The 121,896-nt window shown below is 46.9% G+C and overlaps 4 protein-coding genes across 34 annotated transcripts; 1 reads left to right on the plus strand and 3 right to left on the minus strand.

Annotated features, from left to right (window-relative positions):
• Window positions 1–11,664: 11,664 nt before the first annotated feature.
• AMPD2 (adenosine monophosphate deaminase 2) lies at window positions 11,665–23,282 on the minus strand. Of its 14 annotated transcripts, none has more exons than XR_014844580.1 (18): window positions 22,847–23,282; window positions 17,886–18,016; window positions 17,543–17,673; window positions 17,018–17,086; window positions 16,822–16,930; window positions 16,433–16,619; window positions 16,059–16,200; window positions 15,858–15,947; window positions 15,488–15,617; window positions 15,147–15,341; window positions 14,927–15,058; window positions 14,580–14,729; window positions 14,219–14,345; window positions 13,968–14,131; window positions 13,604–13,724; window positions 13,154–13,327; window positions 12,862–12,972; window positions 11,665–12,743 (listed from the first exon to the last, which is right to left on the minus strand). XR_014844580.1 is itself a non-coding variant. In XM_085023726.1 (18 exons), exons 9-18 carry the CDS (start codon window positions 15,566–15,568, stop codon window positions 12,534–12,536), a joined length of 1,479 nt encoding a protein of 492 aa, XP_084879852.1. In that variant the 5' UTR covers window positions 15,569–15,613; window positions 15,858–15,947; window positions 16,059–16,200; window positions 16,433–16,619; window positions 16,822–16,930; window positions 17,018–17,086; window positions 17,543–17,673; window positions 17,886–18,016; window positions 22,847–23,282; the 3' UTR covers window positions 11,665–12,533. The 14 variants fall into 14 exon arrangements, 11 of the variants coding, with proteins under 11 accessions (XP_084879852.1, XP_020945726.1, XP_084879855.1 ...); XR_014844579.1 differs by lacking the exon at window positions 22,847–23,282 and adding an exon at window positions 21,887–22,081; XR_014844578.1 differs by lacking the exon at window positions 22,847–23,282 and adding an exon at window positions 19,218–19,431.
• An 8,042-nt stretch (window positions 23,283–31,324) lies between these two features.
• Window positions 31,325–47,509, plus strand: GNAT2 (G protein subunit alpha transducin 2). Its single transcript, XM_021090070.2, has 8 exons — window positions 31,325–31,503; window positions 33,427–33,469; window positions 33,761–33,902; window positions 34,609–34,766; window positions 38,207–38,335; window positions 38,565–38,694; window positions 40,381–40,534; window positions 41,339–47,509. Exons 1-8 carry the CDS (start codon window positions 31,386–31,388, stop codon window positions 41,527–41,529), a joined length of 1,065 nt encoding a protein of 354 aa, XP_020945729.1. The 5' UTR covers window positions 31,325–31,385; the 3' UTR covers window positions 41,530–47,509.
• Window positions 47,510–48,585: 1,076 nt separating this feature from the next.
• On the minus strand, window positions 48,586–97,546 carry GNAI3 (G protein subunit alpha i3). Of its 4 annotated transcripts, XM_005663586.4 has the most exons (9): window positions 97,321–97,546; window positions 68,852–68,894; window positions 68,595–68,736; window positions 64,383–64,540; window positions 62,059–62,187; window positions 58,692–58,821; window positions 58,184–58,337; window positions 51,952–52,164; window positions 48,586–51,861 (listed from the first exon to the last, which is right to left on the minus strand). In XM_005663586.4, exons 1-8 carry the CDS (start codon window positions 97,436–97,438, stop codon window positions 51,974–51,976), a joined length of 1,065 nt encoding a protein of 354 aa, XP_005663643.1. In that variant the 5' UTR covers window positions 97,439–97,546; the 3' UTR covers window positions 48,586–51,861; window positions 51,952–51,973.
• Window positions 97,547–98,887: 1,341 nt separating this feature from the next.
• Window positions 98,888–118,566, minus strand: GPR61 (G protein-coupled receptor 61). 15 transcript variants are annotated; one of them, XM_085020646.1, is made up of 9 exons: window positions 118,435–118,566; window positions 113,807–113,962; window positions 109,405–109,512; window positions 108,891–109,041; window positions 108,264–108,448; window positions 104,305–104,512; window positions 101,724–103,926; window positions 100,719–100,795; window positions 100,275–100,429 (listed from the first exon to the last, which is right to left on the minus strand). In XM_085020646.1, exon 7 carries the CDS (start codon window positions 103,334–103,336, stop codon window positions 101,981–101,983), a length of 1,356 nt encoding a protein of 451 aa, XP_084876772.1. In that variant the 5' UTR covers window positions 103,337–103,926; window positions 104,305–104,512; window positions 108,264–108,448; window positions 108,891–109,041; window positions 109,405–109,512; window positions 113,807–113,962; window positions 118,435–118,566; the 3' UTR covers window positions 100,275–100,429; window positions 100,719–100,795; window positions 101,724–101,980.
• Between the last annotated feature and the right edge of the window lie 3,330 nt (window positions 118,567–121,896).

Below are 121,896 nucleotides of genomic sequence, written 5' to 3' on the forward strand. Positions count from 1 at the left end.
CATCGGAGCAGGAGCCGCAGCCCACGAGGTGCCACTTCGCAGCTAGAGCTCTTGGGGGGTTTTGCGCTGGAATATAAGCTGGTTTTTCTTAATGAATTAACTTAAAATCAATTTTAAGAAAATAATAGCATGGCCGTAGGTAGAGTAGGTAAGGCTGACAAACACAAAGCCTGGAGCTTGGAGATAACAAAACAGATTGATGCTTTTTTGTCCCTTTCCACTGGCCACTCTGCCTCCCCTCCAGCCCCCACGCCAAACCCAGCCTGACTCCACAAGACGCCTCCCCAGCTCCTCTCTCCTGCCTCGAGGCAAGCCCCAGGTTGAAGCACTGGGGCCTCTGAGTCAGAGGGCCATCACTGTGCTTCCCATCTTTTTGGTTTGTTTGTTTGTTTTTTCTTTTTAGGGTCCCACCTGCGGCATGTGGAAGTTCCAAGGCTAAGGGTCGAATTGGAGCTGCAGCCGTTGCCACCAGCCTACACCACAGCCACAGCAACATGAGATCCAAGCCTCATCTGCGACCTACCCCACAGCTCATGGCAACACCGGATCCTTAACCCACTGATCGAGGCCAGGGATCGAACCCACAGCCTTATGGATACTAGTCTGGTTCGTTACCACTGAGTCACAACAGGAACATCCTGTGTCTCCCGTCTTTAATACCAGGCACCTGGTCATGAAGCCCAAGTCTCTTTTGCAGGCTCTAGGCTGGGGTCCCCAGGGCAGGTGTGTTGGTTAGCCCCCACTCACCTATGATTTTGATTTTTAACTTCTTGAGTATTAAAAACATAGAAGAAAAGTATACAAGTGACAAGGGTACAGTGTGATGTATTTTCACAAATTCAACGCTCTGGATAACCAGCACCCAGATAAAAAGAGCACGTGCTTAACACCCCAAACAGCCTTAAAATTTTCTACTACCCCCCCAAGGGTTATCACTAGTCTGCCTTTTCTTTTTCTTTTCTTTTTTTTTTTTTTTTTTTTTTTTGTCCCAGCCCCAGTGTGCAGCAGCTTGGTGGTATCTCAGTCCCCAGACAAGGGAGGTGAAAGGACTGAATCTTAACCACTAGACCACCAGGGAACTCCCTAGTCTGACTCTCTAGACTGACCATAGAGTGGTTTGGCCTGGTTTGAGGTCTACATTAATGGAATTGTGTAATATACACTGTCCTCTCCCCCCCCCCCCCGCGCTGTTTGTGTGACGTTCCTTTGTGTGTGTGTGTGTGTGACTGTGGTTTGTTCCCTTGCAGTCTGGTCTTCCTGTCTATGATTCTGCCACATCCATTTATTTATTCTTCAGTTGACCAGCATTGAGCGGTGTCCTCGCGGGGCTATCTGGATGGTGCCATTACAACATTCTCCCCAGGAGGGAAGGTTCTGGTCCCGGGGTGTGCCTGGGTCCTGCTTTGCCAGATACTACCAGACACTTTTCATAACCGCGTCCACTGACACGCTCGCCAGTAACACCAGAGAGTTCCAGTGGCTCCACATCCTCACCAACACTTGGTGACATCAAGCTTTTTCCTTTTGGGCAATTTGGCAGGTGTCTGAGAGTAGCAGTCTGAGGCCTTAGTTTTCATGTCCCTGATGGCAAAGGAAGATGTGCACCTCTGCATGTGTTTGTTGGTCATTTAGATAGCTGCTTTTGTGTCTGTGTGTGTGTCTTGTTAGGGCTGCACCTGCGGCATATGGAGGTTCCCAAACTAGGGGTCAAATCAGAGCTGCCACTGCCAGCCTACGCCACAGCAACAGCCACAGCCACAGGCACACCAGATCCAAGCTGTGTCTGCGACCTACACCACGGCTCACGGCAACGCCAGATCCTTAACCCACTGAGCGAGGCCAGGGATCGAACCGCATCCTCATGGACACTAGTCGGGTTTGTAAACCACTGAGCCACGATGAGAACTCCCAAGATATCCTCTTCCGTGAAATACCTAACCAAGACTTCTGTTTATTTTCTATGAGTTGTCTTTTCTTTTTTCTTTGTACAAGTTCTTTATTCTGGAGGCAAGCCCTTTATTTTTTGTTCTCATGCTGTGGCTTTTGATGAACTGAATTTCTTAATCTCAATATAAACCTCATTTGTCATTTTTTCCCTCCATGGTTAGTGCTTTTTGTCTCCTGTTTGAGACCTCTTCCTCTATATTTCCATGTAAAAGTAGATCTTCCAGACATATGGAATTGACTTCTGTGGATAGCATGAGGCTGGATTGATGTTTGCATGTGCACACCCAGTTATTGAAAAGGCCATCCTTGGGAGTTCCCATTGTGGCTCAGCGGTAATGAATTCAGCTGGTATCCATGAGGACGCGGGTTCCATCCCTGACCCCACTCAGTGGTTTAAGGATCTGGCATTGCCATGAGCTGTGGTGTAGGTCACAGGCATGGCTCAGATCCGGCATTGCTGTGGGCTGTGGTGTAGGCCGGCAGCTGCAGCTCCAGTTCGACCCCTAGCTTGGGAACCTCCAGATGCCATGGGTGTGGGCCTAAGAAAAGCAAAAAAGAAAAGGCCATTGCTTCCTGACCCCCAGTTCTGAGGTAAGAAACAACAGTAGTTTGTCTTTGACTCGGGCAGGAGTGGGTGGAAGGCACTCTGCTTTCTCTGGGTCATGGATAAGAATTGCACTTAGGTCTGTACCTGTCACAGCCATAGCAGTGGTAAGTAGTCCCTGAGAGAAAAATAATTGTGCCCGAGAACCAGGAGGCAGATAGGAGATCAAGGGAAGACCCTAAGGGCCAGAAGAGGAGTGGAAGTGGGACATTCGCAGGGAGTCCAGGGGCCGAGGCTTTGGCTTGGTGGGTATGAGACAGAAAATGGGGACAAAGAGTGGACTCTAACTTTGGGTCCCAGAGACAGGGCAGCCCCGGGCTGCCATCCTGGACAGGAAGGGTTGCTGTCCAGTCCCAGGGCTGCAATCACCTCCTCTATGTGGCAATTCACTGAGAGGGGCTGGCGAAGCCAAGAGTCCCTTACAATTTGAGGGACCCCCACCCTCCCAACCACCTCGCTATAATCTGCTCCTAGCCCACCTCACTCACTGAACCCAAAGGAAGAAGGCAGCGGGGCACAACAGGTAGAGAGCACTGCCTCCAGATCCTAGCTGTGTGACCCTGGGAAAGTTACTTAACTACTCTGTGCCTTTTCCTCTGTAAATGGCAATAATAATAGTGCCAACTTCATAGGGTCTATCTGAAGACAAATGAGATCTTACCTGTCAACTTCCTAAAACCATGCGTGGCACATGGAAAGTGCTCAGTAAAAGCCACTGTTATCATGATCCTTGATGACTAACTTCAGGGCCCCAAACTTCCTGCCAGAGCTCTAGGCTGAGCTCCCATGGGAGCAAAATGCTGAACAAGCTTCCTATGCCAGCTGGCTCAGCTTCTGTCTCCAAGAGGCAAGAAGACACTTCCAGGTTCCATCCCAGGGAGCCATCGTCCCCCATGGCCTTCAGGACACTGAGCCCACCCCAGAGGGTAAGGGTGAGATGTCCCCGACCAGCCCCAGGATGCCGTCCTCCCTCCCCCTCCTCCATGCAGGCTCTCCCTGTCCTTGTAGAATCTGTCAAAGCCCGCCTCCTCCTTGAAGCCCACCCTGACCACCTCAGCCCACATGGGCCTCCACCAGCACTCTTAGCAAGGAATCTTAGTTCTTCCACCTGGACTGGGCTGCCCCTCGTACTTGGCAGAGGGACAAATAGGCCTTCCTCAAAGCCCTGAAGGTTCTAGGAGAATGCGCTCAGAGGAGAAGAAATGAACTCCTGCCGAAATCATCATCCGAGAGGCGTTCCAGATGGGGGGTGGGGGGGGCAGGGACGGCCAGGAAACGCCGTCGGGATCTCCTAAGTGTAAGAGGAGAGGGGGCCCAACCGCAGGTGGCCCACAGACCTGAAAGAAGAAGCTGGAAACGAGAGGACGGGGGTGGAGTGGAGTCTAGAACAGCCCAGCAAAAGGGTTAGAATCCTTGTCCAGGAGAAAGTGTGTCCTCTTCCGCTGGACCCTGGGCAGCTCTCCTCCGAGAGGAGTCCCGGCTTAGCCTAAGCCGGATCTCTTGGGGAGGATTTACACACGAGCCAGACTGCCTACTGGGCTAGTGGAGTTCGGTCCCACAGATGCCCACCGCATGAAATGGTGGCATGGGTGCCTGGAGGGGGTGCCCCAGCGCAGCCTCAGAGCCAGGAGCTGAGGGCAGAAGGCAGCATCATTCTCACAAGGGTCTCAGTACTGCCACCCTGTGGACAAGTTGGAAACTGCACAGGGCTACCCATCAAGAGGCAAGTGGAAGCTGAAATTCGGCCTGCACTCTGCTCCCTTAGGAACTCGCCCTGTAGTTACATGGAAGCGGAACAAACACTCTTTTCTCTGCCCCCAAATGCCATCAGTTATGGGAGCTATCAGGGCTACGTCTGCCCAGAGGGCCCGCCTTTCCCTTTCTCACACTAAGGTGACATGCAGGCCCCGCATTTGTGAAGGGCCCAGGTGTCCCAGGTGTCCAGGCAGCCCCACGAGGCCCCTGCTGCACAAGGACAAGATGTGGCAGAGAAGGAGGGAGAGATCCACGCACCTGATTCTTCACAGTGGGGGCCCCAGCGCCCAAGCTGACTGCCCCGGGGAGACCGCAGCATGAATGCACGCCCTCCTCCCCCACAGCAGCACCGAGGCACCCAGGCAGCTCAGTGGGCATGGCGCCTTCTTCAGCTACAGGGAAGGGATGGACCAGAAGTGCCAGGGACAAAAAAAAACAACCTTTCTCTGCTTCCCCAAGCTGTGCTCCCCAGCGTGAGGCTGTGTCTCCTCCAAGAAGGGGCATCTTCTAAATACACGAAGGCACTCTATGAGCTAGCATGGCTCTGCCCGGGGCATGTGGATGCAGAGGAGAAGGAGGCCCAGGGCCAACAGAGGCTGTTCAAAACCCCAGTTCCATCTCACTGCTCAACAAGCCACTGCTGACCGCCTTTTGAAAAAGTCCTCTGCTTGGTGTTTTGATCGCCTATTATAAGTTGGTGAGGGAGTTCCCATTGTGGCTCAGTGGAAACAAACCTGACTGGTATCCATGAGGACGCGGGTTCAATCCCTGGCCTTGCTCAATGGGTTAAGGATCTGGCATTGCTGTAAGCTGTGGTGTAGACCCGGCAGCTACAGCTCCAATGAGACCCCCAGCCCGGAATTTCCATGTGCCGCAGATGCAGCCCTAGGAAGACTAATAATAATAATAATAATAATAATAATAAGCTGGAGAGGACTTGCCTGGTCTGTGGCACGTCTCCTGTGAGCCGGATCAGAGGGAGTCAGGTCCTGTGCACTGGTCATCTTCAGATGCTGCGACAGATCGAGGGCCCTGCTGCTCCCCTCCCCCTTCCTCTGCCCCCCGCCCCCCAGCACATGCCTCTCACCCAGCAAATATCTTTGCTGACTCTGGGGCGTGAGCAAAAAGCAGCAGCAGGAATCGGCCTCCGTGGCCTGCTGGGAAGAAGGAGGAGTGGGCAGCCAGAGAGGCGGTGAGGAAGCACGAAGGGCATTCAGGTTTCCCAAGTTTCACGTGTGCACTGAGGGTTTTTTGTGTGCCCATCCCTCTGCGAAGAGCTTTCTATATGGTCCTGAGTGTCCGCAACAAACCAGTGCAGGAGACCTTGGTGGCCCCCTTGTATAGATCAGAGAACTGAGGTACAGAGTTTAATGGCCAAGATCGCAGCTAATGAAGTGAAAATCTGTATCATGAAACAGTGATTTTTAACCCAGGAATCACCAAGTCAGATACCTCCCAGCAAGGTCTGGATTGGGCAGGTGAGAGGCATCAGAGAGGCGTGGGGCTTGTGGCCAATTGGAGTACATCCCTGACTCAGGGCTCTCACATGCTCAGTCTTTTATCAGGCTGTGCCAGCCACACCACCACAGCCAGTTCTGCCACACCTGTCTCATCCACTGGCCTCTCCACAAAAGCTCCTCTCTTTCCCCGCTGCCACCACCCAGATCCTCATACTTGGGTGCTACAGAGCCTCCTCCACAGCCTTTGTGCCTCTAGCCTTACCCATGCTGCTCCGTCTGCTCTCCAGGGCCAGGCACTTTCCCTTCTCTGAGCACCCAATCCTACAGAGACTCACCTCACCTAACATGCAGCACTCACTAGCCCACCCCAGGGACCACCCCAGGGTAGGAGGAAGAAGGACTTTGCAACTAAACGGTTCTAGGTTTAAATCCCAGCTCTGCCATTTGCCAGCTGAGTCACCTCGGATAAGTTACTTAACTTCTCTGACCCTCAAATGTCTCTCTCAAGAGAGCTGGCACGGGGGTGGGGGGGGTCTTGCATCCTGATGAGAGCTAGCATGCAGAGTCCTTAGGCCCATGAAATATACTGACACTTGTAAAGTGCTCAGCACAGTGCCAGGTGCCCAGGAGCTATTTGCCCCATGTGGAAAATGCAGGCTGAGAATAGACTGTCACCTCTGAGCCTGGGAAGGGGGTGGGGGGACTTGCCTAGCTAATGAGTGGAACATTCAGGTTTCAAATCCAAGTCAGTTTCTTGTGTACAAAAGGGAAACAGGGAGTTCCCGTCATGGCTCAGTGAAAACAAATCTGACTAGCATCCGTGAGGACTCAGGTTCCATCCCTGGCCTCACTCAGTGGGGTAAGGATCCTGCATTGTGGTGATCTGTGGTGTAGGTCACAGACGCGGCTGGGATCTGGCATTGCTGTGGCTGTGGTTCAGGCCTCAGCTGCAGCTTTGATTCGACCACTAGCCTGAGAACTTCCATATGCCGCAAGTACAGCTCTAAAAAGACAAAAAAAAAAAAGAAAAGAAAAAACAAAAGGGAGATGAACTCCAGACACCACGTGGTCCTACCAGATGTAGAGAAGATGCCTGTGATGGGGTGGATGCTTTGCATCTGCCCAGCCTCCTTGGGGAGGTAGGAGGGGAAAGGGGGCGGGGCTAGATCTGAGCTGAGCCAATCCGGGATCCCCGCCCAGAGCAGGCCTGCGGGCCAAGGCGCCTCAGCCCGTCCAGGACCCTGGATCTGATTCTTGGACGTAATAAATGTTAAAACTGCACCCACAATCCCTCACTAACTATAAGCCTTCGTTGCTTGAAATGTAGTTTTTCTTTTTTTTTTTTTTTTTTTTTTTTTTTTGTCTTTTTGCCATTTCTTGGGCCACTCTCGCGGCATATGGAGGTTCCCAGGCTAGGGGTAGAATTGGAGCTGTGGCCGCCGGCCTACACCAGAGACACAGCAACGCGGGATCTGAGCTGCGCCTGCGACCTACACCACAGCTCATGACAACGCCAGATCCTTAACCCACTGAGCAAGGCCAGGGATCGAACCTGCAACCTCATGGTTCCTAGTTGGATTCATTAACCACTGAGCTACGACCGGGAACTCCATTGAAATGTAAAAGGACTTTTAACGAATTTGCTTTTGAAATTACTTGACTCTAATTCATTCAATTTACTATTGGCTATGATTTCGCTTCAATCATCCTACATATTCTGGAACTCTTGCCAAAACTCCAATTTACAAATTGTTTTCAAATATAATGACATTTGTCTGGATACCAAACTTAACAAATATTAAAGTTGACATGTTACTTTCTGAAGGCACTTAGTTAAACAGTTCTCGATTTGGACATTGTATTTTCATATTTTCCACCCCCAAAGTTTTTCAAGTCTCCGGCATCTCCTGGGCCTTTGCAAGGCTGCCCTGGCCCTTGGCTAGGACAAGGTTGCTCACTGAAGCCAGGACCCTGGCTCCTCCCCATCTCCAGACATGCAGGTCACCCCTGCAGGTCCAGCTGCAAGAGCACCCACCCTAGATGGCCCAGGGCATCCTAACTGGGGCAACTTTATCCTCAGTTTGCAAACAAAATGACTTGTTAAATGTTGGATTTGTCACAGGTGTAATTTAAAGCTTAAACCTTTATTGGAATTTCCTATCAATTTCATTTCATTTATGAATGAGGCAGTGCTTTGCGGGGTGAATGTTCCGAAGGAGGGTTTGGAAATTAGGATCACTGTCAGCCAGCTGCTGCACCCCCCCGCCCCCCCCCCCGTCCCCTCAAGTCCCCCAGCACAGGGCACCTGGAGGTGAAGCAGGGCAGGGCAGGGTATGATGTGGCCTGGCACAGCCCGCAGTGGCACCCAGGCACAAGGTTTTGTGACTGATGAGAGACAGCCCCCTGGGTGTAGAATTCATCCGGGGCCAGCCGCACAGGGCAGACTGGCCAAGGCAAGTTGATTTGCCTCTTTCGTTACACTCTCTTTGGGGCCTCTCAGAGCAGAGCAGACCAGTTTTTTGTTTGTCGCGGGGGGGGGGGTGTTTGTTTGTTTTGCTCTTTAGGGCTGCACCCATGGCATATGGAAGTTCCCAGGCAGGGTCAAATCAGAGCTGCAGCTGCCAGTCTACACCACAGCCACAGCCACAGCCACACAGGATCCTTTACCCGCTGAGCAAGGCCGGGGATCAAACCCACATCCTTATGGATACTAGTCAGGATTGGTAACCCCCTGAGCCACAACAGGAACACCCTGAACAGACCAGTTTTTTAAATGCCTTCTGCCACCCACTGCCACGCTACTCCCTTCTCCACGCAAGACATGGAAGCCCTGGATCCCAACCCTGAAGGGAGGAGCCAGAGGAAGGAAAACACAGCGTCTTCACAAAGACGCTCCCACACACCTCCCAGGCAGGTCACGGGGAGGGGGGCTCGATTCCAAGAAAGAGAAGGAGGTAGAAGGAGTACGTGGGAGGAGGGGGCAGGGAGAGGACAAGGAAAGGACTTGAACTCCAGTTAACACCCTTGGATTCATTCTATTAAGATGCAGTAAATGTATAAATATACATGATTTGGGACCTGGTCATTTCTCTCTTGGGCATCTGGACTAGGAACCACCTCTAAAGCCTCTATATGCAAAGATAATAATATCTAATATTTACTGAGCAGTTAGTGCTTTATATCCAGAGACTGGATGGACTGAAGGAATCCAAAATCAGCCCATAAGGAAAGTGCTATTAACATCCCTGTGAAAGCGCTGAAGAATTGGGGGCACAGAAAGAGAAAGCACCTGCCCAAGGGCACGTGGCCAGCAAGCAGTGGGACCAAAAGGCAAACCCTGGTGGCCTGGCTCCAGAGCAAACTCCGGTGGCCATGACATTAGGCGGTGGCTAACCTTTTTTTTTTTTTTTTTTTTTTTTTGTCTTTTTAGGGCCACATCCACAGTATATGAAGGTTCCCAGGCTAGGGGTTGAATCAGAGCTGTTGCCACCGGCCTACACCACAGCCACAGCAATGCAGGATCCGAGCTGCCTCTGTAATCTACACCACAGCTCATGGCCACGCTGGATCCTTAACCCACTGAGCGAGACCAGGGATCAAACCTGTGTCAACATGGATACTAGTTGGGCTTGTTAACCGCTGAGCCACTATGGAAACTCCCAGGCCGTGGATATTCTTAACAGAAAAGAGCCGTGATGGTAAAGGACTGAGGCTTGCCATGGGAGAGTGTACAGTAACTGAAACGTATAATGAATGTTTTAATTAAGTGTGGAAAGATGTTACACATTGGCAAAATACAAAATTATATATGTATGATCCCAACTCAAAATGCCTTTTAAAAAGGTGAAAAGAATATGCAAACATAAAATATATTTTAAACATGCTCTATCTCAGATAAAAATGTTAAAAAAAAAATAAGTGTATCTCAGACATACAGAAGTTGATTTGTTGAAATTGGTGGATTATGAGTGGGCTTTTTTCTTCTTCCCATTTTTCCATATTTTCCAAATTTCTTTAATGAAAATTATTCTTTTCAGCGAAGGGAAAGTATTAAGGCCTGTTTTAAAATTATTCGCTCTCAATAGGTGTTTAAAAGAGGAACTTCTGATAAATTAAAATGCCAGAAGCAAGTTGTTTTAAGTCATAGTAGTGAGAGGAGTTCCCTTTGTGGCTCAGCGGTTAACAAACCCGACTAGGACCCATGAGGATGCGGGTTCGATCCCCGACCTCGGACAGTGGGTTAAGGACCCAGTGTTGCCGTGAGCTGTGGTGCAGGTAGCAGATGCGGCTTGGATCCTGAGTGGCTGTGGCTGTGGTGTATTCAACCCCTAGCTTGGGAACGTCCATATGCCACAGGTACGGCCCTAGAACACACACACACACCCCCACACATAGTAATGAGATAGTAGTGAGGTTGCTAAGAAACTCTTTAAATTGGTAATATTCTTACTGCTGGGCCTCCCCACACTGAGAAGAATATACAGGGATGAGAAAATGGGTTGAGTGATTCTATTATATGACAAATTCAATGAGTTAATATGAAGTCTTTGCTGTGTTAAGTGCTGGCAAACACGACAGATAGTTCTTACCTTCAGGAACCTTCTAGAAAGATTTCCTAATCCCGCTTGTCTTACCAATGAAGACACGGCATGTTTTTATTAAACATGTCTCCTTGAAAGCAAGTTCCCTTCAGCCTTTGACGCCTCCTCCTGTGGGCAGATCCAGGCTGGCATGGGGTGGGGGCCCTGGAGGCCCAGCCCCCATGGCTCCAGCCCAGGTCCTGCCACCAGCCAACTGCACCTCCCGAGCCTATTTCCCCAAGCAGAAGTCAGCCAGACTTGTACAACCTCTTGCTCATCATGAAGCTCTAACTCTGCTCTTCACTCTGTAAGTGGCTAGAACAAACTGGCTAGAGACGCCTGCTGGGGACGGAAGGACCCCGAGTCTCGGCCAGGAGTGAGCCTGGCTAGAGGCCCTCAGGAGGTAGCAGCCTGAGGAGAGCGTCTGCCCAGAGGCGCTGGGCGAGGAGCAGAAGCGCTGTGCGGTCCGGGGAGGCGGGCTGGGGCAGAACAAGCTGACCAGGCCTCCCCCTCCCTCCGCAGCCCTCACTTCCACAGGCTCGTGCTGTTCTACAGCTAATTGCTTCTGAAGCGGCCAGCCTGTCCTTCTCGCTCCTTGGCAGCAGTGGCAGTGGCAGCAACGAACGGCCCACCCAAGACCCTGGACAGCACAGGGCACAGACCACTCTCCTCCTTCACACAGGCGACAGATTCCAGCAACCTCTGTGCCCAAAAAGGTGCTCATGAAAGCATGTATTCAACATGGGACTCAGCCAAGGTGGTTGACTGAGCCTGGATTCAGAAGGCACAGGCTTGCTCCAACCCTTTGCAAGAGAATCTGGCAGGAGCTTGCAGATTTCCACACCATGCCTCCCACCGACTGAATCACAATCTCTGCAAGTAAGACCTGGAAATGCCGCTTTAAACAAGCTCCCCAGAAGAGCCCCATGTCCTGAGCGTGACACCTGCTGGCCTCAGGTCTGCCTGTAAGTGCACACCCCACATCTACCAGGGGGCCCTAAGAGGCTGGGAAGCGAGGAGGAAGGAGAAGAGGGGATACTGATCCCCACACTGATGTGACAGGGATGTGCCCAGACCTGGGGCCGAGTGTCCGCCTCAGAGGGGGCCGGCTGGAGGAGGGCCTGGGCAGCAGATGAGGCTCGGAGTGGGGGGCTCTCCTCCCACCCCACCTCCTGTGTCCACTCCCACATGCACACTCGGCCGAGCCCGGTTACTCTCCTAGGAATTGCTCACCCTCCATCCACGACGCTCTTGGACCCGACTTTGGCCACCGTCCACCATGGCTCTCCCCCTTCCAACGGAGACCCCACCCGCCTCATTACTTAAATAATCTTTATTTCTCATGCACTAGGAAAGACAGGATTGTATGAAACACTGCATTTCACAGCAAAGGCCTCGGTCCAGAACTCAACACAGGGGACCAGGTGGGATCCAGATCTGGTCAAAACTCTGGGGACCACAGTGGGGAGACTACCCCCAGGGCTGGTGGCCGATCCAGGACCCTCCAGCTACAGTGGCCCCAGACACAGCACAGGGTGGCTGCCCCTCCCACAGAGGCACAAGAAGAGGACACCAGAGGAGCATGTGGACCAGAGGAAGGACGGAGAAAGCTGCTGGGCAGTGACCTGGTGGAGGCGGTGGTCCCACAACTCCAGGGCTCGAGTCCAGGCAGCCGGAGCTGTGACTCAGCCAGCTCTACCCACCCCGGGGCTGCTGGAGCGCCACAGACCCCTGCAGCCCGTGCCCACTACACACGCGTACTGGCCACACTCAGCTGCCCCTGAGTCACATAAACAAGACAGGGGCCTACACTTGAGCTCCAGCCAGAGCTTGGATTTGCCTGAGCAGGACCCCAAGGCCTAGAGGGACCAGCCCCCCCACAACCATCCTGAGCTCTTGTGGACACGGAGATGCCTACAGAACAGCCAGGCTTCAGAGCATCCTGGGACAGGGCCATTGGCAGGGCGGCCCTCACACCCGGGCCGTCAGGTGCCACCTGAGCCAAGACAAGGGCAAAGTGGATTGTGGGTACCACTTTCCCTGTGGTGGTACAGGGACAGGGACAGGCAGACATGCAGGGCAGAACGAAGATGAATGGACACATGCAGAGACCACACAGGGTGGGAGGGGTCTGCGGACAGAACACGGTCAAGGTGCTGAGATGCGGGGGCGCTGCGAGGGCTGGGCTCACTGCGGCCCCGGGCTCATGGTGAGGCCCGCCTCCTCCGGGATGGTCTCCAGCATCTCGCTCTGCACGGCCTGCGTGATGAGCGCCAGCTCCTGGCACAGGGTCTCATGACGGTAGCCCACGCGGATGTCGGGCACGTTGGTGCGGCGGATGTCGTTGCCCTCGGGGCCCTCCTTGGTATAGTTGGGTCCCAGCCAGTGGCTCTTCACCTGTGAGGGCGGGGTAACGGGCAGGGCTGCAGCCAGCTCTGGGACCCTGCGGCCGGGACCCTGCGGCCTCCCAAATGCAGAGCAGGGGAGGTGAGGGGATGCCGAGGGGGTGCGGTACCTTGTGGGAGAAGCCGCTCATGAGCACACTATTGCGTGCCAACTCGCACATGTCGCAGGAGCTGAGCTTCCACACCTGGGTGGCGATGCTGTACTCCTCCATCAGCGGCTCCTGCGTGGGCCAAGCTCCTTCAGACAAGTATGCCTGGCCTGCCACCCGCCCTGCCACCGGCCCCTCCAGGGGACTTGCCACGAGGTATGCGGCACTCCACCAGCAGAGGGCAGCACCAGCCCTGAGATCCCCTGTCCAGGTGGCCTCTGGGTCCCAAGACAACTGGTAGCCAGGTGCTGACCTTGGTGAAGTGGAACTGCAGGGGATCATCAGTGGACAGCGAAACCATGAGGCCGCGGGACAGGTACTCGGGTAGCGGGTTCCGGTGGTAGCTGAGGAAGAGGCTGTTGTTGCTGAGTGGGGACATGGCGATGCCGATCTGGGCCAGGTAATACAGGTACTGCAGGACCGGGGCCTGGGTGGCAACAGGGAGGCTGCGTCCACCAGGTGGCCTCAAGGCTGGGGAGGATACCTGGCTCTGGAGGGTTCAGGCCACAGTGGGAGGCAGGGGGCAGTCCAGGCTGGGCCTGGGGGTTACAGCCAGAATCCATGCTGGGGCCTCGGTGTGGAGGCTGGGGTTTCGGTGTGGAGGCTGGGGTGTGGAGGGGGTCCCAGCAGGGCTGGGTGAGGAGGATCAGCTGCTGCAGAGGCCCGAGGTGCAGGGAGGGGAGGCCGGGGAGCAGAGCCTGACCTTGCGCAGAAGCAGCCCGTGTGAGATGTTCTCAGCCAGCATAAAGGCCGACACCAGGTGGTGGATGGGCCCGGCCTCCCCGCAGTGTGGCCGCAGCACAAACGTGTGGAAGCCCCTCTGCCTGGGGGACAGGAAGACAGCGTCGGGTCCCGAGCTTGGCTCCTGAGCCCCCACCCGGTGACCGTGGGCGTCCAGCACCAGGGGGCAAGGTGGGTTCTTGGCTGCGAGGGGTGAGCCCCAGAGCCCCAAGGGCAGAGGAAGAACTCAGCAGGTTTAGGTCTGGGGGCGGGTCCAGAGCAAGGCCCGCGGGGCGAGAAGCGGCAGGGCAGGAAGGGCAGGCCCCAGGGGAGCCAGGAGCAGGCACCTGCGCAGGTGGTTGAGCACGGCCATGTTGGCGAAGGTGTAGTACAGGTAGTAGGCGTAGGGTGGGTTGTCCTCCTCCACCCAAGCCTCCGGGAGGGGGCTCTCCAGGTTGAAGACGTGGTTCTCGGGCTTGGACTCATCATCCACGCTGTCGAAGCCATCCACCTGGCACAGGACCCTGGGGTTAGGCCCAGAGCTGCAGCCAGGCCGAGGCCCTGTCCTCTCCCTCCTGGCCCTGGGCCACCCCCTCACATGCTCCAAGAAGAGGTGCAGCTCTGGGTGGCTGGCAGGGTGGATGGTGGCCTCGAACAGCGGCAGGAAGATGTTCTCCAGCATCTCCTGGAAGTTGGCCAACTGGCCCTTGGTACGGTACACATCACTGCAGGCAAGGCGTATGCACACGCATGTGTGCAGGTCAAGGCCAGGGTCCCAGCGGCACATCCGAACCTCCACGCTGGGTGGGCTGGGCCGCACAGACCCTGAGCTCCGAGAGCTGGGCTGGGACGGGGGAGGGCGGGCCTTCCCAGGAGGGCAGGAGGCAGGCCCTGGCCCCTTGAACTCTGCCCCCCACGTTCCCTCCCCCTCCAAGGGACACTCACAAGAGGCGGGGCACCTGCACGAGCCAGCGCACGTTGGGCGAGTGTACGCGGTGCACGACGGCCCAGCGCGCCAGCTTGTCCCACTCGTCCCGCGAGCGCCCGTAGATGGACAGCCGCAGCTCGGCGTTCTGGTATTTGCTCTCCTCCAGGTCTGACATCACCTCCTGAGCAAACCGCCCGGGCGACTGTCACCCTCAGGCTTCTCAGCCGCCCTGGTCTTCCCACCCACCAGGTGTGCTCCGTCGGACCCCTTGGCGCCCCTCACCCGCCCTCCGCACTCCCCGGTGCAAGCCCCCAGCCACCCAGGCTGTGGCTCGGGCAGGGACGGCGGTGCCAGGCGGCCGCGGCCCCGCCCCCTCACCTTGATGATGTGAGCGAAGTACTTCCCAGAAACCCGGTTGTCGGTCTTGATGAAGATCTCTCGGAGGACAGACTCCCCGATAGGGTTGTATTTGGCATTGAACTTGTCAAAGCGGTGGAAGGTGTTCCTGTCCTGGGGGAGACCGGCAGGCCCAGGTCACCCCGACCCCCGGCCCGCGCACTGGCCCAGCCCCCTCACGCCCTGCGCCACGGGGACGGACCGCATGCACGTCGAGCGTGTCCACGCTCAGGTCGTAGGCAGTGAGATTCAAGCTCTCGAAGACCTCCCGCAGCGTCTGCTCGCGACCCTGCTCCACGTGCACGATCTCCTCCAGGTGCCGCTTCATCGCCCGTTTGATGAAGCGCAGCAGATGCTTCTGGTTCATGCAGGACGAGGCGTGGATGTGCGTGTCCACCTGGGAAGGAAGGGGGCTGCTGAGACCGCGGGAAGCCAGGTGGCGGGATGGGCGAGGATGCGCCAAAGTGGATGCTGGGTGGTGGCCCGGCTCCTGGGGGGAGGGCAGGCGGAGGTGCAGGGCCGGGCCGCGGGGCGAGGGCCAACCTTGCGGATATTGTAGAAATCTCGGTGTGGCACCTTCTTCTGGGCGGCCAGCTCCTTCATCTCATTGAGCAGCACGTGCATCTGGAACTTGGAGCTCAGGTACTGCAGCCGGCGGTAACAGAACGACTTTCTGGGCAAGAGGAGAACCAGGTGGGGGCTCAGGCCTGCGAGAGGCGCCAGGTGACAGAGCAGAAGGAGGAAGCAGGAGGGTGCAGGATTGAGGCTGCCAAGGGGGCACCAGATGACAGGAACATCTAGGACTTGGTGCCTATGAAAGGGCGAGACACCAACAGGTGTCTGGAGCAGGGTTGGGGCTGGAAGAATCTGGGCTGGAAGGGGAGCCAAGTGTCTGGGACGGGCGTGGACTCACATGGGGCCATTGATAATCAGAGCCATCAGCACATTGACATCTGCCACAAATTCCTGCAGGTCGGGGTACGGCAGCTCCACCTCCGAGCAACTGGTGTGTGGGAAGAGCTTGAGTGAGGAGGGCAAGCCAGGCCCTGTGTGCCCTGCCAAGCCAAAGCAGCCCCCTGCCACTCCCCACAAGCACGCCCCACACCCCTCTTACTGCTCATCAGGTTCCCTGCGGGTGTAGACGTGAACCACACCCCGCACCATACGCAGACCCAAGCCCAGGTCCCCCGGCATCGTGCTTGGCTCACAGTGCTCATACGGGTGCTGCTCCAGGGCAGGGGGGTGCACCGGGGCGTCTGCAGGGGTGAAGAGGGTGGACTCGGGACTGGCGCTCTTCCAGGCCACCTGCTGCCCGACCAAGAGGCCCCAGCAGGACAGCTCCGGCCCCCGCCTCCCCCCACCGCACACCAAGAGGCTGGAAATAGCCTGGAGTGGGAAGAAGCCAGCAGGCTGAGGTTCCCGGGCCCCAAGCTCAGGGAGCCTGGGGTAGCAGGCCACGTGGAGGAGGGCAGGGATGGGGGGTCCCACCAGCGGACACAGGGGTGTCGGGGCCCTGCTCGTAGGTCCGTGTCTCCAGCGGCTTCTCGGCCAGCTGCTGCAGGTACCGGCGGGTGGTGGGGCAGAAGCTCTGCAGGGCCAAGGCCATGTACTTCTCCCGGATGAAAAGCGCCCGCACCACACTTTTGGCGGCGTCCAGCAGGTCTGTGAACGGCACCTGGACACAGGGACATGGGACCGCTGTCCTCAGGCTCAGCTCCAGACCCAGCTCGATCTCGCCTCCTCCCTGAGGCCTTGACCCCAGAGACACTCAGACCATTCTGTTTGCGCCAGACTCTGCCCTCCAGCTTCGGGGAAGAGAGACGTCTCCCCAGCCTCTATCCCTGGCTCCCCAGGACCCCGGGCCTGGGGACACTCACCCCGCACTTCTCCTCCCCAGAGATGCTGACGCGCTGAAATTCCCTCTCCAGCACGTCACGCTCCCGCAGGCCGCGGTCACCCTGCCCCTCGCTCTGCTCCTTGTAGAGCCTACAGGAGGCGGGCACGGGAAGGGGTTGGAGGCAGCAGTGGGACTGGCCCCAGCCCGCATCCCCCTCGCCTCTCCGCCCTCCTCACTGGAGGTCCGAGTCACTGTCCGTCTTCAGGAAATCTTGCTTGGCCCGAAATAGGATGTCCGGCTCCAGCCTGGAGGTGAGTGGGTGGGTGAACAGTCAGGCAGGAGGCGAGACCCCTGCTCCCGGGTTCCTGCGCTGTACTAGGTGCTGTGCCATGGGTGCTGCTCTTGCCCCACGCCAGAGATGAGAAAGCACAGCCAGAAGTTAAGCAACCTGTTCCCGGCCACACTGGTGGGTAGAAGAGGGAACCAGAAGCCAGCAGCCTGACTTCAAAGCCTGCGCGTCCCAGCACAGCTCTAGGCCGCCTCCCGGGGACCCCAGAGGGAGGGCTGGTTGCAAGAGAACAGAGATGGGTCTCTGTCTGAACGGACGCAGAGGGGGGCAGCAGACTACCCTGTGCCCTCCGCCAGCCCCAGCTGCCGCCACTCCCCGCATGGCCTGCTGGCTGTGTCCCCCCAACCCCATGTCCTCCTTGCTCTGTCCCCCCATCCCCAAGACCTGCCTGGCTCTGACGCTGGGGGCTTACTTGACATCCTGGCTGATCTGCCGCTCCAGGCGCTGCCGCCGCTCCTCCAGCTGCTCAATGGGACTCTCCTCGGGGAACTCGTAGGGGGCGCTTCGGAGCTCACTCTCCGCCAGGGAGCGGCTGAACAACTCCTGGTGGGAGGGAAGGAGAGGTCAGGGTGGCCTAGTCCTCAAGGTCTGGGGACGGGGTGAGGGCATAGAAGCTGGGAGTACCTGGGACAGGCTAGGGATCAGGGCAGAGCCAAGCGTGAAGTACGGGGACAGCTGGGGTGGAGGGGTGTGGAGCAGAGACGAGGCGTGGGGACAGTGGTGGGGGGGACGCAGGGTGCGGTGCCAGGTGATACCTCGGCGATCTCCTTGCATTTGCCATCCATAGACGTGCGCAGGTCGAGCGGGAAGTGCTTGAGGCAGGGGGCAGGGCCTGGCAGGGATCGGGCAGACTGCAGCGGGGGGGCCCCCAGCCCACCCCGAGCCTCTGTGGAGACAGTGGTGCGGGGTCAAAGGGTAGAGGGCAAGACCTGGGTGCACTGGAAGCCCCGGAGAGAGGCCAGGGCCTGGAAAGTGGGCAGTGCCCCCCTCAGAGGCTGAGGAATGCGCCTGCGTGTGGCCCTGGCCTGCAGTCTGGCACGGGGACCCCTCACTCACTCCAGGCTCAGGGGTGGGGTCCCAAGTGTGCCCCTTGATTGAGGGGATTCATTCACCCCAGAAATGAAAATCTGAATCCTGGACGAGGGGCTGCTCCATCAGGCCATGAGAGAACTTTCACATGAGTGCCTGCTACAGGCAGCCCCCCCCGCCCCCCATGTCCACCTGTACACACACACACACACACACACACACACACACACACACACACTCCAAGCGCGCATTAAGGACCTAGTGGCCACGCCAGTGATTCCCAGCCCACAGCTTCCAGAGCAGACAGCCCAGGATCAGACCTGCCTTGAGCCCAGGAGATCCTCCTCTTGAGGACCAGGGCCTGGGCCTGGTCCCCTAGACCTTCAGAGCCTGGGGAAGCCACAGCTGCCACTCAGCTCTGACCTGGGAAGGGACCCGCCTTCATGGGAAGACAGGCAGTGGGAGACCTGGGTGGCGGCAGGAACCTGCCCTCTCCCCCAGGACCCCAGGGCTGCCAAGATGTGGCCTGGCCCCGGCCTGCCCCTCCTACTGCTGGCTGCCCCTCCAAAGGGAGCTGCCACAAGCAGTGTGCGCCACTCAGAGGCCCCAGGATCCGGGCCGGAGGCCCTGGGGAGGGCCTGGGGAAGGGAGTGTCAGAAGCCAGAGGCCCCTCCATGGAGGCAGAATTCCTCAGCTGCCACCAGGAGGCCGGCACCAAAGGCCGCCTCGAAGCTGACAGTCTAGAGGGGCTGTCTGAGCTGCCAGCCCACCCCCAAAGGACCCTTCCTGAGCTCCCCAGCCCCACCCTCCCCAGCAGGAAGCTCTCCCAGCCAGTTCTGGGGGTCCCTCCCCCCAGCACCCTCCCTCCGCGTCTCCAGTCTCCACCGTGGCTGAGCGAAGGACCGGAGGCTCGACCCAGGTAGCGTGCCTTGAAGTCTCTGGGCCCACTTCCCCATACCCCAGAGCCCTGTCCCAGGGCTGAACACAGGGAAGAGGGGGTGCCTGCCCCAGATCCAAGACCTGGCCCCCACTCTCCCCGGGGCCTGTCTGGGCCCTACCTGCAGAGTCAGGCAGCACCAGCCAGCAGCCCTGTGCCCCTTGCCCGCCTGTTTGCTGAGTGGAGCTGCAGCCAGTCCCCCAGGACAGCTCAGGGGCCGGCACGGGCTGTACCAAGTGCAGCTGCATGTGGGGGAGACCCCGGGATGACGGCAAGCCGGGGGCTGGGAGAGCTCAGGGGAGCACAGGAATCCAAAGGGAAGGAGTTGGGAGATTAGAGGAACCCCTGGACTGAACAGAGCTTTAACCTCTACAGTGCCAGGGCCCAGCCCAAAGTGGGGCCCTGAGGGGAAGGAGCAGGGCAGGCTGATACGGCAGGCAGGCTGGCAGGGAGGGGATAAGCCTCCTTACAGTGCAGCACCCAAGGGAACAGTGCCCTGGGCCCCACTGGCCAGAGTCAGAGGGCGAGCAGCCGTCCTCGCCACCACGCCAACAGCCCCCCGCCAGCTGCCTAGGCCCAGTGGCCTCGTTTTGCTCACCACTCTCCTCTGGGCCCCCAAATATGGGGTCCCTTGGGAGAGACAGGGTCTCTGCTGGGGAAAGGAGCTGGCTGGCAGCTGGGCAAGAGGCTCAGTCCAGCAAGGGACCAGTTACAAGGCCTCCCTGAGGCCCGGAGGACTGGCTCATGGCCCCCTAGACCTCCCCTGTCCCGGTCTATCGCTGGGGACAAACTGCCCAGGAGAAGAGGTTCGGGAGGAGAAGGACTAGAATTTCAGTCTGACTCTGCTCCCAATTACTAGCAAGCCTCGACCTTCTGGAGCCTTCAAGTCTGCCTATAGAGGAGCGATAAGGAGGCTTGCCCTGCTTAGCCACAGCTGCAGTAAGGCACACAGAGATATGCCTCTGCAAGTGTTCTGGAAAACACCACGATCTGATCTCCAGGGACCCTCCGAACGCTTCCCACATACAGTCCCACCCACTGCCTGGGGACATTCTGAGGTCAACACGGGTTAAGGCAATGAGCAGGCAGGGCATGAAGAGGAAGGCACTGGGAGGGTGGGGACGCTGTCTCTCACTCGGAAGGGCCAAAGCAGAGGGGATGGAAAGATGGGCTCCTGCTCTGCGCTCGAAGCTAAGACAGAGGCTGAGGTCCTTGCTCCCCCAAGAACCCTGACTCTACACAACTCCTCCCCACTTCCAATGCCCTCCGGGGAGGTGGGCCACAGACCCCCAGCCTTGGCCTGGATGGAGTCAAAGGCCCTCATCTCAACCGCCTCTCCCAGAGAATCACCATGGGCCTCCACAGAAATGCTGGGGGGACCAGGACAGGTTCCAGCAGGCAAAGCCACCCCCCCCCCCCCGGGCTGCCAGGCCACCGCACAAGGCTGCCAGGGTTCACTGGAGGTGACAGACAGGCAGTAACCTCCACACTCTATGAGGTCAGGGCTGGAACACCCAGCTGCCTGCTGGTCCCTTCACCCAGGGTCTGTGCTACAGCAACACACACACACACACACACACACACACACACACACACACACACACACACAGGGCATACTGACCAAGAGCCAGAGGGGACTACGTCCCATCCACTCCCACCAACTCCAAGATTCTGGCCAACCTGTCTACCCACTTGACCGAAGCCCCTCACTCACTGCCAAGGCTTTGACCGGCAAGTATCAGATGTTCCCACCACATGACTGCTCAAAGGTATACAGCCCTAGCCCCCGGGGACACACCCTCTGGAGACACAGACCTGGGCACAGGGAACACAGCCCCCCGGCGCAGTACAGAACTCAGGCCAGCATCTGTAGTAGCATAAGAAAAACTGAAGGTAGGCGTATGAAAAATCAGGCTGTAAGTACAGACAGCTGCTGAGGGGGAACACAGGCTTGATCTGGTCACCAAAGTGGGGGTGTCTTCCCTCAGCCACAAGGTCTGGGGCAGCAGGTGGCAGGTAGCTAGCCCTTAGCAAGCACAGACCCAGGCAGCTGAGCCCTCAGGGAGACGGGCACAGCCATACCACACTGCCTGCTCCAAATAATGCGGAGATGCCTACTGGAGTGGGAGCCGAACCAAAGGGTACAGGATTACACGCAGGCAGGCAGTGGCCCCAGCCCAAGCCCCAACATGGGCCGGATCCAAGGACACCCCACACTTCTGAGGAAGCTCACAAGACAGACCACGAATGAACAAACTGTGAACGATAGATACAGTTGGGCCCCCAGGCCCAGGATGCCTGGGGACGGTAAGTGGGTCCCAATGTCAGAGCCCCGGTAAGAGGATTTGAGATCTGGGATCCTGGAAAGAGGAACTAACCGCAGCAGGATAGCCTGAGCCTGCCTGGTAAAGACTCCTGAGCTGCCAGGAGTGTGGCCAGTCGGCCAACCAGTCAGTCCCACGCATCCCCCACTCCATTCACACACGCTCCACATGCAAACAGTCTTAGCACATCCACACGCTGACACGTGTGCAAATACACCTCTTGCTGCACCCACACCCACACCCACTCCTCGTTACACAGGACAGCATCCCCGACATAGAAACCCAGCACCCTCCACCCCACCTCCCTCCCCACACCACCTCCCAAGCCCGCTGTCCTTGGGAACTGGGCAAGGGGCACCACCGCAGAGCGGGTGCAGGAGAAGCCCCCCTCCTCGGAGGACCAGTGGCCTGGGCAAGGGGGAGTGGGGCGGCAGAGCCAGCCCGAGGCCAGGAAGCACACACTCACCTGGCACTGCAGAGGAAACCTGCAGGCTGGCCCGCTTCTTAAAGGGATATTTGGCAGTGGGTTTGCCGGGGCCAGATGAATAGGATGCCATGGCTCCAGCCGCGGAGATGGCGGGGGGAGTCTGAGCCGCACCAGCTGGGCCTGGCTCTGCCACATCCAACCCCTTTCTCCGCCCCGCCCCCAGCGGGAGTGACTGATGCAGGAAGCAGAGGCCCCGCCAGCGGAAGAGGCCCTGGCCACGATTTCTGATGTTGTCTAGGCAACCTCGGGGGCGGGGGGGCCTCCATCCCCTCCTCTCCTCAGTCCCCAGACTGACAGAGTGACGTGACTGAGGATAGCTGGGCCTGCGGAGTGGAGGTGAGGCAACGAGATGGGGCAGGGCCAGCCCTAGCACTCCACCAACCCCATCCGAGCCCTTGTCCCTTGCCAGGGCTCTGGAGCAAAAGAGTCAAAGTCCAGGCTAACTGGTCCAGCCAGCCTGGGAGAAAAAAATAATGATAAAGAGGGGTCCCCAAGCTCAGAACACTTTCTGAGCAGGCGGACTCTATGAAGACCCAGCCCCTCTGGCAGCAGAGTCCTCTCATATCCTCTGACACACACACACACACACACACCCCACCCGGCCAAAGGGCCAGCCCACCTCTGGGAGGATGAGGTCGAACTGAGAATCCCAGCCCAGCAGGGAGGAGCCTGTCTTAGGAAAATTCCACTGTCCAGCAGAAGCTACCCTGTAGGAAGGCAGGGAGGCTGCGAAGCAAGGGCTTCTGGGGGTCTGGTAAAGAGACCCCAGCCGCTTCTGACTTTCCCTTCTGTCTTTCCACGCTCAGGCTCTGCTGTCCAGGCCCTCCCCCAGGAGAAGCTGGCTGCCTCCCCTAGGTCTGCAGGTTGTGCCCACCCTCTTGTCACTCTGACCACTGCTCTTCTCTGTCCCAGAGACCCTGCCCCCCACACCCCACTCACCTGAGGCCATGCTGCTCGAGCCCTGTGCGGTACCGGGGAGTCTGCTCGCCAGGGTCTACACCGCCGGGAAGCCAGGTGGCGAGGAAAGGGAAGAGGGCTGGGGTCCAGACCCCGCCAAGTCGCTCTAAGGACCCCTGCCCTGGCACTAAGATGGAAGGAGTAAAGCAGTCCTTCAAAATTGCCGGCAGGTGGGAGGCAGATCCCTGCCGACCTGGGCCGCGGCACCGGCCTTAGAGACCCCGGAGTCCCACCCCCGGGCCCCGCACTCGAGAGGCAGGCAGGCCACGTGCTCCCCAGAGAGCGGGACCCGGAACTCGTCTGGGTTTCTCTCCACACTTTCTGGGTATGCGGGGTCGGACTCCGGTAGCTGCACTGTGGGGGAGTCACGCAACAAGTGTGACCCCACCGAAACCTCGCCAGCGCCGGCGCGCGTCTCTGCGGCCCCGCCGGGTCCGTGGCCCCGCCCCTTTCCGACCCGCCCCCGCCAGCCGGCCCCGCCCCCGCCCTTTTTCCTCTTCCCGGAGCCACGTGGGCAGCAGCCACTCGGCATCGGCCCGGCAGCGTCTTGGGCAAGTTCTGTGCGTCAGCTTCCTCACCAGTAAAATCAGATGGGGTAATCGCGGTGCCTCATTCAAAAGGGTTATTGTGAGGATTAAACGTTAAAACACCTTTGCACGGTGCCTGGCACAAAGCCAGAGCCCAATAAAAGATAGCTCTTATTATTGTTCTGGGATTCTCTTTTAGCAGAGGCCCTAGCCGGCGTTCTTAATCTAGGTCGTCGGTTTTCTTACACAGGCAGGCGTAGCTAGGCAGGGTGTGCCCTGCAATTCTGGCTCCCTTTCCCACATTTATTTCTATATTTATTGGTCGAGAGCGTAGGTTCTGTAGCCAGAATGCCTGGGTTCAATTCCAGACTCCTTCCTGACTGCCGCTGGGATGTTATTAACTTCTCTGTGCTTTCATTTTCTCTGTAAGAAGAGTGTGAGAGACCCTGCTTTAGATGGTTGTTTTTAGGATAAATGAATAGAAGTGAAGTGCTTAGAACAGTGCTTGGCTTGTAATTACCACTAAGTTAATGATAGTTATCATGGATCTGTCCTTGGCCTTGGTCCCCTGTTGCCACTCTCACGGTTCATTCACCTTGCAGCCGGTAAAGAACTGCAGATACCTCGCCCAACCAGCACCCCTACTCACAAGTGGCAGAGGATCCTACCTAAAGGAAAGCTGGGGGCCAGTGGGGCGGCGGCTGCAGCGGGGAGAAGGCCTGATAAGGTCTCTGGACATAATTAAGCATATTAGCAGCAATTTCTCTTTTCCTGATCTCTTTGCCTCGTGGGAGCCCTTTGACCCCACACGCCCACTTGTACTAATGCTGTTTGCCCAGCTCCTCCCAGTTCTCACCACCTCCACAGCCAAATTCCCTCCCAAACTCTGCCTCCCCCACTCCTCTCCAGGCTGCATTGTGAACCCTGAACCCTGTTCTCTCCCTACATATGGTTCTGCCTCCATTGATCCCTACCTCCTGCTCCTCACCCAGAACAAACCGGAAAAGCCATGGCCTCCATAAGCAAAGGGACAGAGGGAGTTCACCCCACAAAGAAGCAATAAAACCAAAAATAGAACAAGAAGATACCATGTTTACCCATCAAATTAGCAAAGATTAAAGGAAAAAAAACGTTGCCAAGAGGGAGGAGGGAGTGGGATGGACTGGGAGTCTGGGGTTTATAGATGCAAACTATTGCCTTTGGAATGGATAAGCAATGAGATCCTGCCTCATAGCACTGGGAACTATATCTAGTCACTTGTGATGGAGCATGATGGAGGATAATGTGAGAAAAAGAAGGTATATATGACTGGGTCACTTTGCTGTACAATAGAAAATTGACAGAACACTGTAAACCAACTGTAATGGAAAAAATAAAAATCATTTTTTAAAAAATAAAGGGAAAAAACTCCTAAAGCAGGCAAGGGTGTAATGAGATGGGACATGCAAAAAAAAAAAAAAAAAAAAAAAAAAAAAAGTTTCATATTGTTTGACCCAGGAATTTCACTTAAAGGAAACTGTTCTCAAAAGAGATACCAGAAAAAATACGCACAAAGTTGTTCATAACTACAGTGTTTATCACATAGAAAGTTTGGAAACTAAAAAGTCCAAAACACAGATGTGTTTAAATGATGTCATATGAGTGCAATGAAATACAACAATCAAAAATTGTTTTTGAAGAATTTCTTTTTTTTTTTTTTTTTCGTCTTTTTGTCTTTTTGTCTTTTCCAGGGCTGCACCCTTGGCATATGGAGGTTCCTAGGCTAGGGGGTCAAATCAGAGGTGTAGCTGCCAGCCTATGCCACAGCCACAGCAACATGGGATCCAAGCCACATCTGTGACCTACACCACAGCTCATGGCAACACCAGATCCTTAACCCACTGAGCAAGGGCCAGGACTCGAACCTGCATGCTCATGGATGCTAGTCAGATTCCTTTCCACTGAGCCACATCAGAACTCCCAAGAATTTCTTAATAAGGTGAAAATGTTTACAATGTAAAGTTAGGCGAAAAAAATGGATGCAAAAATCTGTACATATAGTTTGGCCCTAATTATGTGACATATATGCATAGAAAAGAAACACATCAAAAATTCAACAAATGATTATCTGTGAATGGTGGGGTTATGGGTTATATTTATTTTCTTCTTTATATTCATTTGCATTTAAAAAATTATCTACAATACATATCCATTACTTATATAATCAAGGAAATGGAAAGTAGCAAAAGTCTCTAAAGATCTGTAATAGCCTCCATATCACACCCACAGCAGACTCTGCTAGGTTTTGACCTCAGACTAAATTGATCTTGGCGCCTTTGGGAATTTTGAGGCTGTTGGGCTCTCAACAATGAATAATAAAATCTCAAAATCAAGAATCAAGTACTAGGTAACCATATAGAACGTCATCTATAGTCTGATAAAATGCAAATTTTGGCATAGTTTTAAGGAGTAGTGTCTTGCATGGGGCCAGGTCTCTTTGGGATTCCCCCTTAATCCAGACCTACCTACCTATTTACTTACCTAACTAGCCCAGAGGTGGCAATTTCTGCCCTTCACCCTACCTAGGCAAACCAGTTGACTAGTCCCTTCACCATCCTTGGTCCCACCTGCAACACACTCTTCACCCTGCAACCCTCCCTGATTTCCAGGCCTTTTGGTTGCTGTCCCCCCTAGGAACTCTGCCTTGATTACAGCTAAGCACCAATCTCCCCACCTACAAAACTTCAGCAAGAATCTTAGTGGGGTTTCATTGTCTGCAGAACAGTGTGGGAAACGAAGGAGTGAGTCATCCTCTATGAAAAAAGCTGGAGCTTTTTTCATGTTGGGGCCTCAATGTTGTCTTTGAGCCTCTGGGAGCTTCCCCTAGCTTGAAACGCAGCTTCCTCATCTCCTGTCCTATACTCTAGGTAGTTCCTTAAATGGCCCTCGCTGACCTCCAGGTCAGGGACTGACAATGCACTTCTTAATTCTCTGCTTCTCTGAGCTTGTGGCCTGCCACTCACTTGTGGTGTCAGACCACACTCAGCAGATTTTAGACTTAGGAGAGCACACGCGAGGCCTGAAAAAGATCATTGGCCACAACAGTTTCCCAAACATACCCTATTTCCAGATGCTTCTAGAATCAAGCTGTTCAGCTCTTTTTCTCAGCTTCTCCTAGCAGCCAGCCCCTGACTCTAGCCAGCCAGCATTGTTTATTTTTATTTTTTGTTTTTTTAGGGCCACATCTGCGGCATATGGAGGTTCCCAGGCTAGGGGTCTCATCGGAGCTGTAGCCGCCGGCCTACACCAGAGCCACAGCAATGCGGGATCCAAGCTGTGTCTGTGACCTACACCACAGCTCATTAGCCCACAGAGCGAGGCCAGGGATTGAACCTGCGTCCTCATAGTTACTAGTCAGATTCGTTAATCGCTGAGCCACGACGGGAACTCCCCCTCTGTGCACTTTTGACTCTTTCCCTCCAGCTCCGTCATGTCAACCTTACCAGTCTTCTCCAAGCCCACTCTTTACCTCATGCCGCCATGTTTCTCTCCGGCTCTGTCCTTGCCCCAAATGCCCATCCCTCATTTCTGTTGTTGTTCTGCTTCTCTGTTGAAAGTCTGTTCAGTTTTCAATTGTTCCCTCCCTTCTTCTACTACAGAATTTATCAGTCTGACAATGAGATGTGTGTTATAATTGTCTTTCCTACCAGGGTAGAGGCAGGTTTTAAACAACTCTGATTTCTCCAGCCACAGCACAGTTTAGTTTCTTTAACTAAAAGGAATTTGTGCCTATTCTTTCATTGGTCTAGAAGGTCCTGGAGGCAGTTCCTCTTTCTTCATGCCCCCCACCCTGACTCCAGCTGGAACAAGGCTTTACCCACATCCATGCCACCAGGTAGAAGACGGATCCTAAGCTCTCCCCTTAACTCAGGAAGCAGTACTAAATTCGTTGGAAAATGGTGATTATTTTTCCTTCATTCAAAATAATTTGGTTATGCAAAGATTCAAACAATAAAGCTGTTGCTGGAGATGCTAAAAAGAAAAATTTGGTTATAAGGACTGTGTACTAGGATACCTGAGCTCTAGCTGATTCCAGTACTAACTTGTTGGGTGTTTTTTTTTTTTGTTTTCTGTTTTTTTTTTTTTTTGGCTGCACCCCTGGCACGCCTTAAGTTCCCAGGGCCAGGGACTGACCCGGTGCATGGCAAAGACCCAAGCCGCACCAGTGACAATGCTGGATCCTTAACCTGCTGAGCAACCAAGGAACTCTGAAACTAACTTGCTTATTAACAGGAGGCTTTCCTTTCTATGCTTCAGTTCACTCACCCCTAAAATGGGAATAGCACCTACATGCTTTACATACCCGGCCAGGACACTGAACCCCAATGTGATAGTGAAGTAGAACAGCCCCAGGAGCTGAAAACAGGAGGCATCAGGATGGTCCCTGCACAGCAGCAGGTCTGTGCAATTAGAGAGCAGATGAGAGCCAGGAGTTCCCATACTCAGCTTACTAGTGGGAATTGGGAGCCGAGCAAGCTAGGACATGAGCAGAAGCAGCAGAGAAGTTTTGCAGAGGTGGTAACTGAAAAAGGAATGAGCCCAAACATTTTCACCACGTGTAAAACCAGTTAGAGGTTCCTTTAGCAATGCAAGTGCTGCTGTTACCGAGCTCGTGCATTTGCCCGTCTTTTGTGCCCAAGCGTTCTTTGACTGGCTGCTTTTGTGCAGTAGTGGAAAGGAAGATCACCTGGTTTGTCCGTTAAACTGTACGATCCCAAACAAGTTACTTAACCCTCAAGTCTTGGTTATCTGGTCTGTAATTTAGGGACACTGTGAGCAGCTACTTGGATGCTGGTGTGTGAATTAACTGAGAGGAGCCATGTAAACTGTCTAGCTTGGTCCCTGGCAGTCGCTGGCTCTGAACAGGGCAGGCTGGCAGCATAGCTCTGGCCTAGGTATAAGTTACCCATGTTGTGGGTAGGCGAGGCAGGGCTGGGAGGTATAATTGCTGAAACCTTAGAGCCAAGATTCCAAGACAGTCACAATTTCAAAGACACTCTCTTGTTTTCCCTTAAGTCAATAAGCACCTGCCAATTTTTGATTGGGGAAAAAACCAGTCCCCATGGAAGGTACTATGGCGGCTGCCTATTTCTCCATCAGGCTTGGGAGTCTGGGCGCCAGGCCCAAGGCTTCTCGGCCAGATACCAAGATTCGCAGCTGAGAGGCGGTGGGAAGGAGATCATCAGTGATGCTTGGGGTACCTGGCAGGTGGGAGACCTAGGTTTTCCCTCCCACTTTCTTAGTCTACCTGGCCACCTCGGCATGATTCCACTCTAAGAGGAAAGGGTAAGTTAAATCCTTTGAGCTCAGTGGTTTGCAATGCTGGCTGCACATTAGAATCACCTGAGGAAATTTTTAAATCTTCATGCTTGGACTACACTCCAGGCCAGTTAAATCAGTATTTGTTCAAAAGGTGTCTGGGTAAATTCCAATATACACCAAGAGCTGAGAACCACTGTTCTAGATCAGGGTTCTTCAAACTTGCCAGAGGCTGAGAGTCATATATATTAGTTTAAAATACAGTTTCTTGGAGTTCCCGTCGTGGCGCAGTGGTTAACGAATCCGACTAGGAACCATGAGGTTGCTGATTCAGTCCCTGCCCTTGTTCAGTGGGTTAATGATCTGGCGTTGCCATGAGCTGTGGTGTAGGTTGCAGATGCGGCTCGGATCCCGCGTTGCTGTGGCTCTGGCGTAGGCTGGTGGCTACAGCTCCGATTAGACCCCTAGCCTGGGAACCTCCATATGCCGCGGGAGTGGCCCAAGAAATAGCAAAAAAGACAAAAAAAAAAAAAAATACAGTTTCTCAGGTTCTGGAATAGGCACAATTATTGGAACTTACTGATTGTAAAACACATTCTTTTAAAAACATATATTTTAACATCTTTGAAATCACAATCCATGGCATCTAAGATTTGATGAAATACAGAAACAAGCATCCTGGTTCATTCATATCATCTGGCCAGTCTGAGAAGAAAAAAACAAAAAAACAAAAACAAAAACAAAACAGTTTCCCAATACTCCCTAGGGCAGAGCTTTTCATTCTTTAGTATCCTCGGAGTCACCTGTGATTCTGTTGAAATGCAGGTTCTGAATCAGATGGTCTGGGTTCCGCCCTCGGATTCTGCATCTCTAAGAAGCTCCTGCGTGCACTGTGCGAGGCCTTGCACCACATTTGGGGCAGCTGCCATCTAAAGCATGTCCCTCTGAAGAGGCTCCGTAGGGACTCATTTAAATGAAGCAATTGGCATAGAGAAGTGTGACCAATGGAGAGTGCCTTCCATATGTCTGAGGCGATTTCTAGGCTGCATTCTCATTTCTCTCCAGGAGGGGGCAGTTGGGAGGAGGGCCAGAGGGAGGGCGGCCCTGACCTTTGAGGAGCCAGAGGCTGGAGTCCAATTCCCCATGGAAACCCTTTGCTGTAAGAGGCAGCACAAGCCCGCGACGTTAAATGCTAACAAAGTTCACTCGCCAAGTGAATTGGGGCCACAGGTGGCTTTGGGGGTGGAGGGTAAGCAGCCCCATTCTCTCCACCATATACCCTTTTTCCTTCCTCCCTTCCTTCACCAAACCTTATTTAGTTATTTATTTATTTAGTTTCTTTAGGGCCACACCCATGACATATGGAAGTTCCCAGGCTAGGGGTCGAATCAGAGCTGCAGCTGCTGGCCTACACCACAGCCACAGCAACACAGGATCCAAGCAACATCTGCAATCTACACCACGGCTCACGGCAACGCCCAATCCTTAACTCACTGAGTGGGGCCAGGGATCAAACCCACATCCTCATGGATGCTAGTCAGGTTGGTTACTGCGGAGTCCCCACAGGACCTCCCTCACCAAACTTTATTGAGGATCCACTAATAAAACACAAGGTCTGAGAGTTTCCGTCATGGCTCAGTGGTTAACAAACTGGACTGGCATCTATGAGGTTGGGGTTTGATCCCTGGCCTCACTCAGTGGGTTGAGCATCTGGCATTGCTGTGAGCTGTGGTGTAGGTCGCAGACATGGCTTGGATCCTGAGTTGCTATGGCTTTGGCTCTGGCATAGGCCTGCGGCCACAGCTCCAATTGGATTCCTAGCCTGGGAACCTCCATATGCCACGGGTGCAGCCCTAAAAAAAAAAGGTCTGAAGGATTCAAGGATGAGTCGTATTTGGTCCCTGACCTCCAGTGGGAGCAATTCAGTCTGGGGGAACCCTTGTGTAAAATATGGACACGAAGTGATTAAGTGCGAATAGCAGAAGTATGTACAAAGAGATGAGCCAGATAAAGGAACAATGCTAATAGCTTCCTGGTGTGGCAGCCACTAGAAGGGCTGGATAAAACATTTCTAATCATCCCCAGAAAAAGGCAACACCGCAAACAAAAATTCCTTGCCAGGACCAGCCTTCTGTGATGGAGGAGTGTGCTTTGATCCCTTGAAACCATGCAATATGGAGCTTCAACATGAGGGGAGCTTCCTGTATTTGTGCTTCTAGTCTCCAGCTCTAAGATGCAAGTGAACCTAGAAAGGGAGTGCTTTTGGGGGCATCACTCCCTCAGAAGTTAGGGCAGCTGTTATCTTATTCCAGAGAGCTCCAGTATCTGCACCCTATTCTCCTGTATCTGAATCCAGCAGTTCATTTCCATAGGTACAGAGACACTTGAGTGTTTGCCCTCTGTCATGTTGAGCTCTTAATTGGCTTGACCCATCACATTGCTAGATATAAAGGCTACAATCCCTAGACTAAGTAGGTCTCCAGCTGGGTAGGGAGTTTCAGGCCAGGCAGGTGGGGTACAAGGACCTACAGTCTGCTCCCTCACCCAGCTCCCTACAGACCAGCTTTTTAGGAGGACTAAGAACCTGATACTTGATCCCAGTTTACTTTTTCCTTATCTTTCATCTCACAGATAGGAAATCCTAAAGGAGACGATTAAGGGCCGGAGGAAGCAGCTGAGGAGAAGACAGCAGAAAGATGGGGAGTGGAGCCAGTGCTGAGGACAAAGAACTGGCCAAGAGGTCCAAGGAGCTAGAAAAGAAGCTGCAGGAGGATGCTGACAAGGAAGCCAAGACCGTCAAGCTGCTATTGCTGGGTGAGCGAGATGGGAAGATGAGCCAGAGAAGGAGAAGTACCTTCTCCTTCTCCTTCCTGCTTATCCTGGATGGTAGGTGGGTTTTAGCCCACTGTGTGGGGAGGAGGGATGGCAGGTCATTTTTCTTCTCCTCATCCAGTCTCAGGCTAGGGGATCAGGAACTCAAAGGCTGAGCAAGCCACCCCAGTGAGATCCAGAATGCCAGTGCCACTCTGGAATTGTTCGGCCCCTCTTCTGGTTTAAGCCAGGAAGAATGCAAGGCCAGGATGGACCCACCCACCTCTGGATCTAACCAAACCTAACACCAATTAGCAAATACCCTGAACAGTGGGCTTGCAGACTCACCCAATCTGCAGTCAGAGAACTCGGAAAAGGACAGTGGGCTCAGAATGGTGGACTCAGAAGCCCTACCACATAATCGGTGCCATGTAGTCCCTGGGATATGTCCATGGGTTCTTGCCAAGTATGCTGGTTCCTTCTCCTTGCTCTCAGTAAAAATTTGTAAAAAAGTTTATAAATAGGGATCCCTGAGTGGAGAGGCTCCTTTCCTGGCTTCCTATTCAGTACTGCCTCTAAAGCCCCTGCCAGATGGGAAGCTCATCAGCTTGATGAGCTCCTAAGCAGATCACAGGTTTGTGCTGAAAAAAAGAAAAGCACCTCAGTCGTCAGAAGTTCATGACGGCTGTAAATAGACCAAGACAATAGAGAAGGGACTCCCAGTGAAGGAGAAACCCCATTGATAGTATAGAGCTAGGCTAGCTGGTAGGGTTTTTTGTTTTTATTTTAAATTTTGTTTGTTTTGTTTTGTTGTCTTTTTAGGGCCACACCCACTGCATCTGAAAGTTCCCAGGCCAGGGGCCAAATGGGAGCTGCAGCTGATGACCTACGTCACAGCCGCAGCCACGCCAGATCCTTAACTCACTGAACGAGGCCAGGGATGGAACCTGCATTCCCATGGATACTAGTCAAGTTGGTGACCACTGAGCCACACCGGGAACTCCCAAGCGGGTAGGGTCTTTATAGCAGAGGACTGGGTGGCTGGGCTGGGTTTCCAAGCCCACGAGGAGCCTGAGAACTAGAGCCGCAGGCTAAGGCACCTCCTTTTCCTCAGCTGATCTGTGGCATAGCCCTCAGGACACACTAAAGAGCATCCCTGCACCCGGACTCCAAAGAGCCCAGGAGGCTACAGAGCGGAAAGAGACAGCAAGGCCACAGAGAGACCTTTTAAGCCTAAGCCGCTTTCTTCTACATTCGGGATAAGAAGCTTAGGGAGAACTAGCTCAGGATAAGTGGGAGGGGGTTAAGCCTCAGGGATATAGAGACTGGGGGAGAGGGTTGCAGGGTGTGTGGGGTTCTGATGGAGGGAGAGGGGAGTGTGAATGAGGATATTAGAACATTTTAGCCCACAAAGGACACAGCAAGATAATGGAAAAAGCGTATTTCAGTGAAGGGATCCAGCTGTCTCCAGTCCTGCCATAAGATCAGTCTCCGGAGTAAAAATAGGCAGAGTAGAAATGTATTAAAGGAACATCTCTGAATCTCTGTGGCTCTCAGTGAGATTTTGCACAGCCTCACCCCCATCCCAAGACATCGGAAAGGTCTAGAGACGTCTTTAGCTGTCACAATTGGAAGAGTGACGTGCTGTTGGCCTCCAGTGGGTAGAGGCCAGGCGTGCTGCTCAGCACCCTGCACAGGACAGCTCTCTATATGCACAAAATGTCAGCAGTGCAGAGGCTGAGAAACTCTAAATCCAGGCTGAATGGCCTGAGCTCACGGCTGGCAGCAACTGAGGCTGTGGTCACCCCCTGTATTCTCTCCTAACACGGTTCCCCAGCGAGCGGTGGCTGAGACGTCCCCCGGGCACCTACTGGAGGGTGGGGGAGAAGTGGTGGAAATCCGAAGCATAAGCATTTCTCCCTGCAGGTGCCGGGGAGTCAGGGAAGAGCACTATCGTCAAACAGATGAAGTGAGTAGGCACAAAGCCCCAAGGGACTGAGGTAGGGTGAAGAAGTCAGTAGGGCCAGGGGAAGCCTGGAGGATAAAGGGCGCTTTAGCCTGAAGGAACCTCGGCAAAGCATATAAAAGACCTCATTCCTAAGGCCCCTCATCTGCATGCCCCATGTCCCTCACACTCCACCTTGAACAGCAGTACGAAGAGAGATTAAGTTCTTAGGACCCTTTAAATCCCCCCAGCTTCCCAGTCCCTTAGGTCTGGTTACTCAGGTCCAGCTAAGGGCTGGGTGTCTCCCTCTTGCAGGATCATTCATCAGGATGGCTATTCACCAGAAGAATGCCTGGAGTACAAGGCCATCATCTATGGGAACGTGCTGCAGTCCATCCTGGCTATCATCCGGGCCATGTCCACACTGGGCATTGACTACTCTGAACCGAGCTGTGCGGTACGTGGTTAATGGTATGTGGTTGAGGATGGAAGGGCTAATGAGAAGAAAGAGACCAGAGGAAACATCAGAAAAAGGCTTATGTAACGAAAACCCTACCTGCTGAGCTTCAAGTCTTACTTCAGTCTTCTAGAAGCGTGCAATTCCTACCTTTGTCATAAATGTTCATAGAAATCTGCTCTCAGCTTCCCCTGCCTTTTTGTCTTATTTTATCATTTAAATTGTTCCCCCTGGGTTCCTTGCTTTGGCTGCAGAACTTTCATAAGCTAAATCTCTAGTTCCAGTACGGGCCTCTTCCTAGGTTTGAATCATTGAAAAGACAAAGGCCGTGGGTTCCTGTCTACCATCTTGTCCGTTGCATGGTCAATCCGGTCTTTAAACTTCCAGTCTCCCTGCAGCAGAGGCACCGTATTTTGTGGCAGGACACTCACTTTTGGACTAAGGGTAGAAGATGAAAACAGCACAGAGAGAGCCCTGGGGACCTCTGCTGTCCATTAGGCATCCCAGGGCTTGATACCCTGCCCCCTCTACATCTCAGACGCACTCTCAAAAATTAATCAGTGTTTTCTTAGAATGCTCGCTGGACACTGTCTCCCCCTCGGGCTTTGGTAGCAATGCAAAATGGTTTCTTTTCAACACTACCCCAGAAACTTCCTGGAAAGCCTTCACTTCTGCCTAATTCTCACCTGGGTTTCTTTCTTAACAGGACGATGGGCGACAGCTCAACAACCTGGCTGACTCCATTGAGGAGGGTACCATGCCTCCGGAGCTGGTGGAGGTCATCAAGAAGCTGTGGAAGGATGGTGGGGTGCAAGCCTGCTTCGACAGAGCTGCAGAGTACCAGCTCAATGACTCAGCATCTTAGTAAGACTCTGGGGAAGGGGTCGGATGAGGGATCAAGCAGCCTCCCGGGAGAAATCACAGCTAACCTAAAACTTTAGGCACTGAAAGCTGGAGACCTGAGGACTGAATTCAGCCAGTGTATCTGTTTTGTTAGGCTTGAGCAGTGTTTTACTCTGCTTTGAATTTAATACGCCTTTAGATGGGGACATTCACCCCAGCTCCCATCACTCTGTATTGCTTTACATTGGTTCACTGCAGCCTACAAAGCTGAAGACTCAAAGTTCAAAATAGGGAGTTCCTGTTGTGGCTCAGCAGTAGCAAACCCGACTAGTATCCATGAGGAGGCAGGTTTGATCCCTGGCCCCACTCAGTGGGTTAAGGATCCCGAGTTGCTGTGGCTGTGGCATAGACCGGCAGCTGCAGCTCTGATTCGATCCCTAATCTGGGAACTTCCATATGCCGTAGATGCTACCCGAAAAAAGAAAAAAATTCAAAACAGAGGTGCTCTGTTTCACAGTCCTTAGCCCCTGTCCTCTGAAATTAAAGCAGGGTCTCTCCTTCCAGAGCCATGAGCACTAATGCAGCTCTGCAGTTCTGCCACTCGCTCTCCTGGGAGGCTTGTGACCCATGAGGGCCTGTTCAGGACTGAATTTTCTAGCTGGTAACATAGGCTCTACTTAGGCCACTAACCAAAATGAAAGTCTCCTTTTGGGAGTGCCAGGGCACAGGACACAAACTGCCAGGGCAAAGCAAAGGAAGTTGGTCAGGGATTAGAGAGCACCGACTCTGCAAAGCTAGTGCCCCAAAGAAAAGGTACACAGAGTTTATCAATCCTGCCTCAAACAGCAAGAGCTTACGCCATAGACGGCATGAGCTTTGGGGTCAAACAGACCTGGGTCTAGTCCCTGTTCTGCCACATAATGTTGTAATAAAGTTATTATTTACTACCCCTGGAGGACTCACACACTCACTCAGGCCTAGGCACTGCTCAGTGCATTAGGTACAATTTTTTTGTTTTTTGTTTTTTTGCTTTTTAGGGCCACACCCATGGCATATGAAAATTCCCAGGTTAGGGGTCAAATGCAAGCTGCAGCTGCTGGCCTACGCCACAGCAGCCACAGCCCCTCAGAATCCAAGCCTCGTCTGCAAACTACACCACCACTCACGGCAACGCTGGATCCTTAACCCGCTGAGTGAGGCTGGGGGTCGAACCCTCATCCTCATGGATACTAGTCAGGTTCATTTCCACTGTGCTATGACAGGAACTCCTAAGTACACTTTCTTATTTAATCTGCACAATATGCCTTTACGGTAGATAGTGTTTTTTATTAGTCCTATTTACAGATGAAAAAACTGAGGTTCAAAGAAGTGAATTTGCCCAAAATCATAAAGTAGCAGAGGCTGTATTTAAATCCAAGTCTATTTGACTACGAAGATGAATGGGTTTTTTTTTTTAGGGGGGGGGGATTGTCTTTTCTAGGGCCCCACTCGCGGCATATGGAGGTTCCCAGGCTAGGCGTCCAATCAGAGCTGCAGCCACCGGCCTACACCAGAGCCACGGCAACATGAGATCTGAGCCGTGTCTGCGACCTACACCACAGCTCACAGCAACGCTGGATCCTTCAAGCACTGAGCAAGGCCAGGGATCGAACCCTCAACCTCTTGGTTCCCGGTCGGATTTGTTAACCACTGAGCCACAAGAGGAACTCCCCCAGATGAATGTATTTTATAATACATCACAGTGCCTCTTATCCTGGACAAGTTAATTATTTAACTCTTCTGGATTTTTCTGTCATCTGTAAAGTGGGATATGAACTTGGAAGGTTTATGAGATTAAATGAGAATTTGAATGTGAAAATGCTTTCCATGTAGTAAACACTATATTAATTTCCCTTCCCTCTTTCTCTCAGTCATATCATTTCACATGTGCTTTATTTTTTTAACTTGCTAATAGTAACTGTCAGAGTTCCCGTCACAGCACATGAGAAACGAACCTGACTAGTATCTATGGGGACACAAGTTCACTCCCTGGCCTCGATCAGTGGGTTAAGGATCTGGCATGGCTGTGGGCTATGGTGTAGGCTGCAGATGCGGCTCAGATCTGGCGTTGCTGTGGCTGTGGTGTAGGTTGGCGGCTACAGCTCTATTCGCCCCCTAGCCTGGGAACCTCCACATGCCCTGGTGTGGCCCTAAAAAGACAAAAAAAAAGTAACTGTCAAAAAAAAAAGTAACTGTCAAATATATATAAAGACAGTGAGTTCCCATCATGGCTCAGTGGTTAACAAATCCGACTAGGAACCATGAGGTTTCGGGTTTGATCCCTGGCCTCAGTGGGTTAAGGATCCAGCGTGGTCGTGAGCTGTGGTGTAGGTCAGACGCGGCTCGAATCCTGCATTGCTGTGGCTCTGACGTAGGCCAGTGGCTACAGCTCAGATTCGACCCCTAGCCTGGGAACCTCCATGTGCCGCAGGTTCGGCCCTAAAAAGACAAACAAAAACAAAAACAAAACAGAATAATGCAATCAATCACCCAGCTTCAACTTTTATCAACTGATGGCCACCCTTGTTTCACTTTCTCTCCATTCCCCACTGGATCATTTCATTTCATCCTAAAAATTTCATTCTTTGTTTTTTTTTTTTTTGTCTTTTTTGCTATTTCTTGGGCCGCTCCCGCGGCATATGGAGGTTCCCATGCTAGGAGTCAAATCAGAGCTGTAGCCTCCGGCCTACGCCAGATCCACAGCAACGCAGGATCCAGCCGTGTCTGCAACCTACACCACAGCTCACGGCAACGCCGGATCGTTAACCCACTAAGCAAGGGCAGGGACCGAACCCGCAACCTCATGGTTCCTAGTCGGATTCGTTAACCACTGCTCCACAACGGGAACTCCTCATTGTTTGTTTTTAAAAAATAAAGATTCTTTTAAAAAGGAGTCACAACATAACAATTGCACCTAAATATTTAATGATTCCTTAATGTCACCAAATATCTAAATCAGTATTCACTCAAGTTTCCTCAATGATCGCAAATGTTTTCCCTTCAACCTGATTCAGTGTATAAACAAGGTCCATGCGTTGTACCAACTCGTGTCTTGTATGTTCCTAAAATCACTTTTAATCTATTCCTGTTTCGCAGTGAAACTTTCGGCACCCATTTAAACCAAATCTCATTCAAAGGTCTAGAAAATGTTGTAGTCAAGCAAAACACAAGGAAAAGTAATCTGACTTGACTTCAACAGGACAGAACCCCAGCCTCAAATGGGTTTGTCCCTCAGCCCCTTCCACACTGCCTTTTCTAAGGACACATGAGGGTTTGAAGGAAAGAATCCTAGATTTAGCAACATGGACTCTAATCCTGGTTCTATCATCAAGTTAGTTATACACCTTTGGGTAAGACCCTTCACCTTTTTTCACCTTGGCTGTGGAAAATTAAGCATCATCAATGCCAATCGCTTTCCCCAGCTACCTGAATCAATTAGACAGAATTACAGCACCTGACTACCTCCCCAATGAGCAAGATGTGCTACGATCCAGAGTCAAAACCACAGGCATCATTGAGACCAAGTTTTCTGTCAAAGACTTGAACTTCAGGTGAGTACATGTTCCCTGGGGGGCATGGCAGGTACCAGCAAAAGGGCATAGGTATGCTTCTTGGCCTTCAGTGAGCCCCGGCTGAGTTACTCCTGCGTCTCCCCATTTCCTCTCCATTCCCATCTTACTGCCAACTGCCCCCATAGCGGCCACCTCTCTGGGGTACACACCAAGGGCATATGGGTCATACGTTGGGCGTACGTTTGAGAACAGCTGTTTCTTCTCTCAGGATGTTTGATGTGGGTGGGCAGAGATCAGAGAGAAAGAAGTGGATCCACTGCTTTGAGGGCGTCACCTGCATCATCTTCTGTGCAGCCCTTAGTGCCTACGATATGGTGCTGGTGGAAGACGACGAAGTGGTGAGTGGCCTTTGCACCAAGCAGCTTTGATAGCACGTTCCCCACAACCCATCCACTAAGCTTTGTGTCACTACAGCGCCTCCACTTGGGGGCATTGGTTTCAGCTCATGTTAATAATCTAGCAGTCTTCCGGCAGACCAATCAGTGTTTCAGGCAAGTAATTCTTGAAAAATCTCTTCTGTAGGTTCTAGGTTAGCACTTTAGAGCTCCAGATTTACTAAGAGCTTGGTCTCAGGTTAGATATCCAAGTATCATATCACAGAGCTCATAAGAGAAATTGAGTATTAAAGGGATAAGTAATCATTAACTTGGCCAAGCAAAGACGTTATACTTAGTCCTCTCCCAGGCTGCCAATGGGAGTAAAGGCTAAGAGATGAAAATGACAGAGCAGAAAAAAGTGTATGATGTCTATCTTTATGCAACGCGATAAGGGGGCTGAGCTACTAACATCATATGGAAACCTAAATATATACTCAGTGTCAACAGGACAAAGGGGAGACCAGCAAACCAGGTTTCTCACATGCCACTTAAATTGGCGGCTGGTGAACCACCTGAGGGTGGTCTCCTGAGTGTGTAGAGTTTTACAAGACAGGGGCTCAGCAGGACAAGTGTCAGCTCAGCCAGGTACCTTCCAAGTGAAGACAGAGGATGTCAAAGGTATGGAAAATGCCAATTTCACATAAGCATCGGCTCTATAAACAGAGGACCACAGCTTACTGATAAAAGACAAGGCTCCTATCCTCTTATCCCCTGCTCCAGTTCTCCCTTCTCCTTCAGGGTCAGGTTCAAGTTCACATTAGAGCATTCTGAATATCTTCTAACCAAAATGTCTTACAGGGCCATTCATTTTCCAAGATCTTTCATTTTTAACCTTGAAGTCTACAAGGTCTTAAAAGGTTTTTGCAGGAGTATTAGCTATTAGAAATGGCTCCAAATTAGTTTCCTTTTTTAGGTGAAAAGATTGAGCCCAGGTCAGCAAAGAGCACACTTAGAGAGCCTCAAGTCCTGCTCCTCAGCAACAGGCTGGCCTGGGGCACTGGGTAACCTCAGGACCCTGCAGATTATTGCATTACTGCTCACTCACTCAAAGTGGCAATCGGAGAAGGAAATGAGGCCGAAGTACTTGTGATGTGGCACTGGGAAATTCTTTAGCCCTCACCATGTGGCACCAGTGCCGAAGAATCCATACCATGTTTCTGCCCAAACTGAAATCTGGGCCTCTAGACAAGAGGCTAGCAAAACCATCCTGGAGATGTACATGGACTGGGGTTAACTCAGGCGCAGTTTCAGCCCTCAATCAGCAGCCCTTATGGATAGCAAAGTCCTGAGTTGTGCCCTGGCCACCAAAGACCTGCATAACACTTACTGCATACCTATATGCCAGTTACTACCCTGGGCATGATACATACATGATCTCATTTAACTTCATAATAATCCTATGAGATAGGAAAACAGACTCAGAAAAGCTCAACACCTGCCCCCGAATCACACAGCTGTGAGATAAAAAAGCTTAGAAGGAAGTCAGAGCTCTTTGGCTCTACTCCACCACACGAAAAAGAGATAAGCTGTGCTCTACCTTTCCATTTACATTTGGAACACTAGTCCCTGCAGGGGGAATGAGACAGCAAGTAGACATATATCCCATCAGCCCAACCTGATCTCTCTGATGGTATTTCCTCTTACTAGAATCGTATGCATGAGTCATTGCACCTGTTCAACAGCATTTGCAACCACAAGTTCTTTGCGGCTACTTCCATTGTCCTCTTTCTCAACAAGAAGGACCTCTTTGAGGAAAAAATCAAGAAAGTCCATCTCAGCATTTGTTTTCCTGAGTATGATGGTAAGTGCCAAGGGTTAGAGACAATTCTTTCATAGTAATGACAGGTGATTTCCTCATTTCCGGTACCAAGGAGTCATGAAGGAACTTGTCTTTAGGGAGTAGTGAAGTGTAATCTCCTTTGCTTTGCTGAGTTGATGATCCCTTATTCCTTTACTTTTATCTTTTTGCTTTTTTTTTTTTTTTTAGGGCCACACCCATGGCATATGTTAAGTTCCCAGGCTAGGGGCTGAATCAGAGCTAAGCTGCCAGCCTACACCACAGCCACAGCCATTAGGATCTAAGCCGCATCTGTGACCTACACCACACCTCATGGCAATGCCAGATCCTTGACCCACTGATAGAGGCCAGGGATCAAACCCAAGTCCTCGTGGATACTAGTTAGGTTTGTTACTGCTGAGCCACAACAGGAACTCCCCCCTATTTCTTTAATAGTCAGTTCCATTTATAAGCTTTGTGATGTCCAAGTGATATTTGGATGTCTAAGTGAGAAACTTGGGCATTTAGTTAGAGATTTACATTCAGATGTCTCTGGAATAGAGCAGACATTAACTGCAGGAGAGCCACCGAGTGTTCAAATGATACCTGCCAGAAATCAAGAATGGAGAAAAAGAGACACCTCTTTCTTCAATTTCTTTGCTCAAGTGGGAAACACTAGAGTACAATAGAGAAGACCCTCCCTCCAAAAACAGGCCCCCAACCACAGCTGTCTCACACATTTTGAGGATCAAGTCAGTTACTTAAAAATTAAGTGAGCAACTAAGGGTTAATTTATCCCACTTCTTTACTGTTTTTCTGGAAAACCAGGGAACAACTCTTATGAGGATGCAGGGAATTATATCAAGAGTCAGTTCCTTGACCTCAACATGAGAAAAGACGTCAAAGAAATCTATAGTCACATGACCTGTGCTACAGATACACAGAATGTCAAATTTGTATTTGATGCAGTTACGGATATTATCATCAAAGAAAACCTCAAGGACTGTGGACTCTTCTAATGCTCACCATTCCTCAAGTACACCTTCTATAAACAGGCTTGGAATCTGGGTAATTTCAAGCAGAAAAATTTAGGTCAATATATCATGACATGAAGAATGAATCCATTCTCCCTTGGAGATGGAGTATGTATGACTGCAATTGTGTCTCATATGTTCTTTTACAAGTGGGATGGCTAGTGCAGTTTTAAAGAACACAAGGCCCGGAGTCTGAAGACCCAAGTTCCAGTACTAGTTCTGCAACTTACTATAAAAATGTAAATATTTCATTTCTTTGAACCTTGAGTCCCTCATCTATAAAATGAAAATAACGTCTCCACTACTTCAGAACTTTTTATTATTCTAATAATTATTCTAATGATTTATCAATTATTCTAATGATCACAAACATAATAAAGTGAAGGCACATAAAACCTGTGTGGTTAGTCACAGAAAAAAATCCTATATAAAAGCTCTAACTTAAGAAATTCAACACGAGGTTTTTAGATGAATTATCCTAAACAAAAGAGCAAACCTTCCCTGAAGCCTGCAAAAAGTAATTAAAAACAAAACCTCAATAAACCTACCACTTCTTTTTACTAACAGACCTTTATGTGCCTTAGCTCAGAGATCTGAATCACTAGATAGATGTGAGTTCGTTAGTTTTCTAAGGCACATCCAAAAATTGATTTTTATTAAGCATAGATTATCTATCCCTTTGCTCCCAAACTGCCAAAAGACTCTGTTCCCTATATCTCTGTAAGCGCAGGGATACTTGCCACTGTAAGTAGCTTTCTTAGCTCTACAAGACACTTTCTGAATAAACTTAGAGGACGTAACATACTCCCACTTGGAGTATTAATGATTTTATTGTTGCCACTTCCATATCACAGAATTAAAAATAAGTGAGCGATCCTAAAATCCTCATCTCAATTGCTACATGTTTCAGAACTAAAAAAGGCAGTGATTTTGCTTTAGGCGCTGAAAATCTTTGCAGCTGGGTCCATGTGATGCCTGGCTGAAAACAACATCCCCCCAAACAGGCCAACAATTAAATTTATTCTTTAAGCTCCTGTGAGGGGAACAAAGCTTGTATTTATCTTGACAGGAGGTGGTGACGTCAAGTATAGATTTAGCATTTACAACTACTAGGAAAGAAAGCTCTTGGCATCCAAGATTTGGTATATAAAAGAAAGTGTCAATTAAAATGAAAATCTGCTCCTTGCCAGGAATACACATTCACACTTAGGCTACTACTAGCAATATTGATACTACAGAGCCATATGAGCTTGAAATACACCGAAGAATAAATTTGCAGCTGTTAAAATTGGATTCATTTAATAGTCTTCCTGATTACTTGAAAAGGAACCAACTTTGGAAAATTACCAGAGAAGAAAAAAACACAATTCTGCCTACTGACGATCAAAAAAGTAAGCCAGGAGTTCCCACTATGTCTTAGTGGGTGAAAATTCCAACTGCAGCAGCTTGAGCCACTTGCAGAGATGCAGGTTCAATCCCAGCTCAGTGCAGTGGATTAAAGGATTCTGATGCTGCCACAGCAGCTGCAGTTCAATTCAATCCCTGGTCTAGAACTTCCATATGCTGTAAGTGGGGACATTAAAAAAAAAAAATAAGTGCTTGTTGAGGGACTATTCTAAAGGGCAAACTCCAATGATCACTACCTTCTTGGCTTTAACTCAACTTGTAGGGATTCTGAGTCTTTTTGGTATCATGGATCTCTCTGGCAGTCTGATGAAACCTATGGATCTCTTCTCAAAATAGTTAAAAGTGCATAAAATAGAATTCAGAATTACAAAGGAAACAGACATACTGAATTCAGCTCTATCTTTGGTGTTCTGAAGCCCCAGGTTAACAATCTTTGCTACAGCCATGATCTTATCTATACAGGGCCCAAGCGTAATTGTTCCCATTTATTCCACTTTCAAGTAGGATAGCCCCACCCACCCCCAAATCATGCCAGATTGTTTATTTTTTTCTTTCTTTTTTTTTCCTTTTCTTTTTAGGGCTGCATCTGTGGCATATAGAGGTTCCCAAGCTAGGGGTTGAATCGGAGCTATGGCTACCAGACTATGCCACAGCCACAGCCACACAGGATCCGAGCTGCATCTGGGACCTATGCCACAGCTCCCGGCAACACCAGATCCTTAACCCACTGAGCAAGGCCAGGGATCAAACCCACAACCTCATAGTTCCTAGTTGGATTCATTTGCACTGCGCCACGACAGGAAATCCTGTTCCTTTAAGTTTTCCTTAATCTTTGGCTCTAGGCAGGAATTGGTTATGGGCCAAACTATAAAAGATTGACGTTCATACAGAACCTGTCCTATAGAACTAGTATGAAAACAGAGCCAGTGGGACAGGTCTTCTGGTAGAACGATCTCTAGCAGAATAAAACATGTTTTATTTCTTTTGCTTCGGCAGACATCCCAACACTTTTAACTAGTTTATAAACAAATTCACACAAGCCACCCTATATGCACTTTGCAATAGGTTTATTTTGGAGGCTGGATGAAGTACCAGTACTGAAAAGCAACACATTCTACAGCTGATTTACTGAAGTTAGGATCTGGCTAATCATTTCATGTTTTCAAACTAAAACTCTTCTAGTGAGTCTATAAAGAATAAAATTTGGGGCCTTGGTCATCCATTCACCTGTTTCTTAGAACAAAGTCAAAACAATCTTCTGAAGCTCTTAGCCAACACTGGGCTCTTCTCTGAAAAGGTAAGAGAATTTTACCTGTGAAATTTACTTTGAAATGTTCTGGATAGGCTTCCAAAAAAGGCATTAATCCTTACCCTAGCTCAACTGTCAGGCCCAGAGATGGTTCCCAAACCTTACACTACCAGAGACAACCACATCAGGACTTCTCCCACACAACTGGCTTATTTTATCTCATGGACATTTTGATTGTGTGCATGAAAAGGTCTTTTTGTATAAAATGGCTCTTAGAAAGCTTAAAATCAAAATTAAGCCATACACTCACTCTGGTCTCTACATGTCTTTTTTTTTTGCTTCGCTTTACATTTACACTATACTACTGAATTGTATGTCATTACAAATTCCTTTTTGTAACAAGACAGGTTAGAAACTAATACCATCGTGGCTCAGCAGTTAACAAACCCGACTAGTATCCATGAGGACATGGGTTGGAGCTCTGGCCTCGATTAGTGGGGTAAAGATCCGGCATTGCTGTGAGCTGTGGTGTAGGTCACAGAAGTGGCTTGGATCCTGAGTTGCTGTGGCTGTGGCATAGGCCAGCAGGTGCAGCTCCCATTTGACCCCTAGCCTCGGAACTTCCATATGCCACGGGTGTGTCCCTAAAAAAAAGGAAAGAAAAAAAAACAAGTAACTAATACTCAATTCTATATTAATATACTGCAATCTTAATTCTTAGAATGATAAAATCAGAAGAAACTTAAAATATTACAGGTCCATGTCTAGTAATTTATAGACAAGACACGGAGGCTAAGGGAAGTGTTCATCAAGATCACACTACTAGGAAGTAGCAGTACTAGAAAACTCAAGCAGGTCTTCTAAATCCAGAGTCAGTGGTCTTTCTCTATGTGCCATGCTACCAACAGCCCACCATACATTATGACATTAAAGTCATCTTCTCTTTTTCCTAAATTCCTGCTATTTCCAACCAAATCCTTGGTTATTTTAAAATTATGCCACCTCTAAATCATAGATACTTAAAAGCATCTCCAAACTAAATACAAAGTGGTCTCAAGATGGAATTCAAAATTAGCATAAAATTAGAAAAATATAAATATCTTTGTCAAAGGTATAATTTCCTGTTCTTATCCTTGGAGGGGAGAGACTGTAATACATTTCCCTTGCTTTGCATGGTTAGACACTGATGACGGCAAGCCGAATGTAAATTAGATTCCATTTCATGTAAATCTGATGACGGCTGTTTTTTCTTTACAAAAATATGACTGACATAAAGGGACAAATACAGTATGATTCCACTTATATGAGATACCTAAATTAGTCATGAAGTAAATATGGAAAGTAGAATGATGGTTACCAGGGGCCGGGAGAAGGAGATGGGGAGTTACTGTTTAACTGGCACGGAGTTCCAGTTTGGGAAGATGAAAAAATTTCTGGAGATGGATGTTGGTGATAATGTGAATGCACTTAATACTATGAACTATACACTTAAAAATGAGTAAAATGGCAAATTTCCACAATAAAAAAGTGGAAAAATATCATTGAAATGCTTTTATGTTTCTGTGGATTAATGGATAAAAGAAGCACAAAAATTCAGTCTAAAAATTCAGGCTAAAAGCAATATAAAAGACACATTTACTTCAAACAGTTCCTACTATGATTAAAAAATCCACTAACACATACCCCAAATAAGTCCAAATCAGTGTGGCCTATCCCCAAGGTGAAAAATTAACTGCACTCAAAACCCATTCTAGGAGTTCCCATTGTGGTGCAGTGGAAGTGAATCCGACTAGGAACCACGAGGTTGCGATCTCTGGCCTCGCTCAGTGGGTTAAGGATCCAGCGTTGCCATGAGCTGTGGTGTAAGTCGAAGACACAGCTCAGATCTGGTGTTGCTGTGGCTGTGGTGTAGGCAGGCAGCTATAGCTCCAATTGGACCCCTAGCCTAGGAACGTCCATATGCTTTGAGTGTGGCCCTAAAAAGACAAAACACACACACACACATAAAACCATTTTACCCTTGGAGATGTGCCATAGACCAAAGTGTCCCGGCCATGCTGGGTGGAGAAGGTGGTGAGGGGTGAAAAGCTCTTATCTCCCGTGGCCCTCTCTACCCGGCACAGCCCCTGGAGCTCGGATTCCAGCAGGACTTCAGTGTTGGGCCAGGGACTGCAAGGCAGAACTTCTGGTGACCCTGCTAGGTAAAAGCATGAAGACATCTCTCTGAGGTCACACAGATATACTGCAGATTACATAAGGGAACTTTTCTGCCCTTTGACCATGGAAAAGCAAGCACTAGTTTGAATGGAAAATAAAGAACTGGATTTAAATGCAAAACAAAGACCTTTTTGCCTTGCTTCACAAAATACAGACCAATCTAGCAGGTTTTAAAAATGAATGTGGCAAAAGTGATGCAGAGAAAAGACAACCAGCTACAATGAATACATTTGTTGGTATTGTCTTAGGAGGTAAACTTTTTTGCAGCAGAGTACAATCTTGAATATCCTAACGAATATTTACAAAATACTTTAAGATAGGTTATTTCTATGTGATCAGAATCATAGAACACCATAGCTGGACAGACTAACTGAGTCCATCTTTAGATGAGGGATGTAAAGAGTGAAAGATTTCACAGCCAGCTGAAAGCAGGGAAAAGACCAGGACCCAGCACACCAAACAACTCTTCAGCCTCTAAGACTGTGAGAGGTCTCAGGACCTTTATCTTACATGAACAAGGATGAACAGTTAGAAAAAAAACAGGTCATTTCTTATGACTTGTTACGTCTACTGGGAATCTCTCTTACTAACAAGCCTTTAGGTAAAAATGTTTGGATACCCAAAGGATGAGGGCAGGGAGCAGGGGGAGTGAGTAGAGGAGAGGAGACAAACCAGGGTGTAGAGAATTCAATACTCCCGCTGTCAAAGCCCTTACAGCTTAGTGAATGCTGATACACTGAGATGGTGTATCGCAGCAGTATATTTACTAGTATTTCATTATTTCTGCTACCATCTTGATTCCCATTAGATTTCAGGAAGGGAAAACATATATCACTAGGCATGTGAATCCTTTCATATTATATTTGACTCCTTAATTATTCCCCTTAGCTACTGCTTTCCAAGCCCTGCAAAAAGCCCTTCCCAACCCCAAGCCCAACAAAATCTACCACCAGTAAATGAATGTTCATGTTATTACACATGCAGTTACCTTTGTTATAGGATTTTATCTTACTTTACTGTGTGTATCTTTCAATTTTCACTGAATAAACAAATGGAATGAAATACATGAAATAAATGTTTGGAAACCCCAAATACCTTGTTTTGTCTTAATTCTGTATAAAAACAAAATACTCTGTGTCTAAAATGTAGGAACGGTGTTTGACCACACAGTCCTCATTCCAATTTTCCGAGTGAAAGGCACTTTTAAGTCAAGTACAAAAGGTGCTTTGTAACTACTGGCATATAAAAAAATAATTCAGTCATTCACTACTGATTTTGAAGTTGTTGACTATTTGTGTTGAACTTTAATATAAGGTCTGTTCAGTTGTCCCCAAATGTTAGCCCAGGTTAGCTGCATCAGAACCACCTGAGAAGTTTATTTAAAAAATACGTATTTCCAGGAAGTGGCTCAGACACTTTATTGAGTGGAGTTTTGCCAGAGAATTTGCATATGTTAATCTTGTACCTTGGGTAGCTATTGCTGCATAATATTCCACATTATCTCTTATTCCTGAGAAGACCTGGGTAAAGCCAGGTGTAACCCTGACATGGTATCAGAAAAAAACTGTCCTGCCCTGATTTGTTCTGAAATATGTTCTCCTCAGCAGAAATAACTCATAAAAGGTTATGAGAAAATTGGGGGGTAGGAGTGGAGGTTTAAAACCTAAACAAAGGTAAAGAAACGATACTGACCATCCTGGAAGTCAGTTCTCCAGTAGGCCTCACTTATATCTTTTACTTTGTGTTAGTTGACAGCAAGAGCAACTTTCAATTTCAAGCATCTAAGCACCCCGTTTTTTTCTTGTGCTTGGATGGCCATAAAGTTATATAGAGATCTGTGGCTGGTCCAAGTCAGGTATCTGATTTGTACTATGAAACAGAAATTTTGTTCTTTTGTTGTTTGCTTGCTATTTTTGACCAAGCCCAAGGGATGTGGAAGTTCCCGGGCCAGGGATCGAACCCAAGCCAAAGGAGTGACCTAACACAGCAGTGACAACACTAGATCTTTAACCTACTGAGCCACCAGTGTTTCTGAGACCGTTCTTAAAGATTTTCCCAGTAATACAGTAAAAGGAATTAATACTATTTTAGGTTTATATAAATGAGTAGAGGACTGTTGTTTTTTGAATATCTGGAAGGGGAAAAAAAAAATCAATCAGAGGCAGGTATTTAATTGGATGAGAGACTAACTTTACCTTATATGTAACTGCCAATGCAGCAAGGAGCTCTGCAAACAGGAAACTCCAGAACTATGCTACGCAAATGGATAAATATATGTCACATCAGGTAAGCAATGTCCCAAGAAAGTCATAGCTACAAATCAGAGAATACTGGCCAGGATATAAGAATATAAGGTGGACAAATACATTAGAAGAACCAGCAGTTATTTTTAAATACTCCAAAATGTGCATATAATAAAACACAAATAGAATACGTAAGAGAATAAAAAGATATACAAGGCAAGAAAACAGTTTCTGAAAATTTGGTCCATCTATTCTTAGAATGCAGCACCTTGTGAAAAATAACAATCCATCAGTATGATACACTGAACTAGAGGTATAGAAGTCAAACTATCCAAGATGAAAATGACATCTCAAGACCCACTCATGAATAACTGTAAAAGTTCTTGGAATCCTCATGCCAAGAGGTGAAATCTGTTGCAAAGCTGAAATTATAAGGTTAGGGAAGACTGGCCATGAAGGAGCAGAATATCTCCTCTTTACAGAGAGCCTAATGGATGGCAATTCTACAGCCCAGGATTTAAACAGGTAGAGAAGATGTGACTGTCAAAAAAATAAAGCTGTTGTTATAGTCCTTCCTGCTAGGATCTATTTACCGTTCTTTATTTGTTAAATTTTTTTAGATGTGTTGATTTCTCAGATGGTCCAAAGCCTGGCCGCCTGAATTTTGAAACACGATCCATCACAATCTCCAGTATTTTCCACCAAAAAGACACAAGGCAACTTTTCATTTCTTTGATTACAAATATCAATCCTTTTTCTCCAGGCTGGTAGATATGATGTTTCACCCCCACATTCTGGCCCTGCTGATAAGAAAAGATCTTTTATTTCAATACACAATAGCGATCTGTATGGCTGAGGATCAAAATCACCGTTCTAAAATTACAGAATGCCAGCCCACCAACCAAGAGTCTATCTCTGAGATAGATCTAGGTGATTTTTGACTTAAGGCATATTTGAAAACCACTGACTGAAACTGTGTCCCTATGTCCTCAAGCATTGTGCATTGAGATAAATTATTTGGGATGGTGGGGTAAGAGGTGATCTTCACATAAACATAATGACAAATGTAAATGGTGTAGAGGAGAACTACTATTTTTCATTAACAGAGGGCTAAAAAAATTAACATATCAGGCAGACGTATCCAAACTAAAATGCAAAATGCATTTCAAAGTAAAATTAAATTTCGGGATTATCTCTTATTTTGGGTCATCAACAGTACCATCCCATTAGCCTGGACTATAGAAAGACTACAGTTAAAACAACACTCCAGCAGTTCTCATTTTTCCAGATGATCCTGTATTAGAGAACATACTAAGGAAAACATATTCAAAATGAACAAGTATCAACCCTATTTACATTGTGGACATAAGTCAGTTACCAAATGAAGCTGATCATTTTCCTTCTTTCAGTTTTTTTTTAGACAATACCATCTGCAGAGTTATACTTTTCCCAAAAAAGAAAGAAAGAAAGAAAAGAAAAGAAAAAAGAAAACTACCAATAAAGGCACTGAAGTGCTGTGGCTAACTTTCTGATTTGATGACCACCAACCTTAAAAAAAAAAAAAAAAAAAAGTGGAAGGTCACATCAAAAGATGAAATAGAATCCAATCCAAAAAGACTGGACCCCAAAAGGCACTGCTCAAACTATTGATTTGGAATGCTCAAAATGCATTCTCTTCATTTGCCTTCCCCCAGTGGACCACTCAACACTTAAAGACATTTGCTGTACATTGTACACAAACGGCCTGCAGGCTGAGGTGAACAGAGCTCTCCACACAACCAAAATGTAAACCTTGAAAATGGGTTTTGACTGCATACCACTTACATGGATATGACATGGCCCTCAGTCAGGCCAAGACTCAACAATACTATTACACCAAAAGACTAGGACCTTCAGGGAACCCTCCTACCTAAACCCATTCTCAGACAAAAGCCAAAGCACACTCAGCCGGGGCAAAAAACAGAAGAAGATATTTCCGAAAAGGACTAGTTACAAACAGGAACAAACCTGGACTCTTTACTCACCATTTTAATACTGCTGCCAACTATAACAGATTAAAATCTGTACACACAACACAGTGGGGAAAAGTCCTAAAATCAATGGTTTCAGCAAAGGAAGGTACTGACTAAGGATTACTACAATTAACATTGCTACAACAAAAACAGTGGCAAACAGGGATTTGGCACCACATTTGCAAAGTAAAAGCATGCACTATTAATACACTTTAGATGTTTCTCAACAGAAAAAGGCCATGGTAGATGGAAAACAGGGGGCATCTTTTACAGAACTCCCTATGACTGAGACAAACAAGCAAGAATCAAAGTGGCCAATTTAGCAGATATGTAGCAGCAAAGTCACTGGTTCTGTTTGGAATTTAGCAATTTGCATTTCTAATTGGCAGCTGCCCTTGGTATGTCTGTATCCAAGAAGCTGACTTTATCATACCATATCAGCATTTATCTCGTAATTTGGTAATCAGCATAAACCATGTTAACCTTCAACCATAAGCTTAAAAAAAAAGAGAGAGCTAGAATCTTATTACAGAGCTCTTCAATGTTAATTACCGTTTAGAAACCATAATGGTACTCTGAACAGGACAGTAACATAAATTGCATCCAAAAAGCTATAATTACAGTCCCAATAACTACAAAGAATTAAAGAATTATGCAAATATTATATTCTGATCATACTGAGAGTTAAAAACAAAGAGTTCCTACTAAGAAGAGTATTTTCAAGATGATCTTGTCACATCATGTGCATAGTTAAGATTGTTTGTGTTTTAATAAAGATTCTTTTGCAAAGAACTAAAATTTAGTGAAGTTATTCTTCCTTTGATGGAAAAACAAAAACAAAACAAAAACACCTAAAACACTGAACTACTGATGGTTTGTCAAGAAGAAAAAAGAGTACGCTACATATTGAAGTTCTAGAATGCAGCACCTCAACTTCACATCTGCCCTAAACATTTGAGACTGTGAACTCCAAGTGATGTCTTGATGATCAAATCATACTTTACAGTTATTTCGATTCCAATATCTGACTTTAGCATCTGTGTCAATTAAGAGTTCCTTAATACAAAAGATTGTGCTAAAGAGTGCTAAGATTCTGCATGCCGCTGCCATTCCCTGGTCCCGTTCATGCTTGCAACTGCCCAATGAGACAGCAAAAGAAGTCTGGTCTCGAAACTCCACACCGTAATAACTAGAAAAGAAAAACACTGGTAATCAGATAAAGTTTACAAAGTCAACAGACATCATTACAGCACTATAAATAAATTATTCAAAGTTTTACCTTTTATTAACATCCACCCTCTTCAATAGAGTCCACATTCTTTTAAGTTGTTTTTAATGATGACATCTGTAACAGCATCAAAAACAAACTGCACGTTCTTGGTGTCTGTGGCACAGGTGAAGTGGGTATAGATCTCCTTGGTATCTTTTCTTCTGTTCAGATCTTCAAACTGGCACTGAATGTAAGCAGCTGCTTCTTCATATGTATTGGAACCTGAAGCAGACACCCAATACTCTCAGTTCAAATTATAAAGTTTCCCTTTCCCTTTCATTTAGATTTTTCAGCTAAAAAAACCTAGACAGTATAAAAGGAAACTAGGAAGTAGAAGGATGTACTTCTAGAAAAACAGTTGTTTAAAAGGTAAGAGAGTTTGTGCTCATTGGAGTGATGTTGAAATAAACCATTCAAAGGGGTAAGTGAGGCTTCTTTTCAAAATCATTTCAGTTTTCACACAGTTTAGCCTCAGAGCCTAATGGCAATAATTTAAATAAGCAAAGGTAAACTAGTTGATGCAAAAGGGAGAGGGGTCTAAATTGCACACTTTTAAATGGTGAATTTTATTATATGTGAACTATATCTCAATAAATCTGTTTTTTCAAAAAGGGGGAACTAAAAAGTAAACCCTACTTAAATGACATCTGTAATTAACAACCTTTTTTTCTGGTCACACCCATGCCATGAGGAAGTTCTCAGAAACCCATGCCACAGAGGTAACCTGAGCCACAGCAGTGACAACACTGAGTTCTTAACAGCTAGGCCACTGGGAATGCCAATCCTACTTTAGATTCTTGATTCCTTCTTTTCCCATCTGCTTACAAATCTGTTCCATCAATTATTTCTACTTTTTTTTATTTTTTAATTGAAATATAGGGAGTTCCTGCTGTGGCTCAGCAGTAATGAATCTGACTAGTATCCATGAAGATTCAGGTTTGATCCCTGGCCTGGCTCAGTGGGTTAAGAATCTGGTGTTGCTGTGAGCTGTGGCACAGGTCTCAGACGATACTTGGATCTGGCATGGCTGTGGCATAGGCTGGCAGGTGAAGCTCCAATTCGACCCTTAGCCTGGGAACTTCCATATGCCATGGGTGTGGCTCTAATAAAAAAATAAAAAATAAAAAAGTAAAACTGAAGTATAGCTAATTTACAGTGTTGTGTTACTTTCAAGTGTAAAGTGATTCAGTTACATATAAACACACATATCTATCTATCTATATATTCTTTTTCAGATTCTTTTCCATTATAGGTTATTACAAGATAATGAGGATTTCTCTTTTGCAGTTCAGCAGTAACAAACCCAACTATTCATGAGCACTTGGGTTGGATCCCTGGCCTCACTCAGTCGGCTGCGGATCCGGCATTGCCGTGAGCTGTGGTTTTGGTCACAGACATGGCTCAGATCCCATGTTGCTATAGCTGTGGCAGCTGCAGCTCCGATTAGACCCCCAGCCTGGGAACTTACAAATGTCGCAGGTGCGACCCTAAAAAGAAAAAGTAAGATAATGAATATAGTTCCCCGTGCTGTATCAGCATACAGCATATAGTAGGTTCTTGTGTTTATCTGTTTCATATATAGTAGTGTGTATATGTTGATCCCAAACTCCTAGTTTATGCCCCCCTCAAATCCCCTTTGGTAACCATAAGTTTGTTATCTATGCCTGTGAATCTGTTTCTGTTTTGTAAAGAAGTTCATTTCTATCTTTTTTTTTCAGATTCCACATATAAGTGACAGCACATGACATTTGTCTTTCTGACTTACTTTACTCGGTATGATAATCTCTAGGTCCATCCATGTTGCTGCAATTGGCATTATTTCATTCTTTTTTATGGCTGAGTAATGGTCCATTTTGTGTGTGTGTTCGCACATTTTTCTAATAATTAGCATGTTGAGCATGTTTTCGTGTGCCATCTGAATGTTTTTTTTGGAGAAATGTCTACTTAGGTGTTCTGTCCATCTTTTGATGGGTTGTTTTGTTTTTTGATATTAAGCTATATGAGCTATTTATATATTTTGGAAATTAATCCCTTGTAGCATCGTTTGTAAGTATTTTGTATCATTTGTAATCCCAGCCCACAGGTTGTCTTTTCATTTTGTTTATGGTTTCCACTGCTGCACAAAAGCTTTTAAGCAGGAGTTCCCATCATGGCTCAGCAGTAACAAACCCAACTAGTATCCATGAGGACACAGGTTCAATCCCTGGTCTCGGTCAGTGAGTTAAAGACCTGGTGTTGCTGTGAGCCGTGGTGCAGATCGCAGACACAGGTCGGATCTGGCATCACTGTCTATGGTGTAGGCTGGCAGCTACAGCTCTGATTTGACACCCAGCCTGGGAACTTCCATATGCTGTGGGCACAGCCCTTAAAATACCAAGAAAAAGATAAGGATTTAAGCTTAATTAGGTTTCATTGCTATTACTCTAGGAGATAGACCCCCCCCCCAAAATTGCTGTGACTTACGTCAAAGAGTGTTCTATGTTTCCCTCTAAAATGTTTATGGTATCCAGTCTTACATTTAGATCTTTAATCCATTTTGATTTTATTTTTGTATATGATGTTAGAGTAGGTTTTAATTTCATTCTTATATACGTAGCTGTCCAGTTTGCCCAGCATCATTTATTGAAAAGACTATCTATTCTGCATTGTATAGCCTTGCCTCTTTTGATTAATTGACCATAGGTGTGTGGGTTTATTTCTGGGTTTTCTATCCTGTTCCATTGATCTGTATGTCTGGTTTTGCACAGTGCCATACTGTTTTTTGGGTTTTTTTTTTTTTTTTTTTTTTTTTTTGTCTTTTTGCCATTTTCTTGGGCCACTCTCATGGCACATGGAGGTTCCCAGGCTAGGGGTTGAATCAACAGCAACGCGGGATCCGAGCCGCGTCTGCGACCTACACCACAGCTCATGGCAATGCCGGATCCTTAACTCACTGAGCAAGGCCAGGGATTGAACCCGAAACCTCATGGTTCCTAGTCGGGTTCGTTAACCACTGTGCCACAATGGGAACTCCAGTGCCATACTGTTTTGATGACTGTAGCTTTGTAGTATACTCTGAAGACAGGGAGCCTGATCCCTCTACCTCTGTTTTCTTTCTCAGAATTGCTTTGGCTATTTTGTGTCATCTGTGTTTCCATACAAATTTTATAATATTTTTGGTTCTAATTTCTGAAAAATGCCATTGGTAATTTGAAAGGGATTACATTGAATCTGTAGACTGCCCTGTAGTGTGGTCATTTTGCCAATATTCATTCTTCCAATCCAAGAACATGGTGTATTTTTCTACCTATTTGTGTCATTTTCAATTTCTTTCATTAGCATCTTCTAGTTTTCTGAGTACAGGTCTTTTGCCTCCTTAAGTCAGGTTTATTCCTAGGTATTTTATTTTTTGATGCAATGATAAATGGGCTTATTTCATTATCTTTCTGATATTTTGTTGTTAGTGTATATAAACAAAACAGATTTCTGTATATTAAGTTTGTATTCAGCAACTTTACTGAAATCATTGATGAGCTCTAGTGGTTTTCTGGTATAACTTCTCATCTGCTTTAGGATCTCACCTCTAATCCTATAAACATCTCTCCTTCCTTTGTAATCTAAGCTGCTCAAGAGTAGGCTAAACTTGTCTTCTTCACTTAGCACTCAACTCAGTGGTCCTGACTCACTGTTAATGCTCACTGTTAACAGTCAATGATCTCCTGGATGCTATCTCCAGAGGCCATTTTCAAAAGGTATTCACTGTATTCATTTGCACATGACATTTTTAAGCATGCCACTTTTTAAACTCTCCTCTAGTTCTTGATACTTTGCCTTTCCATATTCTTCTCTATCTTCTCTTTGTGTCCTACACAAATCTTTCTCTCCTGCCAACAGAGGCTGGTATTCCCTCTCATTCTAATGTCTTCTCTCCTCATTCTATCATCATCTAGGCCATCTCATCTAATTCCATATTGTATTTACACATGGTCCCAAATCAGTATCTGTTATTAACCTGTAGCCTTGCCCCAAGCTGCAAAGCCACATAAACAATTACTTATTAGATATCTACACTGGGATGTTCAACAGATACTTCAAAACCAACATTCCTAAATATGAATTCAGACCACAGTAACAGGACCCAATCAAGACAAAATCCTGAGAGTACCTCTGACTCTTTCCACTTCCTCAGCCTAGATACACTCTTCACCTTATTATACAAAGCATTTACAGTGTCTGCTCAGCTAAAAAGAGTACCCCTTTCCTAGAAATAATAAACTCTGATCTAAAGGTCATAGTGGTACAGCCCTGGCACTCATGTTTGTGTCCTCAACCTTAGATTGAGCTAAGGGTTTTTGCCTGACTTAACCTTAGGAACATGAACCTTGGGCCAACCAATCTTGGCCTTTTAAATGGAGGAGACATAGAAATTGTGGCAGGACCATCTTTTGTCACATTAACTGAGTAGCAGAGAAAGTTGATAAGGAGAGAGAACAGAGAAGACACAGAGAGGAGAGAAAAGAGATGTGGAAAAAAGTGTTTCCAGGGTTTTTGACAGCGATTTTCTAATTCTCATGGAATTCTTAAGAACTGACGGCATTCTCATCTCTGACATCAATGATATATCCCCGTACTTCCACCAAAAGTTTTTTTGTAGAGTCCCTGCTGTGGCACAAGAAGACTGGCAGCATCTCTTGAGTGCTGGGTTGCAGGTTCGAGCCCAGGCCTGGCACAGCGGGTTAAGGATCTGGCATTGCTGTAGCTGTGGTATAGGTCACAACTGCAGCTCAGATCTGATCCCCACCCCAGGAATTTCATATGCCGGGGCAGCCAAAAAAGAAAAAAGTTAAGTTTCTTTTGCATCATGAGAGTCCTTACTAATTCAGCTCCCCTACTATCTGTTTTTATTGCCATCAATTGCATAATCTTTCTAAAGGACAGTTTCTACTACATCACGTACCCCCAATGAAAATCCTTCAATAGCTCCCCACTGTCTCAGCATGGGATCTAATGCCATCCACGAGCATCCCTGCCCATTTCTTCAGTCACTCCTCCTCACCACTTTAAGCTCCTGCAATACTGAACTCCTCCTAGGTTCTAGAGCAAATCTTTTTTGTTTTACTTTCTGTGGCCACCCCTGCAGCATATGGAAGTTCCCGGGCTAGGGGTTGAAACCAAGCTGCAGCTGTGGCCTATGCCACAGCCATGTCAACACTGGATCCAAGCTGCCATCTGCAACCTATGCCACAGCTTGAAGCAACACCAGATCCTTAACCCACTAAGCAAAGTCAGGGATCAAACTCACATCCTCACAGAGAAAATGCTGGGTCCTTAACCAGGTGAGCCACAACGGGAACTCCATCAAGTCTTTTTATTTTCCTATTTAGGGCCATACCCTAAAAAAATTTTTTTTTTACTTTATTTTTTTTACTTTATTTTTTTTACTTTTTTTTTTTTACTTTCTGTGGCCACCCCTGCAGCATATGGAAATTCCCAGGCTAGGGGTCAAATCAGAGCTACAGCTGCTAGCCTACACCACAGCCACAGCAACGCCAGATCCAAGCCACATCTGCGACCTACACCACAGCTCACGGCAACACCAGATCCTTAACCCACTGTGCGAGGCCAGGGATCTAACCCACATCCTCATGGATCCTAGCTGGGTTTGCTAACCCCTGAGCCATGAAGGAAACTCCCCATCAAGTCTTTTTTAACTCTATACATTCATATATGCTATTCCCTCTTCCTAAAATGTTTTTATTCCCCCATCAGCCTGATGATTTCTAGTTCATCTTTTTGCTATCTCACTCCAAGTGTCATTTCCTTTAGAAAAAGACTACATTGATCCCACTAATGTAATCACTTCTGCTTTTCTATTAATGACCATTTTACACTAAAATGAAATTCTTTATGTGTCTCCCTCTTTCTACAACTTATGTCAGTTTCTTGAGTGTAATAACTGCACCTTACCCTTATATTTTGTGAATATGTTTACACCAAATTTTGATTTTTATCTTTCTCTATTTGCCTCAAAAAATGAAGAGGACTGAAATAAAAAATAAACATGATTAACTCAATTATGTCTGGAATAGCACTTTAGACCAAAGGGGCCTTAATCACATGCTTAATGTTAATCCTACTCATCCCTCTCCATAAGGAGATACATACATTGTTCAAAACAAAAGACAACTGTAGGAAGGTCACTAAAGTATTGATCTAAGATGTGTCAGTGATTACTCCAACAAAATTTTTCATGATCCCTTACCTGTGTATTCTGGATAACAGATAGTTAATGGACTCCTCTTTATTTTCTCCTCAAAAAGATCTTTCTTGTTGAGGAACAGAATGATGGAAGTGTCTGTAAACCATTTATTGTTACAAATGCTGTCGAACAGTTTCATGCTTTCATGCATTCGGTTCTGAAAAAGAAACAAAGGATGATAGGTCAGTAGCAAAAAATAAAAGTGGATTAACTCTTCATGAAAAAAACAGACCAGCAAGTCTGGGAAATCATGGACACAAATCAGACAATGACAACACAAAAGCTAAGTCAGTCCTCATTTTTCTAATTCTTGGAGGTTTAGAGGTGGCTAACAAGAGGACTTACTCCTGCCTATATACTCAACATGTTGTCTTATCAGTGAAGGGTTAAAAGGGCATGGATCAGTATTTGGAAAATCTAATCTCACTGACATAGAGAAAATTTAAAGACATTAAATTTTTGTCCTGTCTGCATTAGACAGGCCTTTTATTTACCAGAAGCTACAACATACCATCTCCTCATCCTCAGCCAGTACAAGGTCATAATCACTGAGGGCCACACAGAAGATAATTGCTGTAACTCCCTCAAAACAGTGAATCCACTTCTTTCGTTCTGATCTTTGGCCACCTACATCAAACATCCTGAGTAAAGGGAAAAAAGCACAATTTCAGCAAAGGTCACACACACATATCTCCCTAAACTGAAATAGTTACGGAACTTCTCACTACTGAATATTCAAAACTCCATTTATAATAAAAAGACAAAGAAAGCAGATAAAATGTAGTCAAAATCATTATCTGTGATTAAATGTAAAAGAGAACAATATGAGAATATAAAATTTAGGAATAATAAAAATTCTCATTTTAGGGAGTTCCCTTGTGGCTCAGCAGGTTAAGGATCCACCATTGTCACTGTTGTGGCTCAGGTCCCTGCTGCAGCACAGGTTCAATCCCTGGCCTGGGAACTTCCACAAGTCACAGGTGCAACCCAAATGAAAAAAAAAAAAAAAATTCTCATTTTAGATAAACAGTTGAGCTTCCTCATTACCAAAAACTTCTATCATACATACCAAAAGTCAGTAGAGTAAGCACTGAAATGGATTAATGAAAGGAGGGAAAAAAGACCAGAAAAATAAAGAGATGAATGATAAAACTCGAGGTAGTAACCATAATAACTACTGTTTGAGTGTTTACTGGTGCCAGACACTATCCTAAACATCCTGAAGTACATTAACTCATTTAACCCTCATAACACTCCCGTTAGTACTGTTACTATCCCAGATGAAGAAACTGAGGCACAAAGATGTTAAATAATTTACCTAAGAGCACACTACTAACAAATGGGGACTGGAACTCTAACTCCAGTAACCAACTCTTACCCATCACACCACTCTGCCTTTCAAAATGGTTTATCTCTCTAATAAAAAAAAAGAACAATGAAAAAATATAAATCCCCAACTTGCTTTCTGCTTCCAGATTCAAAAGTTTGTTTTCCCTTTTTTTTTTAATTGAGATATAATTGAAATACATTTTTCTTACTTTAAGGAAAACGTTTTAGAGATTATGGAAAAAAGTAAATTATATTTTAGGATAAGACTCTAAGAACCTAATATCTAAACCCAAAACTTAAACCGTATTTTCTAACTCCAAGTTTTATTTTAACCTAATCAATAACAACAAAGCTTCAATTGTTCACGCACTTTATGTTCCACTCGAGGTTAGTGTTAGTCCACTATTCCCTTCAGGGTGGGGGGCGCTTACTTGCTATTAGGAATCAGCTGCTGAACTTCTGTCAGCAGTGTCCTCATCTACCATCTAGAGTAAGAGGAGGACCTGCACTGCTTTGTCTTTTAACTAGTACTAGGAGGTATGCATACAAATGATTAGCTACTCTTAAGACATATGTTTGATGACAATCATAAAATGTTTTAAGTGTAAACTCTGCCAAGCTGGTTCATTGTACCAGATCTATAGTGACTAGGAGTCTATTGCCAGAGAATTTTCTCCTTAGAGAGTGAGAGAAATAAGACACTGTTGAATTATTTCTCAATGTATGTTTGAAAAAGAATAGTCATCTCATCTCTCCATGACCCAACTTTTTCTTTTGGCTGATCTTACGCAGTTCTTTTCAACCTTTAGTCCTGACACCCGGAATGAGGCACTCATAAACTGGTTCTAATACAAGGTCATACCATATATAGGTTTTAGGAAAGCTAAGATTATATATTTCGCCACGGATCTTTCAAGGGGAGACACATACTGGTACACCATTAATTTCATTTTGCTTCTCCATTTTTTTCTATAAAGTCCATAAAACTGAACCCTGTGAAGTTCCCAAGGTGGGCTTTCCACACATATTAACATTTACAGTATCATTCACTAACAGATCAACATTTTATAAACATTACCTCATAACTGAGAGGCAAGTAAGCAATTACACAATGCCTTGCATATAGGAGATGCTCAATAAATGTTTGAATAAATGGATAGTGGTTTTGCCTAGAGAGAAGAGGAAAAGGAAGAAATGATAGTACTTCATAACAGATATCTATATGCCAGCAATAAAGTGGGTGCAGCACCTTAATTAGATCTGGCTATTTATCCTGACATAAAAAGACCAACAGGATTTACCTACCTAAAGATCAATCTATGACATCAACAAAAAAGTTTCCCACACTAAATAAATAAAAGTCACAACATATAATTATAAATGGATTACTAACCTTATAGCACACAAAGAGATATCTCATTCTTTCAGTTTCTTGGGTGATGATTTATGGAGCCTTTGCTACTTTTATTAAATAAATTCATCAGTATAAGCGGTTCCTCTATTCTAAAAATATTCAGCTGAACTGCTATTTTCCTGTATCAATTTTCAAATCTGTTTTGGTGTATTAAGATTTTAAGACCTCAACTAGTATTTAATAATACCTAAAGTCTGTGTGAATTTTGCAAATCCCACGAAGCAATTTTTTCCAAGAGAAAATAGAGAATCTGAGCTAGAAGTTACATTTGCATGCAACAGTGCTGAATATCGCATTCTACATACAAGCATAATGAAGCAGCTAAAAAGGACATCATACACTGAAGGGGAAAAGTTTACTCCTAACCTCAAAGGTCACAAAAGCAGAAGACAGGAACCATAAAGACAGTTCTATTATTTACATAAGACTGTTGACGCAGAGACAAGCTGAAGCTAGAATTACTAATGCTGATGAGAAAATCCACTGCATTAGAATACAAGAATTTTCTCTCTCTATAACAATAATTGTTTACATGTCATCATGCCTCTCCAAAATACCTCTAGCCCCAGATCAATATTCATTCTGCACTGTATTAGGAAGCTGGTTGTGCATAATACTTACTGTGTACAAACCAAAGGCCACGACAATATTAGCACCGTCCCATTAAACTTAAAGTGTGATCCAAGAAATGACTGACCCTGATAAAAAGCACTTCTACTTTAACATCAAAATGCCAGAACAAAGCCACATAATTAAACCAAAACACTGGTTTTCTATCTTTTTAGTATTGTTGTTACCCTTCTAAACAACAAACATTCAATACCTGTTTTGGTGATTCCAACAAAAAAGCAGCTGAAAAGAATAAAATTAAAAATAAAATAAATTGGTAACCATGTGATTACTTTTATTGACATGTAAGTTACAGTTTCATTTTGAATTTAAATTCCTGCAAATGGACAAAAATATTTGATGCTATTTAAAGAAAGAAGAAATGTTTACATTGACACTTAAAATAGTCAAATACTGGCTGATGAACATAAGTTTCTAAATCAAGGAATACTGCCTAGAAAAATGTTACCCTGATGAAGAGACTAACTAGAGCAAAGATACATCTAGGAAGAGGCTAAGGACTTACTTGAAGTACAGGTCTTTGAAAGTGAAGTGTGTCTCCACAATGCCTGTGGTCTTCACTCTTGTCCGCAGGACATCTTGCTGAGTTGGAATGTAGTTGGTTTGGGATATTCTATCCAAATCATTTAGGTAACTAAATAAGTAAAATACAAATTTATTTTATTTAGTAAAGCCAACCATACACACAGCAAGTCCATAGACTAAACTCATTCCTTGCCAAAAGTGAATTCCGAATCTGTCACTAAAGTGGCAGAACAAATCAGATCTTCAATATCATAGAAATAATGAGGAAAAAGTGAACCAAACATAGGACAATTAAAGTAGTTTTTATATACACTACAATAAAGTGGTTTTAATTTTACCAAAATTAAACTGTGAAAGCCAATTTAAAACAACATGGAAATGCTATTCTTATTAAAGATCCCTGAAATTTAATATTAAGTCAACTAGGCACAGCCTACTTATAAAACCCTAACCAAAACAAAAGCCTTCAGACATTTAAAGTTAATGGGTCATTCATATGTTTAAACATTTGCTAGGACATTAGAAAATAGCTATCTGGATTACTAGAATTAAAAAGAACTAAGCTCAATAAGAATGAGTATCTCCTGTTTTCACTCAAGAAAAAAAAAAAGCTGTAGGTTTAATTTTTTAAAAACCTATGCCGGAGTTCCCGTCGTGGCGCAGTGGTTAACGAACCCGAGTAGGAACCATGAGGTTGCGGGTTCGGTCCCTGCCCTTGCTCAGTGGGTTAAGGATCCGGCATTGCCGTGAGCTGCGGTGTGGGTTGCAGACGCGGCTCGGATCCCGCGTTGCTGTGGCTCTGGCGTAGGCCGGTGGCTACAGCTCCGATTCAACCCCTAGCCTGGGAACCTCCATATGCCGCGGGAGCGGCCCAAGAAATAGCAACAATAACAAAAGACAAAAAAAAAAAAAAAAAACTATGCCAAAAACTAATTGTAAATACCTCCAAAGAAACTTCACTTGATCAGTAAAATAGTTTAAAAACTGCTTCAAAGCTAAACTAAATTTTTCACGATTTCAGGGTTCCTAAAGATTTTTTTTAAGAATAGGTGATAGCATTATAAGTGAATCATTAATGATCTTCTATAAAATTAAGAACAATCATTAATGTTAAGGAACTGATCAAGCTTAGATAAACAATTATAAAAAAAAAAAAACCTCTATAAATCATGTGTCTTCAGGTGTAGTTAGAAGATTCGGAGCTTACTGAATGCATGATGTAAAAAATTACAATCTAGCTTTGATTACTACTGGGAGGATTGTTTAAACTGCCAATATCTTCAACTAAAAAAATATTATTAAGAGATGGGCAAGAATCTTGAAATATTTCTAAAGTCAAATTTTCATTTAAAGAATAAACTAGAGGAGTTCCTGTCATGGCACAGCAGAAACGAATCTGACTAGGAACCATGAGGTTGTGGGTTCGATCCCAGGCCTCGCTCCGTGGGTTAAGGATTCAGCGTTGCCATGACCTATGGTGTAGGTTGCCAACGTGGCTCAGATCCCACGTTGCTGTGGCTCTGGCATTGGCTGGCAGCTGTAGCTCCAATTCGACCCCTAACCTGGGAACATACATATGCTGCAGGTGCAGCCCCAAAAAGACAAAAGACAAAAGGAAAAAAACACACATTCTGAATATAGGTCTTAGAAATAAACATATTTTAAAAGTGCTCTACAAAATACATTTTTAAAAATGCACTTCGCTTCTTTAACAAAGAAGCAATATAGGACAGCATGTAAAAGCTTAACAGAAAAGAATTAATTACAAATTCTCTAAAACTATGTAACTAACACTCAAGATTTTGCATCAGCTTCATTCAAAGACTCAACATTCTCTTTCTACACAAAGTCTGCTACTGCAATTTGGTGAAAGATTTAGAAGTGGTGACTAGTACCATAGTGCAGTCCAGCCATAGAGAGTTGTGCACCTAACAAATCACAATTTTAATTTCCCTTACTAGACGGCAATCAACAGAAAGCCCTTATGCAGATGGAACTGAGGTGGAAGAGATCCAGGACTCAGCTGCAATAGATTTCTCTCCTCTTCCACCTGCTTGCTATAAATGACCATAGAGCTACTTTCATGATGCCAAGTCTCCCATTTACATTCCAAGAGGAAATATTTTTCTCCAAGTCATACAAAATGACAGAGGGCTCTATAACATTAAACTGAAACAATATTTATAAAGGGATCCTACAGACTTCTAAGGGTTCCTTAAACATTTCCTTAAGAATGGGCACTGAACTTTCTCTAGCAACAACAAATTATTTCCTGTTTTAGTTTCACAGAGAAAAATTACTTACTATGAAGCAGAATCATTGAGCTGATATTCCCTGGATCTGCTGAAGCAAGCTTGCACCCCACCATCTCGCCATAACCGTTTAATTACTCCTGCTAATTCTGGAGTCATAACCCCTTCTTCAGCACTGCCAGCCAAAACAAATAACTGCCGAGCATCGTCCTGAAGAAAGCAGTTAACAGAGAAAGAAAGCAGTTAACAGAGACAGATGATTCTCCATTTCTTAAAGACTTGACAAGAGTCTCTTTAACACACACACCACACTCATCACATGCATGCATGCACATTCTTGCACGTGCACGCACACACGCACGCGCACACACACACACACACTATATGATACATTGTTTCTTGGGGTTTTTTTTCTAGGGCCACTCCCACGGCATATGGAGGTTCTCCAGGCTAGGGGTCTAATTGGAGCTGTAACCACAGCAACGCCAGATCCAAGCCACGTCTGCAACCTACACCACAGCTCACGGCAACGCCAGATCGTTAACCCACTGAGCAAGGCCAGGGATCGAACCCACAACCTCATTGTTCCTAGTCGGATTCGTTAACCACCGCGCCACGACGGGAAGTCCTGATACACTGTTTTAAAAGAGGTATTGAAGAGACCTTTCCTGGTAGCCAGTCTGAGAATTTACAATGAAGTGTGTCCCCCCTCTTACTCCACCACAGTTAGAAGTGCAGAGCTGAGCTCAGGAATGAATTCACTCCACTCCCACTTCACCACCATCCCCTGAAAAGATCTCTTATGACTGGCCTACAAATTTCAATCCTAGTTAGTCATGAGTTTTATGTGTTTTTTTTTTTTTTTTTTTTTTTGACTGAAAAAAACTGATCTGTGAGATAGATACTTCCCCATTCTGTTAAAGAAAGCCTACAATATGGAGTTCCCGTCGTGGCGCAGTGGTTAACGAATCCAACTAGGAACCATGAGGTTGCGGGTTCGGTCCCTGCCCTTGCTCAGTGGGTTAACGATCCGGCGCTGCGGTGAGTTGTGGTGTAGGTTGCAGATGCGGCTCGGATCCCGCGTTGCTGTGGCTCTGGCGTAGGCCGGTGGCTACAGCTCCGATTCGACCCCTAGCCTGGGAACCTCCATATGCCGCGGGAGTGGCCCAAGAAATAGCAACAACAACAACAAAAGACAAAAAAAAAAAAGAAAAAAAAAAGAAAGCCTACAATAAAAACAGAAATGAAGAGGAGTTCCCGCTGTAGCAGAGTGGGTTAAGAACCTGAATGAAGTGGCTTGGGTTGCTGTGGAGGTGCCAGTTCAATCCCCTGCCCCCGTGCCCAGTATGGTGAGTTAAGGAGCTGGTGTTGCCGCACAGCTGTGGCTTGGATGTAATCCCTGACCTGGCAGGTGCAGCCATTTAAAAAAAAAAAAAAAAAAAAGGAAATGAAAAGACTAGCGCGTAAGAGGTAAAGTCTAAACACGTCAAAGGGAGTAAAACATTAATCAGGTAAAGGAGACAACAGTAATCTCTTTTTTCCTCTTAAGCTCAGAGAGGAACGGGAGGATGAGACTAAAGCATTTTAAAAAGTCTAGAAGTCCAGTGAAAGAAATATATCCCTCTGGGAAAAATCTGTGTCTCCAGGTTCCCCGAAGGAATAATACTCCTCTAAATAAGAGAGAGGAAGAAAGGCAGAAGGAGAAAAAAAGAAAGTTACAGAGATTGATCAAAACTTCCTGCTTCACAGTTACAGCTTCGTAGGTGGTTAAGAGTTTTTAAACTTAAAACACTTGAGAGGTAGAGAGGGCAGAAAGGGCTAAGAGAAACGTGACTGCTTTGCTTTCTTCTACCCAGCTGTTTGCCGGATACTTAAACCCACATACTGAGTAAAGAAAAAGGGGGAGGAGAGTAATCAGTCGTATTACAAGGAGTCACTAGGACAACGGACCAGCAAGCAAACAGCAGTTCTGACTGCAAGTGAAATCATAAGCAAAAACTTTGAAGACTTGTGTATTCCCAAACTTGGGTGTTCACAAAACCAAAGCCAACAATATTGCACTCCGACTAATTTTGCTGACCTCAGGATCTTCAGCCATAATGGCTTTTGCTAAGTAATACTCTTTCTTCGAGATCCTCTCCTCTAATCTTTCTTAGTGATACTTTTTTTCTTTTTTTCTTTTTTATTTTTTGGCATGCCCATGGCACGTGAAAGTTCCCAAACCACGGCTTGAACCTGAGCCACAGCAGTGACCTGAGCTGCTTCCATGACAATGCCAGGTCCTAAACCCACAGTGTCACAAGGAAACTTCTCTTGTAATACTTTAGACCCAACACTCTCTAGGAAAGTGTACCTAAATTCCCTCTTCTCTTTACAGAGATAACAATTTTAAATAAAGAAACAAATGAGGAGTTCCCATTGTGGCACAGCAGAAACGAACCCAACTAGGAACCATGAGGTTTCGGGTTCGATCCCTGGACTTGCTCAGTGAGTTAAGGATCCGGTGTTGCCGTGAGCTGTGGAGTAGGTCGCAAATGCAGCTCAGATCCCATGTTGTTGTGGCTCTGGTGTAGGCCGGTGGCTACAACTCCGATTAGACCCCTAGCCTGGGAACCTCCATATGCCACAGGAGCAGCCCTAGAAAAGGCAAAAAGACAAAAAAAAAAAAAGAATACAGTATTACTGACCAGTTATTGCATAGAGCAAATAAGTGACACAAAGAAATGAAAAAATAAAGAAAGAACACAAGAGCAAGCTGATAGGGGCGGGGGGGGGGGCGAAGCAGGTGAGAGAAGGGAGAGAAGGTATAGAAAGAAATAAGATAGAAATAAAAAAAAAAAAAAAAAAAAAAAAAAAAGAAATAAAGACTGGAGTTCCCTCATGGCTCAGCAGTTAACAAATCCAACTAGAATCCATGAGGATGCAGGTTTGATCCCTGGCCTCGCTCAGTGGGTTAAGGATGTGATGTTGCCATGAGCTGTTGTGTAGGTTGCAGATGCGGGTCAGATCCTGCGTTGCTGTGGCTGTGGTATAGGCTGGAGCTGCAGCTCCGATTTGACCCCTAGCCTGGGAACTTCCACATGCCTTGGGTGCGGCCCTAAAAAAAAGAAAGAAAAAAAAAGGCAGTTTATCCTCTTGCCTTAGCCATCACATATTCCCTGCTCAGAGGCTTAGAAAAATCAAGTCTCTAATTTTTGTGATACGGAATCTTTTTATAAAAACACAGAAGTCACGTCTCACACACCCCTCTTCTGTTCTTGTTTTGCTCCTCTTCGCTCCAACATTTCACATTCCTTACTCTAGCTCCCCTTCCTTACGGCACCTCTAGGCTTCCTGGTCTAATTCCATCCAATTATAACCCTCCTTTTATTCTTCTTCCCTCCAACAATTTCCTCACTTCTTTACTGAATATCTGAGAAGTTGAGAGTTGCTTAGCAGAGTTCCTAAGCTACTTCACAGACACATAGGCTTTGCCTTTCCAGGGAGTCTCCCAAGTCACTTCCTTTCACTGCCCATAGCACCTAAGTATGACACTGAACATAGCTGATGATTACTTTAGTTCTAGGAAAGCATTCTATACATTCTCAGACTTCTCTTGGAATTTAGCTTATGATGACATAAAAGATCCCCTGCCTTCATTCTGGCCCTCTCCCCACTGCATCAAACATCCTAATTAACTAACTAGACCTTCAGGGCCCACCAAGTATTATAATCCGTCAACACAACTTTTGGATACCTGACATGTGCAAGAATTATACTAGGACATGGTATAATCTAATTCCATAGTCTATAGTTCAATGTAGTACAGGGATATACTATTCTTGAATACTGGAAAATTGCCTCTAAAATCGAGACTTAGTGTTTATGTTCTTACCAAGTTTATCCTAGGAGAATGATACTGGCCTTTAATCTCTCTGCACCTCAGAAAGCAGAGCCACATATCATGTCAACCTCTTTTAGATTATTTCAATTTACTGTCATTTACTATTATAGAAGTCAACAGTGCTATAAAAGAAGCAAGTGAATCAAACAGCTATCACAAAAACCTACAGTATGTCCACAGAATCCCATTTCCTAGACTCATCTTGTGGTAGTAATCTAATATTTCCTAAAGCAGATTTGCTAACACGTCTCAAATGAGCAAGCAGTACTTTGCTGCACCTTACCTTGTTGCTTAACTTCATTTCCCTAAAGCATGAAGCAAATTTTGCTTAACTGCATCTACTGAAAAAGAGCAAGTAAAGAGGAAATGAGAAACACTTACTGCTCTGGCAGCTTCCCCAAAGTCGATCTTTAGCCGTCCCATGGCTCTAATGATTGCAATGATGGACTGTATAGTATTGCTGTAGACAACCACTTTATATTGTTTACATTCTTCCTCTGAATAGCCATCCTCATGAATGATTCTTTAAAAAGAAGAAAACCACAAATCATTACCCTGGACCTAAAATGAAAAAATATTATGGACTTTTATGCATTATGAGGAAATACAGTCTTACAAAAGGCCATGTTCCAACTTACTTCATCTGTTTCACGATGGTGCTTTTACCAGATTCTCCAGCACCTGAAAGAAAAGAAAACCAGACTTTGAACTCCTCTGTAATCCAACTCAAAAGTATGAAATCAACATGAGTGATAATTCTAGATCAATGGAAATCACAGGTCCTAGAGAAAACTTTAGTGAGGTTTTCTATCTATCAGGAAAAACTACAGTTTCTTCCTTAGAGATTTTACTTTCTTTACACAACTCAGCAACCAAATATAATTCACCGAAAGTGTCCCACCATGCATGATATAGATACTGAACACAGGCAGAAATGAAATGATTATTTTTTTGGCTTATTCACTTTTATTAATTCTTCTGTCAACATCCATGGACCTGAGGAAAGCTTAATCCTCTCAGCCATGAGACTAGAGTTCTGAACAGAAGTAAAGAGGTCTTGCCCCTCCTACCACTTTTCCACTGTATACCCCCCTCAAGACCACACGTCCCTCCTCAGCCAGCTGGAATCACCTTCATAACCACAAACATCAGATGCGCCCTCTGAACCCCTTGACATTCCACCTGCATTTCCCTAGTCAACGCCTTCTCCCACCTACCAAGGTGCCTATGTGACATCACCTCCTCTCGCACTTTACATTCCCCTTCCCACTTCCGACGCTCAGCTAATGATCCCACCTCCCTTACCAGAAAAAGAAAAGCACTCTGAAAAAGTTATCTCATTTTCCCATAACCAAACCCACACATCTATCGGCACCTCCATTAATCTCCTCTACCTCCAACAACGGATAAACTATCTCTGCCAAAGTCTCAGACTAACCCCTCCAACTGCGCAGTTATGCACCTCATTTTATCTACTCAAGGTCTCAGCTGCTGCAATTATCCCATGTCACTCAAATATCATCAAGTTTTTCTCTTCCCACTGGGTCACTCTCATGAGTATACATACTACTATCTTCCACCTGAAAATCCACACACACGCCCCACTTCTAACCTTTCCTTGACTCCACAAATCTTCCTCTGGATACCACTCCATTTCCTCTCTCCTCTTCATAGCAAACCCCCCCTGAGCTATCTACACACTTGTTCTCCAATTCTGTACCCCCAATTCTCTTCTTAACCCACTCTAATCAAGTGTTCACACTCACTACTCTACACTTGCTACTCTACTGAACCCACTTCTCAAGGTCCTCAACAACTTCCATCTTAACAAATTCAACGGTCAATTCTCAGTCCTCATCTTACTCAAACTCTCAAGCAGAATTTGTCCAAGCTGATGACTTACCTTGAAATATTTTCTTCATGAGGCAAGCTCCTAGATCCCACATCTACTGGTTTGACTCCTACCCTACTCCTTCTCAGTATCTTCCCTCCTGTCTCTGAATTCTAAAGCCTGTATTCCTTCAGGGCTCCTTTCCTGGACCCTGGCCTCACTCAGTGGGTTAAGAATCTGGCATTGCCGTGAGCTGTGGTATAGGTTGCAGGCGGCTCAAATCCTGCATTGCTGTGGCTGCAGCATAGGTCAAAGGCTGCAGCTCTGATTCCAGCCCTAGTCTAGGAACTTCCACATGCCGTGGGTATGGTCCTAATAAAAAACCAAAAAGTAACCTTTTCTCTATCTACATTCATTCTCTAGGTCATCTCATCTAACCTCACGGTTTTAAACACACATATAAACCCACAGCAACAATTAACGTCTAGCAAATACTACAAAGCCAGACACTGTTCTAAATACTTTGCTTGTGTTAACTCATTTAATCCTCTCAACAACCCAGTAAAGGAGATACTACTACCATCCCCATTTTATAGCGAGATCTCAATTTCTCTACCCTTACACAGTTAGTAAGTGGCAGAGCTGAAATTTGCACTCACATAGTTTGGCTTCTAAGTTCTTGTACACTGCCTCTATGTCAATGATTCCTAAATTCAGATCTCTAATCTAAACCCTGGCTTCTAACCTTGGCTCCAGGCTCATAAAACTAAACTACTTACCTGATAAATCTCATTAGATTTCTAGCAGGCATCTCAACCTTACAAGGCCCCAAACTGAGGTACTGCTTCCCCATCCTTACCCTCACACAAACCCTGCTCCACTATGTTTTCTCATCTCAGTAAATGACATCAGCATTCACCTTGTTGCTCAGGTCAAAACTGGTTAAGTGATATGTAGCTAACACACAGATGGAATGTGGGTGCCAGGACCAATGTGTATATTGAATATCAGTAAAGTTTAATTTTTTAAAATAAATACATAGTTCTAACAGTTTCTTCTTGCACCACAATGGATAATCAAGAGCACACTGAAAACCACAGGCCTAGATCATTGTAAAAGCTTCCTAAATGGTCCAATGATTCAGAACTCACCTTTCCTATGGTCAGTTTTCCAGTTGGTAGCTGGAATGGTCTTCGTAAACTGCAAATCGGACAGTGTCAGGACTCTGCCTGAAAAACTGCACTTGGGTGTCCAATTACACTCAAACTAAAATTCAGGGGCAATAAGGCCCAATATACCTTCACCCTCAACTCCTATTATTCCCCACTTGTTCTCTGCCCTTGGCAGACCAGCCTTCTTGCCTTTCCTCCAACTTACCAAACTGGTTCTCAATGAGCTAGATCCTGACTCACAGTCTTTGCATTTACTATTCCCTCTTGCCTGGGATAAGTTTTTGCAAGATCTTCTTCGCCTGGGTTTCTGCTTCCCTCAGAAGAGCCTTCCCTGACGGATCTATCTAAAGCCCCCATTCGGTCACATTCTTTCCCCTTACTCTACTTTTCAAAGCACATATCACTCCTTCACCTTACAGATTTGTTCATTTCCTCTCTTCTCCACAAAAATCCAAGCTCCATACATTTTTGCTTTTTTTTTTTTTCCTTTTTAGGGCCGCACCCGCGGCATATGGAGGTTCCCAGGCTAGGGATCAAATCAGAGCTACAGCTGCCAGCCTACACCACAGCCACAGCAATGCAGGATCCGAGCCGCATCTGCAGCCTACGCAACAGCTCATGGCAACGCCGGATCCTTAACCCACTGAGCAAGGCCAGGGATCAAACCCACAACCTCATGGTTCCTAGTCGGATTCGTTAACCACTGAGCCACGATGGGAACTGCAATATTTATTCACCCTTGTGTTCCCAGGGCCTAGGACTGGGCCTGACATAAATTGGTTACATAGATAAACTGAACAGATGAATGACCAGGATTTAATAACATGATCCTTTATTAATATTCCTCAACTCTATCAACCAAAAATGTTAAAGTTCAAATTAAAAAATTCCAGACTTCTACATTTTTACAGAATCAAGAGGGACATTTATATGTTATTTTATCTCTATTTTTATCACTTGATAATCAACAGTAGTACTAAAACAGCTAATACTCAAGTAGCACATAAAGAACTTCCTAATGACAGAAAGAAGTGATTTCCCCCATCATTCATAGCTATACAAATTTTTAAAAAAGCAAATGATTCAATTCTGAGGAAGAGAATACAAAAGCACACCAGTTATATTTTAAGTAGTTTACACAGAGAATTCACCGAATATGCCATGTTAGCAACATTTACAAAATTAATTATGAAAAGTAGAGATTAATGAAGTAATGTACACCATTCCTTTTTTTCTTTTTTCTTTTTTAATGGCCATGCCCAGAAGTTGAACAGTTCCTAGTTCCCTGGCTAGGAGTTGAATCAGAGTTGCAGTGGCCAGCCTACACCACAACCACAGCAATGCCAGATCCAGGCTGCATCTGCAACCTACACTGAAGCTTGCTGCAACACTGCATCTTTAACCCAACGAGTGAGGCGAAGGATCAAACTAGCATGGATACTAGTTAGGTCCTCAACCCACTGAGGTACAAAGGAAATTCCAACACCATTACCATTCTTTTATACGCTGAAAATAGCATTTCTGGAGAGGGACTGGAGAAAAGGAAACCCTCCTACACTGCTGGTGGGAATGTATTTTGGAGCAGTCACTATGGAAAACAGTATGGAGGTTCCTCAGAAAACTACGTACAGAACTACCAGGAGCTCCCATCGTGGCTCAGTGGTTAATGAATCCGACTAGGAACCCTGAGGCTGCGGGTTCAATCCCTGGCCTTGCTCAGTGGGTTAAGGATCCGGCATTGCCGTGAGCTGTGGTGTAGGTTGCAGACTCGGCTCGGATCCCGCGTTGCTGTGGCTCTGGCGTAGGCCGGTGGCTACAACTCCGATCAGACCCCTAGCCTGGGAACCTCCATATGCCGCAGGAGTGGCTCTAGAAAAGGCAAAAAGACAAAAAAATAAAAAATAAAAAATAAAACAACTATCATATGATCCAGCAATCCCACTCCTGGGCATAAATCCAAACAAAACTACAATTCAAAAAGATACATGCGTCTCTATGTTCATAGTGGTGCTATTTACAATAGCCAAGACATGGAAACAACCTAAATGTCCATCAACAGATGAATGGATAAAGAAGATGTGGTACATACATACAACGGAATACTACCTAGCCATAAAAAAGGAGGAAATAATGCCATCTGCAACAACATGAATACAACTAGAGATTATCATACTAAGTGAAGAAAATCAGAAAGAGAAAGACAAATACCATATAATATCACTTACGTGTGGAATCTAAAATGACACAAATGAACCTATCTATGAAACAGAAACAGATTCAAGGACAGAGACTAGATTTGCAGTTGCCAAGGAGGGAGAGGCTGGAGGAAGGGATCGAGTGGGAGGTTGAGATTAACATATGGAAGCTATTATATGCAGAACAGAAAAACATCAAGGTCCTACTGTATAGCACAGAGAACTATATCAATATCTTATGATGGAAAAGAGTATTAAAAAAGAATGCGTATGTATATCCACATACACACATACAGATATGCATAAATGTACATAGATATACATAATCTTTTTACACATACATATATAACTGAATCACTGCTGTACAGTAGAAATTAACACATTATAAATCAACTATACCGCAATTAAAAAATAAATTTAAAAAATGCCACTAGCCAACTTAATGGCACGGACAAAAAAAGAAAACAGTGTTCTACCATTGATGTTGGATTAGTCTGAATGAAATAATGAATTTATTAATCTCAAAATCATCTCATTAAGTTCTACCCTAAGAAGGTGTTGATTTTTTTTTTTTTTAATGTTACGTGCTGTCTCTCTCATGTTTTTTCCAAGGCTCCCTGATAAAAGGTCAGTTTGTCCTCTTTATTATCAACAGTCACCCACATTTTTACCAGGCATCTAGTTCCATCTATTAAAAGAAGGCACCTCTTACTGACCACAGAACCAAATACAGGATTTGTTTTAGTGGGTGTTCCATGGCATTTCATTTAAATAAAGAACAAACTGTTTTGTACCAAGCCTCTGACCAAACCATTCAGCTTCTAGATCATTATGAAAAGTGCCACCATCTTACCTTTCTTCCAAGTAAGAAATCTAAGAGTCATCTGGAACCCATTCACTCTTCTCACCTTACATCAAGCGGTAACAAAATCTTCTTATGCATTTCTCAAATTAATCCTTTCTACTCCTCACATGTCTGAGCCTCACCTTACACCTTACAGTCATGCTATAATTTTCTCAACTTCTAGCTCACAGCCCCATTTCCTTCTCATCATCTCCAAATAGCACTATTAAAAATACCAATTTATCTAATAAGTCTCCAAATTCTTTTAACATTCTTTTAACCTGTTCTTATTAGGTCTGAACTCCATTTTTTTTTTTTTTAAACTCTTGTTTTTTAAATTTTTAGCTGCCCACAGCATATATAGTTCCCAGAACAGGGATCAGATCTGAGTCACAACTGAAATCGATGCCACAAATGCTGCAATGCCGGATCCTTTAACCCACTGCTCCGGGCAGGGATCAAACCTGCGTCCTGGTGCTGTAGAGAAGCAGCCAATCCCGATGCACCACAGCAGGAACTCCTGAGCTCTATTTTTACCTCAATCCTCTGTGTTCCATTGCTTCAGCAGTAAGCTCTCTCTCTAGTAACATCTCACACTTGGGTTTTCCCCAAACTGCTTCTCTCGTCTGACCTCTCTTCCCCAACACACACACGGTGTTTGAAACTTCCTAACTTTATCTACATCTTTTAACCCATCTTGCTTAAAGTTCGTCGCAAGTTTAAGGAGAGATTCATTTAGCCATCTCCAATATTCAATAGTAAGGATATAAAGAATGGGACAGATATAAAAGAAATTGCAGAGACAGAATCTACGGCTTGAAGAGAAAGGAAACGAAAATGACCATAAGCAGAAGGGATGGAAGTGGGCAGTGAACAGAAAATATAGGGGAGAAAAGTCTGAAAGGTTCCAGAGATAGGAGGGAATGGGATCAGTTCAACTTAAAAGATTTATCCTTAAAAACAATATATATCTAGGAGCTCCCATTGTGGCACAGTGGAAACAAATCCAACTAGGAACCATAAAGTTGCAGGTTCAATCCCTGGCCTCGCTCAGTGGGTTAAGGATCCAGCAGTGTAGGTTGTAAATGCGGCTCAGATCTGGTGTTGCTGTGGCTGCGGTGCAGGCCAGCAGCTGTAGCTCCGATTAGACCTCTAGCCTGGGAACCTCCATATGCCATGGGTGCAGCCCTAAAAAGCAAAAAAGATATGTATCTAAAGAATATCCTATATATAGAGGGAGAAAGGATGAAGACTGAAGCTATGGAGATTTTTGAGAGAAGAGGAAGACAAGTAGCTAAGGTAGATGGTCTCGTGCCCAATAAAAGAAGGCACTCTGCAGGGAATAAAAAAATAGAATTAATTTAGAAAATCATGTTATAAACAATCAAAAAGAACGTGAAAGAAGTGTGTGTACAGGTTAGCACACATAATCAGCAACACTGTTACACAAAAAACAACTTATCAGTATATACACTACTGTAGAATGACTGTATTTACCTAAATATATTCCAAATTTTATTTTTAAGGAGCTCCATGAGAGCAGGTACCATACCCCATACCCACCTATTTCTGCCCATAACTTATACTGCACTATGAGTGTGAGAAATAAAAGATGGTGATGATTCCTTTGCAAGATATTTTCAAAGGCCAGTGAATTGCTAATATAAATAAACACATTCAGCTCATATATACATTGATCTTAATTATTTCTGCTTTTTTTTTTTTTTTTTTTTTAGGGCTGCACCTGCAGCATATGGAAGTTTCCAGGGTGAGGGTTGAATTGGAGCTGGAGCTGCTAGCCTACGCCACAGCAACTTGGGATCCAAGCCACACCTGCAACCCACATCACAGCTCAGGGCAATGGTGGATCCCTAACCCACTGAGCAAGGCCAGGGATTCAACCTGCACTCATGGATGCTAGTCGGGTTCTTAACCCACTGAGCCAAGACAGGCATTCCAGAAATGTCTGTTTAGGTCTTCTGCCTGTTTTTGATTGGGTTGCTTTTTTTTTTTATATTAAGCTATATGTGCTGTTTATATATTTTGAAAATTAATCCCTTGTTGGTAGCAACATTTGCAAATATTTTCTCCCAGTCCATAGGTTGTTTCATTTTGTTCATGGTTTCCTTTGCTGGGCAAAAACTTTAAAAAGGGGCAGGGGGAAATTACTCTCACCCAGTGCAGGAATTCTCTTAAACATGTTCTCAGCAGATGGACATTCAGCCAATGGCTATGTAAGATTGTTTCCAATGATAAGGATGATTATAGCTTAGTGAAAATACATGAACTTTAAAGTCAGTAAACATTTATCTTTTACTTCCTAGTTGTGTGAACTGTGCCAAGTTTTTATTGGCCATCTGATTTATTCACATATAAAATGAGGATAACAGTATCAACTTTACAAGGTGCCAACCTCTGTAGCTGGCACCCAGTGAGCCCCTAACAGTGGATGGACCTCCTTAAAAGGCTTCTGGTGGAGCTCCTGTTGTGGCGCAGTGGTTAACGAATCCGACTAGGAGCCATGAGGTTGAGGGTTTGATCCCTGCCCTTGCTCAGTGGGTCAAGGTTCCGGCGTTGCCGGGAGCTGTGGTGTAGGTTGCAGGCGTGGTTCGGATCCTGCGTTGCTGTGGCCCTGGTGTAGGCTGGTGGCTACAGCTTCCAATTCGACTCCTGGCCTGGGAACCTCCACATGCCGCAGGAACGGCCCTAGAAAAGGCAAAAAGAGAAAAAAAATATATATATATTTCTGGTGACGATTCTGAGCAACATAAGTAGCAGAAATTTCTTTTTTATATTTGGGCTTTAGTTGGCCTCCCTGTAACTTCAATTCGTTTAATCAGATTTCCCTTCTGAAGCCACATAATCTTTTCTCCCTGACAACTGATAATTTATTGCTCAAAGACTGGGTAGCAGCTATCATGCTTCGTTGGCATCTTCATTACCATCTGAAGATTATGTACAAAAGTCCCTGTCATCACGAAGTTTAAAGTTTAGATGGGGAGGTAGCTTCTCCTTGTCTTTTTTCGGTTGAAGACATCCAAGTCCAAAGCCATTTCAAGGACAATGTCCACCACAGAGCACACAATGGACTTCAATACCTGGACGTTGTTACCATTCTCATTATCACCAGACATGGTTTTGAGACCCTCGACCACTGCAGTGATTTTGTCCTATGGCTGGTATTACCTCCCTGAAATGACATATACCAAATTAACCCAAATGCCACAGCTACTGCCTCAGCTGAGGAACATATAGAAAGCAATTATTAGCACCATTGATTAGAACATTTATGGATACATTTTTTTCCTAAGACAGCTCATTCTCCTGGCTCTTATTAAGCTTGCAGTTCATTAAAAGGCTGGTTTTTTAAAAATCATATGTACTTATAACAATAAAAAGTCAGATCTTTTCTATTTCTCATTTTAATGCTTATTTGGGGGCTAAAGGTAGAACTTCATATTTAAGTTAGTTTCTGATTAGTTTCTTTTATACTTTAGCTCATGCTTCTAACCTTTCTGATACTTAAAAAATTTTTATTTTGTCACTGGTATTTCTTTCTTTCTTTCTTTCTTTTCTTTTTTTTTTTTTTTTTGTCTTTTTGCCATTTCTTGGGCCACTCCTGCGGCATATGGAGGTTCCCGGGCTAGGGGTCGAATCAGAGCTGCAGCTGCCAGCCTACACCAGAGCCACAGCAACACAGGATCCGAGCCACGTCTGCAACCTACACCACAGGTCACGGCAACGCTGGAACCTTGACCCACTGAGCAAGGGCAGGGATCGAACCCTCAACCTCATGGTTCCTAGTCGGATTTGTTAACCACTACGCCACGACGGGAACTCCTGTCACTGGTATTTCAAAGCGCCGTCCCAGTTTCTCATCATGAGAGGCTCATATGGGAAATGAACTCTCTACAATGCTAGATAACCAGAGACATAGAGACTACTAGAAATACATGAACTCTAAATCTGCCTTTTTCCTGGATGAGGATGAGTTTGGCTCCACCATAAAGAGTCTATAAGTCCTTTAAAAGAAGACATTAGGGACAGGGATAATTTGTAGAAGTTCTTCAAAAATAATGATTTAACCCCCAGGTATAAAAACTGTGATGTGGCACACAATTGAATGTCTTAGTTTCAGCAAGATTTTAGCCTCCAAGAACAGAAACCCTGGCTCCTTCCTCCGAGACTCCCTCTAATAGAAGTCCTAAGGACAATCTGGCAAAGATGCACTTTTCCAGGATGCAATAAAGAGGGATGCAGAGATGATGCTTAGGGTCGGGAGTGCACTGGCAGGGTTCTGGAGGTCTGTCAGTGTTTCCTATTGTGAAAGTTCTTACTGGTTGAGGATATAAGCCCTGACTACGGAAAAGGATGTGGTGAGCAATGAAGTTTTGGCGTTTCAGATATAGCAGTACACTACCTCACAAAGACAATGCAAGTGGCAACCATGGGATCCATAATAGATCCTGGAATCCAAAGAAGATGGAGCTGAGACATGCTGTGCAGGCTCTTGCTCTGTTTACCCACCTTGCTTAAAATAAATTTCTTTGTCCTGGCCCAATAAACCATGAACTTATTTAAATTCAATTAAAAAGAAAAAATTCACCCAGAAGGATGGCTGATACTCAAATACACTGTGTCACCTGATGCCTCCTCTTTTTCATTTTGACTAAAAGAAAACTTAAAGCCAGCCCAAAGAAGGTACATGAGTCTATTATGCTCTCTTATAGTTCAGTGCTTTTGGGCACAATGAATTTCCTCATCTATAAAACAGGGGTCAACAGGAATGCTCAGGACGGTGCCTGGCACATACTAGGTATTCAGTAAATGTTTGTTGACTAGCCATTATTTGTGAATGCTGTTTCCTCTGCTCCAAATACCACCAAGTGATGTTAAGGCCCAAAGGATTTAACAAAAAATTCTTGGGTATTGATGTTGGTTCAAAATCTCAGTAGAAATGGTTTCACTACTTAGCTGCTGTCTCACGATAATACCACAGACAGAACCTGGATTCACAAACTTATAACCTGAAAGTGACTTATAACCTGACAGCTACTGCAAACTACATCAAAGCATTAGAGATTTTCTCTGCCCCACCCTGAGGAACAAAAACACTTTCTTCCTTAAACCTATTTTCAGCCTTAGCCACTCCTGTCTACTACCTCTTCTCCAGCACGTCTCACCATCTGTACTCTACAGCTTTTCTTTGACGTTCCCTCACAGGTCTTTGTACCACTACCACGTGTACTAGCAGTTATTTCAGTGGCACCTGAAATAGCTCCTTTTCCTTTTAAATACTTATTTCTGTGGGAAAATGGTGAGATTTCTAAAACCCCAGGTTTATAACTAGAGCACACCCATTTTCTAGAAGTCTGCACAGCTAAGTCCCAATATGGCACTATTTTTGGATAACCCTCTAGCCAGGGCTAGACCAGGAGACTCTCCTGGTCTCTCTACAGGCCTCCATGATCAGATACATGGGAACATATGATTGGAATAAGCAGAAAGAGCCTCTCTCCCACAGCAGATTGAAAGTTTAGTCAGTAAATTTGATTTTCTTTCTAATGTATTCTCACCTTTCATTTTAAACTCAGGTATTTAAAAAGATTTTTTTTAAGAATAAAACACAATAATAAACTCTATGGAAGAGCAGATTTTAGTCCTAGCTCTATCCTGACTAGCGACATGACCCTGGGCAAGTTACCTAATTTAATGCCTATCTCCTTATATGCAAAATGTTAAGGACTGGAATTTCCATTATAGCTCAGCAGTAACAAATGTGACTAGTATCCATGAGGATGCAGGTTCGATCCCTGACCTTGCTCAGTGGGTTAAGGATCCAGTGTTGCCATAAGCTCTGGTGTAGTTCATAGACGTAGCTCGGATCCTGCATGGCTGTGGCTGTGGCCAGCAGCTGCAGCTCCAATACGACCCCTAGCCTGGTAACTTCCACATGCTGTGGGTGCAGCCCTAAAAAGACAAAAAAAAAAAAAAAAAAAAAAAAGTGAAAGATTTTGGCCTAGATGTGCTTTATGGCTGCACTCTAATATTCTACATAATGCTAAAGGCAGACTAAATTTCTAATTCTGACTTAAAAGAGGCTTCAAATCAAACCATGGATCCACATCTTTCTATTAACCCAACAATTCACAATACTGCCATAATACAGTTATCAGCATGTTCTCTGATAACACACTCCTGATCAAGAAGAGACAAAGAGCAGAGTTCCCACTGCAGCTCAGTGGTAACAAACCGTCTAGTATCCACGGGGATGCAGGTCAATCCCTGGCCTCACTCAGTGGGTTAAGAATCTGGCATTGCCAGGAGTTCCCATCGTGGCTCAGTGGTTAACGAATCCGACTAGGAACCACAAGGTTGCAGGTTTGATCCCTGGCCTTGCTCAGTGGGTTAAGGATCTGGCGTTGCCGTGAGCTGTGGTATAGGTCGCAGACGCAGCTCGGATCCCGTGTTGCTGTGGCTCTGGCGTAGGCCGGCGGCTACAGCGCCAATTGGACCCCTAGCCTGGGAACCTCCATATGCCATGGGAGCAGCCCAAGAAATGTCAAAAAGACAAAAGAGACCAAAAAAAAAAAAAAAATCTGGCGTTGCCATGAGCTATGCTGTAGGCCAGCAGGTGCAGCTTCATTTCATCCTCTAGCCTGGGAACCTCCATATGCTGCAGATGTGGCCCTAAAAAGCAAAAAGAAGAGACAAAGAGCAGAAAGAAAGAGTGCAGCACAGTAAGGAAATGAGAGTTGTCTGGCAGCCCACCTCCTATATTCATGTTCAAGGATATTCTATAATTATATAGTCTCAAACTAGGAGAATATACAAGTTAGATTGCTAGTCTTAAAAAAAAAGTAAACATCTATAACTAAAAATCAAAGGAGCACAGTTCAGGCTATTCCCAATAATAAGATTATCTACTGCTCCCATTGATTCCTTCCTGTTGAGGCATAAGTAGCTAACAGGATAAAAATTCAGATTATGGTTAAAAATTAATGACATGCTTTTTTAAAAAATGACATGCTTTTTTGTTTCAAAGCACGAAACAAAATGCTTTTCAAGGTACCATACTTACAAAAACTAGTTCCCAGATTCCTAATTTAGTAAAAGAAATGCTTAGCTGAATTATAGATGGGAAAAAGGTCACAGAGCAAATAAAAATTGTTATTCAGCCGTTTTTAAAAAACAAACATATGCATGTGCCTGGAACTGCTAGACACTGAACTTCGAATACAAATAAGCTTAGGAATTTATGGTCTCATGAGAGAAGTCAGATGTATTTTTCTTGTGAAATTACCAAGTTTCCTTAACCTAAAATATCAGAATAATTTTCTTCACCCAGCCCACTGTCCTTCTAAGCATGCCAAGCCTCTGCAGTGAAACATTCTTGAAAATCCTATTCAAGCCAAACTTCAACCCTTTGCTGAAGCCCTCTGAACACAGTTCATTCTTACTCCCGCTCCCTTGGCTGCCATGGACTATTTCCTTTTAGCATTAGTCCCAGAGGTAGTCCCAAAATGTTCTTCCCAGTCACATCACCTCATTTCATCTCTAGCCAGCTCTGGCTGCTCAAAAAAAATTAGACTATTTGCAATGCCTGATCTCATAAGCTGATAGCTGGTTTCCTTGATTTTGATTAAAATGGTTTCTTTTGGTGACAACCCTTGCACATCTATGTAATGCTCCCTCCAGGTGACTCTGCCCAAGCGCAACCTGACCCTACAGGCTAATGTCAAAAACCTTAACACTAATACCTGATCAAATTATTCACTTATTTCAGTCGGTGCCTATTTACAATTCCATTAGTCCTAAACTCAAAAGTACACTCCTCGAAAACACAGAACAGTGCCTTCTTTTTTGTGTCTCTACCCCCAGTCTACAGCACAATTTAGGACAGAGTAGACACATAGTAACTGTGGGATGAATGGTTTGAGTTTCTGCGAGATTCAGTGGTTGCTTAATCACATTTTGCAAATGCCAGCTGCAATTGATGGAATTTTCGATGTGGGCAGTTAACAGAAACAGATTTCCATTCCTCTGCTATCTTTAGTCAGCCCCACACCCATTCCTGGCTATGCCTTCAGCTCTCACCCCACAACTAAACCTGACCAGAAATTTGGACTCACCCACAAGCTTCTATTCTCCTTATTCTCCTCTAAGCCTTCCCTGCAAACTCTGTCCCAGTTCCCTTGCATCCACCACCTGCTTCAGTGAAATTAATTACTATCAATCTGTCCTGTCCACCCTGTATCTCAATACCTGAAAGAATGCAAGGAACACTGTTGAGTGCTCATTAATTATTTGTTCAGTGAATGAATGAATGAATATCTTAAGAATAAAAGATAAGGAGTTCCCTTCTGGCACAATGAGTTAAGAATCTAACTGTAGTGGCTCGGGTCACTGTGGAGGCATGGGTTCAATCCTTGGCCTGCACGTTGCAACAGCTGCACCCTAGGTCGCAGCTGTGGCTCAGATTCAATCCCTGGCCCAGGAACTTCCATGTGCTGTGGGTATGGCGACTTAAAAAAGAAAAGAAAAAGAATAAAAGATGGCAGTGAGTTGTTATAGGAGCAGAGATAAGAGGTCACTTCTTAAGGAAAATATTTTTCTAAGAAGCAATCACATACCAATCACTAGAGAGGTTTCAAGTGCATTAAGAAAGTTCAATAAAACTTATTACATGTGTTAGAATTTTAGAGTATCTGCCTGCTCATAACTCCTTCTGAAGAAACCCTTATTTTGCTTCCTTGGGTGGGGGTGGGGAAAACGGCCCACAGAACCTGAGCAATGAATGCCCTGCTCTGTGACTGGCTCTTGGACTCCTGACCCAAGCGTCACCATACTCACAGGCTGACAGAGGGCCTACACCCCAAAAGATAAGTAGAACAAATCAGATTATCTGAGGACTCTGCACTAGAAAATACAGAAAAAGTCATCCTAAACTACAAGATCACAATGTGTAAAAACCTAGGCTACCATTATAGGGCTTCATGCACATCAATACCATGAAGGAAAGGATTCAGAGGAAGGAGGTCTGGAGAGAAAAGACAATAGACAAATGCACAGAGGACTTAGAGAGGTCCTAACAGAAGAGACGCTACACAAAAGAGACAGAAAAGGAGTGAGGAAACAGAACAGGTGGGACCAAGGAGAGGAAGAAGAGACAAAGGAGAATAAGTAAAGACAAGAAAGTAAAAAAGGGAGAAACAGTAAATAATGAAGAAAATAAGACAGAAACAGAAGAAAAGCAGAGACAATGGTCTGGCCAATTTCAGAGCTGCCTGTTTCTACAGTCTGATTCTTTAGCTCTTCCTGCATTTTCATAAAACCTACCTATATTCAAACAATAAGTCCCCTCTCCAACTCTCTGAGCTAGTTTGACTTTTCTATCCCTTATGACAAGACAAAACAGGCAAAAACAGGAGTTCCCTTTGTGGCGCAGCAGGAACGAATCCAACTAGTATCCATAAGGATGCAGGTTAAATTCCTGGCTTCGCTCATTGCGTCAGGGATCCGGTGTTGCTGTGAGCTGTGGTGTAGGTCACAGACACGGCTCAGACCCCATGTTGCTCTGGCTGTGGTGTAGGCTGGCAGCTGTAGCTCTGATTTGACCCCTAGCCTAGGAATTTCCATATGCCACGGGTGCAGCCCTAAAAAGCAAAAACAAACCAAAAAAAACAAAACACCAAAAAAAAAAAAACACCTTGAATGGAACTGGCTTTAAGTTAATTAGAATCAATTACCCCTTTTTCGTCCTTTAAAACTTTTTTTTTTGGCCATGTCCATGGCATGCAGAAGTTCTTGGGTCAGGGATCTAACCCTGGCCACAGAGGTGACAATGCCAGATCCTTAACTGCTAGGCCACCAGAGAACTCCTAAAAACTTTTAAAGCTGTTTCTATTAAATACTGAATCAAAAAGGGATATTTATGACCTATATATAACAAAATATCTATGTACCTATCACCCAATGTAAAAAAGTAAACATTACCAGTTACTTCTGAAGTCACCTATGTAACCCTCCCCAATATCAATTACTTTTTCATTTAATATTTCTAAAAAGTAAATATGCAATGAGGGAAGGGGAGATACGTTTTTAAAAAGCCCTAACAACCAAAACACATCCAGCTTACACAGAAGTGCATGCTTTGTTCAGTTTCACATCTTTCATGGGCATGATCCTTTCGTTTTACAAGCCTTATAAAGCATAAAGTGGAAAGCTAGCGAAGTTCCCATTGTGGCTCAGCTGGTTAAGAACCCGACTAGTATCCATGAGGACGTGGGTTCAACCCCTAGCCCCGCTCAATGGGCTAAGGATTCAGTGTTGCTGTGAGCTCCGGTGTAGTTCAGAGACACGGCTCGAATCTTGCACTGCTGTGGCTGTGGCTGTGGCTGTGGCCGGCAGCTACAGCTCCAATTCGACCCCTAGCCTAGGAACGTCCATATGCCACAGGTACAGCCCTAAAAATCAAAAAAAAAAAAAAAAAAAAAAAAAAAAAGAGTGGAAAGCTAATAACCATTTTAACATTCATAGATTACCTAAAAAGGATGCTGGTTTGATTAAATGGTGGGGGGGGAAGGAGTCAGCTCACTTAGCCAAGCATCTGTCCACAAAATCTTTTCACTTGAGAATATGAACAAGGTAACTTGAGGGCTGCTTAAGATTATGTGTTCTCTTTGGGCAAGTGGCTAATTAAGAGGGAGAAGTGGAATTTCTTCCTCGCTTTTGTGGAACATAAAAAGAATGTTTAAGGGATCAGTCATTTGTTAGCAAGAAGGGGGATTATCCTCTGGCTGCTGCAATGTTCTAATTTTGGCTTCTGGTGAGTAATTCTAATTTTTACTTCTTTGAAAGCAGTGCAACAAAAAGTCACTGTGGTACTAACACTAAATTATATGGTACGTACATGTGACCTAACTGAACACTATTTTTGGATAGGTACATTTCTTACTAGCTCTGCCTCAAAATTTTCTGAGATAGAAATGTAAAATACACATTTAACCCCTATAAATAACTCTTCATATGTAGTAACTGTAATGTGCTACAAAGTTAACTGTAATGTGAAATCCACTCATCAAATCCCATACAGCCCAAAATTTAACATTTAAAAATGTTAGAATCATATCCTTACCTGAGTCTCAAATATTGGTGGCAGCATAGAGAATTTTTCTACAGGCCTATTTAACTGAATGTAAATTAATACCAACTTCAAAAACTCACCAATAACAAAATATAAATTCAACTGCCGACAACTTCAGTTTCAATTCAAACTCAGTTCCTACATCCACAAGGATGCCCACAATTTCAATTTCCTTTACCATATAAATACTCACTAATGTTGTAAGTAAAAACCCAAAAAAGTCTGGGTTTCACACATGTATTTCCTTCTACTAATCTTTGTTACAGCATCAATTAGCAGTGGAATGGCAAAATAGGCAGGTAATAAAAGGGAGGGGAATAAAGAGTCTCTAGATGATTTCCCCCAAATTAAATCTCTCTCTCGATCTCACTATGTAATAAACTGTGGCTTAAATACAGCTACTAAAAATTCAAATCGACACTCTCCAAATCCCTTGCATACCTTTCTAGCCACACCTCCTACAATCTGGAATAAATCATGCAACACATTATTCCAGAGCAAATCTATTTCCTCACTCATATTTCTGAGTCTGTGTACATACTATTCCCTCTGTCCAGATATGCTTCTTGCCAGTCACTACCTTAAGCGTTCCTATTTATCCTTTAAGGTCCATCTCAAATATCACCTCCTGTGGGAGAACTTATTTCCCTGATATGTCTCTTTCTCTCTCCCTCCTTGTAAAACTGGCTACTCTTTCTGTAACCATATTCCACATAAACTACCATTGTTTGTCAGTCTCTGTACTTGAACTGTCTAAGAGCTTTGTCTATTTTTCATTTACACCTCCCGGCTAGGAAAGTACGTGTGTGCATATAAGACAATCAGATACCTAATTGTAAATAAGCTAATAAATGATCCTCCTTCTGAACATTTTATTAAGCTTTTGGTTAATAAAAAGTAGCCTTGACTAGGAGTTTCTGTTGAGCCTCAGCAGGTCAAAACCCCAACTAGTATCCATGAGGATGCAGGCTCGATCCCTAGCCTGGCTCAGTGGGTCAAGGATCTGGCATGGCCTCAAGCTTCAGCACAGGTCACAGATGCAACTCAGATCCCAAGTTGCTGTGGCTGTGGTGTAGGCCGGCAGCTACAGCTCCAATTAGACCCCTAGCCTGGGAATTTCCACATGCTGCAGATATGGCCCTAAAATGAAAAAAAAGAAAAGTAGCCTTGACTAAATGCAATGCAGTGTCCTGGATTAGGCCCTGGAGCAGGAAAAGAACATCAGTGGAAAAACTGCTGAAATCCAAATAAAGTGTTAAGTTTAGTTAACATTAATGCACTAATATTAATCCCTTAGAATTAACAAATATACCACAGCTATGCAAGCTGTCATCATTAAGGGAAATCAGGTGAACTGTAGGCAGGAACTCCATGCATTACCTCTGTGGCTTTCCTACAAATCTAAAATTATTCCAAAACAAAAAGTTTACTAAAAAAACTTTTTAAGTTGTCTAGAAAAAGTTGAAAGAACTACAAATACCAGCGAGACTATAAATGCGGATTTTAAATGCAACCATATAACAAAAATAAAAGAACAAGGAGTTCCCGTCGTGGCGCAGTGGTTAATGAATCCGACTAGGAACCATGAGGTTGAGGGTTTGATCCCTGCCCTTGCTCAGTGGGTTAACGATCCGGCATTGCCGTGAGCTGTGGTGTAGGTCGCAGACGTGGCTCGGTTCCTGCGTTGCTGTGGCTCTGGTGTAGGCTGGCAGCTACAGCTCTGATTCGACCCCTAGCCTGGGAACCTCCATATGCCGCAAGAACGGCCCAAGAAATAGCAAAAAGACAAAAAATAAATAAATAAAAAATAAAAAAAAATAAAAGAACAAGAAATAGACTTCTCAAAAAGAGAGTAAGGAAGGAAATTATTTAATAACCTGAAATGAACCAAAATATGAGGATTTATTAAATGCTGCAAAATGGTGAAAACGATTTACATCATTAAACTGAAATAGTTCAACTTTTATTTTCGGAAATACATAACAACACCAAAATAACTTGCATAGAAAAGTTAACTGTGCCATCATATCATATACATCAGAAATGGACTAATCTATATTAATCATTAGAGTTTTACTTCAAAGAGAGCCCTGTTTTGGAGTTAATGATTCTCACGTTTTAACTTCAGGAAATAGAGGGGGAAGCGTTCTGCTAAAGGTATGTCACTCTAAAACAATCCTTCTATAACTTAGAGGAATTTGTAAAGTGTAACTTCCAAGGTCCTGGGCAAAATTCGTTTCCACATTATCTCAGGAGCAGTGACTAAAGAGGAGCTTTGCCGTTTCTCAACTGATTTTAAAATATTTTTTAACCTCATCACTCTAAAGTCATATTAGTAAGTTCCCAGGTCATATCATAACATACAACACTACACATTAAGTTAAAAAATATAAAAACTAGGGATATCAATACACAACTAAAACAGAAATCCAAATACAATGTAACACTTGTATAAGTTCTTAGAATTCAATGGAATACTATTCTAGTTTTAAAATCCAACTTGAAAGGCAAAAGGGAGTATTTGACTCAGGGTAAATAGGTTGCACAATCAACCATTATAAGACGATTAATTATAACATGTCAATTGCTAATTTTAAAAAGGTCTGATTTAAATGGTCCCTATATCACCACTGTAATAAGTGTAACAACAGGCCAGATGAATAACAGCAAAAGATATGTGAACAATTTAAATACACAAAGAGTGTATATTTTAATCATGGTGTGACGTGCCTGACGCTACAGGGGTAGACTTGCATGAGCACCTAGAAAAAATTTAGAATACTATCCACTTTTAAGTTAAGCAACAAAAACTTTTTGAGATTTAAAACACTAACATCATTAAAAAAACTGAAAGACTTTTGTATGAATATTAAAACACTGGGAGTTCCTGTTGTGGTGCAGTGGAAATGAATCTGACTAGTATCCATGAGGATGCGGGTTTGATCCCTGGCCTCACTCAGTGAGTTAAGGATTCCACCTTGCTGTGGCTGTGGCATACCGTAGGCCAGCAGCTGTAGCTCCCACTCGACCCTTAGCCTGGGAACCTCCATGTGCATGGGTGAGGCCCTTAAAAAGAAAAAAGAAAAAAAAAAAAAATACTTATTTGAGAATTAGAGCTGACAACGAAAAAGAGGGCCATAGTAGCAAAACAGTAATAGAACAGTGTACACAATAACATCCAACTATCCTTACCAGTCTTAAATTTTAAGTATCTTCCAAGTTTAAATTAGAAATCAAAGGAAAATTCATGTCTAAAGACTATATCATCCTAAAAATTGTTTCTAAGATCACCTAGGCCATTATTCAGGTACAAGTCAAATAAATTTAGTCTTTTTGGTATGCTTCTTCGCTTGGTTATCACATATATTCATTTCTGTCACCATTTAATAGCAGGACATAGAAAAGAGTATACTTCATTTACATACAGCACTATGTCAAAACTAGAACAATTAAACAGTGATCTTAACACAATGTTATTCAGTTCAAGCAGCTTGAATTACAGAAAAGATACCCATGATTGCTAAGCAGGTAACAGGATAGCCTGGATAGATAAAGACTTAAAGATAACTCCAACTTGCTCAACACTGATAAAGAATTATACCAAAATGAAGACAACTAAAATTGGTGGGGAAATCAAATACTAGAATAATTTTATTAGTCTCTTGAACATCCATTTACAGATGGGCATTTTATGAATTTGTCTTTCAGGTTTTTAACTATCTTCCTAAACAGCTTTATTATGTTAAACTACTTTCAATCAAATTCAAGACCAAGGGAAATACACAAAAGTAGCCCTCTTTATAAATTGCTAAAATATTCTATCTAGTTGATAATATTAACTTCACAGACAAGGGACTCCTGAGATTGGACCTCATTGTACAGAAAAAGGAAGATGAAGCTCAGAGATTAGGGCCGCCCTTCCAGTTTTCAGTCTCTGCTCTTTGCCCTCCATCACACAGTATCTCCTATTTCAGACTTGAGTTACTCGTTCAAACACACAGATTTTATTAGTGCTAGCCTACTGAATTCTGCTGACAACAAAACAAATTTTAAAACAAACTTCAGATATCTGAACAAATTTAGTGCCCAGTGCTCTAGACCCACATTTTAATTTTTGGGCTTCACTGCTAATATTCTAGCTGCTAAATACTTAAAGCATCTCTTCCTCTCTGTTTCCCCCGACAAGCCCCACCCCCCAATAAAACAAAACTAAAACAGAAGGAGAAGACATGGCATAGATAATGAAAATCCATGAGCAATCTCTTTGCCAAATGTTTTGACCTGCTCCCTAAGAAAAATCTCTAGGCAAGGTTATTAACAAGGTGCAAAATAGTCCATTTTACCTCTTCCCTTAGCTTTGGACAATTTTCTGGTGCTCATACAAATAACAGGTGAAAAAATTAGCCAAAACAACACAGGGACAGGAGTTCCTGCCGTGGCTCAGAGGAAACAAATCTGACTAGCATCCACAAGGACGCAGGTTTGATCCCTGGCCTCGCTCAGTGGGTTAAGGATCCGGCGTTGCCATGAGCTGTGGTGTAGGTCGCAGATGAGCCTCGGATCTGGCATTGCTGTGGCTCTGGCGTAGGTCGGCAGCTATAGCTCCGATTGGACCCCCTAGCCTGGGAACCTCCATATGCCTCGGATGTGGCTCTAAAAAGACAATAATAATAATAATAATAATAATAAAAGTAGGAACAATGAAATATAGACTCGGGACTGATTATAATGCATTTAAGAAAATTCCTGAATTAAAATAAAAAATAATTAAATTCAGGAGACATTAACTGTCCTGCGATGGGTGTGTTGATAATGGGAGTTTAAAATATTGCACCCACCTTAAGTTGAACTTAATTACATTTCCCAACCATACAAAATGACAACATTGAGAATGAGCACAAGCATGCTCTTATGAATTAAAGAAAAACTAAAGCAACGTGTTTAGTTCCTCAATATTCCCACCTCATTCCATTAAGTTCAACTTATACTTAATGAGTGTCTAATAGGTAGTAGGCTTTGTCATCTATCAATCATTAACTCTCTAGCCCTGCCCTTTTAATAGAGACCTTGACCCACCTAGTCCCTAAAAGGGTCAGTCTTAAGAAACTCACAAACTCCACCACCCCGCCTTAATACTCCCAGCATGGAAGACTAGACTGTGGTCGGCACCTGACGAGGATGGGTCAATCTGATATTCTTTCCCAGGAACCTGAGTCCGATGACATGAACTACTTGAACTACCAGGTTAGGCAGTGTGTGAGCCAGAGGCGTCAGAGTAAGTCAGTGTTAAAGACTGGGGGAGGGGGAGTAGGGACAAAGAAGTCCTTAAGTGAACAGAGACAGCTGAGGAGGTGACTTACCAACAAAGCAGAGCAAGTGAGCAGCCTACTCTAGGAGAAATGGCGGAGGAAGGGGCCTGTATTACACGCCATGCACACTCGACCTGGTGGTCTTTCATTTCTTATCTATCCTTGGATGTCTGATGCCTATGAGGTTGCCTACTACATCCTTTCAACAGAGCCCTCCTCGACTGGAACAAGTATACATGAATGAGTTTCTATTCCTTACAGGAAAAACATCTTAGTGTTACATTAGGTGTTGCAGCAGATACAAAGATGAGAAATACCTAGTTCTTGGCCGTCAAGGACTATATATAGTTAGGGACAGCTAAATATACAAATAACCATAATATAAGGCAGGCTATAAGCAGAAAAAGTACTATTTTTTACTAAAGTAAAATTTCAAAGAGAGAGACGGATCATATCCAATTCAGAACATCAAAAAGGTTTCATGGAGCAAAGGGAACTAAAATAGTAACCATAACAGATGGGAGTTTGGGATGTTTTCAAAATGTATTTACTAAGAAAAATAAAATGTTGGACTCCTAAGTCAGTAAACAACAAAACAAGTTAACTTTACTGGTCCATGAAGTCCAAAAATCTAGTAACAACTGAGTCACACAACTTGCCAATTGATTGGTTACAAGATGCAGGCAAGCAAGGAGTTCAAAACACAAGTTCAGTTTTCAGCATAGATATTTTGAGAATGACAATGCTGGAACAGAAAAGTTTACAACAGGTGGATCTGGGAAGCAAAGTGAAGAGGGGAGGCAAGTTCAGTACTGGATATATTGACTCCACGTTAAGTGGCAGTGAGCAGTCCATTAATTCACTGGGGGAACTAGAGAAAGAAGAGCCATCTCAAGTAAAGAAAACAGACTGCTCCAAAATTCCAAGTTAAAAAACTGTCCCCAAAAGAGGGAATAAAAGACTTTTCGTGCAAACTATTACATTTAGAATGGATAAGCAAGATCCTACTGTATAGCACAAAGAACTATATCCAATCTCTTCGTATAGAACATGAAGGAAGATAACATGAGAAAAAGAATCAGAGTTTCAGTCATGGCGCAGCGGAAACAAATCCGACTAGGAACCATGAGGTTTCGGGTTCAACCCCTGGCCTCACTCAGTGGGTTAAAGATCCAGCGTTGCAGTGGCTGTGGCATAGGCCGGCAGCTACAGCTTCGATTAGACCCCTAGCCTGGGAACCTCCATATGCAAAGGGTGCGGCCCTAAAAGGACAAAAGACCAAAAAAAAAAAAAAGAAAGAAAGAAAAAAAAAAGTGTATATACATACATATATACATGCATGTCTGGGCCACTTAGCTGTACAGCAGAAATTGGCACAACATTGTAAATCGACAATACTTTAATTTAAAAAAAGAAAGAAAGAAAAAGAAATCTGAAAAAGAATGCATAGAAATTCCTGTTGTGGCCCAGAGGTAACAAACCAGACTAATAATATCCATTAGGATGTGGGTTCAATCCCTGGCCTTGCTCAGTGGGTTAAGGATCTGGCATTGCCATGAGCTGTGGTGTAGGTTGCAGCTGGAATCTGGCATTGCTGTGGCTGTGGTGTAGGCGGTGGCTACAGCTCTGATTTGACCTCTAGCCTGGGAACCTCCATATGCTGGAGTGCAGCCCTAAAAAGAAAAAAAAAAAAATCTTATGACAGTATAACATAACAGCATATTTATCAAAGGACAAATATCAGTATTAATTCATCAAAGTCTGATTTTCAATAATAACCTATTCAGCCAGGAACATGCAGATATTTAACTGAAAATAATCAACTATAAAACACAGGGTTTAAGTGGCTTAGATGGTTCCAATTCTCCACATGCAACTTCGTTTTTGCCATTCCACTACCAGCAAAATCCTGAAGAACAAAGCATTAATCTCATCTTGCATAATAATGTTCTCTCAAGATCTGCTAAGGGAAACTATCAAGAAATGGAAATCTTGAAGTCCTCTTGCGGCCCAACAGGTTAAGAATCCAGTGTGGTCACTGAAGCAGCTTGGGTTGTTGCTATGGCTCAGGTTTGATCCCTGGCCCAGGAACTTCCACATGCCACTGAAGTAAGCTGGAGGGACTTGGTGAAAATAATATATATTTTTTTTATATTACAAAATTATGACTTGAAAAATAAGATACAAAATATTGCAGATGACATTAAATACCAATTGATATAAATCTTCCAAATCAATTTTTTTTTTTTAGGGCTGCACCTGCAGCATATGGAAGTTCCCAGGCCAGAGATCAAATGTGAGCTATAGCTACTGGCCTAAACCACAAGCACAGCAAGGTGGGATCTGAGCCACATCTGTGACCTAGACCACAGCTCACAGCCACGCTGGATCCTTAACCCACTGAGGCCAGGGATGGAACCCACATTCTCATGGATACTACTCAGATTTTTACTGCTGAGCCATAATGGGAATTCCCCAAATCAAACATTTTTCAACTGCCAAATTTAGAAAGTTTACCAGTGGAATCATACCAGAAATGTTCAAATATCATTCTAACTGCTGTAAAATTTTGAAAAATCATAAAAATGATTTAAAATTTCAAAACCATAAAACATTTGCAGAGTTCCCGTCATGGCACAGTGGTTAACAAATCCAACTAGGAACCTTGAGGTTGCAGGTTCCATCCCTGGCCTTGCTCAGTGGGTTAAGGATCCGGCGTGGCCATGAGCTGTGGTGTAGGTTGCAGACGCGGCTTGGATCCCGCGTTGCTGTGGCTCTGGCGTAGCCTGGAGGCTACAGCTCCGATTTGACCCCTGGCCTCCTGGGAACCTCCAGGTGCCGCGGGAAGTGGCCCTAGAAAAGGCAAAGAGGCAAAAAAATAAATAAATAAAAATAAAAACAAAACATTTGCAAACAGTGCACTGTATGCCTTTCTATGCACTACACTGTGGTTAGGAAACCCCACATAACACAATTTTGTCTTTCTATAGAATATTATGATTAAACAGCAATGTGATATATCAAGAGCTTTCAATAACACATCTAAAAGAAATTTAAACCAAAGGTAACTGAAGAATTATAATACTGCATTCTTCCAAATTAATCTGAATTTCTATAATATCTTTAATCTGTAACACTCATTTCGATATAACAATGATAGCTAATATGCACTACACTAAAACTGTGCGCCAAGCTGTGTTCTACTTCACATTATTATCATATTTAATCCTCACAGCAAGGATTCTTATGAAGTCCCTCTATTTTCTCCCTTTTAAAGATTAAGAGGAGGGAGTTCCCGTCGTGGCACAGTGGTTAATGAATCCAACTAGGAACCTTGAGGTTGCAGGTTCAATCCCTGGCCTTGCTCAGTGGGTTAAAGATCTGGCATGGCCGTGAGCTGTGGTGTAGGTTGCAGACGCGGCTTGGATCCCGCGTTGCTGTGGCTCTGGCGTAGCCCAGCAGCTACAGCTCCAATTCGACCCCTGGCCTCCTGGGAACCTCCAGGTGGCGCGGGAAGCAGCCCTAGAAAAAGGCAAAAAAACAAACAAAAAAAGATTAAGAGGAGTACCCTCTGTGGTGCAATGGGATTTGGTGGCATCTCTGCAGCGCCAGGATGCAGGTTCAATCCTGGGCCCAGCACAGGGGTTAAAGGATCCCGCTGCTGCCATCGCCACATAGGCCACAACTGGAGCTGGGATCCTATCCCTGGCCCAGGAGCTCCATATGCCGTGGGGCAGCCAAAAATAGGAGGAAAAAAATTAGGAAACTGAGGCAGAGAGAAAATGAGTAAATAACTTTCCCAAAGTTATAGCTGGTAAGTGGAAATTACCACTTGAAACAGTCTAACTTCAGACCCCATGTTATTTATTAATCACTACCCTAAACCGCTTCCCAGCAAGGAAGGAAAAGACAGTCATCTTTAATGAACACCTATTATGTGCCAGGAGAGACAAGAGTATGTAAACAGATTTCAACTTAGACTAAGTTTAACAGTCTTGCCGTGTTGAAATAAAAATGACTTGCATGTACATCAAAGGAGTTATTCTACAGCAAAAAGAAAATTATTTGTACGCTGTGATGGGTGCATCATGCTTACAGAAATAGCAAGGAAGATATTTAATTTCACAGGTGGGTTATGTTATGGTTCAAGCAAGAGCATCTGTCTCTGTAACCTATTTGAATCTGTTGATTTAACTTGCTCAAGAATATTTTTAAACTCTTACTTAAAACAATAAAATTGATAAAAAGTAAAAGCATGAGTTCCCGTCATGGCTTAGTGGTTAACGAATCTGACTAGGAGCCATGAGGCTGCGGGCTGGATCCCTGGCCTTGCTCAGTGGGTTGCTGTGAACTGTGGTGTGGGTTGTAGACGCGGCTCGGATCTGGTGTTGCTGCAGCTCTGGCGTAGGCGGGCGGCTACAGCTCCAATTAGACCCCTAGCCTGGGAACTTCCATATGCTGAAGGAGCAGCCCTAGAAAAGGCAAAAAGACAAAAAAAAAAATAAAGTAAAAGCAAATGCTTTAATACTTTAATTTTACTTACTGCTTTTGAAGTTCCCTAAGTGATCATCTGTTTAATTTTGTTTTTAATTAAATGTACTATTTATGAAGTCTTGAATAAAGATTTTTCTAGACATTTGAACAAGTTCTGCTTGCCTAAGTTCTGCCTGCCAAATCCTGTCATTTGAAAGAAAGACTCACAGTTTACCTTTACTTTCATAACCAATCAGTCAATAGAGACAACCCCAACGTCTTAAGTATTATGGTTTATATCAAACATCTGAAAAGCCCCAAGGAGCAATGTCCAACATTAGCTGGTTAACAGTATGTATTTTAAAAGCACCCACTACATACCAGCAACCCCACTCATTCACAAATGCTGTTAATAGAGAGTGGCAGACTGGAACTTCAATTTGAATTCATACATTCTATAGGCTTGGTATTCAAACTGAAAGCTCAAGCTCCAATGCCTAACTTTCCCTCTTTATTCAAAAAGCTGTTACCAGGGTTTCTGCAATCTACAAACCATCAAACATGTTAACATGAAGAGACGAGCATGGGCGCCCAAAACAAACCTCGGGTTATGGTGGTGCATTCTATCCTCTGGAGCTTTATATTATAAAAACTTAGCACTTCTCCTAAATCAACCTCTTTTTCTCAAAAATCAATTGTTTCAAAAAGTAAAGTGATACTGCTTACAGAAATTGTTACTCCCACTTGTTCTTCCCTAACGGATCCCTAGAAAACACTAACAGTGAAGAAATGTGGCTTGATTTATTGGTAAGCTGATGCTAGGGTACTTTATCTGATTCACTGAGCCTCTAGAAATCAGTGTCTCAAAATTCTAAAACAAATCATGCTGAGTAAAATGCATCTGACTGTAAAAGCTGCTTAAAACGAATGTCAACTAAAATAAATACTGAAGCCAATATTTTTATGTTTTTAAAATTTTTATCTTTTTAGGGCCAGACCTGCGGCATATGGAGGTTCCCAGGCTAGGGGTCCAATCCAAGCTGTTGCTACTGGCCTACGGCCAGAGCCACAGCAACACCAGATCCTTAACCCACTGAGCAAGGCCAGGGATCGAACCCACAACCTTATGGTTCCTAGTCGGATTCCTTTCCACTGCGCTATGGCGGGAACTTCTGAAGCCAATTATTTTTAGTTTGAAAAAAACAAAAAAAGTACAGGTCTGTCGCTGTCACACTTTTAACAGTAAGTATGTCCAATTCCACAATTTATTTTTAGATAACTGCATTCCCACTGCCCATCATTCTTAGTAACTATTCAGAAACTTCCACTGTGTAATCTATTGACACCATTACATCTTATGCCACAAACCTCAAACAAACCAGGACTTAAATTTCCTCAGCTCACACCACCTCCCCCTTATGAAAACAAGGCAAGGAGTTATAAAACCTTAAGAGAATAAATATCACAGAAAAAGGTGGATAAGTACACACAGCCTCTGCACCCGAATTCTTTTCCTTTATACCCTAGAACCTGTCATTTACCTCAACTACACATCTTCGTGTTCCTGGATAACCCGGGGTTCCTTCGCCTTCCAGACAGTTCAAAATGCCCACTCTAATAAATGGCAAGGTCCTCCGGAACCGCTGTCTCGGCCCCTCTATTTCTATTAACCACTCAAGCCTCCCAGCTCTATCCTGTCACAAAGTATCACCATGCTGCATGCACACTCGCAAGCCATTATACAAGCCCAACACCCTCTCCCACCCTCCTTGCTACCAACTCATTCCAACCCCTCACTTGCAAAACCTTCCCTAATCTGAGCTCTTCCCATATTCCTAATAAAGTCTCAATGTCCTACTGGACCATATTCCCAAGCTCTCTCCGCTAAACGCAATTACAGCATGGAGTCGCACCCTCTCGCCTAATTTCAAACACCTCAAAACCCCACCTCTCATCAAGCCCGCCCGAGGCCTCAGCCACCAGCCCCACACCCCGCCTTGAGCCCGTCACTGCCTCCAGACCCTTCGGGGTCCTTTCCGAGGGCCCGGTCTGACCCCGGCTCAGGGCTCCCGGCTCAGGGCTCCCGAGTGCCTGGGCCCTCCCGAAACCTCCGCCAGCCCCGCCCCCAGCTCCTCACCAAGTAGCAGCAGCTTCACTTCTTTCGCCGCTTTCTCCCCATCCTCCCGCAAGTTGCGGTCGATCATCTTGCTCCGTTCCACCGCTGCCTTGTCTTCGGCGCTCAACGTGCAGCCCATGGCGGCGGCGGGAGTGGGGACCGGGCCGGGGCTCACTTAACACACCGCGGAGACTGCGGCTCGGCCGGCTGAGACAGCGTCTACTGCTGGGCGGCGGCCCTCTCCGTCAGCCCCCGGAGCGCCCGAAGGAACCGGATATCCGGAGTTTCACGACACTTCCGGCGACGCCCCGCGCCGTTGCTGCGCGGACCTTTCTGGCTGGGGTAGGGGAGGCACAACCGAAAGCGGAAGTACAGAGAGAGGGTTGGGAGGGCGGTCGGCGATTCTGGTGAAGTGGGGAGGCTCTCTCGAGCTCCCCCGGGCTCCGCTCGACCTTAGTCCCCTTTCACCTTTTTTTTCGGCTGCCTTGTTTGGATAAATGCAGAAAAGCCAGGGACTGGTTGCTCCAGCTCAAGGCATCCTCCCGAGGTCACATAGCCAGCTTCAGATTGGCGTGGGGGGGTGGGACTTCCCAAATAATTGCCCACAGCCCGCACGGGAATTTCTGCTGGGAATTTCTCACTGGCCAGAAAGCCCATCTGAACTCTGGCTGTGACGATCTGGGGCCCCTGCCCAAGTGTAGAACACTTTCTCTGCCAGGGTTGTCTCAGCCAGATCGCTAGGGTGAGAATTATGTCTGGACCCTGGCCACGCTCCACATCTGAAATAAGTAAGATCGGCCATGGTTGGGACTTCATGGATCCCTTTCTGCCCTCTGGCCCACCGCCTCCTTCTCTTAGCTGTACCCTGTGGGCTTGAGAGTTGCCCAGCTACTATGTTGGCAAAGGGCCACGTGAAATCGCTAACAGATCTTAAATTACCTGAAAGATAAAGAGTGTAGTTGCTCCAGAAAATTCCCGCGTTACCTTTCCCCAAGGCAAGCCAGTGTTAGCCCTCACAGATCGTCCTGCATTAGGGGTTAGGACGTCTACCAAGATTAGTCAATCAAAGTCCCACACCCAAAACCAGTACATCCTATAAATCTCCTAAAACTTCCTGTTGTGGTAACACAAGAAAAGCGAAGTTCTAGTAAAATTTGCCTCTCGGCTATAGCATCACCTGAAAGTTGATAAATCCCCTGTGAAAGCCCCAGACTTTTTATCCATAATCCTGGATACTACAGTGAAAGTGTCCCTTAATTACCTTCATTTCCAAATAGCCTGCAAATTCTCTCACCGTATAGTCTAGGGAGAGGAATTCTTGTAGCCTCCAAGTCTTTCCCTGAAATTAAAAACTATTTCCTTAATAGAATCTAAACCTTAGAATATTAGGTCCCAACAGAAAGGTCTATATAGTGACTGTTGACCCTCAGAGGGATTTCTTGAGAGCCAACCTAAACAGCCTCATCTACCATCATACATCAAGAACAGATCTTCCAAGTTCTAAGTCTCCTACTCTTTTCTAAGTGACTGCTAGAATAAAAGGGACTGCGTTTCCATATTCAACACTTTAGGGGAAAAAGGGCCAAAGTAAAGGGAAGAAAAATCAATATTTATTGAGTACCTATTTGCCAGGTATGGCCAGGTGCTTCCATGTGTCATGTCCCTTATTCCTCACAACAACCCTGTGAGGTAGGTAATGTTATCCCCATTTTTACAGATGAGGAAATAGGCTCAGAGGAATTACGCATCTTTCCCGAGTTCACACAGCAAGTAGATCTGACTCCAAATTCACCCCTTTTCTACCATGCCACTATAAGATGTTACTTGGGAGACCTGTCAACAGGAGTTTTTTATTTGGAATTGAGAGTTACCCAAACACCACCCGGTGCAGGAAAAATTAACTTGAGAGCACAGTTTTCTCAACCTGTTGATTTCTTCAGTGGATTGAGAGGTCAAATTTCATCCAAGAACAGCTTACACAGCTGAGGATTACATATGGAATTTTATCAAGCAACCCTGGCGACCAGAAAACTCCTGGAAGATGGTCATGACAGAAATTGTTGGGGAAGTTCTCAGCATAATAGAAGAGAAAATTTTATTTCCTTCATGATCCACTCAGGGGAAAAAGTAACGGCAAATGAACCGGCACATGTCAAATTCTGTAATAAATGCCAGTGAAATCACAGTGTCAAGAAATTTCAGCCTGAATTAGCCATATCCTTGGACTTAAAATTTTCTCCTTTGATGTATGTGAAGGAAAGGCTGGAGGGCAAAGTCAAAGGAAAAGCAAAATGAATTAGCAAAATGGCGGCCAGGCTCTGTTGAAGCCCCCTATACCCACCCCACCCCCGCCCCGCATCTGTCCTGTTGCTACTGGACTCACACTGCCACCTGCTGGCAATGCCTGGGGTTTACATCAATGATGTCTGGACGGTTTCCCCTTAGCTAGGAATGCGATTCCTCCCTTATGAATTTATCTTAAAAGAGAGGAGAGAGGAGAAGAACATGCCTTTCAATCACAAAAGACTCTCCCTGGTGTATATACTATCTAATGGATTTCCTCAATGTAATAGGCACTGGAGTAGAATAAAGCTAGTGGTAGGAAGACAGAAACCTGGAAAATTTCCTAGATCTAAAGGGGGAAAGCTGCCCAGTTTCATTTAATAAATGATATTCTTAAAGCAGAGTTTAATCTACAGCCCTTATTCTTTCCAATTTGCAGGAAGCCTCCATGTCGGCCTCTTGCTGCCGTGGGCTGAAATCTCAGGAACATATTCTTCAATACGTTTCTCAAACACATTCTCTGCTTTACCGGCTGTGAATGCTCTGTCAAAATACAAGGTTCCTGATCAAATTAGACTATGAACACCTTGAAGGCAGTGACTTCAAAGCCTCTGTGTGAGTCCCAGAGAATGGGGTATTCAACTATTATGCACAGAGTTGAACTGAAGGAGTCGATGTTGATATCAACATAATTTTTAGAATAAAAATTATTTATTGGCTGTTCAAAGGGGAAGCTATCCCACTCCCACCAGCCCATCTTCCTCTTTGATGCTCAGTAAGCCAGGGATTTGTCAAATACAGGTCAGCCACTCCACCGTCTGGTCCTGTCTTGACTCTTTAATGTTACCTGATTGAATGGAGGAAAGTGGATGGACAGGTAATCCCGGATGGGTGTCCTCTCCAGTTTGCAATTATTCCCCCTCCCTTGAATTTACCACCACCAATACCAACCAACATAGTTCCTACAGTCTCAAACAGAGCAGCTGAGCCCAAGTCCTGTGCCCCCTCTCCAACCCAGGGCTGCAGGTAGGAGAGAGATTTAAGTCTTTGTCACTGAAGCTAACTTTGAGAGCGATGGATAGGAGTAGAGAGGCATTTTAATGAACCAAGGAAACCCCAACTTTCCCATTCCCAACCTTTTCTCTTGTACCCGATTGTCCAGGGGGCTGGCGATGGGTCACTGCCATGAGGAGAGAGATCAGGGAGTCCAGTTCTGGAAAAAAAAGATTTACAGTATTGTTGGTCAGGGTGATTACAGGCCTCTCTGTAGCCAGTCACCTTAGCAATTCGAATGCTAACCCCCACCTTCAGCATCCAACCCCCAGTCTTTCCCTTCTTCATCCTAAAAGACAGAGAGAAGGAGCATCCTGCTTTATTCTGCCTCTGCCAAAGTCAAGCCCCAAACTTGATCCCATATGCAAGAGAGAGACAGAAAAATACAACGAAAACGCTGTTCCTGGAAGTGGCAGAGAGAGAGCTGCAGTCAGCTTTCCTGTCTTCTACTCTGTGCACCCTGAGTGCTATTTCCCCCTGCTTCTGGCCAAACTCAAGAAAGGGCTGTACCCAGTTGGGGTTCTTACTTTAAGGAAAACTCATGTTTAAAACAAAACAACAACAAAAAAGATCTAGTAACTCAAATGGTAACAATTGGCTGTAATTTAGTTCTTTTTTTTTTTTTTTTTTTTTTTGGCCTTTTTAGGCCCACACTCCCAGCACATGGAAGTTCCCAGGCTGGGGGTCGAATGGGAGCCGCAGCGGCGGGCCTACACCACAGCCACAACAACATCAGCTCTGAGCCGTCTCTATGACCTACACCACAGCTCACAGCAACACCAGATCCTTAACCCACTGAGTGAGGCCAGGGATCGAACTCATGTTCTTATGAATCCTAGTCAGGTTCGTTACCACTGAGCCGCAATGGCAACTCCCTAGTTCCTTTTAAACCTAGCAAGGAAATTAGAAGACATGGGTCACTACCTTATCTTGCTTGGGTAGTGTCTGCCGTGGAAGTTACATTGGAAACTGAAATATCCTAAAGGGTCCCCAGAATAACTCCAAGTCTGGCCTGCTGCCCTCCATCCTCCATCCTTTAGAGCTTCCCTGCTTCCTGAGACGTGGAAGGTTGAAAGGCATCATCTCACCTTCATGACCCTTTACTCTCGTCACCATCTCACCAGGTTCCCCTCCCCCAGAAGTCAAGGATCATAGCCAGGTCCAAGCTTTTGCCACACATCCATCCTGTTGGCTCTGTTGCTGACCCAGAAAACACTAAGCAAAAGCTGTGTGCAGAGACCCCAGCCGCAGCCCCAGCTAGCCGGAGAAAGGTGATCCCACAAGGAGTTCCCTGCAGTCATAACCAGCCCCCAGCCCCATCTCCCTCCTCGTGTCCAGCAGCCCATCAGGACTCCCGTCGCGGTGAGGGGGCAGGGCGGAGGTAGCCGTCTGACACGACGATGTCGCTGGTGAGGTGTTGCTCCAGGAACTCGGAGGTCTCCTCGGCTATCTGGCCTGGGATTCGAAAGTCAACAGCGGCTGGCTCCTGCTTGGGGCTGGGTACAGGGCGGGAAACCCAGGACTCCGTGGGACAGCCAGTGCCCTGGAGAAACTGCAGGAAGTTCTCCTCGATGGAGCCCTCCCGGCTGGGCAGCCTCAGCTCCTCCTCCGGGGCCTGCTTGAAGAAGCAGACGAACTGCTTGCTGAGCTCCCCGCGGATCTGCCGATTGAGGCAGCCGTAGAAGAAAGGGTTAGACGTGAAGCAGAAGTAGCCAATCCAGGTCACCACGCTCTCCACCTGCCCCGTCGACGTGGGCTGAGCGCTCAGGGCAACGTAGAGGTGAAAAGAAAAGTAGGGCAACCAGCAGAGCAGGAACTGTCCCCCCACAGCCAGGAGGACCACGGCCGCCTTCCCGCCCCCAAACGTCCGGTGTGGGGTGGTCTGGGGGGCCCCCGAGCTGGTGACCATCGTGGAGCGGCTGCTGAGAGACTCGGAGCGTTGCCGGGGCGTCTCCATCCACGTGGGCAGCGGGCCGTGCTGCATGGCAGCCACGCGGGCCACTCGGAACATGCTGCAGTAGACCACGAGGATGAGGAGCAGGGGCAGCAAGAAGTAAAGGACCGCAAAGACCACCACGAAAAGCTGGCAGTAGGCACTGTGGCTCCATTGGAGTGAGCAGCCTAGGGGGACGCTGGGCGCTCCCTCCTCCCGGGAGACCCTTCCCAACACTGGCACAGAAGCCATGGCCAAGGCCTTTACCCACACAGCCACCAGAACGGAGGCCACCAGCCCCAGGGTCATGCGCACCTCGTAGCGCATGGGGTGGACCACGTAATAGTAGCGCTCCACGTTGATGGCCGACACCGACAGAATGGCCAGGCTGACAAAGCACACGCTCAAGAACAGGTAGAGGCGGCAGGCGACCTCCCCAAAGAGGTCCTGGTCAAAGAGGGCGGAGCTGGAGAGCATGGCCAGGGGCATGAGGGTCAGAGCGGCCAGCAGGTCCACCAGGCAGAGGTGGAAGACAAAGACAAATTTTCGAAGGGCGGGCGTCTTGGCGATAACAGCCATCACAGCAGCATTGCCGGCCACGGCGGTCAAGTCCAGCAGGAGCATGAAGAAGAGGGCCACGGATTCCGAAGCCACGTCCCGCAGCCCCACCTCTGGGACCCCACTGGCAGTAGAGGGACCTGGGGTCTGCGGGACCCTCCCTAGAGTGGAAGCATTCCCTGCTGACTGGGGGATGGGTGAGGACTCCATGGGGCCGAAAGAGGACACCCAAGGCACCTCCTGTCACAGGCCCATCCCCCATCCTAGTCCAATGACCCTGGGATGGCAAACCCAGGCCTAGGCTTCCCAACTGTGTGTGTGTGTGTGTGTGTGTGTGTGTGTGTGTGTGTTGGCTGCTGGGGAGGAGGCGGGGGAGTGCCTTCTGCTACAGCCTCTCAAGTAAACTTGTATTGCCAGCCTTCAAGGGGACTTGGCTCAGGAGGCAGCTTGGGTTCCACTTTGGTGACTGCAAAAAAGCAGGGGGTGAGAGACACGGGAGCCTCGCCCACCTGCCACTCCAGCTCTGGGTGTCTCTGGCCCCTTCTTTTCTACTTCCTCTCCTCTCTTCTCCACGCCCTTCTCCCCTTCCAAGGACTGTTATCCTGAGAACTCTAAGTCCTCTGTCTCCCTTTCCCACAGTCCGGCTGAGCTCCGGGATAGTGCCCCAGTTTTAAGGGTGCTTATGTAAATTTCCTGATTTCTTGTTTCCTCAGAATGGCAGGCGATCTGGTTTCCCGTCCCAGGTCTGGGACCTATTAACTCTGCGACGCTTCTGAACTTCAGTTTCTTCATAAAGGCAGCTGCAAAATGAAGGGAATATACCCACTTCACCATTGTGTTTGGAAGATGCAAAGAGATTTATTAATAAAAATACAAATAATAAGCAGAGAGTTCCCGCTGTGCCACAGTGGGTTAAGAATCCGACTGCAGCAGCTCGGGTCTCTGCAAAGGCACGGGTTTGATCTCTAGCCCAGGAACTTCCATATGCCACAGGTGCGGCCATTTAAAAAACCCAAAAACTATTAATAAGCCGTAATATATATATGGTGCTTTCCGCATGCTGGGCCCTGTTCTAAGCACTCCACATATCTTAACTCATTTTAATCCTCATGCGACCCTGTGAGGTAGATATTATCTCAATCCCCTAAAACCAGGGCGACAGAGATAAAGGAACTTACCAAAGGTCACACAGCTAGTAAGTGGCAAGGTCCAGGTGCACACCCAGGAGGCCCGGCTCCGGGGCCAGTTGTCTGGCCCACCGTGCCATGCTGATGGGAGCTCCACAGCGGCTGGAACATAACAGGCATTCAGGAAGGAGTGGCCGCATTTGAACCTTCTCTAAAAATGTCTCTCACTGCCCAGGGGCTACCACTGGGAAGAGATCACCTGGAATGGGGAAGGACTGTGCTTTAGTTTGCAGTGACATCACCACGCCCAAGACAAAGAGCAGCCCCTTTGGGAGGGTGGAGAAGGGGCAGTGAAAACAAAACGTCCCAGCTGGAAGGCACCTGCGAGGTCAGCTCATCCAGCCTCCACTGCTCCCAAAGCCAGAAGGGCCTAAGTCATGAAAGCGGCCCTTCTCCACCTGCCCATTAACTTCCCAAGGTCACCGTGTCCCTGCAGGTGGGAGGGGAGCTGCCCTGAACCTCCCAGATCTTTGGTCACTGGAACTGACCCTCGCAGGACCCCAGGGCTAAACCCCTCCTGTCCCCAAACAACAAGGGAGGAGTAGGCATCCGTGTAAGAGGTCCGGGGGTGGAAATGGGTGAGCACAAAGCAGAGAGGAAAACCACCGGAAGAAACTTTCAAAGGAAGAAGTCTGGGAGTTCAGCATCTCTCATTTCTCCAAATGGCAGATTGAAACTGTTTTATGTGTCTCATTATCCCTGCCGGCTTTGCATAGACTTGAAATAAGTTATCCAATGTACAGCTGACCCTTGAATGACATAAGTTTAAATTGCAGGAGTTCACGTAATACGCGGATTATTTTCAATAGTAAATACTACAGCACCATAGGATCCCATCAGCAGTTGGTTGAATCCGCAGATGCAAAATTAAGGGTTTGGAGGAACTGGGAAACAGAAGGCCAACTCTAGAGTATACACGGGTTTGCCACTGCTCAGAGGCCCAGCAGCTCTAACCCCTGAGTTGTTCAAGGATCAGTTATAATTTTTTTTTTTAATTCTGTGTGCTTTTTTTTTTTTTGCTTTTTAGGGCTGAACCTGCAGTAAATGGAGGTTCCCAGGCTAGGGGTTGAATTGGAGCTGTAGCTGCCAGCCTACACCACAGCCACAGCAACTCAGGATCCAAGCTGCATCTGCAACCTACACCACAGCTCATGGCAACGCCATTTCCTCAGCCCACTGAGCGAGGCCAGGGATCGAGCCTGCAACCTCATGGTTCCTAGTCGGATTCATTTCCGCTGCACCAGGACGGGAACTCCATGTATGCTATCCTTACAGTCCAGATTCCTTCGGCATAGTGTACTCGAGTGTCACATTAGAGGCAAACTATGGACATGCTAAGTCTGATGGGTTTTCTGCAGACAAGTCAGAAGTTTTCCAGATCAGCTTCCTCATCTGTGAAATGGGAAGGTTGGACCAAACAACCTCCAAGTTTCCCATATATGATACATTGGATGGCTCAGAGAGTTCCTGCGCTGCTCAGTTAAAAATCCATAGTTTTCCCGAGGGCAATAAAAAGGAGTTCCCATCGTGGAGCAGTGGTTAATGAATCCGACTAGGAACCATGAGGTTGTGGGTTCGGTCCCTGCCCTTGCTCAGTGGGTTAACAATCCGGCGTTGCGGTGAGTTGTGGTGTAGGTTGCAGATGCGGCTCGGATCCCGCGTTGCTGTGGCTCTGGCGTAGGCCGGTGGCTACAGCTCCGATTCGACCCCTAGCCTGGGAACCTCCATATGCTGTGGGAGCGGCCCAAAGAAATAGCAAAAAGACAAAAAAAAAAAAAAAAAAAAGGCCCACCTGGGAGACACCTTCCACCTCCACAGCCTCAGCCTTACAGCCACACTGGTTTGGGGCGTTACCGCCAACCTTGAGCTAATTTAACTTCTAGCATGCTATGCATGCAGTAGGTGCTCAATTCAATTTTGTGAGCTGAATCAAACTCAGAATGAGCAGTTGAATCCCCACCCCCAGGACAGCTAAGAACCCTCAGTCCAGCAGTTGTGTGCCAGCCAGGGGCCTCTTTTCTGGAAAGAGTCACCTGGGCTCCTAGACTTGAGGCAGCCCTGACTTTGGACAACTTCCTAGAGATCTGCCTCTCCCCAGCTCGTGTCACAGTTAACAGGGCCACACAGGCTCCGGGGCCGCGGAGAAAGTGAAGGGAGGGCCCAGAAGTGGAGACTCTTCTCGTAAGACAATCTGCCCAAAAAAAAAATGCGGGCAGAAATGTGAGGGAGGCGAACATGGCCCTCGCCCTCTGTGCCAGGACTCCCTCATCGCTTCTACCTGGGCATGGGGCCCAGGAGACGTGACTCTGAAGCCCTGGGCACTAAAGGAGTCAAGGCCCACCGTGTCTGCATGGACACCAAGAGTCTACCCGCAGGGCTCGCCCAGGGTCCCAGACTGAGGGCCGAGGTCGTAGTTTCCACGTGGAGGAGGAGGGGAGCTGTCGGCCGTGGTGGAGCCCCGGGCAAGAAGGCATGGGCATTCTCTTTTTCACAGGCCCCCCTCCGCCTGGCCAGCATCTCCATTCTGACTCCTAAATTCCAGGATTCCTACTTACCTCCTTACAGAAGGGCCAGTATGTCTGCTCCCCAGCCCTTCCTCACCGAGGGCCGGGGGTAAGGACAGGGAGGGCTGGGGGATAACGGTTCCACAGGGAAACCCAGGGAGCCTCATCCACTCCTACCTCCTATCATCGTGCCTTCTCGGATGCTCTTATCCTCCCACTGCTTCCTTCCAGCAATCCTTCCCTCACCTCCGGGACCTCTCAGTGCCTGGAAGACTTTGCCACCCAGGGGGCTGAGGCCTGGGCCTCTAGCAGGGGCATGGTCAGGCTACAGACAGCCTTGTCTCAGGATGCAAGACGTACAGAAGTGCCCGGCCCAAGGCCACCGAGGTATTGGGATCCACATGCACCTGTTTCTTAGATACAGAGCTTCCATCCCAAGGACTCAAGCCTGGCCTTCCTTCAGACAAGAGTGTGCCCCTCCTAAGCCAGGGAAGATGATCAGGGGGCTCCAGCCCTTTTCCCCAGCAGAGTTGCCCATGCCCAGGACACAGAGTTGCCCATCGGCCTGGATGCCAAAGGACCCATTCCTAGGATGCAGGGGCCCATTTCCGTGACATGGAGCAAGATAGGTGGGGAAGCCTGTCTGTCTCTGGGATGTGGGTACTCCAGCTGGCAGGAGATCAACCCCCATCTCTAGGCTTCAGAGAAGCCCACACCCCAATATTGCCTTCGGGATACCTGGCGGCCCATCCTCTGACAAAACTGCCCCCCGTAAGGTATGCTGGGCTGTACCCTTCTGGAGGGTACCTCAGCACTCCCCACCAGGCCTGGGTCTGGCCCCCGTTCCTGGCCTAGTCGGCAACTCCTACCTTTGCTGAGCAGCTCCCGGCTCCCATGTGATAGCTCCTCTCAGCTGATGCTTCTCCAAGGCTGCTGAAGCCTGAACCACTGCAGTGATGGTGAGAGGCAGCCGGCAGAGCAGGTTGCTCTGAGAGCTTCTGGGTCCTAATGGCCTCCTTCTTCCCACCCAGCCCCTTGGAGCCACTTCTGGAGCCTGGCACCAGGCACCAGTTGCCCCCAGGCAAGGCCCCCCAGAATGGACCCAGCCTCTCCCACTCCTCTCAGGTTGTTGGGGTGGTGGCTCAAAAGCCTAGTGGGGCCAGGTGACGGTGGGCAGGGGAGACCCTCCTAGCCAGCCCGATGACGTAAAGACAGCACTTGGACTTAGAAAATCCAGGTTTGGGGTTTACTTGTTGTGCAGCGGGTTAAGGATCACTACAGCGGCTGGGGTTGTTGCTGTGGTACGGGTTCAGTCCCCGGCCCGGGAACTTCCCTATGCCATGGGCACGGCCAAAAAAAGAAAATCCAGGTCTAGGTCCTATCTGGCAGTTTCTAACTATGTGACCTTGAGTAAGTCACTTGCTATCTCTGGCCTTGGTTTCTTACCTGTTCAAAGGGAATGTGGGACAGGTCATCTGTGAGTTTCCTGATGGCCCTGCCATTGCTTGGTTCCGTGATATCAGAACCCAGGTGTCTTGCAGCAGGCCAGTCAGCACAGACACACAGCCCAGGGTCAAGTCTGACGGGGCCCAGACTCCAGGGCATGGTCCAAGGTTTGTCTCCTTTGGAAGCTGCCATGTACGTAGAGAGGGCAGGTTCAGAGTGGCGGTCAGGTTTGAAGAGAAGCTAAGGGCCTTGTCCTAACCTTGCACTTGCCCCTCAAAAAGTGCAGTGCTATCGTCTTCTTAGATTGGATGTTCATGGGGCTGCGAGAGCTGGTGGGGATGGGAGGGATCGAACATCCTCACGAGCCAGCCTGTGGGCCCAGCACCGCACTGCTCCCACGAGGCAGACTGGGAGGCAGGTGTCGGGAAGGCGCTGACTGATCTGGGTCTGCAGAATCTGTGTTCCTGAGCACAGCTGGGGAACATTGTCCACAGAAGGTCCAAGGCCAGGTGATGGGCCTCTGGTGACATCAAAGGACATGGCTTCCTACCAGCTATGACGAAAACACTTCCCCCGGGGGTCACCCAAGGATAGGATCCTACACTGTAAAGCTGTAAGACATCCTACAGGCCAAAGCATCCAGGTTTCTGAGGTCCAGGGAGGTGAAGAGATGGCCCAAAGCCACACATGGCAGAGTCATGAGCCCAGACAAAGAATTCAGGCATGACACCCAGAGCCCTCTGCCCGGAGACTCCTGTATCTGGAACTCCGTCTGTCTCTAAAAGGGAAGAAAGGAAATTCTGGAATTGTTTACCAGCCACAACCCAAAGAGCCATAACATCAGTGAATTACCCAGGGAACGCAGAGGGGGCAAAGCGGCTATCCCAGACCCCAGGTCAACAACCAAGAGGCCAGTGACCAGCCCAGACCAACACTCTGATCTCCACTGTCCCTGGCCACCCCTTCTTGGAGCTCTACGAGGGCCAGTCCCTCTACATACAGAGCCTTCAATCCTCACACCAGTTATTTTACCCACAAGGAGATGAGCACTGGGGTAAAGTGACTTTGCCCAGAGCACCTGGCTCGTGAAGCACCAGCGCCCATCCTGGAGCCCAGGTCTGTTCAAAGCCAAAGCACGTACTCCTTCCTGCCTTGCCCCCGTGGCTCCTTTGGAGGCCTGACACGAGAGTCTGGGTCAAAGCCCTAAAGCCAGTTCCATAGAAGTGGCCGCTGCCTTCCAGGAAACAGCCTGAAACAAAATCAGATATACCTGAGTACGGGGAAATCAAATTAAAACATCAAGTTAAAACCTGAAGACAGCAAAGTGACTTCTGTCAAACCTTTTGCGATCATGTTGGCAAGATCATCCTGGCATCTGTCAAACCCTCCGAGGTCAGGAAAAGCCTGTCTCCCTGATCAGCACCCACATCGTTCCTGCAGGGGCCTGGCCCAGGCTCACGTAGCCCCCCTTCCAAGGATTCATGAAGAACCAGGGAGGACTCGGGCTCACTGGAACGAGTTTATAGAAAGAGCACTGGATTGGTCTGAAATTCTTGGTTCTAACTGGGCTCAACTCTATTGGTTGATAGTTAGACCTTAGCCTATGAATTAGCCATCTGCGCCTTAGTCTTTCTATCTGTAAAATGGACACAATCCTTTACTTCCTAGATTATCTAGTGAGGATAGGAAGCCTCTAATATACAGCCTGCTTCTCAGGCTTGAGGGAGCTAGGATGGTTACCCTGGCTGGCCAGACAACTGGTGTGGGGGCCAGGGGGCTAGTCTCCAGGTCCTGAAGCCCCTTCTAGTAATCTTCACAGTTACTGGAAGTTATCTTGGCTCCAGAGAAGAGGAAAGGAAAGAAAAAGTGCCTATCCTGGCCTAGAGACAGCTGATAGCAATAATAATAAAATAATAACAACAATACTGATGATAGTAGCTCCTTTTTTTTGGGGGGGGGAGGTCTTTTTAGGGTCACACCTGCAGCATATGGAGGTTCCCAGGCTAGGCTAGGGGATGAATCAGAGCTACAGCTGCCAGCCTACACCACAGCCACAGCAACGCTGGATCTGAGCCACATCTGAGACCTATACCACACCTCAAGGCAATGCCAGATCCCTAAACCACTGATCAAGGCCAGCGATCAAACCCAAGTCCTCATGGATACCAGTCAGGTTTGTCACTGCTGACCTGGAATGGGAACTCCTGGGGAGGCATTTTTTTTTTTTAATTTTTTCATTTTATTTTATGGCCATGCCAGGAATTTAATTTTATTTTGGTTCCCAGGCCAGGAATTGAACCTGTGCCACATCAGCAACCCAAACCATTGCAGTGACAACACTGGATCCTTAATGGCTGTACCACGAGAGACCTGAATGTTTATTGTTTCTTTTTTTTTTTTTTTTTTTTTTTTTTGTCTTTTTGTTGTTGTTGTTGTTGTTGCTATTTCTTGGGCCGCTCCGGCGGCATATGGAGATTCCCAGGCTAGGGGTTGAATTGGAGCTGTAGCCACCAGCCTACGCCAGAGCCACAGCAACATGGGATCCGAGCCGCGTCTGCAACCTACACCACAGCTCACGGCAACGCCGGATTGTTAACCCACTGAGCAAGGGCAGGGACCGAACCCACAACCTCATGGTTCCTAGTCGGATTCGTTAACCACTGCGCCATGACGGGAACTCCTATTGTTTCTTGAAGTATGGTTGATTTGCAATGTTGTGTTCATTTCAGGTGTACAGTAAAGTGAATCAGTTATATTCTTTGGCAGATTCGTTTCCCATATAGGTTATTCCAGAATATTGAGTAGAGTCCCCTGTGCTGTATAGCAGGTCCTTGTTGGTTACCTATTTTATCTATAGTAGTATGAATATGTTAATCCCTAACTCCTAATTCACCCCTCCCCCTGCCCCGCCTTTCCTGGCAGGGGTTTTTTATGCTGTATCTCATTAAACGACCTCCACTGGGCTTTGGAGTGGCTGCTGACATTACAGCCCTCCGCCCTGCCAATCCCTTTTAGAGCTTAGCACCATGGAGGAGACCCATGCCCTACCAAGCTGCATGCACACCCAGGAGTGGACCCCTGTTACGGGCAGGGGCACCCCGTTCCCCAGGATCGTAGGGGAGCGCCTGGCCACTCAGGTCTGATTTCTCCATCCCAGACCTGCTCCTGGTGCAGCTCGGCCCCGCCCTTGCCCACCAGCACCTCTTGATAGGGTGGCGTCCATCCCCACCCACTCTGTTCCGCCCCCTCAAGATGAGACTTTGAGGTGGACCCAGTGTATCTTTCATCTGGTCATCCATGTATTCAATAGTCTCTGGAATGCTTTTCATGCACCCACGGCACACACGCACACACACACCCATAACCCCTCCTTTGCTTCCTGGCACCCTCTGCCCTCCTCTGCTCTCTCTGCCTCCGTCAAAACTCGCTCTCGGGAAAGAGGCTGCTAAATCCGTTCCCATTGAGAGCAGCTAAATGTGCTCTCACTCCCAGGAATATTAACAATTTCACAGGGAACAAAGGGAAGAAGCTGGATGTTGGGATTCCAGCATCGACCAGGGGTGTCCCCGAGATCCCACAACAAAGGCTGGCCTTGCCCTCCCCGCCCCCCCGGGATGCCAACCTGGCACCCTCCCTGCACCCACCTCCAGCCACACGGACGCCCCACCCTCCCCACGCGGAGAGCAGGCTCACAGCTGGGACCTCCCCACCACAGCTTGGCGCCCGGCTGTCCAGAGCCCCTGTGCCAGCGCCAGCCACGCCTGCTCCCCAGGCACACACCCGCCTGCCCACCATCTGCGGCCACGCCGAGGGGCTGAGGAGGGAGTCGGAGGAAAGCAGAGGTGAAAGCCTTTCCATCCCCTTTATTCCCCCACAGTCTGGCCTCCACCCCCTGCCAGGAGCCAAGATCCAACAGTATATTCAGCCTGCAGCTGCCACTGGTCATGTGAGCCCATTGCTAGGTTACAGGGACCCAAAAATAAATCCTTCCCAACCAGATTAGAAACTGGGGGCCTTGGATGAACCAGGCTCAAAAGAGTGACAGGAACACCCACAGTGCATGTGCAGGCCAGGCCTGCTCTGAGAGCAGGGACCTTCCCCATGCTGCCCACACCCATCCATCCGCTGGGGCTCAGTGGACCCCCTAAAAAAATTCCCAGAGAGCTGCTGGGTCTTGATAATTGCACAATAAACAGGTCTCCAGGCAGAGTGGCCCTTCCTCACTAGCATCAGGGCGGCCTGGGCAGCATTCCTCTGCTCCCCCCGCCCCCGCCGCCCCATGTACCTGCAAAGTGCAAAGCACCACGAACCATTTGCCCTGTGGCCTGAGGAGCAGTCCGTACCAGGTACCCTTCTCAGACTCGGGGAGGGAGGGAGATCTGCCAAAGCCCCAGAACTGGGCACTTTCATGGGAGAAGTTTCACAACAATCTTCTCAATTAACTTAGTTAACCTCTCAGTTAACAGTCTCTCAATGACTCCATGTACACATGTGGAAACTGAGGCTCAGAGAGTTTAAGTGACTTTCTCAGAGCCACTCAGCTGGGCAGCTGGAATTTAAAACCCAGAGCTATATTTCCTAAGTCCGCAGGAGTTCCAGCTGTGGCCCAGCCGGTTAAGGATCTGGCATTGTTTCTGTGGCAACATGGGTTTGATCTCCAGCCCTGTGAAGTGGGTTAAGGATCTGGCATTGCCACAGCTGTGACATAGGTGGCAGCTGCAGCTTAGAGTCCATCCCTGGCCCGGGAACTTCCATATATTGTGGGTATGGCCAAACTATATATATATATATATAATATATACACATACACGCACATATATATTATGTATATTCATATATATTTGTGTATATTTACTGAGTCTGGGGATGGGACAAGGAAGAGGACAGGGAAGCACAGCAAAGGAAAGGGGTGGGGGTCCCTGAAAGCCCCTCCCCAGGGCCTCATAACTGGGCACTTTGCTCACCCTGAATTGGGAGTTCGTCTCTCCCTGCTACCCACCTCCTCCCATGCCCAGAAAGGTCACGGCTGCCCCCAAGCTCTTGCCTCCCTCATGGCTTTGGATTCTGTCACCCTCTCTGGCCCAGAACCTAGGTGGCATCATTCCTGGTGCTCAGGCCCGAGGAGGGTCGTGTACAAATGCCCACTAATCATACCCCCTCTACTTCAGAACCTTGGCCTGGAGTCAGAATAGCAGAGCTGCAAGGGTCGTGGGTAACTACTTTACAGAAGAACAGGCCCAGAGAGGGGAAGTAACTTGCCCAAGGCTCCACAGCACCACAGCAGTGACCCAAATGACTGCACTGACAAGGCCAGATCCTTAACCTGCTGCGATACCAGAGAAACTCCCCTACTCCCTCATTTCTGGTTGGTTTTTGTTTTGTTTTCCTGTCTTTAAGGACAATTCGGGGTCCGTTATACCTGATGCTGGAGCAAACCAGAAGTCCCCCCAATACCAGACTTCCTTCCTCAACCCAGCACATCCAGTTGCCTGCTCTCCTCCTTCCCAGGCAAGGGTCTAAGGAGGCCCAGACTCCCCACTCACCTCCATGTACCGTCCCTGAGTCTCCATTCTGAGCACACTCCTAGCATCGCCTGAAGCCTCAGGGCATCCCACTTTCCCCTCCTGCAGCTCCCAAGGGCTTTGTTTCATTCCAGTCAAGAAATATGTCCTGAGCACCTACTACATGCACAGCTCCATCTTGGGGCGGGGGGGGGAGATACAAAAGTGAAACAAATACAAACATTGCCCTCTTCGTGCTAACAATCTAGAATGGAGACAAAGCAGGTTATAAGCCTCAAAGAAGAGTCAAAGGGCCTTGGAGATTCAAAGGAAAAAGTGAACCCACTTCCTTGGGAAATCTGGGAAGGCTTCATGAAGGAAGTGGCATGGGTCTTAAAGGAGGGGTAGGATTTACACTGTAGTGGAAAGAGGCGGGAAGGAGAAGAGTTCAGGTGAAGGAGCTGATGTAGCCAAAACACAGAGACAGGCAGGTTTATGGAGTATCAGGGCACAGCGAGTTGTCCAGTCAGACTGAAAAATAATCTGTGTGTAGGGAAGCAGTGAGACCAGAGAAGGAGATTGGCTGGACCGTGAGGGCCTGATCAGCCAGGCTGAAAAGTTAGCAGAGATCAGCATTTTGAGCAGGGACATGCAGGTTCACAGGTGTGCCCATCTCCAGTCTTTTGGTGAGTCAGTTAAGTATTTTTTGAACCCACAAGTTCCAGGGTGAATTCAAGGCTCGAATTTTCCAGAGAAACCCAGGCCTAAAGAGAGGAGAAAAAACACGTAGGCCATCCAAAAGATAGGGCCTGTGAACACACGACAGACTGAACACAGAGGAAAGGGACCTCAGAGATGAAGCGATGTACGGACCAGATGGTGCTCATGCGTCCGGGGCGACGCCTGACCTGCACGTCCCTTCTGTAGGGGAGGCAAAGGGTAGAGTGGAAACGAGTGCCCGGGAAATCGCCCTTTCAGATTCATGGTGTCGTAAGAAGCTGCCCAGCCTGATCTGTAGCGACAGGACACCCTGGACCACCCAGCTGCTCATTCCAGCACTGCCCCCCTCACCACCGGTTCCTGGGCTCTGACCTAAGAACAACGAGCTCGCCAGGTCCGGTTTCCCTATTTGGGGTCCACAGAGCACTCCCAGCAGTTCCTGGTCCCTGACTCAAGGGGGCGCCCCTGCTCTACATCTCTGGGTTAGTTCCCACTAAGCGCTGTTAACTCAGCCCTGCCAGCTCAACTGAGCCCTAGGGGAACCTGACCCTTCCTTCTCCAGGCCAGGCACAGCTGGACACAAGGATACGTGCCCTATGGCCTTTTACCCAAACATTTTTTTTCAAAGTCCTCTCCCTGCATTTCAGACTCACTTAAAAACAGAACACCCCAATTCAGCTCTCATGCCCGTATGTCCCAGGAAGGGCCAGGCTCCCAGACCCAGGGCCCCTTAGGGGTGGAGAGATGGCTTATGAGTGGCGCGGGGGCGGAGGCGGGGCTGGGGGGAGGAGAAGAGGCACAAGATATGATCAGCCCCTTGTCCGCCTAACTGAGGGTCCTATTGGAGAATGATGTGTGAAAGCTTGGCCTCTCTGATGGCCTAGCCTGGAAGGGTAGCCCTGGATGCTCTAAATCAGCCCTGAGAGCAGGGGACCCTGGATGGTGAGGACCCGGGGGGGGGGGGGGGGGGAACACCGCAACTGCTCCACTGCGGCGCTTCTAGGCCGCCCTGACAGCCAGAAGCCACAAGGGGGCAGTGTTGGCCACGGAGCTGCAACGAGTCAACTGCAGTTTCCAGGTAGAGGTTTCTCACTTCCAAACCCCAAGCCCGTTTACGCTCCTGGAGGACTTGGGGCCTAGGGGCCCTGATTTTTCTCCTTTTTGACCTCCCACAGTCTCAGCTTGGAGGACCAAGGCTCCCAAGAGAAAACCCCTCATATTCCTAGGAGGTGGTGAGGACGAGACCATCAGGCTGGCATCCTAGGAGCACTGCACTCAGAGTCCAGAGGCTGCATCTGCGTGAGTGAGCAGTGCATTTGGGGCCTCTCTCCACCCCTCTCCTCGCCTCAGCTCCAAATGCGAGTTGGACGAGGTGTGTAGACGCTAAGGTCCTCTGCAGCTCTAGCTTTTGAGTCTGAGTCATAGCTGCTGTCCTCAAGTGGCTTCTCTCTCCAGGGCCCTGACAGCTTGGGAGATTCAGGGCCTAGGAGCAGGGGGTGGGTGCAGGAAATAGCAGTGGGTCCTTCTGCTCCCTGCAAACCAGCTCGTTCCCCTGGGAATCACAGAACGAGATTCAGTCCCAGCCCTGGGAAGAGGCCCAGGAAGGAATGACCAGGGTCAGCTGGGTCCTGGAACGACCCTGCTAAGTGGCTCCTTCTGACTGGTCTGTGTGCCACTGTGTGGATGGTAGGAGAGCTGCAGGCTGGCTGAATGATGTCCCCACCCAGGCCCAAGCAACCCAAAAAGCCCCGGGGCCAGATCGGACAGCCGCAAAGTGGAGGCTGCAGAAAGCCTAGACTGCTCCCCTCTGGCCTTTTCACTCCAGACCCCCAACAGTCACCTTCTCTCATTCTCCCCACCTTGCTCTGACGTCTCCTTCCGCCCCATACCCTCACCCCCAGAAAGCAGAGCCCGCAGCCTCAATTCTCGGGGAGGGTACCCCCCCCACCTTCCCATCTCTGGACTCCCCGCTCCGCCCCCATCCCTTCAGACCAGTTCTGTTCGCTGTGCCTCTGTGATCCCAGGCAGTCTCTCCTGACTCCTGTGGACACACTCTGCCCAGCACTTCAGCTTTCCCAGTGGGGCACCTGATCCGACCCTGGGACCTGACCCTGCCCAGCACAGGCTTGGTCCTGTTTCTTGCATCCCTCCTTCTCTCTCTGCCCTGATGGCCCCGTCTCTCACTCTTCTGCCCCTTGGATGGCTTCCCTCCTTTGGTCGCTCTCCCTCTCCTGCTCTCAGAGCCTCTTTGCCATGGGCCTCTGCTCCCCGCCGCTCTGGCTCTTCGCCTCTGTGTACACCTTGCCTTCCCCATCTCTCTCTCCACCCTCACTTCCTCCTCTGCAGCGAGTACACTGAGAATCTGATTCCTGCCTCCTGGACTAAGCGTATAAATAGCAGAGGAAGGCTGGGCTAGAAGCCAAACTTGCTCCAGCCTCTTCCCTGCAGCCCCAGGCTTGGGCATCCAGGACTAGCCGGGGAGGATGGGTGTTGTCCAGGGCAGAGTCTCCGGGGCAGGGAGTTGGAGGGCTGGGACTGACGACCACTGCCCAGGGTGGCAGACCCAGGCAGAGAGAGGGATGTGGCAGACGCTGGGGTGCGGAGCTTCACGTGCAGGCCAGGTCCCCCTCACCAGCCTGGCCACCCCCACGGACACGCTTGTGGGGTCCGTACTTCTGCCGCCAGAGAAGGCGCTCTGGGTCAGGAGACTCCCCAGGGCCACTCGGCGGCCCCCCCTCCTCCAGGGCACAGATGCGTGGGCCCAGGTGGCTGCCAGCAGACGGCAGCTGGGGACGGGAGTGGAAGTGGTGCCCTCAGGAAACAGGCCACACTCTCACCCCAGCCAGCTCCGCGGCCTAATTAGAGACCGGAACGGGCATTGATCGTCCCTGAGCTCATTATGTCACAGCTGGGGAACAGCTGGCCAGTTTTTTCCAGGCCATTAGCTGCGCCATGAAGTGGAGAGAGGGAGGGGGCGTGTGAGCAGGATCAATACCCCGTCTGTCTGCAGAGGAAGCGCCTAGGGGCTGCCTCCTTCTGTGCTCAGGGCCACGCTTCCCTCCCTGCTGCCGGCCTGGAGCCCAGCTCCTCGGAATTCACACACAAAAGCCGCCTGCCTGGAGACTGGAGAGGCAGGCTTTGACTCTGACTTCTGGGCTGGCCCTGATCTGGCCCGCGGGGGGCGGGGGTGCCTGAGTCTTCTCTCTCCGGGGATTAGAAGGGCAGGAAAGAGGTTCAGGTCACCCATGTGGGTCTCCGAAGGGACCTTAAAAGTCCGGCTCCTCCCACATCCACAGCAAGATGACACCTGAGGCAGCTGTTTCTGCTGCCCCCAGCCCAAGGCCCACCTCTCTGTGTCCCAGGGGGCTCGGTGGCTCAGTGGGTTTGGTTTCCTGTGGGCCGGGTGCTGGCAGGGGGGTGTTCTGACCTCTGGGAAGGGTGGGCCGTGGAAGGAGGGAGGGAAGAAATGGTAGTTTTTCTCCCCCTCCCGGGCCCCCAGGAAGAACACCGCTCTCGGGGCCTGACCCAGGAGGCCTACAGTCAGAGGGGAGTTCGGCTTTATTTCATGAACTGGCCTTTCACTTACTGAGCAAGGAAGTGTCTAGACCTCCAAAGTACCCCTAGGCCACACTGGTTGGTTTACAGAGAGAGAAAGCAAACTCTCAAAAGCCTTGAGCTCTCTATGCCTGGCTGACTGTTATTCGGCTTTGCTTTAGTTCTCTCGGTTCCTTTCCTGTTTGTTCTAAGGCAGCCCTGGGGTCTCTCAGTTCACATGTCCTCAGGCCACCAGTTGAGTTGTGGGAACCGCTGGGCTCCACCCCCACCCGACGCCACGCCCCACCCCCAGCACCAGCACAGGTCCAGCTACTGGCTTTCCGGGTTGTTTCCCTGCTCTGCTGAACAGGCCAGTCGGTGCAGTGGCCTCTGCTCCCCAGATGGCCTGCTGTTACCTCTGTTTCCAGAATCAGCAGTGAATTGAGCCTGGGAGTCACAAGGCCTGCGTTCCGGACTTGAGTTCTTCTAGGCTCAGCTCCAGCCCTAAAGAGCCGGCAGGCTGGTTGAACTACAAGAGCATAAAGGGCAGAGGGCCTGGAAAATGTGTGTCTCTGGTGATGGGTGAGGAAACCGTGCCCCCAGGGATCAGAAGCAATTTGCTCAAGGACACCCAGCTGGGGAGAGCAGATTTGAGAGCCGGTTTGCTAACTCCCCGGTGGTCAGTGCTGGTTCTACTCAGGCCCCAACCCCACCCATCCACCCCCAGCCTGGCCCTGGCCCCAGGGCCTTGGCTGTAAGTTCCCAAACTACTGATTAAAATCAGATGGATCACCCTTGACCCATCCGGTGTGTCCCAGCAAATCCAACAAATGAATCCCTAACAAATCCAAAGTGCACTTGCTTCCTGAGGCCTCCCAGAACCAATCAGAATGTGCGGTGGTCACCACGGCTCCCAGAAGCAGCCCCCTCTCCCCTGAGCCTCCATCAGGTTGGGAGCAGCTGCTATCAAGGGATCCGATAGAGCGGAGACCAGCTGGGCTCTGCTGTGTCTGACGTTGATCCATCTGTCTGTCTGTCTGTCTGTCTGTCTGTCTTGGACCAAGAGGTGCTGAGGGCAGGGGGAGTGTGGTGATGACCTGGCTTTGCTGACCTTCCTCCAGCCTGATTCCCAGGGAGGAGTGAACTGAAAGAAGGGAACCGAAGATAGTCCTCCTCCTTCTGCTGGCTTTGTGAGGGAAAGAATGTCCACATAGACTCGAAGAGGACACGGCAACTGGCCTCAGAATCAGAGCAGGCCCGTGAATGAGTTCCTGGGACCAGCAGGATGGCCTCCTCCTCAATGGCTTCTTTGATTCCAGAACAGGGAGTGACAGCAGGGGCCAAGATGCTGAACCTGCGTGGTTCTAGCTGGAACAAGAGGTGGGGGGTGCCCACACCACCTGGAGAGGGAACCCCAGCACAGGGGATCTTGTGACTGGCTCTCTGAGAAGCCCAGGAATCAGCCCAGAAAGAGAGCACAAGATGTACCAATGCCAAACCACCTCTCTTCAGGGTGTCCGAGCCGAGGAGAGCCGTTGTTAGGGTCCTGGCTGGGTGTCCCCTCGATGCCATTTATCCACCCTGTGGACTGGGCCAGGTCCTGGTCTCTCTGATCCTTAGGCCTTCCTGATCTGTGACGAGGGGCAGGGAGCAATTTTTGCTTCACAGGCTGCTGCAGCTTTAAGTGCACAGAGGGCAAGGTCCGGGAGAGGCTTGCAGAGCGTGTAAAGCAAGAACAGTCATTATCCCCACGGCTGTCAGCTCTGCTGCAGTGTGTGTGGCGTTAGGACCCAGATTCCTAAGTTGCCAGGGAATGGTTTGTATCTCAACATTGTGCAGGAGTGTCAGAAGCAAAGGGCTTTTCCTTCTAGAAGGGACTCCCCAGGCCCCACCAGCAGATGTCTATGAATCTGTAACAGCATTCGTTAGTCCCCACAGGGTCCCTCTGCTCGCAGAGAAGGTGCCTAAACGTGGAGCCTCCAGGACGTGTGCGCGCACACACACGCATGCGCACACACAGACGCAGGCACATGCACGGAGGCGATCCCTTGGCTTTGCCACCAACTGTCCCCCTTTCTAGGTACCGGGCCTCCTCGGTACGCAGTCCATTAAGGGAGCAGTCTCACTGAGAATGACAACGTTGCGATGGTAACTGAAGAACAGAGAGATGACAAGACTGAAGGGATGTTTTACATTCATTAGTTGTCGTTTTCTAGGAGAAAGATACTACTAGTGATTTATATTGGGTATCGTGGTTTTTTCTGGGGGGGGGGTTGGCCGTGCGCACGGCATGTGGAAGTTTGTGGGTCCAGGGATCAAACCCATGCCACGGCAGCAACCTGAGCTGCTGCAATAACAATGCTGGATCCTTAACGGGCTGCACTAAGGGGGAGCGCCTGATGACATGTTTTATGACTTATGAAAAACTGCCACATCCATTACTATTAAAGCCCCATGGAGCGCTTTGGAGACGCACACTATTATCTGAGGCTGAGAGAGGCGGTGGTAGGTGACACTGCAGGTGACAAGATCAGGACCCAGTCTAGGTCATTGATCCCAAACTGTTTGCTTTTTATGACACGTTTCTGCTTTACTGCTTCTCACCTCTTGCTAACTGCCAGCGCTCACCGAAGTGTCTCTCCTGCCTGGGTCCGAAAGCAGAGATGTTATATATCCTATACAGTCTATGAACTTTTGTAGCTTTTTATTTTGAAATAATTTCAAATGCACAGAAAAGTTGCAAAGAAGGTACCAGGAACTCCTGTAGTATTCTTTCACCGAGTTCCTCAATTTATTTTAGGTTTCAAATTTTACCACACTTGCTGCAATTCCAGGATTCCCTCCCTCCTCTCCCCCACCCCAACTCATGTATATATGTGCACACACACACACACACGTAACATGGTAATTAGAAGTACATAACATATATATGTGGAATATAGTATATATATATATGCATAAGTATATGATATGTAATATATATATGGAGAGAAAGAGTGAGTGTGTGTGTGTGTGTGATTTCTGATCCATTTGGGAGTGATGCCCTATTAGCTTTTAACACTTCAGTATCTATTTCCTACAAACAAGGACATTCTCCCACATAACCACAGTACAACATCACAATCAGGAAACTAACACTGATACAAAACTACCGCCTCATCCAGAGACCCTATTCAAATCTCCTAGATTGTTCTAATAACATTGTTTGCAGATCCAGGATCCAATCCAGGATCATGCATTGAATTTAATCGTCTCATTTTATCAGTCTCCTTCAATCTGGAATAGTCCCTCATTCTTTTCTTGTCTTGATATTTCGTGATCGTGATATTTTGGAAGAATACAGTCCAGTTATTTTGTGGGAGGTCCCTCAGTCTGGGTTTGGCTGTTGTGCCTTATGAATTGATTCAGGTTATGCATTTTTGTCAGGAAGACTACAGAAATGCTGTTGTGCTCTCAGTTCATCTCCAAAGAGGCACACGATGTTAATTTGTCCTGTTCCAGGGAAGCTCACTTTCATCAGTTGGTTAGATTCTTGTCAGCCAAGTTTCTCCACAGTAAATTCAATTATAAGTATGATGTACTCATCAATTAATAAGCATTGGAAACCATGTAAATATGGGGTTCCATGTCAAACTTTCGCCCATACGATTCAGCACCCACTGATAATTCTTGCCTAAGTCATCTATTACTATGATGGTTGCCTAATGGTAATTTTCTAACTTCATCTCTTTTTTGTATTTAGCAATTGGCATTCCCTTTTATTTTATTTATTTATTTATTTATTTATTTATTTATTTATTTTTTAGGGCCGCACTCATGGCATATGGAAGTTCCCAGGCTAGGGGTCGAATTGGAGCTCCAGCTGCTATCCTGTGCCA

The sequence above is a fragment of the Sus scrofa genome, chromosome 4 (genome assembly GCF_054392235.1).
Source record: "Sus scrofa isolate SSC_HxYL_T2T_F1_AM1 chromosome 4, Sscrofa_HxYL_maternal_Yorkshire_Landrace_v2.0, whole genome shotgun sequence".
Lineage (NCBI taxonomy): Eukaryota > Metazoa > Chordata > Mammalia > Artiodactyla > Suidae > Sus > Sus scrofa.

Coding starts and splice junctions, on each gene's coding strand:
- GNAI3 (XM_005663586.4), bottom strand. CDS start 97,438: ATGGGCTGCACGTTGAGCGCCGAAGACAAGGCAGCGGTGGAACGGAGC. Junction 62,188..64,382: donor CTCAATGATTCTGCTTCATA/GTAAGTAATTTT, acceptor TTACTTATTTAG/TTACCTAAATGATTTGGATA. Junction 58,338..58,691: donor TGGCTGAGGATGAGGAGATG/GTATGTTGTAGC, acceptor TTTCTTTTTCAG/AACCGAATGCATGAAAGCAT.
- GPR61 (XM_085020639.1), bottom strand. CDS start 103,336: ATGGAGTCCTCACCCATCCCCCAGTCAGCAGGGAATGCTTCCACTCTA.
- AMPD2 (XM_085023724.1), bottom strand. CDS start 19,344: ATGCAGCTGCACTTGGTACAGCCCGTGCCGGCCCCTGAGCTGTCCTGG. Junction 16,620..16,821: donor CTGGGGAGGAGAAGTGCGGG/GTGAGTGTCCCC, acceptor CCCTGTGTCCAG/GTGCCGTTCACAGACCTGCT. Junction 13,725..13,967: donor GTGCTCAACCACCTGCGCAG/GTGCCTGCTCCT, acceptor CCTGTCCCCCAG/GCAGAGGGGCTTCCACACGT.
- GNAT2 (XM_021090070.2), top strand. CDS start 31,386: ATGGGGAGTGGAGCCAGTGCTGAGGACAAAGAACTGGCCAAGAGGTCC. Junction 33,903..34,608: donor ACTCTGAACCGAGCTGTGCG/GTACGTGGTTAA, acceptor CTTTCTTAACAG/GACGATGGGCGACAGCTCAA. Junction 38,695..40,380: donor TGGTGGAAGACGACGAAGTG/GTGAGTGGCCTT, acceptor TCCTCTTACTAG/AATCGTATGCATGAGTCATT.